Source organism: Barbatula barbatula (genome assembly GCF_947034865.1).
Source record: "Barbatula barbatula genome assembly, chromosome: 12".
NCBI lineage: Eukaryota > Metazoa > Chordata > Actinopteri > Cypriniformes > Nemacheilidae > Barbatula > Barbatula barbatula.
In genome coordinates this window covers 10,733,251-10,877,429 of record NC_136775.1, presented here as the reverse complement: position 1 = coordinate 10,877,429, position 144,179 = coordinate 10,733,251, and the positions used below count along the sequence as shown (strand labels likewise).

The following is a 144,179-nucleotide window of genomic DNA, read 5'->3' as shown; positions in this document are numbered from 1 at the left end:
TTTTTGCACATGTGATTTCATGTGTCTTTTCTTTAATGGTTTGACCAGTAGAGGGCCACAAAGGTCCCGCCAAAATCCCATGTCATGGTTGTTGTGCCTTTTTTCTCTCATTTTAATTTTTAAATAATACCCCTTAGTTGTTGGTCCCCTTTTTTGAGCTCGGAACTTAAAGGTGTTTTCAACATTTAAATGAGTGTAACTCTAGAAGTATAATCTTGGTCTTGTTTTTAAAAAAATACTGAAAAAAATAAAGGTGGTTGCAGTTTAAGTATTTCTATTTTTAATATTTTAATAAAAATAAAGAAATTAACAAAACTTGTTTTTATTTACAAAAAATCTAAAAACACAACTCCTTTCATTTGCAACAGCCAGAAAATGAGGGCCACACTTCTAACAAAGTTGTTATTCACAGAAGAGATGGGCTTAAAGTAGTTTTTTGAAGGTTGTGAGAGATGTGGTTGACCCGACCGAGTTAGTAAGAATGTTCCACCAGGAAGGAGTTGTGAAGGAGAATGAGCGGGAAAGCTATTTAATGCCTTTATGTGAAGACAATACAAGACGCCGCTTGTTTGCTGAACGCAGGGTTCTTGATGGGGTATAGAAGTGTAGGAGGATGTGAAAGTATGCCGGTGCAGAGCCAGTGATAGTCCTGTAGGCAAGCATTGGTGACTTGAATCTTATACGGGCTTCAACCGGTCGCCAGTGGAAAGAGATGAAAAGGGGTGTCACATGAGCCCTTTTGGGCTGTTGGAAGACGAGGCATGCTGCTGCGTTTTGAACTAGCTGGAGTGGTTTGATAGCCTTTGCAGGAAGACCGGCATTGCAGTAGTCCAACCTTGAGATTACCAGGGCCTGGATAAGGAGTTGTGCCGCATGCCCAGAGAGATAGGGTCTAACCTTTTGAATGTTGAATAAGGCATATCGACAGGATCGCGTTGTCTTTGCAATGTGATCATTGAAGGAAAGCTGTTCATCTAATATGACTCTAAGGTTCCTGGCCGATTTGGAGGGAGTGATTGTGGAATTGCCAAGTTGGATGGTGAGATTGTGTTGCACCGTGGGGTGTGCCGGAAACAAAACTAATTCTGTCTTGGCCGGGTTCAGCTGGAGGTGATGCTATTTCATCCAAGCGGAGATGTCATCTAGGCAGGCTGTTATGCGAGCTGCTACAGTGGTATCGTTTCGGTGAAACGAGATGTAGATCTGGCTGTCGTCAGCATAACAGTGATACGAGAAGCTGTATGTCCGTATGAAGGGTCCCATGGCTGTCATGTAGATGGAAAAAAGCAGCGGTCCAACCTGAGGGACCCCAGTGAACATGTGGTGAGCAGTGCACAGCGAGCCCCTCCATGACACCCTGAAGGATCTGCCGGAGAGGTATTATTGGAGCCTGAGATTCTAAAAGGTGACAGGGTTGCAAGCAGTATCTGGTGATTGATAGAGTCAAACGCTGCAGATATGTCTAGCAGAATCAGGACAGAGGATTTAGATTTCTCCTTGGCTAGCCGCAGTGCTTCTGTGACCGATAGCAGTGCAGTCTCAGTGGAGTGGTTTGTTTTGAAGCCAGACTGCTTGTCATCCAGTAGTTTGTTCTGGGATAGGTAGGAATACACCTAAACTGCCCTTTCAAGAGTTTTTGCAATAAATTGGAAGAGAGAGACAGGTCTGTAACTGTCAGTAGTAGCGGGGTCCAATGTGGGTTTTCTTATTATAGATAGTTTGTTAGGGTTCTTTTATGATTTGCCATAGTAAATTAGCAGTTAAAGGAAACCACCCGTGGGACACTGACAGCTAAGGGAGACATTATAACAATAAAATATTGTAAAAATTTGAATACACATTTATTATGCATTCAAACAGAAAAATGTGTAAAATCACGTCGCTTGAACAGTAATATTAACTAGAGAAAATTCGGCACTAGGCAGTTTCTAGGTTGATGACACATTAAGCCCCAAATTAATCTAACCAACCCCCATGTCTCTTAGATGTTCTGATACCGAGATATAGGTCTGAATAAACGTTTGCTAAGCTTATCTATGGGCGTTGCACAACCAAATAAACCTACCCCCATGTCTCTACGATGTTCAGAGGTATAGGTATTTCCAAAATGTTTTTTTAGGCTAACCTGTTAAGTTGTCACGGGCGTGGCTTCATAGCTTAATTAAGTTCCTGGCACTCTCCTGCATAGATATTATATATGGGCCATTTATAATGCCTTATATGGGCATGTTTCCTGCCCCATTATAAGTCAATGGGGAATTTCGGGTTACGCCCCAGGGGTACAACTTACATCCCATTGAGAAGTTTGTTATTACAGAGCCTGCCGCAGTCTCTTTAAATATAGTAACCTGCATACTACGAAATCCTCACTCTGAGCTACGACCCGACAAAATCTGCTGCAATGTTAAGTCACAGAAATTTTTCAGGGGATTTTTAGCCCCCTATCGAACACGCTCTGCCCGATCGCTTATAAAAAGTCATAGCCACCATTCCTCAATAAGTCGGTTGATTTGAACAAGAAGAAGTATGCACAATGTAATAGTGATGCCATGCATTCTGCAGAAGCACCACTAATATGGTAAAGGATAATACTAATTAAAATTTAGTTTAGCTAAAAAACAACTCCACTACACTCTTTCTTACTCTCTCTCTCCCCTTTCTAAAGTCTTTTGTTACGTAATCAGGAAGTTGTTTACACATGGTCGGCCCAATACCCCGCAATTCAAACAGCGTCCCAACTCGCTCACTCTCTGCCTGCTGACTACAAAGAAAACAAACCTGTTTCTCTGCCTTTTACCTTCCCGGAAATTGATCAAAGAAAGCGAGAGAGAATGTCTGCAGCTAAGTTCCTGTCCTTCACCAAAGTAGCGTGAGTGCTTCTTCAAAATTTAGGACACAGATATACAATCACACCAAGTGACAGAAACCATATGGAAGGGAGATATAATGGCTGAGAAAGAGCACTGAGTGTCAGAATGGGAGGAGAGATCGTTGGATCGGGCAGCTGGTATTTCAAGTATTTTCAAACTTTATATGTCATGTTTCTGCTTGTTCTCTTCTATAATATTTGTAATGGACAACACAAAATATGTTTTTTAATAACAAGATTACTTTTTTGAGAAACAAGTGGAGCCAAACTACGTAATTCTTCTGAAGTGTTGCTTTAGTGTTTGGCATACTTTTTCTTTTCTTGTTCTGCATGTTGAAGAATGTATGGCAATTCTCTGCAACTTGTGGAACGTATCACAGTAACAATGGGGACAAAAGTTGGTCACCGATTTATAGCAGCTGATCTGACCTGTGGACCTTAATATTGACTAAACAAGATTATACGACAGGTAATGATTCCAATTATTGAACATGCCAAGACATACTCTCTTAGCTCTATATAGCCAGTCATAAAAGGACATTGAGTTACTGTGGAAGTGGTTTCACACAAATCATTCTACCTAAAAATAGATCTCACTTCGAAGAATAATGGAGAAACAAAGTAATAATTTGCTATTGCATCTGACTAGCTTCAAAGTTCTCTCATCAATTCATGGCATCTCTGATAAAAACGGATATCTAGTCATTCATGTGTAAAAGCATAGATGACATCAGCATTACCAACACTCCTGTAAAAGTTTGAAGGAAGTGAGTGACATCAATACCATCTAAACGGACGGTTGATTCAGGCACATGTCTGAGCACTAAGGCGAGCAGCAAACACTCCACGTGTGACCCACTGGATACATGAGGCCTGTTTACACACTGACTGAGCTTTTTCGGACGAGCATCAAAGATGGCAACGGCTAGAAATTCAGGGGCCATAAGCCGAACCCTAATTCCTGAATCATCTCATTCTGTGTCCCAGTGCCCAACCAGCGCTGACCGTAAACTCTTGGATAAAGCTCTCAAGAGACTGGACAAACTGCGTAAACTGTGCACTGACCCAAGGCTGGGTCTTAAAAATAGCCCACCTTACCTCCCTGAGCTTATGTCGGAGACTGCAAGCCTCCTTACAGAAATATGGGCTCCCTACAGGGGAACCACGATGGGCGTCCTACGAGGGGACGAGGGCGAATATCTGAGGATCCATATTAAACACTTGCTGGACAAAGCGGAGAGAGCTGTACTACTGTTTAAGAATGCAAGAGAGAAGATATTTGAAGAGTCTTCGAGCTACAGGTAAAATTAACCCAAAGTTGTGTACAAACAATTTGTATGCAATATGTGTCTCATTTAAAAGATCCCATAACTTAAAATATTAGAATTGATCAGGATTGATTGAAAGATAATTACAGTGCCAAAGCCAAACAAGTTTAATGATAAAAAATATTACTCCTGTGATCACATCATATTGTAAAAATGTTTCACATGTTTGTGAAAATGTATTGATGGGTAGTAAATGTATGATGTAGCCGGACAATTGTATCATAAAATAATAGGTTCATTAAAATCATATGTAAAAATACAGTCAAAACTAAAACTATTCAGACACCAGATATAATATTAGATTTTTTTTATTAGTGGTTACGGACACTGTAGTTCATTTACGTAAGTGATGATAGAAAGAAGTAGACATTGACCAAATATAGCCAAAAATACTTCATACAGTGGACAACCAGTAAAATAGATAAACATTTGAGACTAAACTATTCAGATACTTTGACCTGACCACATACCCAAAGTACCCCAAATGTTATTTTTTCCTCTTAATTTAACGTTATTTTTCTCTTTAACAATAATGTTTAACCAAATCCCCTACAAATGTATGTCCATTACAAACCAGCTACAAGGTCGGCCATTTGCAATCACCGACACATTCAATGAAGGTTTAAAACGACACTCAAGGAGTCAACATGCTTCTTAAATGTATTTACAAAATAGAATCAGCCATCTTTTTCACAAAACACTTTTTGCCGTAATCACATTTCATGAAATAAAAAGATATTATTTTAACGCTGGACCTATCACAGCATTCATACATAACCAAAAGTCAAAGCAGCTTATGATTCTTGACAGTTTATTAAAATTTTAAACAGACTGTAAAGGCTGAGATGAAAAAAGACTTTTAAATGACTGAAAGTCTAATGGACCTAACCCTAACTCTGTCAAAATAATAAATGCCATAGTAGAAAAATGCTTTATACATTTCTTTGTTCTGTTAAGTGCAAAATAATATATTTTGAAGAATGTAGGAAAGCAAACAGTTTTGTGCAAAATGTCCATTTGAACATATATAATGAAGGTACAGTAATTTGTATCGTTTTGTATGAGAAGAAAATCGCTTTATCCTGATACCATCACACTACCCACAATCTCAGTAGAACAAAGTATTTAAAATCTTAACAAACCAGAGAAAGATTTGCCTCTTTAGTTCTTATTATTCATCTCGACCACTGGTCTGATGTGCCTACTAATGACCAGTGTTTATAGCGTGCCATTATCATGGAAATAGAGGGAAATTCCAACCTCCGTGAAGTTGGCACCCCATATAAATAAATTGTCACCAAAACTATACCTTTCGTTTGTGCTGATATTTGCCGCAAAAATGACCGTTTGTGCTGCTTTGGCGTTAAAGATATTAAACCAAATCGCCCCAAACCATCAAGCCGTGCAGGCCAGCAGCTAAACTTTATGCTTTAGTAATATTTCTCCTAATTACAAGATCAAACACGTATTTATAATTTACATATTGACAGAGAAAGAGAGGAAGCAAAGATCTAGGGCAACACACTGCCCTGGATAAAACACAATTCATCATTATGTTTACTGTGACCAGTTTATTTATAAGAAAGAAACACATAATGACATAAACTGAATACAATACTTTGTGGGTAAATTTAGCTCCGGATTCAGGTTAATGGACAGGACAATGTCAATGTGTGGTGGAAAATTAGAAACGTGACTAAAGGAAACTTTAGGCCACAGAGGCAGTGTACTTTCCGCCAGCTGCACAGATAAAAGACAGAAGACAAAATAAAGAGTTTGTGGCAAAGCTGCTACGAGCCTTCAGACAGCGACAAAAGTAGAAGAAAAGTAATCATAGAATGGAAAAACTCTGCAGCCAACAAGCTACTTTTCATGTAGAAGTAGATTTACAGGCGTCTTGCAGACGCCAAAGCAACTAACTGTAAAGCGATTTATCATAGGAATGCAATAATACAAAAAGTGCTATGAAAAATTACTAGGTTTTAATTGGGTTGTCTCTGAATATTTTTAAGAGACTTTATGCATACAATGCTAAGTATTTAAGACATTATTACAGTAGCCAGAATCACAAAAGCGAAACACTGAATGTCTTCAAACATTACTACTACAATGTTTTATAGTTTTATAGTATATAACCGGATTTATACTTATGACCTACACAATGCTTTATATTGAAAGGTTTTTAGTTCAATAAAGCCAGTTTGCAGATTTTGGGCATTATCGGCCCAAAGTGTATAACAGATTACATAAAACCGATCTGTGGCTTGCTGTTTAAGATGCTGCTGTTACCACGGCACCCTCTTCGATCAATTAGTAATGGAAAATATGGTCAACCGCGCCACAAGACCCAGGACAGGATGCATCAGAGTGCTACTTCCTGCTTGTAGTTTGTGTGCATCGTGCTTTGTCCAATTCTGTGTTGTGTGTGCTTATGTATGTCAGAATATGGTGCATTTGATTTTTGATATAATTTTGCTTCACACATCCACAAACAATCGTGCATAATATGCACAAATCAGCAAAAAACACCACAGCTCTCCAGTGCACAGGATGTTGCCCACATTATATTCACATAGAAATGTAAACTATAATTAATTCAAATTGAATTCAGAAGCTTTACTTTGATCTTTTGGAAGGACAGAGGTAGATTATTTTCAAGTCATTGGTTTTCTTTCATTTTTGAGCAATTAGAATAAATAATTCTTATGCACACTAGATCTCTTGAACTTGTAAGAGGAAAGAAAAATGGAACATTATCGCTATCAATATTGTGTATGTGTATTATTTGTGCATTATTTCTTTTAGGAGAAATCTTACTAAGATGTCACTCCTGTTCAGTCACATGTTGTTTGAGCTGCGATCAATGTTTCATGGGGGGTGTTTTCAGGGTGATACCTTTAGAGTTACAAAGACAGAGGCCAAAGATTTCTGGAGGAGAGCCTTTGGACACAAGTAAGTCAAAATTAAACATGGAAATGTTTATCAAACGTGCATTGAAGAATTATAAGAATTTAATTATATCCATTCTCTCTCTCTCTCTCTCTCTCTCTCTCTCTCTCTCTCTCTCTCTCTCAGGTGTATAGTGCAATGGAGGGTTTTTAAACTGCATTTAAAAAGGGTTCACTACTTTGAAGAGGGGATGGAGACTATGGCTTTGCAGTCCACAATTGATCTCACTTGTAACGATCACATATCGATTTTTGAGTTTGATATTTTCACCAGACTTTTTCAGGTATCCTTAGCAGAAATTATAATATATATATATATATATATATATATATATATATATATATATATAGCAATGCCATGTTGGAATCATTCCGAATATAAAGTAACTTAATTTCTGGTGTGCATACTGCATTTAGCCCTGGTCAACTTTGTTAAGGAACTGGAATCACCTAGCGGTAACTCATCCTGGATACATGGCATTTCTCACATACGACCAGGTCAGGGCTCGTCTAGAGCACTACAGACATCGTCCTGGCAGGTAAGACACCAAGAAAGACGATTATTGTGAATTAAGAAAAACCTGCAGATGTGAGGCCATTTAGGTTAAATATATTCAAAGACCAGACAGGTGGGATGTGAGAAAGTTTAGGGCAAGGGAACATGTTATATAGGCATGACGGTTGGAGGCCACATTACATCTCTAAACAGATCTCTGTCAGTATTATTTTGTGAACTCCCGTTTCTATCTTTATGTGCGACCACAGCTACATTTTTCGGCTCAGTTGCACACAAATGGGTCAGTGGGCGATTGGTCATGTGACCAATGATGGCAACATTGTGCAAACCATTCCTCAGAACACACCTTTGTATCAAGCACTCATCAAAGGGTTCAGGGAAGGCTGGTAAGTTTATAATCTGTAGTTTAAAAGGAAAATACAATTAAATCAAAAGTTAAAATCCTTTTTTTTAGCTACTTATATCCTGATGGGCGTGATGTGAACCCTGACCTTACCAGCCTGTGCTGTCCAACTCAAAAAAGTCGAGTCAAAGTAACAGAGGTAACAATTTATAAAAACAAGAACATACATCTAAATGCCTCTCTGGAATATTAACTTTTGATTATTACCCTTATGGGGTTTATTTTGCAACAACAACAAAAACAAAACTTGGAATAAAAAGAGACTATGGATGTTGTGCAAATGTTATTTCTGATTTACACCGTTCTTTTAAATGCAAGATGTTTTTTTCTCAACATCGATCGTTTATCTGTTCTCTCTTCAGGAACAGTATGAGTTATACTGCGAGATCGGCAGCACCTTTCAGCTATGCAAAATCTGCACAGAACGAGACAAAGACACACGCATTCAGCCCTGTGGACATTTGCTTTGCCAGCCCTGCCTGACTGGATGGCAGGTATATTCTTCTTCGTATTCTTATTGTGCTCAAAACATTAGATCTACCGTGTTTGATGGTGAGGTTACACCCAAAAACCACAGGAAGATACACAGTTCATATAACATAAATGAGCTTTGCCTTGTTGGTCAAAAATAATAATAAAAACATTATACAGAACATAATAGCATAATGTGGTTTGCCTTTCCCCAGTCATTTACACAGTGGTGAGCCAGCGTTGTGTGTAATGTAGTGTTTGCCACAGTTCAAATGTTCAAATCTGCATGACCTCACATTCTTGCCCAAGCATCCTGCCTGAGTTTGATCAGTATAAGATATGTGTGGCTATTTTCATACTTGACTACATGTTGAGACAATCTAGTGCACCATCTTACAAATAACAACGCTTACTGGTACACCGTCAGAAGTAAGATTTGTGTAAGGATGTGCCATGTACTAATGAAGTAGTAGTTGCCCTGTGTTTTTCCAATTATTGTATGTGAATTTAAAAAGAAAATTTCCGGTTCTTGATGCTGATTGGATAGCCTAGCTGTGACCTCACTAAGCTACTATTGATATTACTGCGTGCACCCACGGCTGTTACGATTCATGGTATTTAATGAACATGACTATATACACTGTGTGAGTAAATGTACAATACAGCACAGCCCCTCGGTTCTTGTGACGTAGTTATACGTATTAAAATTTGTGACATTCACTCATATTAACAGAAGTCTGACGGACACACATGTCCCTACTGCCGCTGTGACATCAGAGGCACAGAGTCTATCCTCATTGAGCCCTACCTGCCAGCCAGAGACAGAAGGGAGGGATCAAGGGAGGAAGAGGAGGAGGAGGAGGAGGACGATCATGAGGACATAGAGCTGGTGATGAAAAAACTGGCTTGTATGAAAAAGGTGGATGTTGCAGACTTTTTATGACGTCTTGCATTAAAAGTTTCATAAGGTTTTATGCAAATATGAATCTATATAGCCTCTGCAGAAAAACTTAAAAAAAAACATCTTTCATATAAATTGCAGAAAACACCACAATCGTACTGATGTTACTGTTTCCTAATGATCTCTTTTATTTGTATAAACTGAAATAATGCATCTATCATGAACAAAGCCTAGACTATACAGTGTTTCTTTCCTATCTTTTGCAGATATCACAAGACGAGTACCATGTTCCCAGCGCCAGCCTTTCACCTCCTCCTCTACCTCCAAAACACAGTGTATCACACAGTCCATCTCCCAAACCACGCTCGAAATCTTTGGACACAGGCGCTCAGGCCATGGCTCTGTCCAGCTTGGTGGGTGTGGCTATAATAAATACTAACAATTAATACTGAGCATGGGCCTCAGTGGATAATAGTTTGCAGTTTAAGCACTTATTATAGTGGGAACCGTGGCAATGTATATTTATTACATTATTACCTGTCTGGCTCTGCTCAAAGAAGCTTATATTATTCTTTTCCCAGAAAGTAAAGCACGGTTTCCTGCCAATTCAAACTAGTGCAGACAGGTAAACATAACAATCTTCATATGACAATTATCATTTATTATCAGACAATTATCAGATGCGTTTTGATGTTCACATCCACTGTAGACCCACATAGTTGTAGTTAAGTGAAAGACTTGATTGATATAAGCAGGGAAAAATCAATGCCTTAAAAGTATTGCTTATATTTTTGCTTGAATCCCATTCAACCTTACCTTCAGAAGTGAGGACTTCTCTGAAGAAACCTCGTCTTTACCGTCGAGCACACACGGTAAGTATCATAACTGCGGTTCTTTTGGCAAATTATACGCGACTTATGACTGTATGCATTTAAGTTTTGACATGCCCTAAAACGCTCAACGCCTTGGCGTTGCTTTTGTTATACTGCCATCTAGTGGTAAGTGTTGCTATTACACGGGGTACAGCTGAATGTCCAAGGTCAATAACCCACGTCATTCCTCGGTTAATTTCCTTATTTTTCTTAGGTGGGGTGTCTTGGGAAGGTCCTTCAGAAAGTGTTATAAAGAGAAAGGACAAGAAAAGAAGGCCTAATGTAAAAGATGGTGAGAGCAGAGTGGAGGATTCATCATCTGTTTTACCAACACAGCCAGAAAGTGACTCTTCATAGTGACATCAGAAATAGTCTCCGCTCTCAGACTGAGTGTAAAACAGGCCTTTTTCGGCAGTTGTGTAATATTAGGAACTTTGGACAGTAGAGAATAGCCTCAATAATCACCAAATTCTGAACAAATCTATATGTTCACAGTTCAGCTTCTCATATTTGGCAAATCTGCTCCTTCAAACTGACTTAATCACATTTTTTACACGCACCTTTTTTATTCTACCTCATGTTTACTATTTTATTAAGAAATGCTGCACATGAATAATATTTTTAGAGAAATTATGGTCTCTGGGGTGTTAACTCTGTTATTGTAAAAATGTTTATTAAAATCCTTGCCAGATTTATGTTTACAATATAGCTTAATGTTTAAGAGACATTTTCAGATAAGTGATGTGACAGCATTCACTGCTTGTGCTCACTGAATGAATACTGATATAGCCTATTCATTTTACAAGTATGCGTGTTCCCCAGGGAATCTCATTTTGGAACCAAACTCTTCATATGTAGCCTAATAGTTTTTGTCCATTTATTTATATCCTGTGTGTATGTTGCAAATCTGTCACCAAGTTAAAAATCGTATTTGATTGATTGATAACAGAGAATTTGACAGATATCATATGATGCAATAATAAATACCAGCTAAAAATAGCCTATTGTTTATATATTATGATGTTATGATATGTCCCTCCTTCCTTTCTGCCTCGGTCCAATATAACTGCTTTCGCTTTCGTGGAAACAGAAACTGACACCGAATGCAGCGATGGCTGGGTAAGTTATGTCGAAATGTTATGTTTATTTTTGTCATGTTTATTTCGTTGTACGGTCACGGTTGACGTGATACCGACTGGCTTCTCTTATGATAGATTATAGACACGAAAAATCGATACATTTTGTACAAGTATGACTGACGTACCGCGGTCAAGCCAGCCGCAGTTCGAAAATACACGGTCAAGCCAGCCGCAGTTTGATTAATTATGCGCGCATACTTCGTAAACTACGGTAATTTCTAGAAACACCGCTTTTAAAGCTTTATTTAAATGCGGATCGTCTGTGTGTCTCCTCAATATTATATATTGCGTTTTACGTTTAGAATTTCCGTAATTGAAGAACATTTTTATCAGAATGTTTGCTTATGCATGTTGTGAAAGCAATGTCTCCGTCTGCAACTTTTGTTTAACAGTTACTGTTACTGATATTTCCATCAAATAAAACGGGTTAAAATTGTTTTACCTGTAGCCTACTCCTGTGAAATTATTTTTTTAATGTGTATCCTATAGTAAATGTGTTGTAAGTGTCTAAATGATTAGCTACAAAATGCAAATACATTATTTTAATACAGTAACATGAATTTGTACAAGTTTAACTGTGTAATGGCTTTTGAAAGCGTATTATAGCGTTTTGAAAAACCATGCTTTCATACTATAATGACTTATAACTAATGGTAATGGTTTACTGTAGCATTTGGGAGAAATTGTCATTTATCCAATTTAAATGCCTATAGAAACATGATTTCCAATAAGTTTCACAAACGGATGGTCGGATCCTGTAGGGGGCATCCCATACTATATGCACACCATATATGGACTTATTTTACTGTGCCGTTTGGGAGAAATAGTCATTTTTCCACTTTAAATGCCTATAGAAAAATGATTTCAAATAAGTTTCACAAACGGATGGTCGGATCCTGTAGGGGGCATCCCACACTATATGCACACCATATATGGACTTATTTTACTGTGCCGTTTGGGAGAAATAGTCATTTTTCCACTTTAAATGCCTATAGAAAAATGATTTCAAATAAGTTTCACAAACGGATGGTCGGATCCTGTAGGGGGCATCCCATACTATATGCACACCATATATGGACTAATTTTACTGTAGCATTTCAGAGATATTGTCATTTTTCCTCTTTAAATGCCTATAGAAACATGAATTCCAATAAGTTTCACAAACGGATGGTCGGATCCTGTAGGGGGCATCCCACACTATATATACACCATATATGGACTCATTTTACTGTAGGATTTCGGAGAAATTGTCATTTTTCCACTTTAAATGCCTATAGAAACATGATTTCCAATAAGTTTCACAAACGGATGGTCGGATCCTGTAGGGGGCATCCCATACTATATGCACACCATATATGGACTAATTTTACTGTAGCATTTCAGAGATATTGTCATTTTTCCTCTTTAAATGCCTATAGAAACATGAATTCCAATAAGTTTCACAAACGGATGGTCGGATCCTGTAGGGGGCATCCCACACTATATATACACCATATATGGACTCATTTTACTGTAGGATTTCGGAGAAATTGTCATTTTTCCACTTTAAATGCCTATAGAAACATGATTTCTAATAAGTTTCACAAACGGATGGTCTCTTCCTCTAGGGGGCATCCCACACTATATGCACACCATATATAGACTCATTTTACTGTAGCATATGGGAGAAATTGTCATTTTTCCTCTTTAAATGCCTATAGAAACATGATTTCCAATAAGTTTCACAAACGGATGGTCGGTTCCTGTAGGGGGCATCCCACACTATATGCACACCATATATGGACTCATTTTACTGTAGCATATGGGAGAAATTGTCATTTTTCCTCTTTAAATGCCTATAGAAACATGATTTCCAATAAGTTTCACAAACGGATGGTCGGTTCCTCTAAGGGGCATCCCATACTATATGCACACCATATATGGACTCATTTTACTGTAGCATTTGGGAGAAATTGCGATTTCCCCAATTTAAATGCCTATAGAAACATGATTTCTAATAAGTTTCACAAACGGATGGTCTCTTCCTCTAGGGGGCATCCCACACTATATATACACCATATATGGACTTATTTTACTGTGGCATTTGGGAGAAATTGTCATTTTTCCACTTTAAATGCCTATAGAAACATGATTTCTAATAAGTTTCACAAACGGATGGTCGGACTCTGTAGGGGGCATCCCATACTATATGCACACCATATATGGACTCATTTTACTGTAGCATTTGGGAGAAATGGCGATTTTCCCAATTTAAATGCCTATGGAAACATGATTTCCAATAAGTTTCACAAACGGATGGTCGGATCCTGTAGGGGGCATCCCACACTATATATACACCATATATGGACTAATTTTACTGTAGCATTTCAGAGATATTGTCATTTTTCCTCTTTAAATGCCTATAGAAACATGAATTCCAATAAGTTTCACAAACGGATGGTCGGATCCTGTAGGGGGCATCCCACACTATATGCACACCATATATGGACTAATTTTACTGTGGCATTTGGGAGAAATTGTCATTTTTCCACTTTAAATGCCTATAGAAACATGATTTCCAATAAGTTTCACAAACGGATGGTCGGATCCTGTAGGGGGCATGCCACACTATATGCACACCATATATGGACTAATTTTACTGTGGCATTTGGGAGAAATTGTCATTTTTCCACTTTAAATGCCTATAGAAACATGATTTCTAATAAGTTTCACAAACGGATGGTCTCTTCCTCTAGGGGGCATCCCACACTATATATACACCATATATGGACTTATTTTACTGTGGCATTTCAGAGAAATTGTCATTTTTCCACTTTAAATGCCTATAGAAACATGATTTCCAATAAGTTTCACAAACGGATGGTCGGATCCTGTAGGGGGCATCCCACACTATATGCACACCATATATGGACTAATTTTACTGTGGCATTTGGGAGAAATTGTCATTTTTCCACTTTAAATGCCTATAGAAACATGATTTCCAATAAGTTTCACAAACGGATGGTCGGATCCTGTAGGGGGCATCCCATACTATATGCACACCATATATGGACTAATTTTACTGTAGCATTTCAGAGATATTGTCATTTTTCCTCTTTAAATGCCTATAGAAACATGAATTCCAATAAGTTTCACAAACGGATGGTCGGATCCTGTAGGGGGCATCCCACACTATATATACACCATATATGGACTCATTTTACTGTAGGATTTCGGAGAAATTGTCATTTTTCCACTTTAAATGCCTATAGAAACATGATTTCCAATAAGTTTCACAAACGGATGGTCGGATCCTGTAGGGGGCATCCCATACTATATGCACACCATATATGGACTAATTTTACTGTAGCATTTCAGAGATATTGTCATTTTTCCTCTTTAAATGCCTATAGAAACATGAATTCCAATAAGTTTCACAAACGGATGGTCGGATCCTGTAGGGGGCATCCCACACTATATATACACCATATATGGACTCATTTTACTGTAGGATTTCGGAGAAATTGTCATTTTTCCACTTTAAATGCCTATAGAAACATGATTTCTAATAAGTTTCACAAACGGATGGTCTCTTCCTCTAGGGGGCATCCCACACTATATGCACACCATATATAGACTCATTTTACTGTAGCATATGGGAGAAATTGTCATTTTTCCTCTTTAAATGCCTATAGAAACATGATTTCCAATAAGTTTCACAAACGGATGGTCGGTTCCTGTAGGGGGCATCCCACACTATATGCACACCATATATGGACTCATTTTACTGTAGCATATGGGAGAAATTGTCATTTTTCCTCTTTAAATGCCTATAGAAACATGATTTCCAATAAGTTTCACAAACGGATGGTCGGTTCCTCTAAGGGGCATCCCATACTATATGCACACCATATATGGACTCATTTTACTGTAGCATTTGGGAGAAATTGCGATTTCCCCAATTTAAATGCCTATAGAAACATGATTTCTAATAAGTTTCACAAACGGATGGTCTCTTCCTCTAGGGGGCATCCCACACTATATATACACCATATATGGACTTATTTTACTGTGGCATTTGGGAGAAATTGTCATTTTTCCACTTTAAATGCCTATAGAAACATGATTTCTAATAAGTTTCACAAACGGATGGTCGGACTCTGTAGGGGGCATCCCATACTATATGCACACCATATATGGACTCATTTTACTGTAGCATTTGGGAGAAATGGCGATTTTCCCAATTTAAATGCCTATGGAAACATGATTTCCAATAAGTTTCACAAACGGATGGTCGGATCCTGTAGGGGGCATCCCACACTATATATACACCATATATGGACTAATTTTACTGTAGCATTTCAGAGATATTGTCATTTTTCCTCTTTAAATGCCTATAGAAACATGAATTCCAATAAGTTTCACAAACGGATGGTCGGATCCTGTAGGGGGCATCCCACACTATATGCACACCATATATGGACTAATTTTACTGTGGCATTTGGGAGAAATTGTCATTTTTCCACTTTAAATGCCTATAGAAACATGATTTCCAATAAGTTTCACAAACGGATGGTCGGATCCTGTAGGGGGCATGCCACACTATATGCACACCATATATGGACTAATTTTACTGTGGCATTTGGGAGAAATTGTCATTTTTCCACTTTAAATGCCTATAGAAACATGATTTCTAATAAGTTTCACAAACGGATGGTCTCTTCCTCTAGGGGGCATCCCACACTATATATACACCATATATGGACTTATTTTACTGTGGCATTTCAGAGAAATTGTCATTTTTCCACTTTAAATGCCTATAGAAACATGATTTCCAATAAGTTTCACAAACGGATGGTCGGATCCTGTAGGGGGCATCCCATACTATATGCACACCATATATGGACTAATTTTACCGTAGCATTTCAGAGATATTGTCATTTTTCCTCTTTAAATGCCTATAGAAACATGAATTCCAATAAGTTTCACAAACGGATGGTCGGATCCTGTAGGGGGCATCCCACACTATATGCACACCATATATGGACTAATTTTACTGTGGCATTTGGGAGAAATTGTCATTTTTCCACTTTAAATGCCTATAGAAACATGATTTCCAATAAGTTTCACAAACGGATGGTCGGATCCTGTAGGGGGCATGCCACACTATATGCACACCATATATGGACTAATTTTACTGTGGCATTTGGGAGAAATTGTCATTTTTCCACTTTAAATGCCTATAGAAACATGATTTCTAATAAGTTTCACAAACGGATGGTCTCTTCCTCTAGGGGGCATCCCACACTATATATACACCATATATGGACTTATTTTACTGTGGCATTTCAGAGAAATTGTCATTTTTCCACTTTAAATGCCTATAGAAACATGATTTCCAATAAGTTTCACAAACGGATGGTCGGATCCTGTAGGGGGCATCCCATACTATATGCACACCATATATGGACTAATTTTACCGTAGCATTTCAGAGATATTGTCATTTTTCCTCTTTAAATGCCTATAGAAACATGAATTCCAATAAGTTTCACAAACGGATGGTCGGATCCTGTAGGGGGCATCCCACACTATATGCACACCATATATGGACTAATTTTACTGTGGCATTTGGGAGAAATTGTCATTTTTCCACTTTAAATGCCTATAGAAACATGATTTCCAATAAGTTTCACAAACGGATGGTCGGATCCTGTAGGGGGCATCCCATACTATATGCACACCATATATGGACTAATTTTACTGTAGCATTTCAGAGATATTGTCATTTTTCCTCTTTAAATGCCTATAGAAACATGAATTCCAATAAGTTTCACAAACGGATGGTCGGATCCTGTAGGGGGCATCCCACACTATATATACACCATATATGGACTCATTTTACTGTAGGATTTCGGAGAAATTGTCATTTTTCCACTTTAAATGCCTATAGAAACATGAATTCCAATAAGTTTCACAAACGGATGGTCGGATCCTGTAGGGGGCATCCCACACTATATATACACCATATATGGACTCATTTTACTGTAGGATTTCGGAGAAATTGTCATTTTTCCACTTTAAATGCCTATAGAAACATGATTTCTAATAAGTTTCACAAACGGATGGTCTCTTCCTCTAGGGGGCATCCCACACTATATATACACCATATATGGACTTATTTTACTGTGGCATTTGGGAGAAATTGTCATTTTTCCACTTTAAATGCCTATAGAAACATGATTTCTAATAAGTTTCACAAACGGATGGTCGGATCCTGTAGGGGGCATCCCCCAGTATATGCACACCATATATGGACTAATTTTACTGTAGCATTTGGGAGAAATTGTCATTTTTCCACTTTAAATGCCTATAGAAACATGATTTCCAATAAGTTTCACAAACGGATGGTCTCTTCCTCTAGGGGGCATCCCACACTATATATACACCATATATGGACTTATTTTACTGTGGCATTTGGGAGAAATTGTCATTTTTCCACTCTAAATGCCTATAGAAACATGATTTCCAATAAGTTTCACAAACGGATGGTCGGATCCTGTAGGGGGCATCCCACAGTATATGCACACCATATATGGACTCATTTTACTGTAACATTTGGGAGAAATTATCATTTTTCCAATTTAAATGCCTATAGAAACATGATTTCCAATAAGTTTCACAAACGGATGGTCGGTTCCTCTAAGGGGCATCCCATACTATATGCACACCATATATGGACTCATTTTACTGTAGCATTTGGGAGAAATTGCGATTTCCCCAATTTAAATGCCTATAGAAACATGATTTCTAATAAGTTTCACAAACGGATGGTCTCTTCCTCTAGGGGGCATCCCACACTATATATACACCATATATGGACTTATTTTACTGTGGCATTTGGGAGAAATTGTCATTTTTCCACTTTAAATGCCTATAGAAACATGATTTCTAATAAGTTTCACAAACGGATGGTCGGACTCTGTAGGGGGCATCCCATACTATATGCACACCATATATGGACTCATTTTACTGTAGCATTTGGGAGAAATGGCGATTTTCCCAATTTAAATGCCTATAGAAACATGATTTCCAATAAGTTTCACAAACGGATGGTCGGATCCTGTAGGGGGCATCCCATACTATATGCACACCATATATGGACTAATTTTACTGTAGCATTTCAGAGATATTGTCATTTTTCCTCTTTAAATGCCTATAGAAACATGAATTCCAATAAGTTTCACAAACGGATGGTCGGATCCTGTAGGGGGCATCCCACACTATATATACACCATATATGGACTCATTTTACTGTAGGATTTCGGAGAAATTGTCATTTTTCCACTTTAAATGCCTATAGAAACATGATTTCTAATAAGTTTCACAAACGGATGGTCTCTTCCTCTAGGGGGCATCCCACACTATATATACACCATATATGGACTTATTTTACTGTGGCATTTGGGAGAAATTGTCATTTTTCCACTTTAAATGCCTATAGAAACATGATTTCTAATAAGTTTCACAAACGGATGGTCGGATCCTGTAGGGGGCATCCCCCAGTATATGCACACCATATATGGACTAATTTTACTGTAGCATTTGGGAGAAATTGTCATTTTTCCACTTTAAATGCCTATAGAAACATGATTTCCAATAAGTTTCACAAACGGATGGTCTCTTCCTCTAGGGGGCATCCCACACTATATATACACCATATATGGACTTATTTTACTGTGGCATTTGGGAGAAATTGTCATTTTTCCACTCTAAATGCCTATAGAAACATGATTTCCAATAAGTTTCACAAACGGATGGTCGGATCCTGTAGGGGGCATCCCACAGTATATGCACACCATATATGGACTCATTTTACTGTAACATTTGGGAGAAATTATCATTTTTCCAATTTAAATGCCTATAGAAACATGATTTCCAATAAGTTTCACAAACGGATGGTCGGTTCCTCTAAGGGGCATCCCATACTATATGCACACCATATATGGACTCATTTTACTGTAGCATTTGGGAGAAATTGCGATTTCCCCAATTTAAATGCCTATAGAAACATGATTTCTAATAAGTTTCACAAACGGATGGTCTCTTCCTCTAGGGGGCATCCCACACTATATATACACCATATATGGACTTATTTTACTGTGGCATTTGGGAGAAATTGTCATTTTTCCACTTTAAATGCCTATAGAAACATGATTTCTAATAAGTTTCACAAACGGATGGTCGGACTCTGTAGGGGGCATCCCATACTATATGCACACCATATATGGACTCATTTTACTGTAGCATTTGGGAGAAATGGCGATTTTCCCAATTTAAATGCCTATGGAAACATGATTTCCAATAAGTTTCACAAACGGATGGTCGGATCCTGTAGGGGGCATCCCACACTATATATACACCATATATGGACTAATTTTACTGTAGCATTTCAGAGATATTGTCATTTTTCCACTTTAAATGCCTATAGAAACATGAATTCCAATAAGTTTCACAAACGGATGGTCGGATCCTGTAGGGGGCATCCCACACTATATGCACACCATATATGGACTCATTTTACTGTAGCATTTCGGAGAAATTGTCATTTTTCCTCTTTAAATGCCTATAGAAACATGATTTCTAATAAGTTTCACAAACGGATGGTCGGACTCTGTAGGGGGCATCCCACACTATATACACAACATATATGGACTCATTTTACTGTAGCATATGGGAAAAATTGCGATTTCCCCAATTTAAATGCCTATAGAAACATGATTTCTTATAAGTTTCACAAACAGATGGTCTCTTCCTGTAGGGGGCATTCCACACAATATGCACAAATAATTATTATTGTGACATTTTTTTTCAGCCCGTAACTAGTCGTAACAAATCGTCTAGCTTATTGAGGAATGGTGAGCTATGACTTTTATAAGCGATCAGGCGTAGGGGGTATGATAGGGGGGCAAAAACTCGCCCCAAAAATCCCATTGACTTAACTTTACGACAAATTTCGGCGGGTCGTAGCTCCGAGTGAGAATTTCGTTGAGAAACATGCTGGTAACGACATTTGAAGAGGCTGGCAGGCCCTTTAAGAACATACCTCACAATGGGGTGTAAGTTGCACCCCTGGTGTGTACGAGCCCCCCCAAAAAGCCCCACTGACTATAATGGATGCCCATATAAGGAGTTAAAATGTCCCGCATGATATAACTTAGCAGTACCAGGCAACGAATCAGCATCCCAGGAACTTCAAAAAGATATGAAGCCACGCCCATAGTAGCCATTTACATGGACTTAGCAACCGATCCTATAGACTTCCATTATAAATGGCCCACATTGATATCTTGTCCACACAGTGTCGTAGAGACAAGGGGGTGGTCTCATTTGACTCAGGCATTCAATTGGTCTGTCACAGGATCATTGTGGAGCTTTTAAGCCACGCCCATTGCAACCAAATAGGTTTACTTATTTTACAAGATGTATATCTCTGCATCAGAACATCGTAGAGACATGGGAGTTGGTTAATTTCAGTTATACCTCAGAGTTTTATAAATTGTTTAATGCCAAGCCACGCCCATGGCAACCAAACAGCTTAGCTTAGCAACTGTTAGGGCCAATAGCAAAACCTTCATCTTTGCATCAGAACATCGTAGAGACATGGGGGTTGGCTGTTTCACTAGTGGTTTGAATGGTCATCCCCCTAGCCCAACACCAGCATTTTGCCACATTAGCACCACTTTACAATTTCTTCAGAGAATGTACCTTTCAGTTTATAATTAATGTGTCTATAACTTTTGAAGCAGAAAAATGACAATTTTGGCCATCCGTTTTTAAAACTTATTAGAAATCGTGTTTCTATAGGCATTTAAAGTGGAAAAATGACCATTTCTCCCAAATGTTACAGTAAAATGAGTCCATATATGGTGTGCATATAGTATGGGATGCCCCCTACAGAGTCCGACCATCCGTTTGTGAAACTTATTAGAAATCATGTTTCTATAGGCATTTAAATTGGAAAAATGATAATTTCTCCCAAATGTTACAGTAAAATGAGTCCATATATGGTGTGCATATACTGTGGGATGCCCCCTACAGGATCCGACCATCCGTTTGTGAAACTTATTGGAAATCATGTTTCTATAGGCATTTAGAGTGGAAAAATGACAATTTCTCCCAAATGCCACAGTAAAATAAGTCCATATATGGTGTATATATAGTGTGGGATGCCCCCTAGAGGAAGAGACCATCCGTTTGTGAAACTTATTGGAAATCATGTTTCTATAGGCATTTAAAGTGGAAAAATGACAATTTCTCCCAAATGCTACAGTAAAATTAGTCCATATATGGTGTGCATATACTGGGGGATGCCCCCTACAGGATCCGACCATCCGTTTGTGAAACTTATTAGAAATCATGTTTCTATAGGCATTTAAAGTGGAAAAATGACAATTTCTCCCAAATGCCACAGTAAAATAAGTCCATATATGGTGTATATATAGTGTGGGATGCCCCCTAGAGGAAGAGACCATCCGTTTGTGAAACTTATTAGAAATCATGTTTCTATAGGCATTTAAAGTGGAAAAATGACAATTTCTCCGAAATCCTACAGTAAAATGAGTCCATATATGGTGTATATATAGTGTGGGATGCCCCCTACAGGATCCGACCATCCGTTTGTGAAACTTATTGGAATTCATGTTTCTATAGGCATTTAAAGAGGAAAAATGACAATATCTCTGAAATGCTACAGTAAAATTAGTCCATATATGGTGTGCATATAGTATGGGATGCCCCCTACAGGATCCGACCATCCGTTTGTGAAACTTATTGGAAATCATGTTTCTATAGGCATTTAAAGTGGAAAAATGACAATTTCTCCGAAATCCTACAGTAAAATGAGTCCATATATGGTGTATATATAGTGTGGGATGCCCCCTACAGGATCCGACCATCCGTTTGTGAAACTTATTGGAAATCATGTTTCTATAGGCATTTAAAGAGGAAAAATGACAATTTCTCTGAAATGCCACAGTAAAATAAGTCCATATATGGTGTATATATAGTGTGGGATGCCCCCTAGAGGAAGAGACCATCCGTTTGTGAAACTTATTAGAAATCATGTTTCTATAGGCATTTAAAGTGGAAAAATGACAATTTCTCCCAAATGCCACAGTAAAATTAGTCCATATATGGTGTGCATATAGTGTGGCATGCCCCCTACAGGATCCGACCATCCGTTTGTGAAACTTATTGGAAATCATGTTTCTATAGGCATTTAAAGTGGAAAAATGACAATTTCTCCCAAATGCCACAGTAAAATTAGTCCATATATGGTGTGCATATAGTGTGGGATGCCCCCTACAGGATCCGACCATCCGTTTGTGAAACTTATTGGAATTCATGTTTCTATAGGCATTTAAAGAGGAAAAATGACAATATCTCTGAAATGCTACAGTAAAATTAGTCCATATATGGTGTATATATAGTGTGGGATGCCCCCTACAGGATCCGACCATCCGTTTGTGAAACTTATTGGAAATCATGTTTCCATAGGCATTTAAATTGGGAAAATCGCCATTTCTCCCAAATGCTACAGTAAAATGAGTCCATATATGGTGTGCATATAGTATGGGATGCCCCCTACAGAGTCCGACCATCCGTTTGTGAAACTTATTAGAAATCATGTTTCTATAGGCATTTAAAGTGGAAAAATGACAATTTCTCCCAAATGCCACAGTAAAATAAGTCCATATATGGTGTATATATAGTGTGGGATGCCCCCTAGAGGAAGAGACCATCCGTTTGTGAAACTTATTAGAAATCATGTTTCTATAGGCATTTAAATTGGGGAAATCGCAATTTCTCCCAAATGCTACAGTAAAATGAGTCCATATATGGTGTGCATATAGTATGGGATGCCCCTTAGAGGAACCGACCATCCGTTTGTGAAACTTATTGGAAATCATGTTTCTATAGGCATTTAAAGAGGAAAAATGACAATTTCTCCCATATGCTACAGTAAAATGAGTCCATATATGGTGTGCATATAGTGTGGGATGCCCCCTACAGGATCCGACCATCCGTTTGTGAAACTTATTGGAAATCATGTTTCTATAGGCATTTAAAGTGGAAAAATGACAATTTCTCCCAAATGCCACAGTAAAATTAGTCCATATATGGTGTGCATATAGTGTGGGATGCCCCCTACAGGATCCGACCATCCGTTTGTGAAACTTATTGGAATTCATGTTTCTATAGGCATTTAAAGAGGAAAAATGACAATATCTCTGAAATGCTACGGTAAAATTAGTCCATATATGGTGTGCATATAGTATGGGATGCCCCCTACAGGATCCGACCATCCGTTTGTGAAACTTATTGGAAATCATGTTTCTATAGGCATTTAAAGAGGAAAAATGACAATTTCTCTGAAATGCCACAGTAAAATAAGTCCATATATGGTGTATATATAGTGTGGGATGCCCCCTAGAGGAAGAGACCATCCGTTTGTGAAACTTATTAGAAATCATGTTTCTATAGGCATTTAAAGTGGAAAAATGACAATTTCTCCCAAATGCCACAGTAAAATTAGTCCATATATGGTGTGCATATAGTGTGGCATGCCCCCTACAGGATCCGACCATCCGTTTGTGAAACTTATTGGAAATCATGTTTCTATAGGCATTTAAAGTGGAAAAATGACAATTTCTCCCAAATGCCACAGTAAAATTAGTCCATATATGGTGTGCATATAGTGTGGGATGCCCCCTACAGGATCCGACCATCCGTTTGTGAAACTTATTGGAATTCATGTTTCTATAGGCATTTAAAGAGGAAAAATGACAATATCTCTGAAATGCTACAGTAAAATTAGTCCATATATGGTGTATATATAGTGTGGGATGCCCCCTACAGGATCCGACCATCCGTTTGTGAAACTTATTGGAAATCATGTTTCCATAGGCATTTAAATTGGGAAAATCGCCATTTCTCCCAAATGCTACAGTAAAATGAGTCCATATATGGTGTGCATATAGTATGGGATGCCCCCTACAGAGTCCGACCATCCGTTTGTGAAACTTATTAGAAATCATGTTTCTATAGGCATTTAAAGTGGAAAAATGACAATTTCTCCCAAATGCCACAGTAAAATAAGTCCATATATGGTGTATATATAGTGTGGGATGCCCCCTAGAGGAAGAGACCATCCGTTTGTGAAACTTATTAGAAATCATGTTTCTATAGGCATTTAAATTGGGGAAATCGCAATTTCTCCCAAATGCTACAGTAAAATGAGTCCATATATGGTGTGCATATAGTATGGGATGCCCCTTAGAGGAACCGACCATCCGTTTGTGAAACTTATTGGAAATCATGTTTCTATAGGCATTTAAAGAGGAAAAATGACAATTTCTCCCATATGCTACAGTAAAATGAGTCCATATATGGTGTGCATATAGTGTGGGATGCCCCCTACAGGAACCGACCATCCGTTTGTGAAACTTATTGGAAATCATGTTTCTATAGGCATTTAAAGAGGAAAAATGACAATTTCTCCCATATGCTACAGTAAAATGAGTCTATATATGGTGTGCATATAGTGTGGGATGCCCCCTAGAGGAAGAGACCATCCGTTTGTGAAACTTATTAGAAATCATGTTTCTATAGGCATTTAAAGTGGAAAAATGACAATTTCTCCGAAATCCTACAGTAAAATGAGTCCATATATGGTGTATATATAGTGTGGGATGCCCCCTACAGGATCCGACCATCCGTTTGTGAAACTTATTGGAATTCATGTTTCTATAGGCATTTAAAGAGGAAAAATGACAATATCTCTGAAATGCTACAGTAAAATTAGTCCATATATGGTGTGCATATAGTATGGGATGCCCCCTACAGGATCCGACCATCCGTTTGTGAAACTTATTGGAAATCATGTTTCTATAGGCATTTAAAGTGGAAAAATGACAATTTCTCCGAAATCCTACAGTAAAATGAGTCCATATATGGTGTATATATAGTGTGGGATGCCCCCTACAGGATCCGACCATCCGTTTGTGAAACTTATTGGAATTCATGTTTCTATAGGCATTTAAAGAGGAAAAATGACAATATCTCTGAAATGCTACAGTAAAATTAGTCCATATATGGTGTGCATATAGTATGGGATGCCCCCTACAGGATCCGACCATCCGTTTGTGAAACTTATTGGAAATCATGTTTCTATAGGCATTTAAAGTGGAAAAATGACAATTTCTCCCAAATGCCACAGTAAAATTAGTCCATATATGGTGTGCATATAGTGTGGGATGCCCCCTACAGGATCCGACCATCCGTTTGTGAAACTTATTGGAATTCATGTTTCTATAGGCATTTAAAGAGGAAAAATGACAATATCTCTGAAATGCTACGGTAAAATTAGTCCATATATGGTGTGCATATAGTATGGGATGCCCCCTACAGGATCCGACCATCCGTTTGTGAAACTTATTGGAAATCATGTTTCTATAGGCATTTAAAGTGGAAAAATGACAATTTCTCTGAAATGCCACAGTAAAATAAGTCCATATATGGTGTATATATAGTGTGGGATGCCCCCTAGAGGAAGAGACCATCCGTTTGTGAAACTTATTAGAAATCATGTTTCTATAGGCATTTAAAGTGGAAAAATGACAATTTCTCCCAAATGCCACAGTAAAATTAGTCCATATATGGTGTGCATATAGTGTGGCATGCCCCCTACAGGATCCGACCATCCGTTTGTGAAACTTATTGGAAATCATGTTTCTATAGGCATTTAAAGTGGAAAAATGACAATTTCTCCCAAATGCCACAGTAAAATTAGTCCATATATGGTGTGCATATAGTGTGGGATGCCCCCTACAGGATCCGACCATCCGTTTGTGAAACTTATTGGAATTCATGTTTCTATAGGCATTTAAAGAGGAAAAATGACAATATCTCTGAAATGCTACAGTAAAATTAGTCCATATATGGTGTATATATAGTGTGGGATGCCCCCTACAGGATCCGACCATCCGTTTGTGAAACTTATTGGAAATCATGTTTCCATAGGCATTTAAATTGGGAAAATCGCCATTTCTCCCAAATGCTACAGTAAAATGAGTCCATATATGGTGTGCATATAGTATGGGATGCCCCCTACAGAGTCCGACCATCCGTTTGTGAAACTTATTAGAAATCATGTTTCTATAGGCATTTAAAGTGGAAAAATGACAATTTCTCCCAAATGCCACAGTAAAATAAGTCCATATATGGTGTATATATAGTGTGGGATGCCCCCTAGAGGAAGAGACCATCCGTTTGTGAAACTTATTAGAAATCATGTTTCTATAGGCATTTAAATTGGGGAAATCGCAATTTCTCCCAAATGCTACAGTAAAATGAGTCCATATATGGTGTGCATATAGTATGGGATGCCCCTTAGAGGAACCGACCATCCGTTTGTGAAACTTATTGGAAATCATGTTTCTATAGGCATTTAAAGAGGAAAAATGACAATTTCTCCCATATGCTACAGTAAAATGAGTCCATATATGGTGTGCATATAGTGTGGGATGCCCCCTACAGGAACCGACCATCCGTTTGTGAAACTTATTGGAAATCATGTTTCTATAGGCATTTAAAGAGGAAAAATGACAATTTCTCCCATATGCTACAGTAAAATGAGTCTATATATGGTGTGCATATAGTGTGGGATGCCCCCTAGAGGAAGAGACCATCCGTTTGTGAAACTTATTAGAAATCATGTTTCTATAGGCATTTAAAGTGGAAAAATGACAATTTCTCCGAAATCCTACAGTAAAATGAGTCCATATATGGTGTATATATAGTGTGGGATGCCCCCTACAGGATCCGACCATCCGTTTGTGAAACTTATTGGAATTCATGTTTCTATAGGCATTTAAAGAGGAAAAATGACAATATCTCTGAAATGCTACAGTAAAATTAGTCCATATATGGTGTGCATATAGTATGGGATGCCCCCTACAGGATCCGACCATCCGTTTGTGAAACTTATTGGAAATCATGTTTCTATAGGCATTTAAAGTGGAAAAATGACAATTTCTCCGAAATCCTACAGTAAAATGAGTCCATATATGGTGTATATATAGTGTGGGATGCCCCCTACAGGATCCGACCATCCGTTTGTGAAACTTATTGGAATTCATGTTTCTATAGGCATTTAAAGAGGAAAAATGACAATATCTCTGAAATGCTACAGTAAAATTAGTCCATATATGGTGTGCATATAGTATGGGATGCCCCCTACAGGATCCGACCATCCGTTTGTGAAACTTATTTGAAATCATTTTTCTATAGGCATTTAAAGTGGAAAAATGACTATTTCTCCCAAACGGCACAGTAAAATAAGTCCATATATGGTGTGCATATAGTGTGGGATGCCCCCTACAGGATCCGACCATCCGTTTGTGAAACTTATTTGAAATCATTTTTCTATAGGCATTTAAAGTGGAAAAATGACTATTTCTCCCAAACGGCACAGTAAAATAAGTCCATATATGGTGTGCATATAGTATGGGATGCCCCCTACAGGATCCGACCATCCGTTTGTGAAACTTATTGGAAATCATGTTTCTATAGGCATTTAAATTGGATAAATGACAATTTCTCCCAAATGCTACAGTAAACCATTACCATTAGTTATAAGTCATTATAGTATGAAAGCATGGTTTTTCAAAACGCTATAATACGCTTTCAAAAGCCATTACACAGTTAAACTTGTACAAATTCATGTTACTGTATTAAAATAATGTATTTGCATTTTGTAGCTAATCATTTAGACACTTACAACACATTTACTATAGGATACACATTAAAAAAATAATTTCACAGGAGTAGGCTACAGGTAAAACAATTTTAACCCGTTTTATTTGATGGAAATATCAGTAACAGTAACTGTTAAACAAAAGTTGCAGACGGAGACATTGCTTTCACAACATGCATAAGCAAACATTCTGATAAAAATGTTCTTCAATTACGGAAATTCTAAACGTAAAACGCAATATATAATATTGAGGAGACACACAGACGATCCGCATTTAAATAAAGCTTTAAAAGCGGTGTTTCTAGAAATTACCGTAGTTTACGAAGTATGCGCGCATAATTAATCAAACTGCGGCTGGCTTGACCGTGTATTTTCGAACTGCGGCTGGCTTGACCGCGGTACTGACGTAGCGCTGCGGTTTCTGCTCTTGTGTTTCTCGTCGTATAGTTCCCGATTTATTTCACGAATGACGGTTTTAGTCCTTTCAAATGTATGTACGCTGTCCTTCATGCCGTCGTCCTAGTCAATTTACTAAGAAAGGTTTTTACAAGTGACATTTTACAAGTGTATTTATTTAGGCTATATAACTTTTAGCTTAGGTTTACACTTAAAAATAAAGGTTTTTAAAAAATATAATTAAAAGCTTCATTACGTGGAAAGATAAGTTTAAACAAGCTAGTCTTCTTTAACAGTTTTATTTATTTGTTATAAACATCGTCTCCCCTGGACACTGCTATGTTGACGTCATATAGCCTAATCAACAGTGTCATGAAATTGACTAGCAACAACAACAACAATAGGCCTATTAGTGCATGCTTTCAATACCACATTTAGCACTTAATTCACTAAACTGAAAATGCTAAAGTCTAAAAAATGTAACTAAAACACAATATACATTTTAGAGACAAGACAGAAACAGGCAGGGCAGAATGACATTAGCATCACATGTCCGATCGAAATAATCAGTATGAGCGGAAAAATAATGAAACCACAAGACTTTTCTTTCTTGTTTGAAATTGTTTTTTTTACTCATTACTCCATAGACTTCATCCAGAAAAAATTCCAGAAGATTGCATTGGCAAAATCAAGGCCTTGTTTGCCTCTGAAAGCCCTTCACAAATTCCGCAAAAGATTACAAATCTTTTGCAGCTGTATGACCGTTTTAAGATAGATGTCGCTGTGACTGGAGAGTCTGGTTCTGGAAAGTCTTCCCTTATCAATGTATTCCTAGGACTGCATCCTGATGATGTCGGGGCAGCTGAGACCGGAGCTACCGAAACCACAATGAAAGCAAATATGTATCAGCATCCGAATGTCCCCCAGGTCAGACTGTGGGATCTTCCAGGCATGGGAACACCCTCCTTTAAATCAAAGAGTTATGTAAAGACAATGAACCTTGACTTATATGACATGTTTATAGTAGTCCTATCTGAGCGAGTCAGAGAAAACAACATGCTTTTGGTTGACACAATTTCGCAACAAAAGAAGCCGTTTTATGTTATCAGATCCAAAATCGATAATGACATTCGGTCCCAAAGACGGAAACGTAACTTCTCTGAAGCAAATGCATTGGAAAAAATGAAAGAGGACTGTGAGAAGCATTTGAAGGAGAAGAACCTGGACAACCAAGTGTTCCTAGTTTCAGCACAAGAGCCATTGAATTATGAGATGCCCAGGTTCATGGACAGTTTCAAGAATGATGTTCCTCAAATTAGGGCTGAACTGTTTGTAAGTTTCCTGGACAAAATATTTCATCGTTGGTTTACAGCAGGGTAAGTTTGTAAATTCATGTTAAAAACAATTTACAGTAAAGATGAAACGTTTTAGCATGTTTTGTTACATTAGGTATGCTACACAACATGTCCAAAAGACTGGAAAAATACAAGAGGACGATGTCGCAAAGTTACACAGTATGTATAAAGAAACAGGCTTTGGAGCTGTGAAAGTCAAAGCTGTTCTGGAGGCCCTGAATCACTATCAGCTGGATGTTGCAGTTTTGGGTGAGACGGGGTCTGGAACATCTACTTTTGTAAAGGCCTTAACTAGAATGGAGAAAGACATATATGGTGCAGCATCAGCGTTCATCGGCAACCCAGCAGTGAGTTCTGAATACCAAGGTGTCCGGTTCTGGGACATATCTGGCGTGGAAGAATTCATGGCCTCAATGTATGACATGAAGCAAGATCTGCGTGATCATGACTTCTTCATCCTCATCGTATCAGACTGGCAGGAAGCACGGCATGTAAGACTAGCCAGAGCTGTCATTGAGTTACGGAGGCATTTCCTCTTGGTCCAGACAAAAATAGACTGTCATCTACAGGCTCTAGGAGATCTGTTCTGTGCTGAGACCGAATTGCTTGATAGGCTTCGGGCACAATATACCAGAGAACTTCAGAGGGCAAAACTGCAGGAACCACAAATTTTTCTCATCAACAGCCTAGATAGAGATGGACAGGACTTTATGGTTTTGGAAAGTGCACTGGCCATTGAACTCAACGCAACCAAGACAATCGCCTTTGCACATTACATAGCTAAAATACTAAAAAAGTAACAGCACAGAAACATGTCCTACTAGTAAAATGTCCTGGTAAACTACCAGTACTGTTTAGCATGTTGACAAAATGTTAAAGCTGATTTGGATATGCATCTTTCAAAATTAATAATGTAAATGTACATTATATCAAGAAGTGCTTTAAAATTATTAAATTTCTTATCTCATTTAAAGTTTTTTGTTATGTGTATTTTTAATATAATTTTATTGTTTTATTCATAGGTTATTCCAATGTACAGATGAGACAGATTTGAGCATTTCTATGTAGGCTTATCTGTTTTTGTCACGGTTCCCTTTGTTTGCCCCAGGACTCCATTTCCCATGCTCATCCATGCTCCCTCACCTGTCCCGTATTTGCAGTCACTCTCAGCCATCGACCTTGTCAACAGGATTCAGTAACAGGATTTGTACACATCCTGTTCCTTTGTCTTGTCAACTGTTATTTTACTCTGTTGTTGTGCAGCGTGATTCTCTGGTTATCCGTATATCTTTAAAGCTGATAGAGATGTTGGCATCTTTAATCTTTAAATTGTGTGTAGAATGTGTTCTAGGTGGGGACTTTATCAGAAGTAAAATTTCTTATCTTGAAAAAGACCTGAGTGTATTCATTAGGATAACTTCCCCGACACATCCCAGGGTGATACCTCAAGAAATTGGTTAATCATAAACATTTTATGTATTTTACCTTTTCTTTATCAAAACATAATACCTACAGTTACATCTGATATCCCATATGTTAAAAGTAGTACAAGATGGTAAAACAAGTAAAAGATCAGTTATCACACGCAGTTTCTGGGATCGTGCCATCTATAATTTTCAAACGATCTCCAGATCCACTTTTTATGTAACATCCATCACTGAAATGCTGTTAACAGACACCTAAACTTCAATATCGGAATAGGGTCCCTGTTTCCGAAAGTGTGTGTGGGAGTGTATCAAGCCCATAAATACTGCGTCATACGTCCAACTCGTTTTTTAACAATTTAACCATGTTAGGCACCAGAAGCCAGTACGTTCAACAGTGTAAAGAAGTCAGAATGCATGACATAGCATGTTACCTCCACTTTGAACATGAACAGAGTTTCATCACAATTAATCTATTAAGGTCAAATGTAGCAATATACTGTATCAGACACACAGAGTAAAGAGGACAGAATTTATGACAGCTAGGTAACTGCACTTATCTTGTACAGTATCATTTCCATTTCTCATAGTTAATTTACACTATTTTAAATCATGTAAATGAATGAGTTCTAATGAGTAATGAGAACAGTTTTGATATTTAATGTGTTAGTATAATTCTACACAGGACTACACTTCAAATATACTGGTTGATATATATATATATATATATATACTGTATGTATATTAGGGCTGTGCAATTAATCGAAAATGAATCGTAATTGTAAATTTTGGCCTTCATCAATTACAAAAACTATATAAGCGATTCCATTTTGCATGGATCCTGTGTTAGGACTCTGTCCTTCCTGTCTCGAGCTTTCTAGCTCCCTGGGCAGAGTCATGACATTGCCACGTCTTTCGGGTTTCTGTTGTGTTATGTGTGGAGACATGTGGCTTTATGTTGTTACTTAATGCCACGTGTCTTCCTGTTATGTCTCTCAGCCCCACCCTCCTATCTCCTGTGATTTTATTAGGGTTTCATTCCCATCGTCTGTTTTGTAATTCACCTCGTTAGGGTTTCATTCCCATCAGCTGTCACCACTCTCCCCATGTAATCACTCCTCGTTAGTGTCTCCCTTTATATGGTCTCAGTTTCGCTCTGTTCAGTGTTGGTGCATTGTCTTTGTCTTATATCTATTGTCTCTATGTCCAACACTGATGCCTTGAGTGCACAGTATTATCCCCCTGTTATTGGATTACCTGGTTCCTGTTACAGTTTGTGGAATTATTTATCTTTGCTAAAGATTCTTGTTTTGTTTTTGTCCCCCTCGTGGAAGGTGTTTGTTTCTAGTTTTTGTTTGCTAGTGTTTTTTGTGCTTGTTTTTTCCCCATTGCGGGTGTTTTATTTATTAAACATTTATATTTAACCCCTCGTCTGCCTGCATCTGGGTTCTGTCAAAACCATTTCGTGACATCCTGTCTTTTCTTTTAATATATATCCACAACGTACGCACACCTTCCTTTACAGTGGTTCAGCAGTGCTATTTCTTGACATTTATTTTTTAGTTAAATTCAGAGTTCAAAGCATAGTTTTATAATTGTATAATGTTGTTTTAAAGGTTAATGAGTAATCGTTTTAAATAATGGCCAAAATAATCGTGATTATGGTTTTGTCATAATCTAGCAGCCCTAATGTATATGCATATCTATGTGTGTGTGTGTATATATATATCTTAACTGTTATTTTACAGTACATAAAACAACAAGAATAATTTGGAGTTTACCAGCAAGTTTGTAGCTTGACTATCATATGTGTAACGTTGTCATGGACAACAATCTAAAAATATCACCATGCATAAGAATTTTCATACTGTACCTTTGTCAAGTTGCTTTACACATTAAAAAGCAATTTGAAAGGAACAAAGGGCTGGGACATTTTTTGAGTCACACACACTGTGTGAAAGTTGAAATGATTGCCAAGTTGTTTACCAGAATATACTCTCTTTCCTGCATTACCACAAGCAAAGGGGTGTAAATGCATTTTTTTTATTAATGTTTCTTCATATTCTCACATTACCATGTACCTCATAAAAATATATTCCTTGAAGTTATAAGAATTATCTGAAAGTCTAAGTTTCTTGTAAACATTCGAACATGGCTAATGCAACATAGCAATCACAAAGACAATCAGAATACCACAAATAACAAAATAATTCACAAAAGATTTAATACAATACAGTTGCCTACGTTAATGTAAATAGAAGAGTAGTGCAGCCAAGAATGTAAAGCATACAGTAATGTTATTTGTCCTCAATAAAAATACTACTGTAAAATGATTAGATTGTTAGAAAATATATACAAAATCCACCACCCGAGATATGAAGCACACTACTGGGCAATTTTCAGTATCCATTCTACTAGTTTTATTTCATAGTTTTGACCTTGTCCTGTAGTTTTCCTATAGTTATTCCGGTTTACTTTTATTAATCCAAACCTGCCACTCTGAGAACTTCCGTCATATCATTGACCATGTCATTTAGACCTTGACTCAGGACCGAATATGTATGATTAAATGCCTGAGTAGCGTTTTGAAACCTTTTCACAAAATGTTTCACGTCCAACAGGTTTTCCAAGCTTGTAACTGGGCATGTCGGACCGATAGGAGGCACAAGCTTACTTTTGTCCATCAGCGCTAACGTCAAAGGCGATTTTATTGGTAATTTAAGATGTTGGACAGGCTTGTTCACCCTCTCAGAAAGCTTCTCGATTGATTTCTCATCCAACCCAAACGCATGATGGCAACTTGTGTAAAACGCCACAAGTACTGTCTTGTCAAAAGCCAAAGACAGAAAAGGGATGGAAAAAAAGCCACCGCAGCCGGAGGCAATTGCAAAAAGCATGATGAACTTCTCCATTCTTCTTTTTTGCTTCTTTAGCATAGCCAAAGAGCACACTGGCAATGACTGAACAAGAGCAAATTGCTTTTGTTCCGAAAGCTCTAACTCTATGGTATCTACCAGGTTTTGGAAATCATATTTCCCAAGATCATAAGAGGATATTAAGAACACCTCTGGGTCTCCAACTTCCTTCAAGTTTCTGAGACAGTCTTCCCTGATTGTACAAAGCAGCTGCTGCTCATCAAATGTTTTGCTGCGTGACTCTGAGTGAATGTCATTGTCAATCTTGCTTCGGACAAAATAAAAATGCTTGTGCTTTTTTTTCATCTCCATAGCCAAAAATACATCATTTTCCTTAAACCTAGTGGATGAAATGATGATAAATAAATCATAAGTCTCAAATTTAACTTTTTTGAGGTATTGGTCTGCCTTGAGATTTGGCATACCGATTCCTGGCAGGTCCCAGAGTTTCACATTGGGCATTGTGGGATGGGTGTACATGGTAACTTCATTTGTGGTTTCGGTTATTCCAGTCGGTGCAGACATATCTTCATCATCATCCAGACCTCGAAAAGCGTTAATGAAGGCAGATTTGCCTGCACCTGTTTCACCAGTCACTGCGATGTTGAGACTCACATTGTCAAGAATGTTAAGTTGTTCTTTAGCTTTTGCAACAGCTGCACTTGGGTCATCTTCTCCTAGTCTCTGCAATGCTCCAGAGAAATCCATGGAAGTAGAACAATCTGCCATTATGCCTGGTTCTTTACTGTAAAAGACATAAATAAGAAGGTAAAATAAACACATTCAAATGAAATGGTACAGCAAGTCATGATATATATGTATTTATTTTAAATAATGAATTGTTAAAGTGCACAAACATTTTTCACAAAAAGGCAACAAAGGTGATACAAATTTAAATGTTTTATTTTTATAATTTGTGATTAGATATTATATGTGACAACAATTACTTTGCAATTTATTAACATTTTCTAATACTGTAATTATGAAAAGAACTGCAGATTTCAGGAAGTTGAATTCTACAATAAATAAATAAAACCAACAAAAAATGTAATAGTGACATTATGATGATATTGCGGTAGTCAGGACATTCACTTGGAGTAGGACATTCACATGGAGTCAAAGGTGGTATTCAAGAACTTTTAGTAGCCCCCTTACTGTACATCCACTTTCACATGTCAGCAAACTACTCTTCTACAATTTTTCAAGGCAAACAAAATGTTTACATGCTAAAAATAATTTTAAAAAAGTTATAATAAAGAACTGCACGCTCTGGCTAACTTAAGAGGTATCACATACTACATCCAACCCAGCCACTTTTCTAATTTCTCGAGCAATCTCTGCCAATTCCTTTAAACCTTCTTTCAAAATGTACATTGTGGTACCAAAGGACAATCCTGCAGCAGCTACACTGCCCACAATTGGAACAAGACTCGATACATATTCAACACCAGACAGCAAAGCTAATGTGGCAGAGACTTGAATCCTGCTCAGTGTTTTGTCTCGGATTGCAGAAGCAATTTTTGATTTCCCCACATATTCTGCCAGGGAAATGTTCACTTTTTCTGAAAGTCTGGTCAGTGACCCATCATCCAAGCCGAATGCGTAGTAGCACCTTATGAAGAACGATAAAACAATTGCTGCATCACATGTTACGGATAGACCGGGCACAGGGACCACTGCTATACCAGCAGAGGCAAGAGATGCAGCCCAGATCATCCCTTTAAAGAACTTGATCTTCTGTTCAAGAGATTCAGCAGAGCACACTGGCCAGGCTTGTAGCAGAGCAGATCTCTTATGGGAGGGTAGATCTTCTTCTAGTGTGATTCTGAGGATTTCAAAATCATATTTCTCCATTTCGAAAGATGATATCAAGAAAATGTTGGGGTTTCCCATTTCCTTTAAGTTTTTTTTACAGTCCTCCCTTATTTTGGAAAGAACTTTCTGCTCATCAAATCCTTTTTTCTTTTGCTCTGATGAGATGTCGTTGTCAATCTTAGAACGAACAAAGTAAAAGTTTTTCTTCTTCTTCTTTATTTCTTTAGCCAGCATGATGTCGTTCTCACGGAACCTCTCTGAGCTAAGGATAATGAAGAAATCATAGGTGTCAAATTTGACCTCTTTAAGATATTTATTTGCTTTAAAATTTGGGCTTCCTATTCCAGGCAGGTCGCAGATTTTCACATTTGGCATTCCAGGATGCTCATACTTGGTGACCTCCATTGTAGTTTCTGTGACTCCAGTGGGAGCTGCATCTTTATCATCATCACTCAGACCTCGAAGTGCATTTATAAAGGACGATTTCCCAGATCCAGTATTTCCTGTCACAGCAATGTTAAGCGAAACATTTAACAACTGGTCAAACTCAGCTAAAGCTTTTGCTTTAGCTTTCTCCAGTGTGGACTCCCCTGATGCTTTTACTGCCTCCATAACATCATAGTCTTGAGTTTCCATCGTTTTAGCTGCAAAAGTTACAAAAGCATGTTAACATTTCTACTGTGTGTCCAGGTATTGCTTTTCAGCTTTTGGAAATAAAGCTGTCATGCTTTGTTCAAAACTGTTGCAAGGCTTAGAAAGTATTCTACTGTCTAATCAGATGGCACAATGCATTTTTCATTCTATTCAACATGCTCATTCACATTGCTTCTGGCTGTTAGACAAATGGCATTAACAAATTTCCTTTCTCACCCACGAACATGAGTCACATTAAACTTTATAAACCAGCCCTGTGTCTGAAACCACCTTACATACTATAAAGTGTGTGAAACTCATGAGTAACATGTCCTAAAAACATGTTTAGATATTAGCAAGAACCATCAGGGATGGCATTTAATGTTCTGACAACTGACCCGACAGGTGTGCTCTTCTGCCCTGTCAGGATCATATAAAACCAATATATAAAACAGAAAACGTAGACAACTGTTGTAAATATATTTATCAGGTTTTTTTTAAATAACCATTCAACCGATCTCAATTAAATAAAAGCTACATATTAAGGCTACTTGAAAATACATTACATATATATTTTATTTACTAAAACATTTATTTAACTTATTAGAGGAAGCCCCCATACAATACAGTTAATATGCCACAAACCCTGGGTGGGTGGAATAGATATTCTTAGTAGATATCTTATAAGGACCTGCCTTTAAATTATACTTGGATAGACTGTAAACTTGCTTCTAATATGGGATACATAAGAAATGTCAAGCGGAGTGAAAAACTATTTATTTTTGATATTTTTTGTGTGGGAATATCAGTTTTTGTTGTTTTATTCAAACAGATCAGTACTGTTAAAATGGCTACTGAGAGACAAAAGAATATTCAAATAGTGTTATTCCATACTCAACAAAGGCTTTTCTTTTCAACTTAAAAACTAAGCTGAAACCATCGTTACTATGGTTCTTAAAAAAGGTTTTCTTACCGTGGTTTAGTTTTTAACGGTAGTAAAACCCTGTTTTTTTTCGTTTTTGACTCGAGTAAAACCATGGCTAATTTTCGAAAATGACATTAGGTTAGCTTAACGTGTAAAACTGTTTTGACAATAGGCTACATGTCTATCGTGATACTATCGAGTTAGTTGTAAAGTTTTGAACTTACCTCGAGCTTATTTGTTCATACAGTTGCACTTGTAACGTTAAGTAGGCCTACTCGCTCTCTGCAACACCAGTTATAAATTGTTAACCGGATTTATAGGGTGTGTACGGTTTTCACTGGGCGATACCATCCAACCTAGCACCTAACTTACGTCACCAGTCCTACCTGAGGTTCCTTTATAAACAATATCACGAAACTGAAAACGAAACTTACGCACGACTCCCTCGATGTATTGCTAAATTGCGTGGTTATGACGCCGCTAGTGGTGAAAAGCAGCAAATACACACATAGATACATTAATACACACAATGCATTAATTTTATTATCAATAACATTTCTGTACCTCAGTTAGAGGATTGCATTGGTAGGTCATGGGTTGGATTTCCAGAGAACACACAAATCCTAAAATATTTACCATGCACTTTAAAAAAGGTCCTGTCAAATGTAGGTCATGGAAATCTGAGCAACCCAGAGTATTTTCTTTAAAGAACATAAAGCAAAACTGACAATGTACCATTTTACTTAATTTACATTACAGTTATGCATTTGACAGTAAGACTGGACATACTCTCGCCCAACACCAATGCCCCACAAAAATAGTCTTTAATGTTAATAATTCAATGTTACATGATTAAAAACCGACAACTGTTTGCCATAAATATATATTTTCCACTTAGAAACACAAAACAAACTGTTACAATTACCCCTTTCTGACTGGAAATTGGCAGTTCAAATGTTTATTAGTTAAACAGTTACCGACACAGTATTTAATAAAATAGATTGATGCTTTGTGCAAATATTTTATGCTGATGTCAAATAAGATGGTATAAACAAATACTACCCCTCGAGTAGAAAGTAAAGAATACTGTGGCCACTAGAGGGCGTTATCTCTTAGGTATTTGCAAACTCTCATGTTGCTGTTTTAGTTTAGTTCAGTTTATTTATTTACATATATATATCGAAATAAAAGCATGAATAACTCTCTCAAGATCGTTCAAAGACAAAAAAGACTTGACTTTAGAAACTTGCCTTAACTGAAAAACCTAGATTTAATTATTAAATGAATCTGCTTGTCCAGTTTTAAATCGCTGTCCAATAAAACTCTCAGATTTTTTACAGTGGGCTTCACATAATATTGTATAACACCCAAGTCCAAATAAGAAAGATTCCTTAATTAAACATTTTATTAAAAACTGAGATGTCATATTCTTCCAGTTAATGCAATGCGTTGCACTATATTGCTAGTTTTCTATTCAGGAAAAAGCTCAACAGCCTGTTGAGTTATTTTATATTTTAATTAACCTTACTCTTAAGTAAATTAGAGTTAAAGCTGCAACAGAATGTTCATTAGGTTGAAACCTTTTGTTAATATATTTACTTTGTACTGTAAAGGGGTTTTGTGGTTATATACTGTTACAGACAGTATTGTCATGTAATTTGACATAGTTTTGTTTCAAAGCTGCTAAAAAAAGAAATTGTTAGAGAAAGAGGTTCAATTGTTTGTAAATTATGAATAACAAAAATGGCGTACAAGATGCATCGAATCGAGACACTGAATTGTAATCAAATCGAATCGTGAGGCAGGTGAAGATTCACAGCTCTAGGTACACTGGCATATTTCGACAAAGATGCTCCAACCAAAGTGATAGCAGATGCAAGCCCAGTTGGACTGGGGACAGTCTTAGTTCAGACCCAGAAGGGGGAAACAGTTCCAATATGCTGGGAGTCGCTGGCTGACAGATTGTGAACGCAGATATTCCCAGACGGAAAAAGAACGGGGAACCCGTATAGTAATATTGAAAGCATTACGGCCCAGGGCTCTGGCTTTAGCACACAAAGGACACTTAGGAATTGTGGGCACCAAGCAACATTTGAGATGTAAAGTTTGGGTGTAGATAAAGCACCAGAATGGCACTGCAGATCTTGCCATGGGTGCCAGGTGGTAGCCAGGCCGGATGCACTTGAACTGCCGAGACCAACGCCACTGCCAGACGGCCCTGGCAGGATGTAGCCATAGACCTGCCAGGCCCACTTCCAACTGGTTATTCCGTACTGGTTGTGGTAGACTACTGTGGAGGGCGCCGGTTAAGAGAAAGGCAACAGAGAAAGTTTCAGTAAAGAAGTGAGAGACGAGGAGATGAACCTAAAAGTGTGTGTTCGTCTGTTTGTTTAAATACAGCATAGATGTAACGAACTGTAGAATAAATCAGCACCAAATTTGGTACGCACCATTGAATTAAAGTCAGGGATGTACACTTGGAGTTTCAAGACAGTGCCACCTAGTGTTCAAAAGATATAACGCTTTTTATATAATTGTTTATAATTCTTAAAAGCTTTATCTGAAATTTGTTTTCTGACAGTTCATTATTGATTTCTGGGGCAATTTTTGAGAAATACCTCTACAAAATGGAGTGTGCCTGTGACATTGTCTCTTTCTAATAGTGAACTATTGTGACTGTATGTGACGTGTTGTGCATTACTTTAAAAAAGGGTATTCTTGCATTCATTGTCTCTTCTGATATCTGTTTCCCTTGTATTTCTGATATTTTTGCTCTATGTGCTCATTTCAGCCCCTTCGGAGATTGGCCCATGTCAATGTTTAAACCTCTGAAAGTTCTTGGTTTTTGCTCTTGTCGCTCTGTACTGCTATAGATTCAGACATAGTTTACGTGTTTAGCTGCTTGGCGTGTAATCATGTAAAACTCCATGCTTGGAAACCGTGAGGTTGGTGATTCAAACCCAGTGTGAAAGATGTGTAATGTTTACAGTATATGTGAAGATTTTGATTTGATTTGATTCTCAGCTTCTCTTCCGAACCCATTCGTTTCTCACGTAATTTCTATATCTGCCAGCTTTTGCTCTTATTGCTCCGTGCTGCTCTGGCTATGTTTATTTGTGCAGCTGGGTGGCATAGGTCCATACACTGAGAAATCAAGAGTTTGGGTTTGAGCACCGTGAGAATTTATAATATCTATGTTGCTTTCTCAATCTGTAATTTTTTTCCATATATGTTCTGATTCTGCGGTTTTCTCTCGCGTGGTTTTGGACTGGCATGGCTCCAAACTGCGCTTGCTGCACCTTCAGGGATTACTTGCAGGTATATCGGTATTTGTAACAGTTACAGTTTTTCCATACTAATACAATTTCTATGCATCAATTTTATTGGGTACAAAAAAATTCTACTTTTTCTGTTGTATAACTTACTTTTAGGGCAACACTTTACAATTAAGTCCTTTTATTGAAAAAGTGTGTTTTTGTTGATTTAGCAAAATTGTCAAGTTAGTCAAACATGAACTTTTTAAATACAGACAACTTGAAAAGTATGTTTACAATTTTCAACTAAACTTTGCAATTCAAGGTTACTTGAAAAAAACTAAACTTAAGTTTAACTTTTTAAGTTGAAAATCCCTATAAGGGATTTTTTTATTTAGTCAAATCAAAAACATAACTAAACAATTTATGTTAAGTGAACAATTCTTTTTACAGTGTATTTATCTGAATATAATTTAGAAAAACTGACAATCTAATATAATTTAGAAAACTGTATTCTGAGATATACTGTACATGTCTAATGTTTTTCATTGAGTTTGATCTACTCAAAATACACAAAAATAGGAAATTAAGACTAGGCCAAAAAAGATCCAAGGTTTAAATGAAGTTCTCACTGTCTGTCTCTGTCAGAAAAATAACTTTATCTATTGCTCAAACATATGGAGACAGGATGCTATTTTAAATTTCACTGTGTAATCATCAGCAGATTTAATGGAAATGTATTGGGAATATTTTCCAGAGGCATGTCAAGTTTTCCTGTACATTGTGAAACAGTCAGGGACAGGTACAGATGGAAGAGCAGAGTGAGAAGTCAGACAGCTGCTGTAAGTCTGTTTAAAGGTAAAACTTGCCCAAGGTTATCAAGCCTAAAACATGCATATTCAACATCACAGCTGCTGGACTTCAATCCAAATGCAGTATTAATGTATTCTTTGGTCTACACACTATCAAGAGAAACATTCACGTATGCATACAATAATACAAAGTAATACATGACACCTATTTTTTTTTTTAAACTATGAAATAGTTAGAAATGTTAACAGTTCTGTAATGCAGGTGGCAGGTGGTTTTAGCTGTTAGACATTTTGTTGAATATTTTTATTTGCTAAATATCATCTTCCATTTTGGTAACCTGTCACAAATGATTTCCTCAAACGTATAACTAGATGAGCAAAAATTATTCACTTCATACTATATATTTACTACATGTATGATTTAAAGCATTCTTATCAAGGGACCTCCTAAAGAATGCAATTCGATTATTTTAAATGCTGACATATGTACAAATCATGAAGAGGTCATTTTGTACCTTTCAAGAAAGCAGATTATTACAGAGAGTTTAAGAACGTCTTTTGAAACTAATGGTTGATTGATCATTGGCTAACTGGTTGGGCGTGGATCTATAGGTTGAGGACCTTTTTGTCCTATAAATACTGCGAATGTAAAGCGAGACCATCATCGAACAGGTTCAGTCAGCAGTCATGAGGTCTTTGGTGTTCCTGGTGCTCCTCGGAGCCGCTTGTGAGTAGAGACGGCATTCAGCACACCTCACATATATTTCACTGTACTTACTCTTATATGAATGAGTCAATATATACTGATGATCTTTTATTTCTGCAGTTGCTCTGGATGATGACAAGATTGTTGGTGGATATGAGTGCCAGCGTCATTCTCAGCCGTGGCAGGTGTCTCTGAATGCTGGCTACCACTTCTGTGGTGGCTCTCTGGTTAATAACCTTTGGGTTGTGTCTGCTGCTCACTGTTACAAGTCGTAAGTGACCTGTACATACTAGTTTAGTTCAGGTTAATTGGTAAAACAATGTTTCCTTTAATTGTGAAATTTTATGTTCTCTTTAAGACGCATTGAGGTCCGTCTGGGCGAGCACCTTATTAATGTTAAAGAAAATACTGAGCAGTTCATCTCCTCCGAACGTGTCATCCGCCATCCTCAGTATGACTCCTGGAACATTGATAATGACATCATGTTGATCAAGCTTAGCAAGCCCGCTGAACTCAACGCATACGTGCAGCCTGTGGCCCTGCCCACATCTTGTGCCCCCGCTGGCACCATGTGCTTAGTCTCTGGATGGGGAAACACCATGAGCTCCAGTGAGTACAGACATGATGATGTCATTTCCTCTGAGCTTTCATCAGTGTTACCTTGAAAGAATGAAACATCCTTCATTTGTTGTCATTCTGTTGTTATTTTATTTATTTTATTATAGCTGCCGATTCCAACAAGCTTCAGTGTCTGCAAATCCCCATCTTGTCCGAAAGTGACTGTAACAACTCCTACCCCGGCATGATCACAAAATCCATGTTCTGCGCTGGATACCTGGAGGGAGGAAAGGACTCTTGCCAGGTAAAGAATGATAGACACAGTAGGCTACTTCACCATTGAAATGAAGCATACATACAACACAATTCACTAATTTCACTGGACTGGATGTTGTTTCTTTCTTTTAGGGTGACTCTGGTGGTCCTGTGGTGTGCAATAACCAGCTGCAGGGTGTTGTGTCCTGGGGTTATGGCTGTGCTCAGAAGAACAACCCTGGTGTCTATGCCAAGGTAATATAGCAACTTTTTAAATAGGGTTTTTTATTTATTTCTAAAATTGTTTTAAAGAATGTTTCTACTAACTAAACGACAAACATGAAACAGGTTAATGATCACATTCTCTTTTCTCACAGGTCTGCATTTTCAGCCAGTGGCTTGCAGACACCATGAATTCAAACTGAAGTGACACACCTCCAATTCTGCGATCCATAATTAATTTTTGTATTGGAGTAGTAGTGAAAAAACATCTGTGTGAAAATAAAAACATTTAAAAATTCCTCAGTTGTCTTACCACGTCAGTATTAAGTTATTACTCATGATCCGGAACATTATTATAAAGTGAAAAACATGATAACTTTTTAATAATTACTCAGGTCTTACCACATCAGTATTAAGCAATTATAAACAGATGGATTATAACAATTAGAAAGTGAAAATCATGATAACCCGTTTATGAAAAAGTAATTAGGGGGTATATTCCAAGTATTACCAGTAAATAAAACAGTACTGTTAAAACAAGAACTTAAAGTAACTAATTTACCATCCACACACACCTGAATAGAGTCGAGTCTTATGGACACAATATATACATTTTAAAAGATACTAACAAAAACTTTACAGTTACACAATAGTCACAGTATTCAATGTGAAATTTTATATGGTTTTATTGCAGAACTTAACACATCTGACACAAAATGTTAACTGTAAATGCAGGTTTCTGTTATTAGCTTCCAGTTTTTTCTGTGAATCTCAGCGCCTTGTTGGCTTCTCTTTTCTCTAGCTTTCATCTGTCTGTACAAAGACAGTGGCAATTGCATGTTCAATATATCAATAAAGTAAACTGCAAAACTGGTCTTTTTCATGTTATATGCGCTTTGGTGTTTTAGCAGCATTCAATCTGAACACGCTGCTGCTGTGACTTCTGCATATGGTGATGTTAAGTCCATAACCCTCCTAATTAAACCTATTTTTGCATTAGTTAAAAACTTTCAGTTTTACCACAGAAACATTAGTGACAATACAGTGATTAAGAAGGAGATTTCTCTTACTATGTTTGGTTGAAAAGTACAATAGATTGATTTGTTTTTAATCCATTGAAATGAAAATATCACAGTATTGAGATTTCTAAGAAATTCCCAAAATAATTTGTTCAATTTCATTTGAACTATTCATATAATTAATTATAATACCAAACATATATCTATAATAGGTAAAATTATGTTTAGCAAGTTAATGAATAGTTCATGGATAATTATTTCAAATGGGTCTTATTGTATAGTTCTACAGGAGACATACAGCATTTATGCTTGTTATTAATGACAATTAAATAAGTAGCCAACCCTGTGGCTCAGGGTAAGAGCATGGCGCTAGCAAAACCAAGGTCATGGGTTTGATCCCAGGGATGACACATACAATGTACCATGAAACAATGTAAAGTTTAATGCAATGTAAGTCGCTTTTGATAAAAGCATTTGCCTATTACTGTAAATCATATACATACAACATGTTTTAACAAATTTGTGTATTTAGTGCACATCATCAAACCGGTAAACATATTACCAAATAACAAAAATGACAAAAGAATGTTGCTTGTGTCATTACTACTACTTTGCTTTTGTGTTTTATCACTTGTTGATAAACAAACTAAAATACAGCTAAACTTAAAAATGCAACTTGTGGTTGTTCCCTTGTGGTAAGAAGGGCAACACCTATTGCTATCTCAAAATATCAAAAGTCGGGCCTCAGGGGTCAGACTTGGGGCCACTGCTTTTTATCATCTATATAAATAACATTGATAGTAACGTGTCTAAAGGAAAATGTCATTTTTATGCAGATGACACTGTACTGTATTGCTCAGCACCCACCGCAGACCAGGCCATCTCCCAATTACAACTTGTTTTTAACACATTTCAACAGAATCTTATGATTTAAAACTTGTTTAAATGCTGAAAAAACAAAAGTCATGCGATTTTCAAATTTGAAATCCAAATAAAATCTGTCTTCAATCCTCACTTCGCAGGGTATGAAGATCGAATGTGTTTCTAATACAGATATCTTGGTATTTTAATAGATTAATCTCTTTCTTTCACCTTTCATATTCAGCAGCTAGCAAAAATATTAAAACTTAAACTAGGGTTTTATTTTAGAATCAAATCCTGCCTTTCGTTCGAATCTAGAAAGAGGCTTGTTGCTGCCGCTTTTATGTCTATAATTGACTTTGGTGATGTTTTATACATGCATGCTTCGTCTCTAAGTTTACAATCACTGGACACTGTATACCATGGAGCTCTAAGGTTCACCACTGATTTTAAAGTCCTCACTCACCATTGTGAACTGCATGAACGTGTTGGATGAACTTCTCTATCAATGTGGAGACTTCCACACTGGTATATCTTCATTTACAAGGCTATTTTAGTTCTACCTTCATCCTACCTTCTGACCTACATCAGTATAAACAATATCGGCACTTACAATCTTGGTTCCCAGGATCTTTTCCTTTTGTCTGTTCCAAAGGTTTGAACTGAGCTAGGAAAAAGGTGTTTAAGTGTTCTGCTCCCTCTACATGGAACAAGTTACAGAAATCCATGAAACTTAGTAAGATGGTCTCATTGGTCGCTTTTAAGAGGATGTTAACTGACTTGGAGTAGATGTTTTTAGCTGATGTGTTATTGATTGTGGTTGACTTTAAAAGATTTGCTATTTCAGTTGTTCTATGTTATTATATGTTATGCCTTTATGTATGTATGGTTGTACTACTGCCTATCTTGGTCAGGACACTCTTGAAAAAGAGATTTTCTCAATGAATCTCTTCCTGGTTAAATAAAGGTAAATAAATTATAAAATAAATGCAGAATCTCTTTTTGTTGTTTGCAGATCTTTCACAGACGCTTGACTCATGCAATGTCCATTGCTGCATTCCATTCTGCAGGGCTCATCACTATGCCCCAGTCCCTTCTAATGGGTTTACTCTCCACAGTTAGAGCTTTGAAGCAATAAAAGATGCAGGGTACCACATCTGTGCCATCTTCCTGTGCCCATAAGGAGGTGCCATTGTCACAAAGATTTGCGGGAGAAGATTCCATCCGTTGTTCCTCTTAAAATCCTTAATTCTAAAAGGGCCGTTTGAAGAGTCAAATTTTCAGCACTTAAGTTAGGAACAACTCTTCAATTTGGCTGCGATGATTGTTCTCACTGTCCCTTCTGAAATCCCATTTGCAACAGACTGCATCCCTGCATTCGAAACCCAATACGGTGACACTGAATTAGATTAAATTACATCAGTTTATTCAGTAAGTTCTATATAGTATACTGGGTGCAGTGTGCACCTTTTTCAGACATACATGTTGTATTGTCATTGTGTGTTCTTTTAGTAACTATGAAGTTACAACAGCTGTGAAAATAATCCACTCAGTTGTTGTTAAACAAGTACAATTTAACAACACTTTTCTTTATTCCTGCTCTACTTATGTCTACTTATTCTATACATTATATACCTATATCAGTGCAAATGGGAGAGACACATGAAAATATGCTGAAAATGTGGATAAAAGATTGAAATCTACATTTTTAACTGGAACTCCTTTTAAACTGGATTCACCCTTTAGACTCAGATCCCCTGAGAGCCCACACTCACCCACCCAAATTTCTAGCCCTGCAAACATGTTTTACAAGAGTGAAATTTATTATATGCTATTGATTTGAATTTTTTTTATGAATGACTGATGCTCAAGCTGGCAACACATTGCAATGATGATAATTGTATAAACTACTAAACAGGAAATATTTTGTTAACATTAACACAAGTAAATAAATGAAGTACACTACATTGTGAAACTGTCAGGGACAGGTACAGATGGAAAGCACAGTGAGAAGTCAGACAGCTGCTGTAAGTCTTGCTCAAGGTTATGAAGCCTAAAACATGATAATTCAACAACACAGCTGGAGGACCTTAATGATTAAATGCAAATTTTACTTATTGTTTCATATAAACACTATCCGCAGCTAAAATATGTGATACCCATCTTTAAACATTTAGAACATTTCTTTATTTGTTTGTTGTTTCTGTGATGCATATGGCAGGTGGCTTTCCCTGTTATGTTTTTTTTCTAATCTTTTTTATACATGTATGTAAGTAAGAAGCACAGAATATTACTTATAATTGCACTTTCTGCAACCCTGACATATTAAATGATTTTAATTGAAAAATAAAAGAGTACTTTTTCAAGGACGCAAAATAACAGATAATTTCTTAGAATTTAAAAGGTCTTTTGAAACTAATGGTTGATTGATCATTGGCTAACTGGTTGGGCGTGGATCTATAGGTTGAGGAACTTTTTGTCCTATAAATACTGCGAATGTAAAGAGAGACCATCATCGAACAGGTTCAGTCAGCAGTCATGAGGTCTTTGGTGTTCCTGGTGCTCCTCGGAGCCGCTTGTGAGTAGACACGGCATTCAGCACACCTCACATACATTTCACTGTACTTACTCTTATATGAATGAGTCAATATATACTGATGATCTTTTATTTCTGCAGTTGCTCTGGATGATGACAAGATTGTTGGTGGATATGAGTGCCAGCGTCATTCTCAGCCGTGGCAGGTGTCTCTGAATGCTGGCTACCACTTCTGTGGTGGCTCTCTGGTTAATAACCTTTGGGTTGTGTCTGCTGCTCACTGTTACAAGTCGTAAGTGACCTGTACATACTAGTTTAGTTCAGGTTAATTGGTAAAACAATGTTTCCTTTAATTGTGAAATTTTATGTTCTCTTTCAGACGCATTGAGGTCCGTCTGGGCGAGCACCTTATTAATGTTAAAGAAAATACTGAGCAGTTCATCTCCTCCGAACGTGTCATCCGCCATCCTCAGTATGACTCCTGGAACATTGATAATGACGTCATGTTGATCAAGCTTAGCAAGCCCGCTGAACTCAACGCATACGTGCAGCCTGTGGCCCTGCCCACATCTTGTGCCCCCGCTGGCACCATGTGCTTAGTCTCTGGATGGGGAAACACCATGAGCTCCAGTGAGTACAGACATGATGATGTCATTTCCTCTGAGCTTTCATCAGAATGAAAAGAATGAAACATCCTTCATTTGTTGTCATTCTGTTGTTATTTTATTTATTTTATTATAGCTGCCGATTCCAACAAGCTTCAGTGTCTGCAAATCCCCATCTTGTCCGAAAGTGACTGTAACAACTCCTACCCCGGCATGATCACAAAATCCATGTTCTGCGCTGGATACCTGGAGGGAGGAAAGGACTCTTGCCAGGTAAAGAATAATAGACACAGTAGGCTACTTCACCATTGAAATGAAGCATACATACAACACAATTCACTAATTTCACTGGACTGGATGTTGTTTCTTTCTTTTAGGGTGACTCTGGTGGTCCTGTGGTGTGCAATAACCAGCTGCAGGGTGTTGTGTCCTGGGGTTATGGCTGTGCACAGAAGAACAACCCTGGTGTCTATGCCAAGGTACTGTAGCAACTTTTTAGGTTGTTCAAATGTTTTTAAATTCTCACTATTATCTGAATGCCAAACATAAAACAGTTTATTGATCACATTCTCTTTTCTTACAGGTCTGCATTTTCAGCCAGTGGCTCGCAGACACCATGAATTCAAACTGAAGCGGCTCTTATAGAAGATGAACATCTGTGTGAAAATAAAAACTTTTAAAAACATTTTTCTTTTCAGTGCATTTATCATTTCATTAAGATGTATTTATTTTAATTAAATGCTTTAATATACATTTATATTATATATGTTATATAATATAAACTATATTATACTTAGCGGTTGCTAAGTATTCACACTCAGAAACAACTAACATAGGCTACAATGGAACCTCATTAAGTGTGTGTCGTTCAGTCTGGACTCTGTTTCAAGTGCTTCGCAGGTTGTTGCTAGAAGGTATGCAGCTATGGCCAGAAGTGATGCAAAATCTCACAATAAAATTACAATACATTACATTAGCTATTGCCTTCACCTACCCCAAACTGTAAACCTTACTTTACAATAATAAAAAATAGTAATTCACTGTTGTAAGCGTGACAAAAATGATGAGGTGTTGAAGTGTTTATGCCACATGGAGGTAGCCATAACTGGCCATGCATTCCATTCCGAAGTGATCATCCCTACGCCCTACTCCCTTCTAAGAGTAAAGCTCTTGATGTTTAAACTGTAGAGGGAAAAACGCAATTGTCTCTCTTAATCTGTCTTTTTCAAATTTACTTTGCAAAAGCAGCAACACAAACAACGTCATCTTTTTATTTGGAGTGACACTTTTTATGGCAACCCCATCCTGAAGGGCCTTTCGGAGGGCAATATATCCTGTTGGGAATGCACAGCTATGGCCGGAAGTGAAACTAAATCTTGCCATAAAATTACAATAAATTACATTAGACTCTGGAATAGCCTTCCTGATATTATTCGAGGATCAGACACACTCGCCCAATTTAAATCTAGACTAAAGACGCATCTTTTCAGCCAAGCATTCACTTAATGCAACATATGCTAAATAAACCACCAGGAGATGCTGACATTAGATATTACTTACTAGAATAATGTAAACTACCAGCCCCGGATTGGCTAATCGGGAGCACCGGGAGAATTCCCGGTGGGCCGGTCAGTTTTTTTGGCCGCGAGGGCCGGTATTGTCATGGCACGGTTGAAATGTGGCTTTCCCTAGGCTGCCTTCACTCACAGCAGCCCTAATCTTTTTATTTATTATTTTATCGCAGCCCCACTCAGAGCGCAGCCTGCAGGTTAATGATGACGCGATTATCTTTTGACTCCCTGGCCCCGCCCCCGACAGCGCCACTGCAAGTTGCTCAAAATAAAAAAACGTCAGAAATAAAAATGGATGACAGAAAGCGCTGAAAAGGCCAGAATAAAAAGGAAGAAACAAATGAAGACGACGAGACGGCCGGTAAGCTAACGTTAAGGTATTTAGGAATAGGAGCACTGCAAGATGCTAGCGGCCGTCCAAAACAAAGTTGTCTGCAAACCAATAGGTGCAAGCTAGCTCATTGTTCCAGCGCCCGTCCCCCATTCGGCCCGACGTCGGTTCGAAGCCCGCGCAGACCGGGGCGAGTGGGACCGGCTATACAATGAATCCGGGATAGATAAAGTTGCAGAGACCAGTGCTCTACTCAGGCGTTAATCAATATTTTAGGGTTGTCCATGTTTCCTTGAAGCTACACGTATGCAGAGGAAAAAGAGATGAAACAATCATTAGAAATCATTGTGAAAAAAAGTCAGATAACAGTCCAATAGTTTTATTATTTAACATTCTTTATTTAACATACTTTAATTTGTAAAAAATATTTGAAGTTTTAAAGCAGATCTTTCATTGAAATAAATTATAGTGTCATTAGACAGTGCAATACATTTTATTTTAATCTTTTGTAATTTATATTTTTTTCCTCATTTCAATATTTGGATATTTATGAACACTAATTCTTAAAGAAAATAGATTCTGATACTGTCCGGCAATTTACTGTTCTAATAAATCTTCACTGTGAAGCAAAACTTAGGCTACTGTATTTTCACTGAATGACAATGAATTCAAGGCTGTAGAGAACAGTGCGCTATTGCAGACTTAGGTTTTAATTATCATTATTTTAATATAGTCAGTCGTAAACTAAAGTGGGCCGGTCTAAGGCATGAAACTCCAGGGCTGAAAATGAGTCCCAATCCGGCCCTGTAAACTACTATATAAAACACCATGTAGCGTGTTTTACCCTTTTTGGGGGTTTTTATTTTTCCCCTGTAATGCTGCTTTGGAACAATGCAAATTGTGAAAAGCGCTATATAAATAAAGTTGAATTGAATTGAATTAGCTAACGCCTACACCTACACCTACACCTACCCAAACCCTTAACCTGACTTTACAATAATATTTTTTTTTTAATTAACTGTTGTTCAGCATGACAACAATTATGTGGTATTGAAGTGGGCAACAGTATCTGTTGGCATGTTCAAGCTCAAACCAGTGTGCAAGATTTTGCTACGGTTTCCGGGTTGAACGACATGTTTTCTGGAAACGGTTTGCAATGGTGTGTAACAGGGTTTGAGATACGTTTTCTCTTGTTTGGTGGGTGTGTCAAGAATATCAGCCCAATCAGCAGCAACATGTATTTAACCCACGTGGTATTAAATACACAAAAATGGGTCCAAGTAAAGTCGTTTAAATGTGTCTGCTGCAGCTCGGTATAAGCAACAATTAAAGATATTAGCAGCAATATATTTTGCAATATTCAACACCTATTTTGTACCGATTTCATCAGGCTTCGAAATTCTTCAAAAAGACTTACATCATCACAACAAGGTGTTCAACCGCACCACCGTTTCCGTTTAAAAAACTTTTTGCAACGTTTTGTCGGGGCTGGACGCAGCATGTATCCCCTCTAGTCTTTACCGTGCTTCACTCACGCTGTATTTTTTTTCTTTTTAAGGTATTTCATTTACAGATTTTCCATGTTAAATGTAAAAAACGGAATTCTAATTTTCTTTTACATATTTTTTATGTTTTTATAAATAGGGTCAAAAGACTTAAATTAGGTCAAAACTATAAAATGACTGAAAAATACAACAATTTTACATGAAAAACAGGGACACCTTTTTTATTTATATCTTATATTTTACGGGAAAAACTATTTTACAGTATATTTCAGTTTTTCCAGTTTACAGAAAGTTTTCTTTTTTTATGCTTTGGGTTCAGTTAATGCGGATGTTAGCTTAATTATAATGTAGTTGTGTTTATTTGAAATATATAATTTTGCACCATAACGTTGTTTAACACATGTGTTTGTTTCCTGGTGAAAGTCTTTTAACTTAAGGGGGTTTATTTTCAGTTAATAACCAAAGAAAGACATTAGGCTACACCATCCGGCATAATATGCTTTAAACAGTAAAACTGAACTGTCGATCCTACTCAGTATTTCTTTCAAACATTGTAGCCTACTTATAATAACCAAACCAAAATTTAATATAAATTGAAGACTCTTATGTGCGGTATGAGTAATGTGTGTTAACATTTTTGATCTTTGCAGTCGTAAATTATATTTATAAAATGAAGGGTTGTTTCAGTTGCTGTTTTAATCACTAGTATTTTAGCAGGCTCATTCAGCCATTCACATTCATGACGTCCTGACAATCTATGTATATAAGTTTTTTCGACCTTATGAATTCTATATTTTTTTAACTGTGCGGAACAATTATTTAATTTCTAAGAACAGTCTCCAAGCATTCAGATGTGGGAACCCCAGTTGGGCACATTTTATCATTTTTAACCATACATGCAAATCCCACTATATTTATGTATGAACTTTGAATAGCATTTTGGGGGCTATGTGGATAAAATATGGAAATTTACATTTCGAACTGGACCTCCGTACAAAATTGAAATCCATTCTCTGGACTCTGTGACAACACCTACAGTGTTGTTGATTGGGAAAAAGCTGCTGTTCAAGATTCCAAGTTATAGATGCTAAAGCTGACAACCCACTGTAACAAGAGCCAAGGGGGTAAAAATGAATGAACTAAATATTTGTTGCATTTACAACAAGACTCATATGTAAGAATCAGCAGTGGTAATACAAATATTTTCAAGAAACATACTGTATGTCATGTTTTCCTGTACATTGTGAAACAGTCAGGGACAGGTACTGATGGAAAAGTAGAGTGAGAAGTCAGACAGCTGCTGTAAGTCTGTTTAAAGGTAAAACTTGCCCAAGGTTATCAAGCCAAAAATACAAATACTCAACGGCTGCTGGACAATGATTAAATGCGAAATTAACATATGGTTTTATATATACACTATATACGGTATACATTCATGCAATAATAAGGAAGTAGGAATATCTGACACCCAACGTTCTAAGAAAATGAAGAAAATGTTTAAATTACACATCTAAATGTTAATACTTTTGCATTGCACGTTGCTTTTTATTGTTAGGTGTTGACAGAATATCCCTATTTTGCCAAATATCATACCACATTCGGTAGTTTGTCACATTAAACAATTTACTCCAAATTAAAAGCAAATTTTTTTATTAACTACAAACATTATCTAAAGGTTGCCAAAAAGGCATGTTCTAAACAATGCCATTGCACTTTCTGCAACCCTGAAATATGAAATTAAGATGTTTTTGTACTTTTTCAAGGACGCAAAATAACAGATAATTTCTTAGAATTTAAAAGGTCTTTTGAAACTGATGGTTGATTGATCATTGGCTATCTGGTTGGGCGTGGATCTATAGGTTGAGGACCTTTTTGTCCTATAAATACTGCGAATGTAAAGAGAGACCATCATCGAACAGGTTCAGTCAGCAGTCATGAGGTCTTTGGTGTTCCTGGTGCTCCTCGGAGCCGCTTGTGAGTAGAGACGGCATTCAGCACACCTCACATACATTTTACTGTACTTACTCTTATATGAATGAGTCAATATATACTGATGATCTTTTATTTCTGCAGTTGCTCTGGATGATGACAAGATTGTTGGTGGATATGAGTGCCAGCGTCATTCTCAGCCGTGGCAGGTGTCTCTGAACGTTGGCTACCACTTCTGTGGTGGCTCTCTGGTTAATAACCTTTGGGTTGTGTCTGCTGCTCACTGTTACCAGTCGTAAGTGAACTGTAGTTTAGTTCAGGTTAATTGGTAAAACAATGATTCCTTTAATTGTGAAATTTGATGTTCTCTTTAAGACGCATTGAGGTCCGTCTGGGCGAGCACCTTATTAATGTTAAAGAAAATACTGAGCAGTTCATCTCCTCCGAACGTGTCATCCGCCATCCTCAGTATAGCTCCTGGAACATTGATAATGACATCATGTTGATCAAGCTTAGCAAGCCCGCTGAACTCAACGCATACGTGCAGCCTGTGGCCCTGCCCACATCTTGTGCCCCCGCTGGCACCATGTGCTTAGTCTCTGGATGGGGAAACACCATGAGCTCCAGTGAGTACAGACATGATGATGTCATTTCCTCTGAGCTTTCATCAGAATGAAAAGAATGAAACATCCTTCATTTGTTGTCATTCTGTTGTTATTTTATTTATTTTATTATAGCTGCCGATTCCAACAAGCTTCAGTGTCTGCAAATCCCCATCTTGTCCGAAAGTGACTGTAACAACTCCTACCCCGGCATGATCACAAAATCCATGTTCTGCGCTGGATACCTGGAGGGAGGAAAGGACTCTTGTCAGGTAAAAAATAGCATTTGAATCATTGAAGCACTTACTTACTGAGAAGAAATCAGATCACAATTTACCAGTAAAACTTTTTTCTTTCAGGGTGACTCTGGTGGTCCTGTGGTGTGCAATAACCAGCTTCAGGGTGTTGTGTCCTGGGGTTATGGCTGTGCTCAGAAGAACAACCCTGGTGTCTATGCCAAGGTAAACAAGCATTCTTTTAAATAAGATCTTTAAAGCAATGTTTTTATTATCTGAATAACACACATAAAACAGTTGAATGATCACATTTTCTGTTCTCACAGGTTTGCATTTTCAGCCAATGGCTTGAAACAACTATGAATTCAAACTGAAGCGGCTCTAAAAACACTTTCAGCATTCACACATCCAATTCTGCAATCCATCAATAACCTTTGTATTGGAGATGCAAATTTGTTTGAAAATAAAAGAACTTAATAACATTCTCTTTTACTGCTTTTGTCATTTACTCACATCTCTTGATTTAATCAATACATTAATATTAATTTATTGAGTTAGGCAGACATACATTTATGATGATACTTTCAACCTACCAATGGGAATAACAATGCTATGTTGGCTAGGTGGCTAAAGATGCACACTAAATAACAACTAAACTGAATTATAGAAAATAAAGTTCAATGTTTGTCATCTTGACATGCTTTTGATTGCACGTCATGCTCCTCATTGTAAACTGATTTGAATAAAAAGAATTATGCAAAAGGTCATCCGTCTGATATGCAAGTAAAGCTATAAAAAAGTAAAGATTCAATAAATTGTTGCTTTGGATAAAAGTTTTTGGCAAATGCATAAATGCAGTTAGACCCCTTAAATGTTCACCCTGCTTTACACTGAAAAGGGCGTGTGATCAGGTTGACAGATATAGTGTGCTATTACACAGTAAACTTTACTGTTCTTGTTATAACTTCACACATCCCTCCACAACTTCACACATTACAAAATATGTAAGATATTGATTGTATACAAATATGAGAAATACTTTTTATATTTCAAATGATCAGCAGTTTTAATAAACATCTTTTTCAAAAAACTAGTGTTTTCTGTGAATATGGAATAACAGAGTGTGAAGTCAGACAGCTGCTGAAAGTCCGTATAAAGGTAAAACCTGCCATCAATGTTATGAAGCCTGAAACAACAGCTGTTGGAGAAAACTGATTCATTCCAAAATTAATGTATTTTTATCAACACAATAACAACAGAAATGTACTAATAATAATAAAAATACACATTGAAATTTAATTATTCAAATTATTACTTTATTTTTGTAAGTTTAACACCTGAATGTTAAATATGTGATATAAGTGGCTTTTCACTGTTGCCAAATATTTTATTTGCCTAATTTTTCAAAGTTTTTATCATAAATGATTTAACTCAAAATTGTATTTGATAAGCAAAAAATAACAGCATTTTCAAAAGCGTAATGGTTCAGAAACAAAAGTGGCCTCTCACCTTCAATATTTACCCAATAAACTTTTCTAGAGCTTGGCAAAACTAGAAGGTTATATATTTGTTAATCACACACTAACCAAACATTGAGAAATATCTTAATTCCTGTTTTGTTTGGTTTTATTTTCATACATTTTAAGTCACCTCCTGTGAATTATGAATTATGTTGATGCTTATTTGTACGCCATTGTGTGCTGGTTAAAAAGACTGCTCTGAAGCATAAAAAATCGTGTACATAGTGCTGTTCCACTTTCTGCAACCCTGACATATATACAAGTTATCCAGATGTCATATTGTGCCTGTTCAAGGAAACTAAATAACAGCTTATCACTTAATTTAGGTAGTTTTTTTGGAACTAATCTTTTATTGGTCTTTGCTAAAGCAGTTGGGCGTGGATCTAACTGAATGTTGGTCTTTTTTGTCCTATAAATACTGCGAATGTAAAGCGAGACCATCATCGAACAGGTTCAGTCAGCAGTCATGAGGTCTTTGGTGTTCCTGGTGCTCCTCGGAGCCGCTTGTGAGTAGAGACGGCATTCAGCACACCTCACATACATTTTACTGTACTTACTCTTATATGAATGAGTCAATATATACTGATGATCTTTTATTTCTGCAGTTGCTCTGGATGATGACAAGATTGTTGGTGGATATGAGTGCCAGCCCCATTCTCAGCCCTGGCAGGTGTCTCTGAACGTTGGCTACCACTTCTGCGGTGGCTCTCTGATTAATGAGAATTGGGTTGTGTCTGCTGCTCACTGCTACATGTCGTAAGTGACCTGTACATATTAGTTTAGTAAGAACAAATATTCCCTTCAACCACATTTGACGTTCTCTTTCAGACGCATTGAGGTCCGTCTGGGAGAGCACAACATTGGTATTACCGAAAACACTGAGCAGTTCATCTCCTCTGAACGTGTCATCCCCCATCCCCAGTTTGATAACTGGGACCTTAATAATGACATCATGTTGATCAAGCTTAGCAAGCCCGTTGGACTCGGTGCAAACGTGCAGCCTGTGGCCCTGCCCACATCTTGCCCCCCCGCTGGCACCATGTGCTTAGTCTCTGGCTGGGGAAACACCATGAGCTCCAGTGAGTACAGACATGATGATGTCATTTTCTTAGCTGCCTGTCATCACCTTGGATGAAATAAAACGTCCTTAATTTCAAATCGATGCTTCATGTAAATAACACTTGTTGGGCATGTCGACATTTCATTAATTTTATAGCTGCTGATTCTGACAAGCTTCAGTGTCTGCAAATCCCCATCTTGTCCGACAGTGACTGTAACAACTCCTACCCCGGCATGATCACAAATTCCATGTTCTGCGCTGGATACCTGGAGGGAGGAAAGGACTCTTGCCAGGTAAAGAATGACAATACTTGACCTATACATACATACAAGGAACGACATCGGAACACAAATATCACTATTTACATACAAATAATGAGTTGTTAATTTTCCTTTTCTCAGGGTGACTCTGGTGGTCCTGTGGTGTGCAATAACCAGCTGCAGGGTGTTGTGTCCTGGGGTTATGGCTGTGCTGAGAAGAATCGTCCTGGTGTCTATACCAAGGTAATATTTGCAACTTTTTAAATACAACCATTAAAGCAATGTTTTTTCTGAATGACAAACATTCTTCTTTCTCCAAGGTCTGCATTTTCAACGATTGGATCGATAGCACCATTAAATCTAACTGAAGCGGATCTAAAAACATACCTTCAAAAAAGTCACATGTAACCTCCAATTTGACAACTTTTCAATATTTTTTGTATTGGAAATAAAAGAACCTGTGCAAAAATAAAAGCATTTCATAACAATTTTCTTGCCTTAATTTCTTATTTCACCTTTAATTGAAATTGAACATAGAATAAATAATATTCATTTATGAAAGCAGGTCCTCATATAAATATAAAAAGTCACTTTAGATAAAAACATGTGCTAAATAAAAGTATGAATGGAACTGACAGCCAACCATTCACATTTTATTGTTTTTGAAAATAAAGCTTTTCATTCCTAACATTATGTTTTTGTGTTCCATTGAGAACAAAAGTAATTTTATAAAATAACTTTAGAAATTCATAGAATCTGTTTAAAATAAATTGTATTAATAAAGTTAAAATATATTAATTTAAACACTGTCATCATCTAAATATGTGTAAACAAAAACTATTGCACAGAATATGAGCCTGGGCATCTGTCAGCGCCGTTAGGCGGAACCTCTTTCAGTGGTTGTTTTTACTTCCGGACACTTTAAACTGTCACACACGATAGGCTCACGCAGTCTCTGCTGTTTTGACTTAAATCTATGTTATTTGAGTGAAGTGAAGGCCTAAGTAAGTTTAAAGTGGATGCAGTCGGTGATCTTAGTACCGTGCGTCTCAGTTAGGTTTGTTTTGTAATTTATAACGTAACTTAACAGAGGTTTTTTATTATCTGGGGTTAGTGTCCTTCACTTTGTCTCGCAATGCGACTCACCTTGCGGGCGTTTATTTCCCATGGCCGGGTTGCCCGTCTGATGGGTCTCGGTCCTGAGTCCAGAATTAACATGCTTCGGAATATTCTCACAGGTCTGGTCAGACATGAGAGAATAGAAACAACTAACGCCCGAGCCGATGAGGTTCGCTTCTACGCTGAAAAGGCAAGTGAACATGGTGACTGATTCAATCTGCTATTATATAGGCATAGTGTTCAGTTATGCATAGTTAACATGTTAGTTGATTTTGAATAAAAAGATCAACACGTTTTTTAAATCAAGAGGTGTAACTGTTAACATTAGTTAATGCACAGTGGACTAACATGCACAACTGCTAAACAACGAACATATATTGCTCATTTTTAGTTAATGGATTAAGTAACATTATCAAAAAAACCTTACTGTAAAAGAGTTACCAGTCATTTTGGTAGCCTACTGCCACGACAAAGCTTCAGTTGAGGATATTCCAAAATATATAGACCACAAAACTGTAATTGCAGTTTAGGCTAAAATACACTACAACACTTTAGTTCAGGTTTTGCCCAGATTCTCAATCTGGACTTGTTGCAGAAAGTCTGTGCCAGTCTGCAGAATTGATCAGTTAGTCTGTTTTTATCTGAAAGTTTCAAAATGTCTGCAAGTGTATGATGTCTAGTTTAAAAGAATTCTGTTCAGATTTTAAAAGACTTGTAGAGTATTCCAGCCACAAGACTGTAAATTTAAACTGAAAAGAAACTGTTACAAAAAAACCTGTGAGCCAAAGTTGTGTAAACTTCTAAACAAGAACCTTCGGGTAAATAACACTTAATCACAGTCTTTAAGGAAAAGGTCATCTCAAATCAAAATTGTTTTATTTTGTACTCGCCCACATGATGTTCAACGTGTTTTAAGACCTCCTTGCGTCTTCGGAACACAAATAAAGATGTTTTAGGTGACACCCGAGAGATTTCCAGGCCTCCGTCCTTATAGACATCATGGTTATTGTTGTTGTCAAGGTCCAGAAAAGAACTAATGACATTGTGAAATTGGTCCATCTCCTCATAGTGGCTCAGTAAATTTTTTGAAGCGAGGAAAATACTTTTATGTGTGAAAAACAAACCAAAATACTGACTTTAATAGATATATTCTCCTCTGTGTTGTCAGTCTATGCTTCGTGTTCACAAGAGCACTTCGACGCATGGGCATTCGGTCGTTCCTTTCTTAAAAATTTAATTGAGCCACTATGAGCGGATTTAACGGGGTCTGTTGTACTTTTCTGAACATTGACAACACCTATAATCATGATGTCAATGAGAAGGCCTGGAAATCTCTCGGCTGTCACCTAAAATATCTTTATTTGTGTTCCAAAGATGCCGGGAGGTCTTAAAACATGGTGAACGTCATGTGGGTGAGTGACAAAAAACAAATTTTTTATTTCAAGATGAACTTTTCTTTTAATGTATTTAGATATCTTTAACGTTAAAGGGATACATACGGCCTGAATCAAAACTCCCTGTGTTTTACTTACCCTCAAGGCATCCTAAGTGAATATGACTTTCTTCTTAAAGAATAATGTAGTCGGAATTAAAATACCAAGTATACTTTCGTTTGCCTGCAGCGAATATTAGACATCATCGTTAATAGCGTTGTCAATATGAATATTTATCTTAAACAAACACATCGATTCGCTTCAGAAGACCTTTGTTTAGACCACAGAGCCGTGTCGAGCCGTTCTTTGATCGATGGATGCACTTTTTGGAACTTAAAAAAATTGCCCCCCATTCACTACCATTCTACAGCTTGAAAGTAAAAGTATACGTGGTATTATAACTCTGACTGCATTATTCTTCGAGAAGAAAGTTATATTCACTTAGGATGTCTTGTGGGTGAGTAAAACGCATGGAAATTATGATTCTAGCACGAAGTACCACTTTTAGTTAAAGCACTTAAAAAAGATATGTATTGCGTGTCTAATATCTAATATTTTCTTTCTTTTAGTTGATCGATTATGCCAAAAAGGGGGAAACGAATGAAAAGTCGATGAAAATGGCAGATTTTTGGCTCACGGTGAGTTTCTCAACTCTCTTTACACCTTAAACAATTCAAACACACGTTTAGAAAAATGCAATAATTTCTTTTTTCCACACCTCTTCCATTCAGGAAAAAGATCTGATCCCAAAACTTTTTAAAGTTCTTGCGGCAAGATTCGAAAACCAGACGAGCTACACACGCATGGCCCGCATTCCCAACAGAGAGAATCTGGATCGAGCTCATATGGCTGTACTGGAGTATAAGGGCAACCCTTTTCCTCCTCTGTACCCCGTCAAACGTGTCAGTGAACTCAACTTATTAAACCAACTTCTGAAAGCATACAGGGAAGAAAAGGATCAAATGCTCCTTAAGAAAAAGGACTTATAATCTTATGAGCTGTATTTGTGATATTCCTGTAATAAACAGTCCCTATCATCAAAATAATTAAATTGCAGTTATGTTTAAAAAAATGTGTTTATGGTTCTTCAAGTCCAACTTTCCTGTCCCCAGAGTTCTTTTTTTAGCGTAGCCTCAATAACATCTACAGCTGCATGTCATTGCTACAGAATCTGGATGCAAGGAGCATCTTTCTCAATTGATAGCCTTTTAAAATAACTGTATTTTAACAAATGTATTTGTATGCATGCAGCCTTGAAATTCTATCATTCTGTTATAGTTTAAATATTTTACAAAGTCATGAAACAGAGTCGCAGATCCAAAGAATTATAAATGAAAGGCATAGGAATGCATTTGTTCTGATGATGATGTGCATATATTTTATTTATCAGATTTGTACAGCAGCTACTGAGAGATGAGTTGCCTCTGTTTCTTATCCAATCGCAAAACAAAACAGACAAATGAGTCATTATAGTATAAAGCATTTTAATTTGGCAAAAAGAGTATGTACTGCCAAGTCATTTGACACTTTGAAATGCATTCCATTCAGTATGAACAGTGCAACAGAAATGTGCTTAACTTGATCTCTCTGTGCTCCCCAATGTGCTGTGCTAATATCTATCATATATTCAAAACGTGTGCTCTCTCTCCCTCTGCTTTGTGTGCACACACTCACTCAAGAGATAGAAAAATCATGCCAAAGCCATTTAAAGTAACCTGTTTTTTGGTGGTTTCCAGTTAGCTCAAGTTCAGCATGTAAAAATGCAATGGTTTAAAATAAATTCACTGATACAAGTTGGGTTCCACTAAAAACATATTTGAAATGTGCGGTTTTGTACATAACACAGAAATATATTGAAAAGAGGTTAATTTCAGTTGTATTGTCCAGTATATGGTAAAATGCAGAACATTTGCTAAATAAAATGTGGAAAAATGTATTCAACAGTGGGGAAGGGATTTTTACAGATTTTATCTGTACAGTACATTATAAAAGGTGGCAATAATTTACTGTATTGCATTATGGTTGGATTTACAAGGGACACCAAGGGTAACGGAATACATGTATAAACAGTAAAGTGCTCCATGCAGTTAATACAAATTGTGACGAAAGTGTTGTTACATTTTCATGGGAAACTAAAGTACAAAAACCTTACGACAACCTTTGTAGACTGATAGACAGCTGTTGGTCCACATCTTGCGTAGTAAATGTGTAATTTAATCTACGATTCACGTAACACTCAAAGTTCACAATTAATTAACATTTTTGTTTTTGAAGTCTGAAAAAAAACAATTTTAGAGCCTGAAGATGTATTTTCTGAATTCCACGATGAAACAATGCACCGTGGCCTTGTGGAACAAGAATTTCAGAAGAAGCAGTTACATTTGTTCGTCTTTTCTCATGTCAAATACTGAATATTTATTTTTCAGTATTCGTTTTTAGCACAATGTTGAGCAGGGTTTCTATATTCTGACATTGCAACCATGTTATCTGAACACTAACCTCTTCGAATGAAGTTTAAAATACACTCGAGTCAAACATAGCAACTGACACTTTGTATAAACCAACAAATGGCTTACTTACGGCTAATTCTGTTTAGCAATCTATTTGATCGTATTTTAGCAAAAATGACATACTTCACCTTTAAGACTGCTATTTCTGAAAACTAGGCACACCCAAAATTACACAGAATATATCAGAATGTACTGTAGACAAAGCACAAACATGCGTGGAATACAAATACAGCCTAGTTTTCCACAGTTAACTTGCAGTTTAATATGTTTGCAAAGTATCTAGCTTTATTCAATGTGAATAAAAATATAAATCCTAAATGATCTGAACTTTAAAGACAAAATGTGTAAATAAATTCTCAAAAAAAAAAAAATGTCTCTGATTTTCTTCATGTTAATGAATATAGTAACGGCACCATTTGAAATGAACGAAGCATTATAAAATAGGTAAAGTGTTCATTGTACTGTACACATCGCTATTCTATTCACATTAAGCTTTAAATAACTATACTCTAGATTCGCTGTTGTCTCCTGTCACTCTATTGCACTGCCTATATATTATCTCTGCTTCTCCAATGACTCTCTGGACACTCGCTGGAATATTTATTGCTTTTTATTTTTTAGACGCCGAGTGAGCGGGTTCCTGCCCTCTCCCTCTATGCCTCTCTTTATTCAAGCTGCCCGCATTTCTCTTTACAAATCCAAAGATACATGTTTTGGTAACTTTTTGAAAATGGCTTCCCTCTTGCGTCAATCAAATCTATTGAAATATTTAACTCTGCACTAGGCATTGGAACCCATCCTTGAGGCCCCTTGCATACTAAAATACTCAGTGAAATGGGACGTTAATCGAGGCGGAGGGGGGGAGTGGGCGGAGCTACGAGGCGGTATGGGAGGAGGAAGAGAGGAAAATGTGGACATCAGGTCTGCGGTTGTTGTGATGATCTTATGCTCACTGTTCCTTGGCACTTCCTGTCCCTTCCGGGCCACCGTCTCATCGATCGTCTTAACAGGATCCTTAATAGGTAAACATGAGTATATGAAACTGCCTTATTCTTATATTGTCCTGGCAGATTATCTGATCATGAAAATTAATGAATTTAATTTCCTGAACTTTACATGATTTTTTCCCTACAACATTCAAATACTCACTGAGTGAATGGAAAAGAGCTCTGTGAAGTTTGGCTGAGAGTCTCCTAAGAAGGAGCTGTTCCCATAGGCATGATGAGGAAAGCCCTCTGCCGCCATGCCTTTGGGACTGGAGAGAAGGATGCCTATCTGAGACGTCCGTACGTGGTAAGGAAAGTTCTTATTGGCTGCTGAAGGACGTGTGATTGCCTGAAATCACAGTGTTCGTCACATTTGGTTCATGTCTGAAATCATTGTATTAAATAGGGAATCAATAAACAAAAAACATACCAGAAAGACAACATGAGCATAGAGATGGATGCCGAGTTGGATGCCGTTGACAATCTTCTCCCTGGCCCAGCGGGGGATGCCAAAGTTGGCAATAAGAGCCATGACTGGCACAGCAAAAAACCTAAGGGTGGGACAACAGAAACAGCTAGAGCAACAGTGACAACTAAAGCAATGGATGGGATGGAAGGCACATATTCATCTACTGTGCATAATTAGTTGAATTTCATGTATTGTTGAACTTCATGTATTATTGCATTTCCCCCAAATGGTAATTAAAATGCTACTGAAAATAAACTATATGATATCAACAGTGAGGGCATATTTGAATCAACTGACAACCCTAACAATAATAATTCCTGTAGCTAAAGCATGATGCTGATGTCTTGATGTCTTTGATCCCAGGAAATGCACACATTGAAAAAATGTAAACCCTGTACACACATCTGCCAAATGCCATTTACTGAACTCACCACAGAGTGTACGCTGTGAAGAAGGGGATGTAGAAAGGTTGTTTTTCAGGGTAGTGTTTGAGAGACACCAGAACGGCGTAGCAGAACCATACGTATGCGAGAAGCTGCAGACCCATTAGACCGTACCCTGCCGGGCTGTCATAAGAATACAGCACCTCGCCTGGATCAAAGAACTACAAACACAGCAGAGAGCGATAAAATCACCTACACTTGGCATCCCATCTGTTTGATTGATGGTTTTAAATTTACCCATGACACAAATCTGTTAGGCTGCATGAGAGGAAACCGGTGTAACGGTCCTCAAATCCAAACACCTAAAGCTGTATTAAAGCAAAAGGTGACATTGACAGAAGATGTAATAGGAGGTTCTCTCTGATACAACGCACATCTGTCTCCCTACAACTGGGTCACTCTCTATATCCGTCACTTTATCTATCCCTCTATCTGCCGGGTTCCATTACAGCAGAACGATATGCTCATACTGAGTAACTCCATCTACACTTACATTATGTATAGACTAGCAGTAGGGTGCAGCATGACATAGTCAATAGAGAAAATGAGACATATGGAAATATGACATGTACGGCTACATTTTGAGTATTTAATTTTTGTTTATATGCGGTTATGATGAAGCCTGCTGCATTTTAATATATGGGTGACATTGGGTTTAGAAGAAAAAGTACATTTACTTGAGTTGGTCGCCCTACACTGTATAAAATCCCCTTAAAAATAATAATATGTTTTTCCTGTAAATTTGCAGTCTTTTCTGTAATTCAACGTCTTTTTACTCTTTTTCGAAATTAGACTGTAAAAAATTCTGCAAAAAAACTGACATTTTCCGTCAACTGGGGTGCAAGAAATACATCATTAAAGTAAAACTTTTTTTGTAAAGTGTTATGTTTTTATTACCTAAGAATGAGCTACTTATATCTACACACACCGCAGGTCCCCTAACATGGCATTCGCCATGTTGTTCTACAGTAGCCCTATAAACGGAGGGGAAACGTGACGACATCTTAGTCCTGTGCAACCACCATAGTGCTTTGAAGTGTAGCGATGGAGCTGTTGATTGCAATTTGCAATCTCACCGCTAGAATCTCCATATTTCTTCTTTAATTATATATTTACAATCAAGTCATTCATTATCAATGAATATTTACTGTTGGTCATGGGACGCAGGGATTAGTAGGCCTATAGTAAGTATTGTGCATTATAAAAGAATCATCAAAAAGACATTGAAACTTACCTCTGCTTCGTATATGAAGAGAATAATGTAGGTGATGGTGTACACCGTCATATAAATGGACAGTTTGACAGACCCACTGTGGCTTATTCTTGCCCTGGGTGACAAACAGTAGATGGCCTATGATGAGCTTCACTCTCTCCAGTGGTTAAAAGTATTTGAAAGACACATGGTTCTGACAGCCCGGTCACATTAGCATGATGAGCCTTGTAAATCATTAGTGACATTAAGGGACAAGTAAGAGACTCCCTACCTGGTAACTGTGAATCCCTTTCCCAAGAGAATCAGCATGAGCAGGAAAATCAGGAAGCTCACAGAAAAGAGTAATTTCCCTGGTGAGAGGAAAAGTACCGTTGAGAGTTAGAGAGGTGACCAAAAGTAGGTGACTATCAAATTGTTAGCGCTGAAATTGGGTCAGCATTTAAGGATATGCACAGACAGTCGCACACACGTGACCGGGGCACAAAAAGTGGATGCACTACCAGAATTTTGCAGGATTTTTGCTTTTATTCTGCGAATACAATGAATGGAGAGCAAGGATTTATAGCTATAAAGAGGATGCAAAAGCACTGTTTAACTATTATTTACATGTATTCATTTGGCAGACGCTTTTATCCAAAGCAACTTACAAGTAGGAGAGCATATGAAAAGCTTTTTTATTCAACTTTCATATGATGTATAAATCTCAATTTAAAAACAAAATCCCAAAAGTTTTCCATGTGGTAATCTGAATAATTTACAACTTGTCATTATCACAAAAATAGACCCATTCAGGGAGATACAAGGTTTGTGCGAGGGCTCTTATCACTCTGTCAAGGTATTTTCTGCATTAATGACTGTCTGACTGTACATTACCCTCAAATACAGTGCTTTCCTCACCTAATATCTTCAGACTGCCGTTCCCAACGCCATCCCTGGCATAAAGACCCCAGTAAAAGCAAAAGAAGAGCAGGCTCAACACTGGGAGAAAGGAATCAGAAAGAGAGGCATGGAGATAAGAGAGAAAAGATATACGTCAACGTGGAAGCGGCATCAAGAGGGCAAAGACAGGAGCAGAATGTGAGGAGGAGATAAGGAAGAAATAAAGAAGAAGGAGACAAGGTTTGACACAAGAGATATTGTTATGCATTCAGTGTTGCAAACGGCTGCATCATAAAAGAAACGTGTGTTTGTGTGGAGCGGAGGTGTGCAGTGGTTGCTCTCACCTTCGACTCCAGCCGCAGTCATAAACATCTTATAGGTGGTGTGGAGCAGCTGTCTTCCCTTTAAATTATCTTAAAGAATATTGCAAAGAGAGCAAGAGAGAGATTTAGGGGAGATGTATTATTAAAAGTGGAGAGACTTAAAGCAGAGAGGCACCATAACATTTGTTTGATGAGGAGGAGATGGCTAAAAATATCATTCAATTTAGCTCTGAATAATAACGTTTGCAAATGATATACCGAGATGATTGGAATTGAGGCTGTTATACCTACAGGACATAAAAACTTACACGCAAAGTAACAAGACAGTGTAAACACAGAAGCAAATATGACCAGGAATGTGATGTCGGTTTCCAGGATGCCTGAAACAGAAATAAAGCATTTTATTAGACACTTTTAAAATCATATATGAAGCATTTTTGACTGCAAACGTAAATGAATACTTTGTCAACATTTGATGTAATATTACTTTTTTTTGTCTCACCAAATTCATCTGCTGAGAAATGCCGGGTCCAGAACGACTGTCCGTTGGTTAATGTCATTTCATATTCCAGCTGCAGCCCATCTCCCTGCGGTACACGATAAAGCAAAAAAAGATTGAGTTTAGAGGAGACAAGAGCAGGATATGCAAAACGAAGAGAGCGTAAAAGCGAGCAGGGAGCCGGAGAGATCCATACAAACACAGAGTGCACAAATAGATCTTACGCTATAAAAGACTTCAAAGCAGCAGAGTTTCTAGCTGTTGAGAGGATTTTGGCCGGCTTAATAAAAGAGAAACACTTTGATTTCACTTGGCAGGAAAAACCCATTCTCTCTCTCTCCCTCCCTCCATCAAAAGGGTGAGGAGCATGAAGCATGGCCTATCACAAAATCAATGTGCCCAGAGACGGAGAGGCGAGATAGAGCAGCACAAAGATATGGAGTGTGAGGGGCACGGGGAAAGGACGTTAGATACAAAGTGAATGAGCACGAAAGGCAGAAGTGAGTAATCAAAGCCTGTAACACAAGCCCGGTGGTTCAGAGATGTAAGACTGGGCAACGAGAAAGGAAGTATAAGGGAGACAGAAGAAAAATTGGTAGCAGGCACAGAGAAGCTCCCATAGGGACAATGCAAGGAGACAATGCTTAACTTTAGTCCAACAGGATCTAGTGGCGTGTCCATCAACCTGCCTATGAACAACCCTTTCAACTTTGTCCCATTTAACCAGCTAAAGTCCCTTTAAGTTTTGATATACAGGACATACAAAAGTAGTCAAACAGATCAGTGACCTGCATATATTGCAGATATACTGTTTAATGTTTAAATCGACCAAAATGTTCAGAAATCAAGATAAAAAATAGAAGCAAAACCACGAGAACACTAGACATTCAGCAGGAAATAATCCATCAGGCTTTAGCGTTCTCTATTTAACGCTACTATTAAAGTTTATAGTTAGCACTTACACCGCACTTGCTGAGCGCGATGTACCACCATCTCTCTCGGACCGAACGAAAACTCCGACCTCCTACGCAACTCAGCATGTCCTCATTGCCCTCGGTTTCAACCTGACAAAGACAGACACAAAATTTGCTGTTTAGCATGCAACACTGGTTAAAGATGTATAACTTTTAGGGTTAAAATATTACTTTTTTTCTCAATAAAAACTTATTATAGAATTTGTAGTCTTAACATTGTGATGTCTTCAACAGTTCTTATTTCTGTGGCTCAACAGAGCTACACTGTCAAAATCATTTTTTCTTCCGTTTCTTACCACACAGCCGGACCAGGTGTAGCTGGTGGTCAGGTTGATGACCTGGTTGTTTTCAGGCCTCAATACTGATTCTTTTTGATAACAGTCCTGCAGAGCAAATAAACAGTATGTCACACATTTACATTTAGTCCTTTAGCAGACGCTTTTATGCCGAACTATTGCTTTAAGTTGCCGATTTGCAGGGGCTTCCCACTGACACATGTTTTCCCACAATAAATTCCCACTATGCAGATTTGCTACATGGAAGGAAAAATCACACATATACATATATATATTAACTCAAACATTCACTGACACCATGCATTTTGGACCATGCAGTTGGCTCTTAATCCATAGGGCATTGCTGACATATCTCTTTTAATCCTCTAGTTTTGAAGCCCTCAATACTGTGCTGTTCATGCAATTGGTCTCTGTTCATACATGCATAGACACAGTGTCAGTACATTCAGTATTTTCACATACACAGACACAGGATCTGTGAGTCTATGTCTCACCTTGTCCAGACTCTTGTACACAGCTGGCCACTGAGAGCTTTCATCAAAGTACAGCAATATGTTCTGACAGCAACGGGACTTTCAGAGAAATAAGACAGAGATGGACAGACAGACAGATGAAAAAAGTGGGGAAAAGAGAGACAAGGGAGAGAGAAAGAGTGAGAATGCGAGAGAGAGAGAGAGAGAGAGAGAGAGAGAGAGAGAAAGCGAGAGAGAGAGAAAGAGAGAAAGAAAGAGAGAGAGAAAGAGAGAAAGAGAGAAAGAGAGAAAGAGAGTGAGAGAGTGAGAGAGAGAGAGAGAGAGAGAGAGAGAGAGAGAGAGATTAATTTTGTCCTGACAAGCGGCTGACAAATACAGAAAGTAGATATAAGTCTGACAACAAATCAATTTATATTGCTTTATATTGGACAAGAGGTGCTCAATCCTGCACCTGGAGATGTACCTTCCCGAAGAGTTTGCTTGTAACAACACTCCCACACACCTGCATGTCATTTGAAGTGAACTTTAATATTGTGATCAGCTACTGGATGTACTCTTTGCAGAAAGGTAAATCAGGATAAGGATCGAGTTAAATTATTTACAGTGTTCTTACAGTGTTTAATGCTTCGAAATAAAATGAATAAACAGAGCGAAAATAAATCTTTGAGTGTTTGTAATGAAATAAAACAAAAAAATATGTAATGCAGCTGGAAACAAATGTATTTGTTGAGTGTATGTGATCAGGAAAGACAACATCTGTAATTCAGTTATTTAGAGGTAATGCAATCTTACCTTGGGGTACCGGAACCTAAAGTCCAATCGACCAAAATCAGTTAGGAAGCAAAACCTTGTTAGAAACACCCATTCCTGTGAAGAGGGGAAGGGCAACAGAAATAAGACATATAGTAAGTGGATTCAGTTTTTCAGAATTTACTATTTATAAGTATGTGTTTAAGTGAAATTCTCGTTTTTGTTACTTTCTGTGAAACTGTGTCAAAATTCTCCCAAATAACATTTTTAGTTGCATGTGTTTGAAGAGAACTGAAACAGGACAAACCGGTCCAAATAACAAAATATTGGCAATATTTGCAAATGGGTAAACTGTACCATTTGTCCAATGGTGTGACAACAAAAATTTGGAATACAAACTGTTAATAATAGGCTATTATTTTATGGCAGCGGCTATTTACACTAAGTGTAAGTAGGTTCTATTTGCACTAACCAAAAATAGCAGTATTTTCTTTGAATTCGGTAGAAATAGTAGTTAAATGCTAATGGTACTTAATCATAGTGGCAGATAACAACTTATTGAGAACTTATTGACACCTACCCCAACCTTACCCTAAGTCTAAATTTTAAGTCTTAAATAATTTTTTTAAACAAATGCCTTTGTGATCTGTAATGTGATAGAAAAAGGTAAAAGAGCGCTTTCAGAGAGAGGTGGATTACAACCCCATTCTCCAGTACCAAAGCTATATACAGACTTTACACTTTACACCACTGGTGTCACTGTTTGAAATTACATCGTTCTCACACTTCCTCTATTCCAATCACATATTGGTGGACAGAGCTAGTGCAAAGTCTCTGTCAACGTGGCAGACTATTTGTACTCAGTCTAAATAGATACTCCGTTATTTTATATTATGTTGATGGATGTAATATAATGGAATATGCCAGATTGTTTGAGAGATTTCAAAACACACAATCCATTCTCTCAGTCTTTTACATTGCTGCTAGGTGACATTATGTCATTCTTGAGGTTTGTTTCTGTTGAAATTCAATAGATGGAATTGTCACAATGTATGTAGAAATGCTGATTAAAGACAAAACTTTATACACTGTTAATTTTAAACAACTGTACCTGTATCTAACAACTGGATGACAAGCAGTCCGGCTTCAAAACAAACCACTCCACTGCACTGCTATCGGTCACAGAAGCACTGCGGCTAGTTTTACTGCGGCTAGTTGTACTGGCTGTTATACTGACAACACCCATATTTACATCTCGTTTCACCCAGACGATACCACTGTAGCAGCTTTTGTTACAGCCTGCCTAAAAGACATCTCAGCTTGGATATAAGAGCATCACCTCCAGCTGAACCCTGCCAAGACAGAACTACTTGTTTTTCCCAAGTCACTCCTTCCAAAACAGCCAGGAATCTCCGAGTCATATTTGATGAACAGCTGTCCTTCAATGATCACATTGCAAAGACAACGCGTCATGCCGTCATGCTTTATTCAGCATTGGAAAGGTTAGACCCTACCTCACTGAGCATGCGGCACAACTCCTTGTCCAGGCCCTGGTAATCTCAAAGTTGGACCACTGCAATGCTCTTCTTGCTGGTCTTCCGGCAAAGCTATCAAACCATTCCAGCTGGTTCAGAATGCAGCAGCACACCTCATCTTCCAACAGCCCAAAAGGGCTCTTGTGACACCCCTTTTCATCTCTCTCCACTGGCTACCGGTTGAAGCCCGTATCAGATTTAAGCCACTAACGCTTGCCTACAGGACTATCACTGGCTCATCTTAATGGTTGGTTCACACCCTCCTACACTCCTATACCCCATCAAGAACCCTGTGTTCAGCAAACGAGCTGTGTCTTGTACTGCCTTCTCAAAAGTGTTCTGTGAAAACATGACAAATGAGAAAAAGAAAAAAACCTAACCCTCTTATTGGTCTGGCTTTTGTTGAAACTAGTAACTTTGTGTAAGCACCTACTGTATTATTGCTCCTGTATGACATATTGCTTATTGATCCCTGAACTCTCTGTAAGTCACTTTGGATAAAAGCGTCTGCTAAATGACTTAATGTAAATGTAACTCTGATCACACCCTTGCAAGCACCAAAAGCATACAGTATTTTAGGGTTTCATCTTAACAACATAAACAAATCTTACCGCGCATGCCCACTTTTGAGACCCCCAACTAAACCTCCGGTACACATTCACAAACAATAAAGTACCTGTAGATTATTTCTGATAATAATAAAAAAGCAAGAAGAACCATTACTTGGCTAAACTTGTCTCTCCAATATTTTGAATTAAGACTCCAATACCAAGCTCAAACGCTAAATGTCAATGTACCATACGGTTTCTTTAAATGTGTCTACACTACAGGAACCATTCAACAAATTGTTTATTTAATAAAATTAACATACAACAAAATTCAACAAATCGTCTTTTTAATAGTAATATTATACAAAAAATTATAATATAAATTAAAATAAAAATCAATTAAATAAAATATAAATATTTATATGATTTTACAGTTAACTGGGGGTCAGGCACGTGCACGTCTGATGAATCGATCTAAATGAGTTCTGAAAAGGTTCACTATTTAGACATGACCTGGTTGGTCTAGGAGACACTTTTATCCACTTTAAGCGCACTTATATCAAGCACTGGCCCCGGAATTTGTTCAAGGACACACGATTCACTCCTTGCACAGATCTAACCGGTAACCTTCTGATCAAAATCCCTGAGTTCCCATGCCTACATCACCCAACCCAGGAAAAGTCCGCTAATATCATAAATGAAATCTGATATAATGCACTGATAACCATTTAAAGGCACAGCAATAGTTCATGGGGTTCATAAGGTTTAGTATTCATAGATTTGGTTGGATCTTGTCTCATATACTCGTTCTTTCCCCTTCTCCCAAACTTACACTGACAGACACACACACACAATCATTGAAGCGTGAGAAGGCACAAAGTGGGCTCAGCTCTTAAGCCCTTGTTCATATTAACTTCCTCTGCACTGTTGGTGGTTTCCATAACAACCAGTCTCCTTGACAATACGGGCCAGCAACCCTAAGACTCCCTGACCCAGAACCAAGCCCGACCAACCATTAAGATGAGTCAGGAGTCACGTGACCAGTCATGTGAAAGACCACCTTGTATCCATAAGAATGGGCACACACAAACCCACACACACATACACCTACGGTCAGTCAGACGGTTAAACAAACACCCAAAAACACCTCTGAAACAAGAAAATGTCATGGCGACACATTGCACTTTGCAGCTGCTTTAGAAACCACGAGAGACCGAACTCTCTCGCTCAACCTGTCCTATCCTCAGATTTATAACTGAAGCACAAAACTTACACAACGTTTTTATGTGTGTGTTCTGTTCATTTTATTCCCATCTGCCCCATTTCTCCATGTTGGTGCGTGCCCATATGTACTCTGAGTTTGTGTCTCAGCAATTCTCTCTGCAACTGAGACCCAAACCAGATGAAAGTCCTCTGTTGTTGTCCCTCTAAGGTGGTGTTTCAGATAAGATTTGTGAATTTGTTTAAAAGGGTACACTTAAACCGTACTGCTGCAGACCTGTTAATGGATAAATGTCGATTGGCTGCAGAACAGAATGTGTGTCTTGTGTTGCCGAATGGGCCATAAAGAGCACCCCTATTATTACCTGTCACCCACCTTATACCCCCACGGATACTACATTGTAACACAAAGTCATTGAAGCAGTCAGAGGGAGGCAAAGATATAGAGCATTAAGAAACAACATTAATCAAACACTATATCCACATGCAGAATATCCGGTCACTTTAGCGAATCAGTGGCGGCCTCACCTTACTATGTCTTTCTGGATCTCCGTCCCGCTCGCTAAGCCTCATTAACAATTAATTACCAATCAACTAGTCATGTCATCCCAGGTCCACTGGGCGTTTAAATGATTCATTACATAAGTTGCACAATCGAGCAACACATAAATATACTCACATGCACTCACACACACACAGCTACGTCAACCTGAGGGCCCCAGGGAAGAGTCTTTTATGCCTTTGGTGCTGTTGGTAAGACAGACTGTTACCTTTACAACCCACTGCCATGATAGATGTGGGCTGTTCCTGAACTTTACTTCACAGAATGTGCTGGAATGGCTATCAAATCCCCAAGCAGTTATTTTTTGCTATGTTTAAATACATCCTCCTAACACTTGATATAAAGATCTATAACTATACTATCTGCTGGTTGATTTGCCCGAAACCTTTGGAAGGTCTGGTGGTGCAATGTTTGCCCCAAATAACATCATCTACCACAAGTTGAAGTTTGAGTATCAAACTTTTAAAATGTATACGACAAAACAAATACCTCCTTTTCTCTGTAGATATTAGGAGTAGGACACCTGTAGATTAATCTCTTAAAGGGATAGGTTACCCAAAAATGAAACTTCTGTCATAATTTACTCACCCTCTTGTCATTCCAAACCTCTATGACTTTCTTTCTTCCGCAGAAAACAAAAGAAGATATTTGGAAGAAAGCTGGTAATCGAACACTCATTCACTTCGATTGTATGGACACAAATCCAATGCACGTGAATGGGTGTCGGTTGACAACATCCTTTAAAATATCTTCTTTGGTGTTCTGCAGAAGAAAGTAAGTCAAACACATTTGAAATGACAAAAAGTGTAGCAGATGCATATTCAGCAAGTAGGTGATCATTGCTTGTGCTTGTACATTAAAAGTGTACCGTACGTGCACTTCTGTTACCATGCAGAGAAAATATATATATTATTTTACGTTTTTATAAATGTTTAATCCCTTTAAACATGATATATACGGTAAAACACAAGTGTGTGTGTGTGCATATGCGTTTGCATGGCAATGTGACAGAGCGACCTTGTAAGGAAACAAACAGAAGTGAGATTAATGGACTGTTTAACCGTCTCATACGGAGCCCCTCAAACAGAGCAAGATCAGCATTTAGACACGATTGAACAGATTTGCACTGCATTACCCATTAGCCAGACAAAAAACATTCATTAGATCGCCCGCATTAATTATATCGCATTGACAGTCTGAAAGTTAGAGAAACAATCTGTATGATGTCCATCCATGAAACATATAAAGAGTTAATAGCAGGATGTGCAAACTGCTCTTTCCGATACAATATGTATGTGTGGCGATGAAGGTGTGATGTGGAAGAAAATATTTTTGTGAATTACAATGTCTCTCAAACAACGCTGAGTTTAAGAGGTATGAGACAGTGCATGAGTAATCTGTTTTAGTTACTTTTTGGAGTTTGATACCAACATTCACTTTCATTGTTTGGTAAAGATAAGCATGGAAGTCTTGTGTGTTCTACAAAAGTGATTGAATTTACAGGTTTGAAACAACATGACAGTCAGTAAATTAAACAGCTTCATGAGGGTCATACATATAGAGAAGGTGCTCTATGGATTTTTTTTGTTAGGAAATATTCCCCTTTAAAGGGAAGGTTAACCTGTCATGAGTTGCTCCAAACCTGTATACATTTCTTTGTTTGGTTGAACAGATAAAGGTATTTGGATGAGTCCTTGTAACCAAAGTCCTTGTTATTAGACACGTTGACTACCATATTAGGAAAAATGACAATGGCAGTCAAAAGTGTCCAACTGTTGGCTGTCCTCCATTCTTCAAAATATATTTTTTTGTTCATTATAATAAGTATAAATTATTTTTCCTATGGTAGTCAATGGGGTCCAATAACTGTTTGGTTATAAGCATTCTTCCAAATATATTTCGCTGTGTTCAACCAAACAAAGAAATGTATACAGGTTTGGAACAACTTTGGAGAGTAATTCATGACAGGTTAACCTTCCCTTTAAAGGTGAATCTTTCCTGACAAAATCCAGCAGCTCTGTGAGTTTATCAAATAATAACCCGTAATGACTTTCCGCCAGCTCGCTAAACAATGCAAAAAATAACTCCCCGATAAGATACATTTCCATTAAAACCCCATTTCAATGTAATAAGTAACTCTTGTTAACGTTGCTGCCTATATTGTGCGTTATTTGTATGCGAGTTTGGGGCGCAGGGTTCAATTTGGACACAACACACACAATAATCCTCATTACACACTCTCACACATACACACACACTCACAAGCTAACAGCCTTTAATCTGTTTGCACACCAGCATCACCATATTCAAACCCGGTATAACGAGTCTGTAATGGCATTATGATATTAGAAAGATGAGCATAATGGTCGATGCACACCTGTAACGACACGGTCGTTAAAAGGACGGCTGTTTCGACGCTTCAAGTTGACACTGTTAAAAATGTAGTTTTTATGGCTGTTATCCGTTTTAGGACGGAGTAAGCTTTCACTAGCTCACTACTATCAGGGTGTAATGATCTTGGCAAAGCACAGGCGTCCAGATGAGATCAAACGCAGAGGCGTTCAAATACACGCACGCACACAACAGCCCATTTATAACAGAGGCATGAGGAGATGCGCAGCAAACCCTGACCAAACAATGACGAATTACCAGCAGAACAGTATAAAATGTAAACACGCTGCTCACCTCTTTTGTATTGACGATACCTCTGACGTATTTTCCCAAAACTGACCCGACGCACAAAATACTGGACACCACAGCGAGTCCTAATACTTTCTCCATTTTCACCTGTGCACCGCGTACAGATTCTTTTCTTTCCCTCCAGTAGTGTGCAAGGCTGGTTGACACTACGGAGATCTGCACAGTGTGGCTGCCAGATGCGCGCTCTCGTTCTTGCTCTCAAATGTATCCCCAGTATTTTGGGCGGGAGCGCGCTTGGTTTCACACTCTCTGTCAGGATGGCGTGAAATGCGCGCAGCCGACATTTTTATTGCGACGCATTACACAAATAGCTGTCCTTTATACAGGCGCAATGCTTTATTGATTCAACATCTACGCCTATTTGTTAGGCCTGTTTAACAGATTAAATGGGTCTAAACTGGCCATGTTTGATGTTCGCTCCATCTCATTACAATTACAAACACGGCAGCCATAGAGATCAGAGAAAATATTTATTCATACAGTATATAAATCATTACATGGAAAATACTATCACAAGTCTGAAAGGAATAATATTCTGAGACAAAAAACAACTTTGAAGTAAATGTATGGAGTCCTATACAATAAATGTGTGCCTATATAATACATTCCAAGTTTGCACGTGTGGTATCTTTACATTAAGGAGAAAATCATAGTAAAAGAAGCCAACTCAGTCCCTGAATAACTGGAGGGGTTAAGAGAAGCCACAATACAACCCCACACGCTCATAAACACACCGGAATATAAAGTGCATCTTCTAGAAAGTCAAGCTTTGGACCGAACATGGTTAGGATGGTATGGGAGGTACAGTACAACCGTATTAAAAGCAAAACTCAGATCGGTGAAGGTTACAGTGAAAACAAGGGCAGAAGAATAGTCATCAGCACCCTCGCAAATGATACTGCAGTGGTCATTACAAGGTGCACTTAAAGCGCACCACATCAGTCTGTGGACTTTAAGAGGACAGAAGAGTTCAGAACCACTTGTGTAAAGAGCTGCAGCACATCCATTCGGAAACACTGGTTTCACTGATTAAAACTACAAGTTTATCCGATTGACTAGTTTTAAGAACAAACTCAAGGCAGTTGGCGTGCATCTCTCAGGAAGTACAATGGAGTACAGTGTTTTGGCTGCTAATAAATGCAGGTACGGATTAGTGTTTAAACAGAGGAATAAAGTAGCACAGTGTTTTCCAGGATGCTTTTTAGTGCACTGAGAAATGCTTTTGATCAGCTTGTGTGTGCCCTAGGAATCAAACCCATGATCATGCATCATGTAATTCAACACAACTCCTGTCAGATGTCTTGAGGAGGCCGCTTGAGAGTCATGAAAAAAGTAAAGAGAGAGAAAGAAAAAGAGAGAGCGAAAGAGGGAAAGAGAGGAGAGGGACAAGGTGACCCCAGAGTGGTCAATGAGAGACACCTACAATATCTGTTCCATTCAACAGTGTCCATCGCGCCAACAAGATGGAAATGTTCAACAGTGCCTTCAAGGTCATGACCTCCAACCAATCAAAAGTGAGGACAGTTTAATTGGAAAGGATGTCCATGTGCCCTGGTAGTCATGGCTGCATGAAGGGGCCTATACACACTAGTTTTCTTAAAGCACAATGGCACTGAGAGGCATTTCTATGCAGAGTCAACACAATTGTAACACAAAGACTAACACAAACCAAGCCGACATTAATACAACACATACATGAACATACAGAACAAACAAATTGCACTCAAAAACAGACATGTGCATTGCACAAGACACACGACGGCACATTAGAAAAACTGCATAGTAACCAAGACTTGAAACTTCAAAGCTGTCACCAGCAAATACAGAAAGCTGGCTTTGACACGCTGAACAGAGCAAGCAAATCTATTTTTTGTACTTGTGCTCTCTTATAAACTCTCTCTCTCGAATGCTGCAATCAGCAGTAGAGGGATATTGTTTTCTCACTGCTTTTAAACCTTGTCTACTGCGGAGACTTAATCCAATCCCAAACACACAGATAAAGACAGAGCCAGTTTCTTGGAACGAAATACACAGTGCCGAAAGACACATCAGCCTCATCCACTAAAATCAAGACCTATCTATTCTAGAGCACTTCTCGCTACTTGATGATCTTTAAATAGAACATCTGCAGATCACTATATAAACACGATGCTGTGAGTCATTATGCTTTCCAATTGTTTTGGGCAAAAAACAAGTTGAATTTGACTTCTACCATTCGTTCTATGCAGCGTTGTGTCCAGGCTCAAATCATCCTGTACGGCATTAATAAAGTGTCAAAATTTAGGGGACTCAATAGATTTTGTGTCCCACTGGAAATTCAGTACAGTCAATTGGTGCCGAAAAGAGAAAGGGCCGACCTGATTCAAATGAAGACGCTATTAGTGCCAACGTGATGGCGACGCGGATGATTTCATTGGCTCAAGGTTGCTGGATATCTAGGGAGTCTGCTTAAAATACCTCTAGGACGGGCTTGGTGAGAATAAAAGAGTGTGCTTAAAATGGGTCAGCATGCACAGGGACAGACGACATGAATGTTAACACAAGAAAACAAAGTGAGTGTGGGAACGAGGAAGAAATCCAGCGAGGAAAATAAAAGAAGTTGGTGTTGAGATGTCAAGGAAGATCGAGCAGTTGGCGGGAGGTAGAGCTTATGTTTCTCCTGACAAGCAGCATTTATGAGACCAATGTTCTCTTCCAGTTCTCAAACCAGCTGTCATTTTGACAAGTTGATATTATATATCCTGTAGCAGACCTATAATGTAAATGATTATAATAAAGAAACAAAGCTTATGTTTAGAGGCTGTTCATGCCATATTGACACCACCCGTGACGTAAACATTTACAGATGCATGTTTCTGCTTGACAACATCACTGTATGAAAACATTAAACACATGTCAGTTAATACATTGACTAAAACTAATATCACAACCTCAGTGTTGTTTTGTTTTAACTTTAATTCCACAGAATCTCTGTGAAAATGTTAGTGGTATAAATGTATAGATTGCAAACGTTGGACTCTGAGGAGAAAACAGCATTAGATATCTCAAACACTTCTCTCACAGGTTGTCTTCTAAGAGCTAGATTATTAAAGGGTGATTTACATATGCAATAACACCATTACAAATCTGTCATAAATAATTAAAAAGCTAGTATATGAAATAAAGCAAACTTCAAACATGAATAAATGCTTTTGTCAGTTAGCCCCGGGACGCCTAGCAGCAGTGCATTTTGAGCATGCCTATTAGCAGACAGGTATAATTATATCTAATATTGAGACACAGTTTGTGAATTTGATGAATGTGGAATGATAGTCTGTGCTAGGATGAGTAAGGTCTGGGTTTATCTATCTATTCGAAATGTCTTTCAACATCATCCACTATCTGGGATGTTGTTGGACAACAAGGCTGGTTTTGTGGTAGAACACATAAGGCAAAGGGGTAAAATACAGTAGATGTATAAAGGAGTGCATGAGGGTGTGATCATGATTGTTTAATAAAGCTTAGGTTTTCTAATTTCTCTTTCTAACTAAATACTTGTTGTCTTATATAATTACGAATTGAATAACTGGTTCCATGACTCATTGCTTAATTTTTTTTATCCACTGCGATCATTACTTTATTCAGCCCTGATTGCCTCTCTTAAATAAGGTGACCTTACTCTGGCTCGTGTGTAATAAAACCATTGCGAGGTCAAAATCTAAGCTGGAATCTTTTCGGCATCTGATTTAGCGGGAGGGGAAAAACCAGTGAGCTCTTCCCCACCTATACCAGAAGCTCCACCCCCAACAACGATCCCATCCCCTTCGCCATTCTGTGCTGTGGCTTGAGAAAGCTGAGTGTGGTCTCTTTTGGTAGCAGAAAGCCTCTGACTGGTCCGTTCCAGTTTGCGGTGCTTACGCATCTCCGGGGGCGGGTCTTTCGTGGTAAAGACATCCTTGATTCGCTCCAGGCATATGTTAGCCGCCTCCCGGGTCTCTCGTGAGAGCTGCCATAGACTGAGGAAGCCATGAGGAAGGTCATCCACGACACAGAGGGTCACCGTCTGACCAACATTTTGCAGTCTTTTGGCAAACATCACAGAGTCGTCCAGCATGGGGTCTAGATGACAGGCCTAAAAAAGAGAGAATTTATGTTAATGATGACAGCAAAGACAAAAAAACACAAGAACAATTTTAAACCTACATGCGTAGAGGAATGGTAAAAAAGGTTGAGGAATTGTGGGAATATGTGGATTTGAAAGTAATGGTATGTGATAAATGTGTATATGTACAGCAAAGTTTGCCCAAGGCAAACGTCTCTACGGAGACGATAAAGAATGAGATGAAAGTAAATGGAACCAGAATCAAAAATTGACTTTTTCATAAAACGTGGATAAGATATTTCTATCTGAAAGAAATCTTCTTTCAGCTTTATAAAATATATTGTCTGTAAATTTATGTCAAATACCTACATTTAATTTAACATTGATGATTAAGCAGAAAATTGGAAATGTATTACCTATTAACCACAAAATAAAAAAAAACCTGCCCTCGCTGCACAACTGAACCAGCCACGTTATCACATTCATTCTGATCTTTTGGAAAAAAGTCTTGAAAGTGCTTTTCAGTTACTTTTTCTATTCCAATAGACCCCTTAAGAACCCCTTAACAATATTGTTTGGTATTTTGCCAGAATCTCTTCATTTAAATACATTAAAGGCTGATAGTGTAGCGTGTAAATCAGAACTTTTCAGAAAGTCTGGAGCCCTTTTTTGGAATATTTTAAGGAGACAACTATATCCCATCACCCCCCCATTTATTATTATCGTTATCCTTAACATTCCTTTTATTATTTATTTATCTGAATTACTTTTTATGTTTTGTGTACAACTACGAATGCCTGGTGTTTTTTTATGAATTAATTTCCCCAACATTCATTTTCGTGAATTAATGTTTGTATGTATATATATATATATATATATATATATATATATATATATATATATATATATATATATATATATATATATATATATATATATATAGTATATGTAAATATCTATGTTTATAGACTATTTATACTATCTTACTGTGTTTATGTTATTGTCACTTTCTGTCAGACCTAAAATGAACCAAATAAAAGCAATGTAGCAAAGCAGCTATGTGATAAAATTAAAAAAATATGAATATAACTGCTTGAATAATGGCTTTGCTATTATTGCTTTATACATTTCTTTGTTCTGTTGAACATAAAAGAAGATATTTTAAAGAATGTAAGAAAGCAAACAGTTCTGGGGCACTTCTGACAACCCTTGATATTTTCTACTATAGTAGTCAATGGTGGCCAAGAACTGTTTAGTTACAAGTATTTTTCCAAATATCTCTCTGTGTTCATCAGAACAAAGAAATCTATTCAGGTTTGGAACAACTCGAGGTTGATAACCGAATTTGTATTTTTGTCCCTTTAAGTTTTTGCTCACGCTTACCACTATGTGTATTGGAGGGAGTCCCTTCAGCATGCTGTCTGGAGCCAGCAGGGGGGACATGTAGGGGTTCCTGACGATGGGTGAACTTTGTACCGTCATTTCCGCTAACTGTTCTGAGCGCAAAGGCTCAAAGCCCTCTGGAAACTCCCGGGGATTCTCAGAGTCCTCCTCACCCCCAGGGGGTGGAATGGCCACAGAGGAAAACGATTCCGAAACTGAGGGATCCACTTCTTTACTAAGGAAGAAACTCACGTCCTCAGGCTGGGAGAGTAGTGCAAGGAGAAAAGACAAATGAGAGTCAATAACATGTGAATGTGGGGGTGAGATTGGATCCAGGACAGATTAACGTATCCCCATTACCTTAGCAGCTCTAATTCCAATTTCTTCTCCCTCCATAATATTACTCCCTTAATGAGCTTTATGGCACCCTGGCCATATTTTTAATTTCCATTTCGATGGAATACAGAGCGGATAGGATGACTCATTTGAGTCAGGCAGTACAAATTAGCACTTCGAATTACGCAATTATTCACACGTCTGACGTCATCGTATCATGGGATGCTCCTGGGGATTTTCAAATCCAATCTGCAGGGTGACATCATTGCTGCAAAATCCTCTGCACTTTTTCTGAGTTTCAAACTTACAATTAACTCTGTAATGAGCTTTCTTACTTCACTAAGCTGAAGAGAGAGGAATAAAACGCACAATAAAAATGCTATGTTATGTATCTGTACACTGTGTATCAGACTGAAAAACAAAGAACAATTTACTTAAAGCTATTCAGGGACTGTTTGAAGGCCGGTTGATTGTGTGCATTAGACAGTTGCTTATGTTCACAGCGCTGACTGTACGTTTCTAATTATAACTCTACTCTACTGAATGTTTACCACCAATGTAAGTTTTATACTTTTTAAGAACATCTCTGCAAGATTTTCATTAACAATAGGGCTGTTTATTAGTTAAAGGGAAAGCTCACCCCCAAATAAAATTCCTGTCTGCATTTACTCACCCTCAGGTTGTTCCAAATCTGTTTAAATATCTTTGTTTTGATGAAAACATAGAAAGATATTTGGAAGAATGCTTATAACCAAACAGTTCTTGGACCCCATTGACTACCATAGTGGTAAAAATGACAATGGTAGTCAAACGTGCCCCGGAACTGATGTTAACGTATGTTTCACACACACTCGCTGTTAGCCAGTCAAAAAAACTAAAACATCCCGATAGATGCTGTGTAGCCGAGATTGGCATCCTTTCAGAATGCAAATCAGTCTGATGAATAATATGACTCACTGTTGCAGCCTGTAAACCATAGAACTTCAAGACCACAGAAGCTTTAGGGACACGATGAAAACTGGAATTTGATTAAAGGCTTCTAGAGGAGAAGTTTAAGAGTTGTACCTTGCTTTCGGGGGTAAGCGTGATGTCAAGGATGGAGCTTTGGTTGGCTGTGGTAGCACTATGGTGGTTGGAAGTTTTCTTCGCTTCGCTTGCGTCGCTGTTCGTGTGGGTGCCTAGCTCTTGGCATGTCTGGCTCCTCAGAGACCCTTTCTCCAGGGAGTATTTAGAAGGCTCAGTGGGCACCGTAGGGTCTGCATGTGGTGAGGTCAGAGTCACCTCGGAGACACTCTGTCTAACTGAATCTAGAAGAAAAAGTATGGTTTTACAATTAGGCACAGAGAGAGATGTTTTAAAACATTTCAACGTCATTCAATTGATGATGTGGGTGTCTTAAATAAAATTCAAGTCAGGCTGTATGAATGAATTATTTTAGGATGTGCCAATATCGGTCTGATACAAGAACTGCTGATTCGCATATCGTTAATGAAAGAAAAAAAAAAAAATTATATATATATATATATATATATATTTATATTCAATACAACCTATTCATTTTAGGGATAGTTGACCCAAAAATTTTTATTCTGTCATCATTTACTCACCAAGAAATTGTCCCGAACTATATAATTTAATTGTTCTTCTGCACACAAAATAAGATATTTTGAAGAATGTGAGAAACCGATCGTACTGGGTCACCATTGACTAACATCCTAGTTTTTCTTGCCCCAGTACTGTTTGGTTACAAACATTCTTCCAAGTATATTTCTTTGTGTTCAGCACAACAAGATCATTTAGAACAACTTTTGTTTGGTAAATGATGACAGATGATTTGTTTTTTTAGGTGAACTATTCCGTTAAACCTGGTTTTGCTGAAAATAGTTTTGAAATAGTTTGTCGTTAGATATTGTTAGAAGGCAAACAAAAAAAATCAGATGGTGGGGAGAACCACAAAATCCTCAAAGCAAGTTACAGGAAAAGATTATCAAAGAAGAGAAAGAAATTCATCATAAACTCGGTAAAAGTTAAAATAAATTAAAGAAACTGATAAATAGAATACAAATGGGCCTATGGTATGAATTTTAAAGCAAAAGGGTGGGGGGATCGTAAAGACCCTCACACAGACATTGGTGGAAGCTGTTGGCGTGGGAACAGTTGCCAGGGAGAGGTAAGACATGTGACTAGCTGATGTGGAGTGTGTGTGGCATTAAAAAGATTGAGGACTCTCAGGAAAATATTAGGGCCCTCTTAACTGGCACACATAAATACACAGACTCTTACAACACAAACAGATTTGCCACAGCTGTACTTGCCCCTAGCCATAATCTTGTAAAAACCTATTCTCAGCTACAAAAACTGTGTTAGTATGGGAATAATGAATTCATCATTAAGCAATTAGAATACTTTATGTTGTGTGTCACACTCAACTAATGATCCATTTTAACCACACTGCATAAAAATCTCTCTCTGTGTGAGCTAATGAACTCAATATAATATATATACAATATAGTTATAGTAGCCCACAAGCCCATTAAAACTACTGACCACTGAAAAACAAGCATGAGAAGCCATTTTTAAAGACTTTGATTGAGATGGCTTTTATCAGTAAAAAGAAGTAGAAAGTATCAAAATGGGGAGAAAGTGAAAGGGGAATATATTTATTCTTCATTGCTGTCTTTTCTATTGTTCAGTTTAACTATCCTTCAATATTTCATCAATGATGACCAGAAGTAAGTTTTGCCCACATAACGTCTATGTTGTCGCAGCTGAAACCGTCTACAGCAATGAAGAAACAGGGCAGCAGTTGCCAATCAAAACAGTGAGGCAGGGCAAAAATAATCATGATGGCATACCGTAGGAAACCGCTACCTTCTGTGAAATTAAAGACAGGAACACAAGTGACCTCTGAAGGAAATATTTGGACAGTAGGCACCATAAACTGTCCGGTCTCCATAGATTAGCCTTCATGAAATGATGCATTAGTCAGCAAAGAAGTGGACTAAAGAGGTGAACCGCTTTCATTCAATGATGATCAGATAAATTATGTCAGCTCGTGCTCAGACAGACCATTTTCCACAACACCATCTGCGGTCACGCACCACAAGCTGGAGAGCCAGTTTGGAAACGACCACATATAGCTCTGAACAAATGGCAATTATCACCATGAAGCCAATTATATCAAGCAAAGCGGAGCGCTACAAGGGATTTGTGTGCGTTAATTTAAACCTAATTAAAACAGATCAAATAATTAGCCAGCTGCAGTATTACAAAGACATCATCAACGTGTTGGAATTATGATCATAAAAAAGCGTTTTGATAAATGCTGTTTAGACACACTCATCGAACTGAAAACACGTCACGCTCCGTTTCACTTGTACGTGGTACCTGCATTTCCTCTGTCCAGCAGGGAATGGATCCAATTGGAAGCCCCCTGTTTGAAGTCTCTGAGCAGAAGGGCAGTGTCTCTCCTCACCATACTCAAAGTGCTCACCTTCTCCACCTGCTTCTCCACCTGCGGCTCTGTGCCTACACACACATTAGACATAAATAATGTATTAAATGCATATACTTTGAATGTAATTCATTTAAACAAAATGTATTAATGACAGTACTACGCATTACATATCTCTGTTCTTTAAAGGAGTAGTTCACTCAAAAACTACAATTCTGTAATTATTTACTCACCCTCTTGACATTTTAAACCTGTATGACTTTCTCTCTTCAGCAGAACACAAAACAAGATATTAAAAAAATGTTGGTTACCAAAAAGCATTTGTCCCTATTGACTTCTAATTGTATGGAAACAAAACTAATGCAAGTCAATGGGGAGCAACAGCTTTCGTTTACCAGCATTCTTTAAATAGCTTTAAATAAGAAAGAAAGTCATACAGGTTTGAAATGATAAATAATGGTTGGGTGAACTATGACTTTAAGAAAGAGTCAGAAGAGCTGGCTAAAAGATGGAGAGACTTTGAACACTGTTAGTTATACTTGTTCTAGTTCATTTATTAGACAGTTCGTTGGGAAAGAACAAAAAAACATGAGCCATGGGCCACTGATTTGACTGTGTCCTTACTATGATAGAAAACAGTCCTAATCGAATCATTTATAATGAAATACAAGCCTATTAATCTATCTCTGACGTGCGTGGCTTCACTTAACTTCACTTGTTGAATTCATTCATCTTCATTAAAGTGCCTCACTACACTCTCACTAAACTGACTGTGAACATGCCAAACTTTTACCAGCAATAAAAATTACCCATCAGCCCGGCCGTTCCAGCTGGGTGATAACCTGAGTCACAACACCGTTTGTCGTGAAATCCCATTCCAGACTGACCTGCGTATGCACTGAGGCAGCGTGAGAGCACGCTGAGGGGCAGCAAAGGGTCCATGAGGGTGAGAAGGCGGGAGGGCGAGGCGTACGCGGTGAGTAGGGTGGCGGGGTATGCGGTGACGATACCATCTGGCATGCGGACTCCGTGAAACGCTGCCCTCATTGACACGGTCAAGCACAGGTTTCCCCCCGCGCTGTCACCAGCCAAACACACGCGCTCGCCTGTCCAGCCTGACAACAGTACAGAGAAACACAGAGAGCAATGGCAGAGATTCAATAGAGAGCAGAGCAGAAAATTAAGTGGGAGTGAGTAATAGATAAAAAAAATGATTTAGGAAAACAAGAGAATGGGGAAGATAAATACACGCCATAATTCTCCACTGAGAATAAGGTCACATTTTTATCGCTGATCTCAGACCCTCTGCCTTGGTTTTCACACCAATGACACCCAAAGAGAGTTATTAGTCGCGTGTGATGCACGGTGTGATGCAGAGATACATAGAAGAGGTGAGAGAATGTTGAATGATGAATATGTTTACGCCGCTGTAGTCAGATTGAATGTGATCTGAGTTTCAATAAGCTTCACAACGTCTCTGTTCCCCTGTGGGATGTTGCAATCAGCACAGCTGTTTGACTGATCGTAAAGTCAGTTCATTTTTAAGTGTTGTACCGTAATCAGTTTTGTTATGGATTCATTAAATGAGTGAATGAAATGAAACAAAACAATTAAATGGATAATATCAAGAGTAACGTTGTGAATTGAACACATTCCTCGGAGATTAAAATACTTTTAATTTATTCAAATGATATGCTGAAACAAACAGATTTTAACAGGCAAAAGATGCCCATGTTGCCCAGAAATTACATTTAAAAAAACTGAACAGGGAATGCAAGTGCCTGTTCTTTTCGAAGGGCCACAAATGTATTCAAAGGGACATACAAACTGGATTAGGAAATATTTTTCTGTGTACTACTTGGGTAGTGACTGGCTTTGGTTCAATCATTTAATTTAATGGAATTAAAACTCAATTCTAAAGCCAGTTTCTGTCTAATCTAGGTTTCATACAATATAATATTTTAATTCTCATTCAGGCCTTTATATTGTTAAAAAATGCTGATACGTGCAATTAATTGTGATTTATTGTATTCATTAATAGGCATATAATGCAATTACTTCAATTAAGCCTTAGTGTCAATTGACCGCTTTAATTAAAAGCGGTCTGGGAGATGGATGAAATGACATTTATCAGCGGTCAATAATATGGATTAGTCTTTCATCGCTTCATTAAGGAGGTAAGGCTAGATACATGCAAACAACAATGACTGACTCTTGTCAGTGTCATGTAATCTCACCCAGCAGATTGTGGTTCTTGATGGCCCAGCAGTAAGCATAGAAGCATTCCTCCAAAGCCCGAGGAAACGGAGCCTCCGGGGCCAGCGAGTAGTCCACTGAGAGGATGGGTGCGTTCAGTTCTTGTGACCAGCTCCTTAAATAGGGCTGTAGAGAAACACAAATAAAAAGTAAGATGAAAACAAGTAAGGCATGATGCAAAAGGGACTACCAATTGAGCCATACTGAATAATTGTAAAGAACACTTTTGTTTCTGAAAAAAATGTATATACTCTATCAGTTTTGTTTGCTGGTTTAAAGACCTGATGTGTGCTGACAGGCATAACAAAATGTCCCTCTAACTGCCAGTTATATAATTTGTCCAAGAGTGCCATTGTTGAGTGGGGCGCATTCAAGCATCTAACACACTTTGTCAAGACTGCAAGCTCCCGCTGGCGAGCGTGTGTCACGGAAGGTGAATTTTGCATGAGTGCTGTGTTAACTGATACTTACGAACACAAGATGCATTTAAACACGAATGACCAATATCTTATTCCTCTTGCAAAGAATCTACAGTTAAATATGCAACAGAGCAGGTGCTATTCAAAGCTTTGAAAGGAACTATCAGACATAGAGGAGGAATTGTTGAGGAAGTGACTGCTGTGCAAAATCTTTTTAATAATGTATTTTAAACGCAAAGAGCTGAAGGTTACGAGATATTCTATTTTAAAACGTTAAGTTTTTTTGGAGGATCTATTGACAGAGATGCAATATAATATACATAACTATGTTTTCAGAGGTGTATAAAGACCTTAAATAATGAAGTGTTATGTTTTTATTACCTTACTATGAGCTATTTCTATCTACATACACCTCTGGCCACTTACATGGGATTGGCCATGTTGTTTCTACATGTGCTCCACAGAGCATGTTTCGTAAATATGTTTTCTCTTTTGGCAAAGAAGCGAAAATGTGACATATTAGCCCTGGGTAGGGTAGTGAAGAACTAAAAGGAGATACCTCGTGTGATTTGGAAGTTTGTGCCACAAAACCTCCTCCATGAAAATGCACCAGAAGCCAGGGTGAAGGCAGGCTGTGCTTTGTCTTCAGGCTCAAGGAAAGAGAGATTGGACCCCCCTCTGAGCGACACATTGCCAGTAATTTCTCACTGTCCTAAGAGATAAAAATATGAAATTAAATAGATTATAGGCAGAAAAAAACAATGAATAATAATAAAAGGAAAAGTGAAGGACACAACAGAACGCCCACAGGACAGTGAAGATCATTTTATTTTAACACAACGTCCTTAACAAAATGCTTCATAATTTGATCTTCTTTGTTAACTTCTCAATGCAAACTTACAAGCAGATAACTCACTCACGCCCAACACAAAAGCAAAACCCTATTTTAGAACAAAACAGCCAAGTAATTAAACTCTACGTGCCACGCGTGTCTTAAATAAAAAATGCATGCGCTGCTGTTTGATAGGAGTTCAAATTATGTGAACCGAAGTCATGTAAGCTTTTTAAAACACTATTCCATCTAAATCATCTAAGACATCTACATCACATCCAATTGAAGTCCTCTCCTGAGAGGTATAGAAGGAATTAAAGGGCTTTAGGTAAAGGATAAATAGAGATACAGCAAAGGATTTACACTTATCGCAAGCTCAAGCAGCTTTATTTAGTTAAGTACACCTCATTACGACCTGTGGCGCTGTTATTCATCACTCCCTATCGGAGCGTATTTATTTATTTACAGTCGAGATAAGAGCGGAAGAACTTGAGTGTCAAAAAATAAATCTAATTACAATTCACATGATAAGAAGCACTTCGGATTGTAAGGTGGAGGAACGCAGGTGAGACTTATATGATTTCAGATGAATTAAGATGTTTGTACCTGTCCCTCTCTAAGCTCATGAGAGATCAGTCTCATCTGCACAGGACCCAGGCCGATGTGAGATGCTGGAGGAGAAACCGTCACAGTGTGTGTGGGATCCGCTGCCAACGGCAGTTCGAAGGGCTCGGGAGGCACGGAAAGAGCTCGATTCACCTTAACCTGTGTGGCCGTCATATTCACCAGACTCTTCAGAGGGAGAAAGGAAAGGAGATGAGATAAAGTAAAGATGAATTTCAGCTTTCATTACTATGCAAATTGAAGTACAATATACGCCGGGACGACGATGCGGCAGCGGCTTCGCCTGTGTGTCTGCGCCTTCGGCGTGGTGCCCAGCGGTCGGACATACACACCGATTTAAAAATCACGGACACCAACGTAGAACTGGCGAGACCAGCCCAAGGTACCAGCAAAGCAGTACAAACTTGTGACGGTGAACAACAAACAATACCAACTTCATTAGATATAAACTGCAGCAATGATCACAACCAAGTTTTGACTTCCTCAGTCAAACACAAAAACTCAGGTTTTATGAAACATAGAGCATTAAGAATGTTCCAGACTCTAAATCAAGCAAAGATGATTTGGGATCCATGCTGTAAACCCAAAGGGCTACTTGGTGGTCACCTAAATATTAGAAGCATGATTCCCAAACGTGAACAGCTAGAGCATCTATTAATACAATCAAATATTTCCTTTTTAGGATTAACAGAAACCTGGTTAACTTCTTCATCACCCGAGGCAGCAATAACAATACCTGGGTACAATGTTTTTAGAAAGGATAGGGGTCAGGGGAAGGGAGGGGGGGTTATATTATATGTTAAAGACACCCTTAAATGTAATGAAATTGTATGGTCTGTCGACATTAACCTTGAGTGGGTAGGAGTAGAGATTATACTTTCTAAAGAAATGACTTTCACAGTCATATGCATGTACCGTAAACCATCAGCAAAAATTGATTTTTATAGTGATCTTAAAACCCTTATCAATCTTGCTAATCAGAAAAAAGAGTTAATTTTAATAGGTGATTTTAATATTAACTGGGATAATAAGAAAGAAAGGAAAAACCTTAAGCACATAACAGACTATTTCACTTTGGAACAATTAATCAAAACGCCAACCCGAATAACTAATCGTTCTAAAACAACAATAGACCTAATTTTTACAAACAAACCCGAAAGAATAATTAAAACCTACAATCTTTTAACTGGTTTGTCTGATCATAATGGAATCTTCTTTTCTCGAAAATTAACTAAAACACGACCCTGCCACTTCATCGTCTCAAATAAATCCTTGCTTCATAATATAATCCCTAAAAGTCAACATCAAAACCTGGAAGTAGCCCTGAATGGGCAGGATTGGTCTTCTTTAATAGCAAGCGAAGATATTAGAGACAGTAGTCTTATGTTCCATGGCAATGTTAAAACGGTTATGGCATCATTCACAAAAAAGGTAAGGCATAGAAGAACAAATATCAATGCCCTACCATGGCTCCATAATGATTGTAAGTTGCAGATGAAGAGAAGAGATCAATTATTAAAAAGAGCGATTAAAACCGGCCTTACCTCAGACAGACAACTATTCACTTCAGCGAGAAATAAAGTTATACAAATATTGCGGAAAGCTAAATCTAACTTCTTTATGAATATTATCGATAGTGCAAAAGGGAATGGGAAAAAAATATGGCAAAGCATTAACAAACTAACTGGCAAACAGATTAAATCAGATAAATTAAGTGAACTTAAAATCAACAACGTAGTGATACAAGATCCACTCACTCTAGCGTCTGAGTTAAACTCATTCTTTAAAGACTCGGTTCAAGAAATATCTAAATTATTTATCACACCTGAATGTGTCTCTTCTCTGGTAAACCGTTCTCAGCCTATATTTATGATAGAAGAAATTACGGAACCAGAGGCGGCATCTATCATTGATGAGTTAAATAATTCCAAAGCCAAGGACCAGTTTGGATTAGACACAAATTTTCTTAAACTGCATAAAGAATCTTTAGTACGCCCTATCACACATATGATTAATTTATCAATCAAACAATCTGCTGTTCCTCCAGACTGGAAGATGGCCACAATAACACCAATTTTTAAATCAGGGAGTAGATTAGATATAAACAATTATAGACCAATTAGCATCTTGCCAGTTATATCAAAAGTTATTGAAAAATGGATAGCAAAACAATTAATAAAACATCTAAACATATGCGGCTCCCCTCTGCATCCAATGCAATTTGGTTTCCGTGCTCATCATTCAACCGAAACAGCTGTTAATGTCTTTATGGAAAAGGTCAAACTTTCATTAGACACTCATGCTGTTGTCGGTGCTGTTTTTTTAGATATGAAAAGGGCATTTGATTCCGTCAATCATCAGATGCTCCTATCTAGATTAACACATTTCAACTTTTCCGATCAAGCCATCAGCTGGATGAACTCGTACTTAGCCACCAGACTCCACTGTGTCTCTATTGACAAAATTAAATCTCCTTATTTAGAATGTCCAGTAGGAGTACCACAAGGCTCCATACTTGCCCCGATTCTTTTTTCTCTGTACATTAACGACCTGCCTACTGTATGCCAAAATACCAATATTTTAATGTATGCAGATGACGCAGTAATTTTTACACATGCAAAAACTACTCAAGAAGCCTCTCAGTCACTTACATCGGCATTGAGCCGTGTACAGGAATGGCTCATTGAATCATGTCTACTACTGAACCCTAAAAAAACCGTCTGTATGATGTTCTCGAAGCGGCACATTGAAGTGACTCGCTCAAATATATTTTTAAACCGAGAAGAACTACAGTTAGTATACGAATTCAAATACCTTGGCATTATACTAGATCCAACACTGTCTTTTAAAAATCATATAAAAAATCTATCAAAAACTGTTAAATTTAATCTTGCTAATTTTAAATTCATTAGACCATCTCTGTCATATAAAGCAGCCAAAATGTTTCTTCACTCTATGATCCTCTCTCATCTGGAATATGGTTTCACAAACTGGTCACTCACAAGCGCCACAATACTCAAAAAAACGGAGTCTCTTTTCAAACAAGCGCTAAAAATTTTTGACCGGAAACCACCCTCTTATCACCATTGTCATATATTACAAAAATATAACCTATTAAGCTTTGCAAATTTCTTAAAATTTAAATATGCCGGTGCTGTATACAAGTCATTGCATGGTCTTGCCCCACCCCCACTAAGTGCCTACATTAAAGCGAAAACAACAGACGGAGGCAGAAGTGTAACTAGGGCTTGTACGAGAGGGGACTGTGTGGTGCCTCGCAGACATACAGCATATGGCCAATATGTACTATCGATTAAGGGGACAGAGATCTGGAACCAACTACCGGTTGCTGTGAGAGAAAGCCCGACCTTCCCCAGTTTTAAGAACCAACTTAAACATTGGCTTATAACAAACCAAACATGTGCTCATTAATAATACTTGGTGTAATTTAGATAAATGGATACGATTCACTGTACTACTTAGGGTAATTTTATGTATGTACAACAAACTAAATTCAGCATTTTTCAGCCACTAATTTGCACTTCAAGAAATAGATAACACACTCACTGCACTTTAAGTAGCACTCTACTATGTATGTGTATATGTGTGTATCAGTCATGTATGAGTATGCCATATTGGATGTCCTGTTTACTAATTGTGTCATTTCCTATACGTTGCTGTTAAGTGTGTGTGTTTAAATTTAGTCAAATCATGTTTAAATTATATGTTATAGCTGTGTTTCCTAGGTATTGTTTGATGACTTCGTATAGGGACTACAAATGTAAAATAGCCTGGGGGCTAATTTTGGCATATGTACATTGCTGTAAAGCTATGTTCATTCATATGCATTGTCCCTTTTAAATAAATAAATAAATAAATAAATGACAGCACTTAATTTCTATATGAGAGCTGGTGGGTTACTGCCGTCTTATTGTCTGTCAGATGTTAAGGTGATCTGGCAGTACAATTGAGTATTGAATTTGTTTTATTAAAGACATAATTTAACCAAAAATAAAAATGCTATTTTTTCACCCGCATGCCATTCAAAACCTGTGTATGACTCTCTCCTCTGTGCATACTTGTTGTCCTACCTAAGACAAGAAAGTTGGCTAACACTAGTTAAGATGTCATTTGAAGGGCTATTTCACCGGCAAATATAAATATCCCCAATGTTTTACTCTCCCTCAAGGCATCCTAACTGGATATGGTTTTCTTCTTGAAGAATAATGTAGTCGAAGTTATAATACAACGTATCCTTTTACTTCCAAGCGGTAGGATGGGAGTGAATGGGTGTTGACTTTTTGAAGCGGCAAAAAGTGCATCCATCGATCAAAGAAAGGTTTTCTGAAGCAAATCGATATGTTTAGTTTTGCGGCAAATGACATGGTGTGTTGTAAGTTCCGGTGACCAAAAGGATACCATCTTCTTCGCACGGGAGCTTTGTCACAGTCATTTGCCGGAAAAACAAGCATCAGGTTCACGTCCTGTCATGGGATAACAGAAGCTAGACATCAAAGTTACTATCGTTGTCAATATGGATATTTCTCTTAAACAAACAAATCCATTCCCCTCAGAACCAAGGAGCCGTGTCTTTATGTTGCCATGTTCTTTAATTGATGGATACACTTTTTGGAGCATCAAAAAGCTGATACCCATTCACACCCGCACGGAGGTAAAATGATACATGGTATTATAACTTCGACTGCATTATTCTTCAAGAAGAAAACCATATTCAGTAAGGATGCCTTGAGGTTGAGTAAAACATGGGGAAATTTGGATTTGCTGGTGAAATAGCCCTTTAAGGTTGCTTTAGATTTCTGTTGTCTATCTATGGCTGCAGAGCAAAGAGACAAATATTTATTACTGACCGATAGAACTTCAGTCTCTGTAATGTTCCAGAAGGTCTTCCAAAAATGAACATCCAGATTCTGAGTAATGCGTTCATACTCTTGACCTCTGAGTTCAGGGTCAATGGCATACTTTCCAGAGGTGAAGAATGAACTGGCAGCTACTCCTGAGAGACAGACAAACAGACAGCTATTCATCTTACTGCTTAACTGGTATATCACACCTGGGCATAGTAGTAATAAGTAGTAATAAAAGGCAAAAAAGTGAATTATCAGCAAAAGAAAATAACTCAATAACTGCTGCTTCTTACCTTGACAAACAAGCACAGACAATTATGTTTAGGGCAATTCCATGCAGAGGTCAACTCAACTCTTAAAGATTTTAAAGGATGTTTTTTAAAGCATGATTTTCTATTGTTAGGTAAGTGCCACTTTCAGAACACTCTCTTTCTTTATAAATGGGTACGTGGAAATTTGGTTATAACAACTATTCATGTTCTATGAAGACTAATCCCTTCTCCATTTGTTGGGCATTATTGCTTCAAGTTTGTGCATTGTAATTCACAGAAATCTTAAAAAGTCATCAGTCTTTCACAGTCATCTCTCAAAAACGTGTGTCCTTTTTTCACATCCATAACACATGTATGTATATAGACCAATACTGGTGTCTTGATGTCAACAGGGGTCTAGGAAAACATTAGCATGGTTCAATATATTTCTAAAAAAATACATTCTCTAAGAATTTATATTTCAAGTTTCGACTGTACATGTCATATCAGCAATGCTGGAATTGCCCTTTTTGCCCTGACAGGGTCATAAACAGAAACTAATTTCTAATAATCAGTCTTGATCTCTATAAAGAAGCAAAGAGTAATCTAGCAGCAGGTCAGGTCTTGAAAAGAAGAGTTAATCTCATCCATACTCATCGCTCTCTGAGAGCTACTCACCATATGGTGCAATATCCCCTGCCTCCACTAGGGTGCAGCATTGAGCGCAAGAGATAGTATTAGAATGTCTCTCTGAGGGTCAATATTTTTTACCTCACATTGAACAAACTCTCCTGAGGATTTTAGAAGGACTGTAAATGCTAGCATGTAGGTTGAGTCTTTGCAATGTGCCCCAAATCTATAGTGCACATAGGGCTGTACGAGTCAATTAAATGAAGCAGTGTGAAATTTCTGAAATTGACAGGTGCAACTGACCTATGCCAGACTGGTGCTTCTTGTAGTTCTCTCCAAAGGCAACCAGGCCTATAGTAATTGACTGCAGGCATGGACGGATGGCAGGTGTAAACTAAAAGGGACAAGAGAGAAACGGTTTTCAGGAAAAAATACACACATTGGTCACTTTCTGCCTAAAATAGTAAAACTAGATGTCAACTACGAGTCAACTAGTTTAAAAAAAATTAAGGAAACAGCAAGGCTGAGTTTTCCCATACATGTTACATTTTGACTGTATAGTGTGGTGAGAATTGTTCATTATAGTCAGATTAAAATTACTCTTCGATTCACAAGCTAAAATCACAACCTGAAATCCAACACAGCGACCATAGAAGCAGCCCTTGTGCATGGAGGCGTACTCTCTAAGGAAGCTCTGACTGAGGCCACTTTCCTCCTGGAAAAAGAGGTTGCCATGGCTGTTGTCATGGAGCAGTCTCTGAGCTAGATAGAGCAGCGCCCTAAGCTGACACAGAGCGCTGCAGTACGCCTCTATCTCGGCAGCGTTGTGGCTCGCACGGAAAAAGATGCTCCGCCTGTTGGACGTTATATATCGGCCTTTGTGGATGATGTGGAGGAGGCAGCAGCGCACCACCTGAGGAAGAGAAAGAAGAGTGAATGAAAAACACAGCAATACAAATAACAAAAAAGCTTCATAGTAGAATTGGATCAATAAGAAACTTTGGGACGATACCACCCTCTGGTACAAAGGTATTGATACTAATACAGATTACAGCCCAACAACTGCTGACTACATAAACCATTTAATTATGATGACTAACTGCTGAAAAATATTTCACTTGGAACAGATATTGTCAGCAGCAAAGAAACCATGCAAAAGGCTTCTCTCGCCATTAAGCTAACTCATTAAAGACAGTCAAACATTTACCTTAACAAGAGAGCGATATCCATTGGCAGGAATATGAGGGTCAAAGTCAAAATGGTGGTATATGGCAGCAAATCCAGTAACGACGGGCTCCAGGCTGCGAGTGTGTTCCTGGATGGTGGTCATGGCATCCACCAGGCGCTGAGACGTGTCCCCGGCTTGGCCCTTGGTGCCCCCAGAAAAGAAGGCGGCATTCTCTTCACACACGTCATAGAGGGCAGTGAACACTCCCTTGGTGTCCATCACTAGAGGGGTCAGATGAGTTAAGATAAGTGAATTACTTCAGTCTGGCGAATACACTGACAATCTAAAGGGATAGCTCACCCAAAAATCTAAATTTGAATTCCGTTAACTCACCCTGTGGTTCCAAACCTGCATGACTTTATTCTGCAGTGGAACACAACTGTTTTAAATCCTTGCCACTCCTTTTTATTTAAAAGGACTGAGGCAGTGAGGCTCTAAATTTATAATTATCACCAAAGTCCACATAATTTGTGACTCAATAATTTCAGCCTTAAGACTTGTACCCCTTTTTATTAAACGTATTTGGTGGTTTTTGGATATTGCTAACCCCGGTTCTTAAAGGAACAGTCTACCCAAAAATATATTCTTGCTTTCTTAAAAAAAATCTTCATTTATACGCATATTTTTAACTTTTAACTTTATACAATTTATTTGTTCTGTTGAAAACAAAATAAGATTTTTTGAACAATAAGAGAGCAAACAGTTCTGTGGCAATTTCATGTTTCTACTATTGTAGTCAATGGAGGCCAATAACTGTTTGGTTACAAGCGTTCCTCCTCAGATCTTTCTCCGTTTTCATCAAAACAAAGAAATGTATACAGATTTGGAACAACTTGAGTATATTATGACATATTTTTTTTAATTGAACTGTCCCTTTAAGCACTTTCATTATTTCCAAAATAGTAACAGGGAAATTATTTTAAAAAATTAAATGTTGTGTTCGGTATAAAGTCACAAATCTTAGAATGACATGAGGGTGAGAAAATTATGATTGACTTAATTTTAGATGTATAGAGAAGGATTAAGTTCAGGACAGATGATCTAAAAGCAGCATTTGTATAGACTCTAGTTACAGCTCAACCACATAATTAATCTTCTTAGAAAGACAAACATGATCGCTCGAGAAAGAGAGAGAGAGACAGATTAATGTATTACAAAACTGCCTCTGGCAAAATACATCTGTCTATAACATCACACTGATCCTATCACTTACACACTAGAACCATCACACAAATAAACTCTACAAGGACAATACTATAGTACATTATCATTGTGAGAAAGCCGACTGCTACAAAAACTGCCATTGCGTTTATGTACACAGATAAAACACTACAGGCAAGTAGGGGACAGAAGCTGCAGACAAGATCACAAGGCATCATACAGAGTCACAAATTAGCCAGCATTCACTCATGCACTCATGCACATTTAGCTAATCTGGACATATTCATTTATGCATTTGGCAGACACTTTTATCCAAAGCGACTTACATTGCATTGCATTATACTATACACTTCTTTGTGAGTATGTGCAATCCCTGATATTGAACCCATGACCTTGACGTTGCTAGCACCATGCTCTAACCACTGAGCTAAAGTAAAGCCTTTATACACGCTATACTGACATGCTAAATACAGTCACAATAAATATAAGTAAGGTATCACAGGAGAAAGGGGAAGCAGATCACATGACCTCTTCATCCCCATTGATTATTACCCCATAAGATTAAACTTTTCTCAGCTTTGTTAAGTCACTTAAAGTCACTTGTTAAGACACCAATTCACCAATTCTGAAAATGAATGATTTTAAGTCAATTTCACTCAAGGTTTCTATAAACCTGAATGTGATTTAATTGTCAATGTTTAGTTTGAGTGGTAGTTTTTCACATATCCAAGCCCTTAAAAAGTATGTGTTAGAGCTACTGATCCACCTAACCGTTGCATTACATTTCCTGTTATTTCAAGCGTAATCCCCTAGATAGTCTCCCATCTGCTGCACATATGAGTTTAAAGCTGCCCTGACTTATTCTTTCTACCCTTTACCCTAAATAACCCCTCCCATCACCCAACCATTCTCATTTCTATTTTTTCTCCTCTACCAAAGTAGACTCTCTATGATGACAAAAGCAAACAAGCCACCTGCCTTTCTCAAGAAAGATATTTTTCACTTATCTCTTTGTCACAATGACTACTAAATGTCATTTATCAAGCGTAAATTAAGCAAGCGTAAATACAGTATAAAATCCTGTTTTGAAATAAGTTTAGGAATTCCTTTCAGTCATGAAATGACTTTTTGTTCAGAGCATTGACTGACTAAACTAAAATACTTACGGATTATCTAAATCTTTCAGGAGGGTAACACGTGCAACTAGATAACGTTTCATAATGAAGAACCTCAAGATACCGCTTACAGCATCAGTTCAACACAGAAACATACTTGTAAACAAGCTACAGTCAAGATAACAAAGCAACAATTACTGCACAATTACACACAAATTACACAGTTACTGTACTAATGCACCAACACATGTCCGGGCTCTAGAGATCTGTGTGTCTGTGGCATGCTGTCAATTTCCTCTACAAGGTTATTCTATGGGGGCATCCAATAAATCAGGATCAACCAGCTTTGCGAACAATTGGAACACTTAGTTATTGACCAGAAAATAGAGATTTGGACATTTATCAATCAACACTTGTCAAAAGTGCTTATCAAGCAACTAAAGAACAGCAGATGTGAAAGCCAAAATAATATATTATATGGACCAATAACGAAGCTTATTTCATACAAAGTGTATCACTTTAATTGCTTCCATTAAGCGCAAAGTGCTGTAAGCGACCCCTGCTCTTTCAATAACGCTATTCAAAATGCTTGAACACAGCATGTCAGTATTGTTATTAAAAGTGTACGGTACAACCCAAAGCAGAGAAACAAGGGCACACTTTTAATGTACACAGAGGGGGTTAAGCACAGCTTGAAGTGAGTATCAACAACCTAAAAACATCCCAGCATGTATAACAGAGCACATTCTGCACATATACACAAAACACACACGCTCACACACAGGGACTTATCCCTGACTCAACATTACCCTCATCTGGACTCATGCTGGAGTCCGTGCTCATCCTGTCCTCTCAAAAAACAGCACCAGCACAGCCACGGAGCCAGTGAAGTAGAAACATGGAAAGGTAAACAAAAGGGGAAGACAGTAAGACAGGGGTGTTTTGATTGGACACTTTCTCTTCCACTCTTGCCCACCCCTTCATCCCTCTGATCACGTTGTGACATTCTGTCACTTTGTCTTCATTCTTGTGGGCTAAAGTCAGTGTGTTATCTTTCTATTGTTAGTTTCTGTGAACTCCTTCCTATATTCTCATATCTGGCATTCCCTGGAGAGAACAGCTTTGTTATTTTCTCACTTACCTCTGTTGAGAGGACTTTTCACCCAGTGAACAATGAAAACAAATTTCAATGTGTGCTACGGACACGTGCGCACGCACACACACACACTTTAGTTTGTCCTGAAGGATTCATGCTATCTGTGTCCTGCAACAGCTAGGACCCCTGCGACCCCTCAGCTCTTCAAAATGCAAAGCCTTGGTTGCCTGAATAACCTTTTCTTCTATTGGCAGGCTAGACAGAGGTGGCCAGTGACCTTTACCCTAACTGGATGATCCAGTACTGGACCCTCTTTTCAGCATGACATGGTCCTGGCAGACAGAAGATGACATTTACAAAATGTATTTGGTATCAACCATGACCACATAGGCGAAAGAGATGTATATTCTTAGGTAAATTACATTCACTCTGATAGATAATCGGGCCGATTTCTACCCTTCCGACAGTCCTAGTGAAAGTCCCGATGATCTTAAACGGCTCTAAAGAGAATCTTATCAGAGTTCCCTGTGGTGTGATGTGTGTAAAGAGTGAATGAACCTGATCGGAAGAACATCGGAGCCACCCCGATAGTGAATCCTAAATATTCAACTTGTTGAATATTTACGATCAGAAATCCTGATGTGTGGGACAAACGCACAAGAATGTTGATTGTCAAAACAACACCCAATCAGAAAGCCAGCTGACAGAAGTATAACAACCATAGTTATCACTTCAACAAACCCTTTTCTTTATTCTGTCAATTTTCTGTCAAAAGCATTACAAACACTATCATCGCAATAAAAACCAGACTATTTGCAAGTGACTGTAGTGGTTGGAGTCCGAGTGTGGGGATGCTTTAAGGTGGAACAGAAAAAATAGGTCCAGTTGAGCCAGTAAACTCTTTTGGGTGATAATGTCAGCAGCAATTGTTTTTAACAAAACTGTATTAATATTCTTTTTTATTTACGATGCTGCTTCTGCAATTTCTCAACGAATTAATATTTTTTAAATTAAATAAAAGGTTATATGTAAACATTTGTTTAAATTGAACACATATATAATATTATTATACACATTATAGAAGCAAAATGATTAAATCTAGGATTTTTTCCTAATGTTTCTGGTCTCTCACCATTTTTAACTCGGATAAGATTTTTAAAAATCTTTTGGTGTGGCCCCAGCATTAGATATCACACAGGAATCGTTTTTAAACAAAAATCATCCGTACAGATTTACAGGCTGTAACTTGAAGGCGACAACCCTATTTGAACTTGATGGAAAAAGGTGCCGGTCTTATGCTAAGGCCAAATTCATTAAAATTAGTCGCAGTGAATGTGCATTTTCATGTTTCAAGGTTTTGAAACTAGCAAACAAATTAATTTACAAAGAACAAGCGTCCCGAACAAGTTTTGGTAATAAATTAATTCTTGTTAATCATTTAATATTACGTTGGTATTTTTATATGTAATGTAACTACTGTTTCTGTCGCTCACCAGTTTTGAAACATTTCTCTGTGTTCATTAGAACAAGACATTTATACAGATTTGGAACAACTCGAAGGGGAGTAAATGATGAAAGACTTTTTATTTTAGGAGTGAACTATCCCTTATAAATACAAATTATACTGCATATAACATAATTCTATTATCGCATACAACAATGTTGGAATACAATATTTGGGCTTCAAAGATTAGTCTGATTTTTTCTTTTGAGCACAAATCCATATTATTTTTAGAATAACTTACAAAAAGGGATTTTACATCATAAAATCCTCAAGGATCAGCATACCACACAAGAGTTTATACTTGGGAGATTTACAAAAGAGCCAAACACTTTCTCACGTTGTTCTACATAGGACCACATCCTTTTTTAATTTATCTGGCAACCACAGACAAAGGAAAGTCCAGACTAGACCTTTGTCCCACATTACTTTATAAATGTGGTCAAACCATCTCTACAGGAAGAGAATAACAATGCACGTTAGCAGAGTTTCCCCCACTACCATAGAAACAGGAATAGACACTGACCTTCACATAAAGTATATATGATCTGATAAACATGACAATAAGCTAACATAGTTAACTTTAGTCTTTATGAGACTGGAGAACATTATCCCTTTATGAGAGTCATAATCCAGCTCAAAAATTCAGTTAACTTGCCAATAGCTGAAAGAAGTTTTTCCTCTGAGGTTTAGTCAAGGCAGGGGCCTATGGTGAAATCCTGAACCCAAACCACCAGCGTCCCGTGGCCGTTACAACACAAAGAACAAGATCAGTTCTTTGCATGGTTGCTAAATTAAATGTTATTCACAAGCCTTAGGGGCAGATTCCCGGCTTAAGCTAGTCACAAGTTATGTTTGAGGTGTCTTAATCGAAAACAACTTGCCCTGACGTATCTCAAAATATATCAGTGTGATTGTTTTGTCTCAAGATGCCCACCAGTAATGTTCTTTTGTAACATATGTTTTTAAAAATATCCTAAATAGCCTAAAATATCTTAATTTAACCGAGGCCTAGTCCTTGCTTAAAGGGGTCATATGCCACGGCTAAAACGAATATTATAATTTATTTTCAATGTTGTAAGGCAATGTGTAAACACGATTTAAGGTTCTAAAACGCTGTATTTTCCACATACCGTGTATGTTTGCATCTCCTCTTTGCCCCGCCTCTCTGAAAAGCATGGAATTTTTAAAAACCGTATCGCTTTGAAAAAGCGAGGTGTGCTATGATTGGCCAGTTAACCAGTGCGTAGTGATTGGCCGAATACTGCAGGCGTGTGACGGAAATGTAACGCCTCTTACCATATTTTCAACATCACGTTCCAAAGCAATTGTACTTAGAAGTACGCACACCATATACATTTGGGTGGTCTTAGTCAAATCATACCACGAACTGACGTAGATTTATGGGGGTCTGGTTACTCGAGGCGTTTCAGGCAGGTCTGGGTGAGCATTCGCTTTTAGATAGAATGCATCTTTTGAATGCATCCGACACTTGAATTTTTGCAATTTTGCATGTCTAATACATGCATGGTCAACTTATTACACACAGAAAAACACGTATTTGTGCCGTATGACCCGTTTAAGAAAACCCCTGTCCAAGAAACGGCTCCTTAGTGTTTAGTTTACAGACGAGTTCAAAAGCACATGGGTCTTCAGTAACCAACCTCATTAGTGTGACAGCTATATTAGTAATGATTTTATACATGCACAATAAGTACAGTATAATTACATACAGAATAAAATAATACTAGCATAAACAAACACATATTAACAATAAAACCCCTCTTTCATAGCACAACATTAATGAACCAAGTACCCTTAACCATGCTATGATCTTTTATTCACACGTAACATTTAACTGATGCTTAATAGCAAAGTGTATGCAAATATCTCCTGGGCATACAAATGTTAGTTCTCTATTTCATTTATGACGCACACTCTAATCTGATATATCATACAGTATAACAGATTAATGTTCCTACGATTACAATGACTAACAAAATAGCTGGCGTTGGCGTATAACCACTAACCGTATTATACAGCCGCTGTTCATAAGTCATGTTACAGTTATAAAGACACGTCAAACAATTAAAAACCTGTTGGTTCACAGAAAGCAGGTGACATTGTCACAACTCGAAAGAAAAAATACGTGCACATTTAAACGCGGGCTTACAAATGAATAAGAAAATAAGCTAAACGTGGTACAAATGTCACCGCATTACTGTAAGCGCTCGCGCTTTAATCTTCTATTTGACAGTTCTTCTGGAAGAGTCGAGCGAGCAGCGCGACAGACGTTTACAAGCAACAGCTCGCCCCCAAACAGCCATGAAAGCAAAATGTACCTATTGGACCTTCTTTGTGTTTTGACGAACGCCTTCTGTTAACTGTTTTTTCAAGAACACCGCTCCCCGACTTCTTCGCCGACGCCATCTTCCTCACACAAAATGATCACCTCCCCTCTCTCATCTGTCTGGACATACCTTTCACATGGCCACGCCCACATGATGACCAATAGCCAATAATACGTCAGTGAATTTATTGCGTTTCATTCTTAGTGACGCTGAACATGTTGCCCAGATTTGGTGAAGTGACGTTGTTGTATGACGTAAAAACAATAATAAAAGCCTAATAATAATACGCATTTAAAATAATACATTTGTCCATTTTTTATTATACTGTCAACAAATGTGTCTCTTCCACAGGACAGGGTTAAACTATGACTTAAAAAGAAACAACACTAATTTTATATAATTTATTTACGTTTTTATCAGATTGTCTAACATTTAATGACGATCTGAAATTGCTGAAATAAAACATTTGACTAGATATAGGCATTTTAGCATTTGTCTTTATATTCATATTATTTTATTACTAACGCATTACATTTATACAAAACTTGCATAGAATGACACTGATGAAGCCGGCTGGATTTAAAAAAACAACAATAACTGAATATTGAAACAACACAACTATGACAAATGATGAGAAAGTGTTACACTGTAAGCTATTTAACCACGATGCACAGAGGATGAGACGCATCCATCTTTTTCCAATTTGACTTTTTCTTTTCTGCTTAGCTCAGCTAGGGCTTCTCGAGCTGAATATCTTCTCCACATGCCACATCTTGATACGGGCCTTGCACATGGGAGCGTTGGATTTGATGGTAAACGGAGTTGCAGTCATCCAGATTTAGACCCTGTCGAGGAATTACATGCTTTTGGTAGACACATAATTCAAAAGGCCTTTACAGTGCATTGATGCTATACAGTATATTATAGGAGCATGTGGATTTCCATTTCCATCCTTGAGCTTAGCATCACTAGCACTTTGCCCTACCAGTTTATATACAGGTAGACACTCATTACACATCACATAGTATTTGCAAAGATCTTATTAGTATACAAAAAGAAACACACAATACCTCATAGATATTTTCTTCCTCCCTTCCTTTCTTCCTCTCGAGTTCATTTAACCTCTTTGACTGCAGAAATAAAGTTGTAAAGTGTACAGTAAATATACACTATACTGTAAATCCACACCTGTCATCCTTACTGAATCACCACAGTCACTTACATCATGACGCCAAGTTCAAGGCATATTGATTTATCTAAGCCTTTAAGTTAAAGGTGTGCCTAACCTTACAGAGGAGCATGGAGCCAGGGATCAGCACACACAGCAGCAGTAAAACCCCCTCTGCTGTAATAATGCCGTTCTTCACACTCTCGCTGAGGTTCAAGGTCTTGTGCATTGGCGCTAATGCAAGAGAAATAATTGGACTGTTATCACAAGATGCCTTCAAGGGGTGCCAAGAAACTTAATAGGAAAGAGATTATGGAAAAAAGGACTGAAAAGCTTAAGAGAGAATAAACCCAAACTCAAATAGTTGATGCCTGTATCTCAGTTGATAATATATGTTGTATGTTCATGTATTACTAGAGTCATTAACAAACTTTATCATTTAGAGTGGGTTTATGCCATTGAATGGGCTAGGTCTGTTTGCCTAATGCGGCCAATTGATTTCATTGTGGAGAACATTAGTTTTACAATGTGGCCTTTCATTGCACTTGAGTGGATACGTTGTTTAGTTTATGGCTTTTGCAGTGATATAGTGAACCCTCTATCATGTTAGACAGCTGGCCTACAACACATTAAACAAGAGAATAAATATTGTGTTATACAGTACACTACCACTGAAAATCGTATAGGGTCACTGGACATTTAGTTATAAAGGCATCTGCAGGTTTGAAATGGGTTATGTGAAGGAAAATTGTATTATCTTTCATTACAGAAATAGAAACTACAGCATGTTGGATGAAGAGGTACAGTGAGGGGGGAAAAATGTGATCCTTGCTGATTTTGTACGTTTGCCCATGACAAAGTGATCAGTCTATAATTTAAATAGTAGGTTTATTGTAACAGATAGAAACAGAATATCTACAAGAAAATCTGAAAAGAAAACATTGGATTTCAGTCAGTAAACTAAGCATTTGATCCCCTACTATCCAGCAAGAATTTTGGCTCCCACAGATGTGTCAATGTGGAACACAGATTAGTCCAGTCACTTTAAGAAAGTTCTCTTGATGTCAGCTTGTTATGTATATAAAAGTCTGCCAACAGAATCTGTATTATCCACTTTAACCTCTCCACAACCATGGTCAAGACCAAAGCTGTCAAATGATGGCATTGTAGACCTGTAAAAAGCTGGAATGGGGCTTCAAGAACATCAGACACAAGCTTTGTGAGGAGACAACTGTTGGTGCGATTATTTGGAAGTAAAATAAATACAAAATAACCATCAATAATGGTTTGTGGATGGGCCTTCAACATGACAAAGACCCATATAGCCAAGACAACCAAGAAGTGGTTCTAAAGAAAAGCTGTAAAGCAGGCTAAACCTTCTTTTAAACTTCTAAAAGTTGCCAAGCTACAACCAAGAGGAGTGGACCAAAATGTCTCCTGACAGGTTTGCAAACCTGGGGACCACCTATAAGAAACGTCTTACCTCTGTGTTTGCCAACACGGATTTAAAAAGTACCAAGTTGTGTTTTGCTCGGGGATCAAATAATTATTTTTCTCAAAGAAATGCAAATCAATGTATAACTTTTAAATGTGTTTCTTTGTTTTTTGTGGCTTAAATTCTGTTCAGTTAAAATCAACTCTTTTTTTCAAAAAGAAAACTTACAAATTCAGCAGTGGATCAAATTATGATTTCCTCACTGTATATTGCAATTTTGACTCACTGTAGACTTGAAGGAAGGTGCCATGAGTAAAGATGGCAATGTGAGGAGATTTAAGACTGAGGAAACACTGGTACAGGGCAGTATCAGCAACACGGACGTTCTCGAGAATCAACTGATGGCATTTGACTCCATTTTTTGCAGTCATTGGTTTCACCTCTGATAGATTCATAAATCTTGGTATCGTGGTTCCGTTGACGGTGTGAATATTCATGATCCATTTGACATCGGGGTTCTCCGTACAACGGTAGCAGCACTGGATTGAGGCACTCTCTGACACAGGAACACGCAAAAACGGCTGGTCCGCCTCCAGCTGGACTGTTGCTTGCTTACCATTAGCAACAGCTAAAACTGAATTAACAAACCAGTGTGGGTATGTGTCAGTGGTGGCCGCAAAACAAAGTATTTGAGTTCTTTGATTCTTCACATAGGCTAATCTTTTGGATTTTACAGTAGAAAAATGTAATGTCAAAGTTCAATATGCAAAGAAAATCGCCAGCATTGGCTCCAACAGCATTTCCAAATCTATAAGCAAACTTCCCGAGCAGAAAATGTGATAATTTACTGTTAAAATCAACAGAAAACTGTTTTTGTTTTAAAACTAGAGACAATTCTTCATGCTTCTTGAAGTGAGATCGCAGCTGCTAGGGTAGGCGATGAGCTCCACTGAAGCAGAACATACATATGGGCAGATGGAGACTTAGTTCTTTTGTAGTAGATTAAACATAACTGTATGTACTTTTTAATTAAATTAATTAACATTATGACAGGTTCTCTGAACTAACAATACATATCTTTTAAGAAAACACACATCATCAACGTCGAGGGCGATCAAATTTCTGTTATTTTGTACATTTGTTTAAACATTTTACTTACGATATTGTCAAATAAACAGATAAAAAAAATTATATTTACCTGCCAAAAAAGACAAGGAGAGGACCAATCCAAACGCCATCTTCCAAAGCAGATAATTGAAACTGCTGCTTAAAAACAACGGCAGCAATGCAAACTCTTCTACCAATGTACCTTCTCAGAGACTGCAGACTTTTCCTGTATAATCTACTGTAGTGTACACACACCCACTTTTCTTGTTCCCCTTTTGGTTACTGGTACAATAATACAAACATAAATGTATAATACATATATATAGATGTGTATATATATATATATAGATGTGTGTATATATATATATATATATATATATATATATATATACACACACACATGTATATATTTATGGCAAAAAATATAAAATAACAAAATATGGAGACAATGTTTCAGAAAGACAGAAGCTATATTACTATACATGTATACATCACGTAATAAATTATTTGGTGATAAACACAATAAAAGGTCAAATAACGTTTGTTCATTTATTAAAAAGGCATAATAAAAAACGTACCTACATTTTTCTTAAGTATCTTACAAATAAAATCAAAGCCCAAATACACAGAATAGTTCTTGAATAATCATTTATATAGACAGATATTAATGGAATGCCTGTATTTAGTGAACTTCTATACACAGTATTACATAAATCGTAGGCATGATGTATGGGGGTTAAATAAAACTTTTGCTGGGGCAGTGGGTACTAAAGGCAAATTTTAAGCGCAACAAGAAGGTGCAACAAAAAATTGAGTCAATGGTGCATTGCACTTAAAGAAGTGAGTTTACAAAATATCAGATGTGCCAAAAGCAGATCGGAGATTAACAATTACACTGACCACTGTTGAACGAAGAGAAGGGACAGAGTGCCAGGAGGACTAAAGGAGCCCTTTGAAAAGAAAAAGAAAGCCTAAATCTGGCACAAATAAGGCACCCTATACATTGATTTAAACATACAGCTATACCACTATGTATAAAATATGTGTGATTAGATAGATACATCAAAAGTATACGAGGTGAGAAAGACACTTTGCCCACAACTCTCTGGTCAATTAGTTCACGGTAAATTGATTTATTCTAAGTTGCACACATCATGCAAATGAACTGCAACTGATTCTTGCCAAGAGACATTGAGCGAGGCCTTCTGGCTTGGTCTGGAAAAGGGTGTCCTAGTTTTCTCTCTCATACCCTCTTTTATAATAGGCAACGCAGAGTAAATATTGTAATTACACAAGTTTAAAAAAACATCAAAACAACAACACAAAACACATACAAGTAAATTGAAAATTATGCGATGAGTGGGAGACAAACATATTGGTGGGAGACAAACATATTGAGCCACCTTTAAAAGTGATTTCATTCATTACTTCTAAAGGAGAATAAAAGATGAAAAACGGGTCTGATTGATTCTTCTGATGAGAAAGCAAGACTTCAGCTAAGTAAACCATTTGGAAACATTTGGAATCGGTTGATAAAAGAGCCTGAAAACAACTGAAAACTAAATGAACCAGTTGGATCTACCAATATAATTCACACTAAAATATCAAATAATTGTTAACTAGTATAATAAACTAGTCCCTTAAACTGAAAAACATGATCAGATATTGAGGACCAGCATCTTCTCTATAATAGATACAGCAGTTCATTTCTGCACCACCTTTTAATTTCTTCACGCCAAAATAGGATTACAAAATACCTTTACAAGCAAATCCACTTCAACATTTTATGGGTTGATCCAGGAGAGAAGTGAAGCAGTTTAGAGAGGGATCGGTGAATGGATCGAAACCCAACCCCTTTCAACCCAATGAGTGATTCTCAGCTACCTTGCTCACGCATTATCAGACTATGATCTTATATGTTCCTCTGTCTTAACTCTTTGGTCCAGCTTAGGCTGACAGAACTACTCTTAGAAACTAAACTGAGAAGCAATGACTTAACTGTAAATGACTGATGCCTTATACACAAATTCTCATGATTTTGCATAGATACAGTACACATTATTGAGTATTATATGATCTACCTACCAGACTACATCTGCTTTGCTACATCAGATCAATAAACACATGCGCAAGTCTGTCATAGATCAAACATGACCTCATATGTTTTAACACAAATGGGCTTGAGCTGTCTTATGGCAGGTAGTACATTTGGACTGATTCATACTAGACTTTCACACATCAAACTCCTACTAGACTTCTCAACATCAAACCTTGCACCAGCTTTCTCAGCTTCACTCTGGAAGGTCAAGTGTGTAAACCAGCCCCACCTTACTCAAAACCATCTCTCCTCTTCCTGTACTGAACTGTCCAACTTAACACTTTTCTTTTCTTTCTTGACAAATCACAGACGTTCTGGTAAGATGACACAGAATTCAATTGAACTACAAACATTTTAAAACCAAACTGCATGTCATTATTCTTCTTACTACAGTTTGACCAATGCAAGGGTACTGCAAACTAGAACACTGCTCTGCTAGAAACTCCACATATACCCATTTTGATGTCTGTTATTTAAAATAGATGGTAATGTATTTTTGGATGAGCAAATTGTATCATTGACATACAAAGATTGGCAGGTAATTTGAAGCTTCACTGTTAATTTGAACAATTAACAAAATGGCACATAATTGTTTTTATAACCTGATAGAAAACCTGACTCTATAACTACAGTCTCAGTAGCCGGCATCATATCTAACTAAATTTAGAGAGATGCAAGTTTCTTATGAATAAAGATAGTCTCTTGACACTAAACTAACACGACATGCTTTGACAAGTTTAACTTAATTTACATCTTACTTTAATAGTTCTTTAGATGTCATACATTTCTTTGGCATCTTTTGGCAAGACTGTCACTCTTATGTCCCGCAACAGAGACACATACGCACGCATTCATGCTCATGATCACTATAATTTCACAATACCCTGTCAATTTCAGGTCTCAATGACTTAGAAACTGCCTGAAGTCTGCGGTTAAACATTCTGAAAGGAGAGCTGAGACGAGAGAACAGCAGACAAATGTAGGCAGTATTAGTCAATCATTGAATCCTTGGCAAGCCACTTCAAGACTAGAGTCCAGCACACACAGTGATCTGAAAATGAAATTGTCACATATTTTTTAGTTAAGCATTTTAAAGGAGGATGCATTTGGACAATATTTTACGATTTGGATTTATGTATTACATAACATTTACATTTATGCATTTATGCATTTGGCAGACGCTTTTATCCAAAGCGACTTACATTGCATTATATTATACAATTGTTTCTGTGTACAATGTGTAATCCCTGGGATCGAACCCATGACCTTGGCGTTGCTAGCACCATGCTCTAACCACATTTGGTAACTTTCAATCAGATAAAACATAATTTTAATCAAAGAACAATGGGAGTAATATATCATTATATTTAAAATGCTTAATGCATGAGATAAAAATCAAGGTGAATGTACGGTAGATATTCACTACCTGACAAAGTTTTTAAAGTATAAAAACATGTTAGTGTATTTCGTATATGTAATTTTACATTTGTTACATTACATAGTTTTACCTGTAACAGCAGGTTGTGATGTTTCTCAGTTGTAAAGGCCCCTCTGAAGTGAATATTTGCTAAGGGCTTCTAGCAATTTATAATGGTAATCCTCAACATTCTAAAAACACAACACACAGAGACTGTATTAGTAAGGATGTCTTGTTCCCAACCCTTTTAATTTCTCTTGTCCCCTCTAAATAACTGCTGAGAAAAGCAGAAATTCATCATCATCATCTGTTTAGCGTCTCTTCAGCCCTCTCAATCTATTGTCCAAACATTTAAGTAGGTTGTCCCTTTGACCTTCATTCATACATCTTTAAACTCATGCTCTCACCTGCAGTCTCTTCAGTTGTTCCTCAAGAACCTGCAGTTTCCTCTGCACCTCCTCCATGCGCTCCTGAGAAAGCACCAGAGGAGCGCTGATCCCTCTCTTTTCTTCTCCTTCATTACTTTCATCTCCTCCACCCTCTTGTCCTTCAGTTTTGTCATCTGTGCTGGAGTCCTCCACTGAAAGGGAAAATGAGCTCTCTATATAACCATACTGTGTATACCAGAATCTGATTTGTTCCTTTCCTAAGATACACGGCAACAGTAAAAAGTGTTTTAATAAAAAAAAACTGGTGGAATTGAGTGTTTGACCAATTTCAACCTTATTTCTTACCCTTAGAATTAAGCTTTTTTGTGTAACTGCACTCACTTGAAAGGAGTTATATTATATTCAATAAAGTTATAACTGCCCCATCCTTCAGCCCCTTGGCATAAGCTGCATTCACATTGTGACATCCTCACAGAACAATCTGCGTTGAAACGAGCCACTCAAAGGAACATTAAATTTATGAATTGAATAAAATGTGAATTTCAAATTTTTGGCAAGCATACCTAGGACAAGATATATTAATGCTTAATCTTCAGAAAGAGGCTGAACCCCATTCAATTAAAAAACCCAAAGTGACACGTGCAGTACCTGATGATTGACAGCCATCTGTCTCCTGGCTTTCAGGCCCCGCCCCTGCATTCTCTCCAGCATCCAGTGAATCATCCGACAGGCTGATACTCCCGACCAACAGTCTCTTCAAAGACATGACTATGGCAGAAATTTTATTAAAAAATCAGTAAGTATGCCATGTAAATGAACCTGCTTGATATAATATATTAAATAAAATGCCATAAATTATCAGAAATGCTTACTTTCATCCAAAGCCACCGTAGCTAATTTTTCAGAAGGGGTGTGGCTTTGGGTGAGCAGGTCGATGCCATTTGCAGCTAGATAGTCTATCAGTGAAGTTTCAGAATTGTTGCTCTTTTCATCAGTGAGATTGTCCTTGTATAGTGCTGCAGTGAAAACAGAAGCAGATTTGGTATATGGTGTATACATGGTGTGTAGTAAAAACGATTATTGCAACATTTTTAATACTTATAATAAATATATTTTTAGTTCATTCCTCATATGCATTCGGGTAAAACAGAAACAGTTGAGAATACGTTGACATAGTACTTCAGTACATTTTGCTTTATTGTGTCAGAATATTGTAGAATAGGTCGAATTTTTCCCAAAATATTAAGGTTAATACTGTGTCATAAGCCAACATATTGCAATAATAGAAACATTTCCTAAGAGTAACAAATATAGCAAAATAACGACAAAATTCTCACCACTGTGACTTTTCAATAAAACTGCGCCATTCTCTGTGGGGCTAAGAGGAGGATGATAGAGACTAAAGGAGAAAAACAAACCGTTTCTATTAAGAGAACCAAAAAGGGTCAGAACTCCTCTTATAGGGTCTGTAGAGGTTTGCTATTTGTGAAAAATAAAAACACTCACGAGCCATACCCAGGTCCCATAGCAATGCTGGGCACACTGCCGGGTCTGTTTCTATCAAGCCCATTCCCTTTTGTCTTCTTCAGCTCATCAACTGCACACTTAATACCTTCTGTCCAGCTGAAACAAAAAAAAAATTATTTCTCAGTCTTGATAAGAGGGATATCAAAAGCAAAATTTCACCTCCCAAACTCACTTTTTCCTTTCCCCGACAGTTTGAGCCACTAGCTCGTATATCTGTGCTCCGCTGTCCCAGGTGAAGATGACGTAGAGAGCCTTTGGGTCTGGGGGTCCGAAACAACAGTGTCATTGCATTTCTTTCATTTTAGTATCAACTGGGTTGGTGCTGAAGTGCTGGTTTTTCTCTAACGCAAACCGTCTAACTCTACTGACCTGTGGCCACATCTCTGAGGAAGACCGACTGCAGCTTGATAATCGGACTTAACATCTGTTTGCCCTCCTGAACAGCGATGTTGCTTTTGCTCTGACACTTCAAAACCATCTTGTCATCCTGCTTTTGCATCAAGACCAACAGGTCTGACAGCAGCACGCAGTGAACATCTGCAAACATCCACAAACACAGGAAGGTAAAGGGTTTGTATTTTGATTTGTAATGCTGTATTGCTAACAGACTGAGAGATTTCTGCATGAAAACAAGAGTTACCGATGGCTTTCTCCTTGGTCACCTTCCATGTTAAAGGGCCTTCAAACAGCATATTCCTGGTGGTCAGATCTATGTTCTGAAGAAGAGTAGAAATAATTCACTCAAGAGTTTGTGAATATGTAGCTTACATTCATACATGATACATAAAGACTGATGTTACCTTATACTCAACATAAAGATCATTGCTGGGTTTTAGTCCTGAGGTGTCTAGCCTGCGCTGGTAGTCCTTCAAAATCTGAGAAAATCAAGAAATGGGTGGATATTTCAAAGAAAAATGTATGACGGGTGAATAAAATCTGTTCGGGTCATTCTATAGACAGTTTAATCTTAACAACATAAACAAATGCTGCGCATGCACACTTTTATGACCCCAACTGAACATCCGTTACACATTCACAAACAAAAAAGTGCCTGTAGATTAATTCTGATGACAATCAAAAGAAAGTAAGAAGAACCATTACTTAGCTAAACTTGTTTCTCCAATATTTAGAATTTAGACTGCGTTACCAAGCTCAACCGCTAGATGTCAATGTACTACACGGTTTGTTTAGATGCGACCAAATACAGGGCCTATTTAACAAATTGTTATTAATTAAAATGAAAATTCCACAAATCGTTTATTTGATACAATTATTACACAGTAAAATATTAATACAAATTAATATTAACATACATTAAATTAAATATAAATAGTTATATAATTAGAAACTAGCCAAACAAAAAACGCAAGTTAACTGGGGGTCTGGCGTGCAAGCGTCCGGTGAAACGGTTTGTATTGCACGTATGATATATAGTGATAGAAAGTTTTAAGAATGTTTTATCTATTACAAAATATATCACAGAATAATGTATATTTTTGTGAAATAAATACTCTGTATTTTCTCTTACCAGTAAGTTTTCCATTTGTTTAACTTCTTCATTGACGTGGTTGAGGATCTTGCGACCACATTCTGCTGCTTGGGTAATGTTTGATTTTTCTACTTCATCCTCTGTGAGAAATAAATTATTTAGCTTTTATTATTGCAGTTTTATTTTCATGTGCAATGACATTAAAGTCCCTTTGTGATGATCTAAGTTTAATGTTTGTTATATATATATATATATATGTTTTTTTAATATGCTTTTAGACAAATAAGGGCAAATTTATTATTCAAACCCAGTGCTGAGTATTTTCTCCATTAAACTGCAGTTATCAACATTATAAGCATGTAACCGCCAATCACGTCAAAACGTTTGACTGTATGGATCAGGGATATATGGGAATGGAGGCGGGGACTAATCAGTATAATCATAACTTTGAGTTTAGCTGTTCTATTGTGTGGAGGCAGGGATTCATTCACGCATATTCATGAATCTACATATACTAAACGAGATATGGGTTACACTTAAAAAGTATTAAAGAATGAAGAAATTATTATAACAGAAAAAACTTTAATATGTTATTTTACTACTCAAAGAAGAGATTTAAGTGATCAAATTGTTGACTGAAGTGTGACTTTAACTCTTTCCCCACCAGCCTTTCATTTCATCTTTCATTTTCATTCATTTATGGACAAACAATCATCAAATAAAAGAACATTCTCTGCTTTCAAACAAAAGAAAAGATTTTTTCGTTTTTATCACCCCTTAGAGATTCTGTACTTTTTCCAAAGATGTGTAACAGCGCCACCTGCTGTACAACAGTACAAACACTGATTGCTGTTATAACTTATCTTTGGCAAAATGACTAGATAACTCGTCAATGACGGGGAAAGAGTTAAATGTCATTTAAAATGATTTAATCATTTTTTTGTGGCCAATTGGTGTTTGTTTGGCACTTCAGTGTAGTATCAAAGTGAAATAGATTTAAACCTCACCTGTGTTCTTGGCAATGTTCTCCAGCAGAAGAGGATACTTAGTAAGCCTTTGCATCTCGATAGGAATGATGTCTTTCAATTGTAGTCTCCTACACTGTGGTTTACTCTCTGCATCCTAAACAAACACAGCACAAGAAATGCATTTCTCACCAGTTTCTAGTAAATGTATTATGCCATAACGTTTTAACTGTTTAGTTGACAAAAGTCTAGGTAACATTGAATATAGTGTTTAAAGTACCAGGATGAAAGCATTAAAACGTGGATCCCTCTTCTGTCTGCTTTTAATCTGGTCCAAAGCCCAGGATTGGTGACTACAGAAACGTGCGGTGAGCTTCTGAAACCACTCTCCTTCTGAGCCACTGAACTACAGAGATCAAAATTTCAAGAAATCAAGTTCATACATCTGAAATGAATTCTGACAGTCAGACAGAGTCTTTAAAACTAGTGTTTGATGCAGTGCAATTCATTTACCCTGTTTAGAAGTGGTATGCTTATCTTCTTGACAATGTAACAGTCTTCTTGACGCATTTTTTTCAGGTTCTCAAAAAAAGCATCTAAAATAACAAAAAGACAGTGTTCAGACACTAGTCTGTTCATGGCTACTCAATGATGTATGTTAGACAGACAATAATTTGGAAGACAATCAGACAAAAAACACTGAAATATATCAATATATTTAAGGAGTTATATCAACGTACAGTGCATGTCTATGATCTCATCAAGGTTAGGAAAGATGGCCGACACTTCTGTCATGTCCATGATCTCCTCCTTCTCCAGTGGGCGAGAAAACACGGTCTGTAGTACGCTCAGCATACGAACGTGTGCGTGCTCGGTTGCAAACAACTCTGAGAGACAAAGAGCGGAACATTTTCACAGCTTTCACCCCTGCTACATACACCAAGAGATCTAACGAAAAAACAAGTGCCAAGATTCTCAGTCCCCTTTCACACTGCATGCTCAATGCCAGCTGTTGTATTACTATGGTATAATACCCAGGGAGTCCCAAATAAACACTGTGGCATGTGAAATATGAGCACCATCTTCTTCCTTCCGTTACAAAAAACCCACAAAAAATACATTTACACTCTTGTGTTTTAAACATTTATAGGAACATAAAAGAAGATATTTCGAGAAATGTCTAAGTGGTTTTGTTTCCAAACAATGCAGGTCAATTGGACCAGTGTTGTTTGCTTACCAAAGTTCTATAAAATATCTTCTTTTGGTGTGCACGCTTAATTTTAGTTTTTGCCCGGAAAAGTGTGCAATGTTTGTTTTTGCTCTCTTTACCATTAATGACTTCCTGTCGCTTGGTCTCCATCTTGCTCAGTTTGCTTAGACTGTCTCCATCAGCAAGTTCCCTCCAGTTGGGTGGATCCTGCTCAAGCTCCAGGAGGCGGGGCTCGATCTCCTCATACTGAGGGAAGGGGCCAAAGGCGGGGCCAGCGAGGGACCCGTCAGGCAACAGTCCACCTTCCCCACTGAGACACGAATAAAAATGCGAACAAGAACAAAGTGAAAAAAGAGGAAGCCGTGCAACAGTTAAAAAGCTGTCAACAGGTGTAATAGTCATTCAGTGCATTGTCGTCTTGACACTTCTCTTTGTCGGATGACAGCTCCTGTCAGCCAATAACGTTTTCAACAGCGTCTCAAACACTTTGAGTCTCTAAACTCAATCTCAATAAGCCCTTGCGCTGCCGTCTCCTGTGGATGGATGAATGTGAGTTTCTGAATGTGCATTATGTGCATGATGGTTAGTCGTTGTCTTACGAGAGCTGTGGGGAGGGTGAGGGGGGGTGGGAGGAAGAAGTTGACTGCAGGTCCACGTCGCTACGGGAGCGAGACTGCTTGGCCCGGGTGGAGCCGCTGCGACGAGAGTGACGCCGCTCCACACAGAGGCTCTCGCTGCGGCGCACGTTCCTGAACACCCAAGAGAGAGGGAATAGGTAGGGAGGGTTGAGGAGGGGACAGGGGGGAAAGGTACATAGAGAAGAGGAAGGAAGAGTATGGTGGGTTGAAGTAATGAGAGATCAAAGTGAAGAGTAAAGGAGGTTGCAAAGGTGGTTTATAAGAGACAGACAGATGGTCGAAAGGTTAGAGACCACAGACATGAAGAGATGACAGAAATAGAACAATGATACAGTAAGAATGAGAGTAAAATGTGAAGACTATGTCATTTAAGCTACTATTTAACATCTCTAACTCAACCCGAGACCCTTTTGGGTTGTGCATAACATCTTCAGCTCTATCTAATGGTTCAACTGTCCAAACAAGATTATATACAGCATCATTTGAACCCCAGTTACATTTAGAAAATATTAGTGCCGGGTAACTGAGCTCACTTAGTGCAATGCACATAAACAGCAGGCACTTCTGCTCCCAATAACACAGCTAACAGAAAACCCAAAGACCATACTTAGCCATGCAGTGTGTGTGAGTGTCTGTGTGACCTTTTTTCTAATTTGCACAACAAAATTTTGAAGATAAAGTAGCGGAAGTGACTTTAAAATGGTTATGGAAGTCATTTTTTATTATCGACTCTAGATCTGTCCTGTTATCAGGATTCCCTACACGGTTATTGAGTCGAAAATGCAGAATAACAATATGATTGTGATATTCATTGAAATGTTTTAATTCAATAAATAAAACACATCTGTCAAATTCATCTTTCATTTAGGTTATTTTGCGATTTCTCTTTTTTTGACCAATGAATCACACTCAAAGCCATTGCAGTGAGGTGGTCTTAAGGCTTAGTTTTGAAAGGATGCAAAACTATTTACAATATTATAGAATTATCATCACATCAATTATCCTGAGTACCATCGATAACGGTATATTGTGAATAACCTAATCTACACTTGTCTCATGATGATCTACTTGCCAAGCAGCCTCTTTGTGCTTTTTTTAAAAAGGTCAAAAATAATTTGTAGACAATAAGGTATATTTAATATTTACTAAATTTAAATTCATTAAACAGCATATTTCAGAAAGGATAGTTTAATCACTGTGTCAATTAAATTTTAATGTATGGCTCAAAGATGTAAATTTGGATAAACGTTGTCCAGACATCATGCCAAATTCGCATTGGGAATATATTAACTGAAATCGGTTGTGCAAATTCTTACTGACTGCCAAATTGTATATTTTATTTATTTTATTGTAAACAAAAAAATCTGACTGAGGCTTCTTTCATGCAACCCCTAGAATCATTACAGGGTAAAGAAGCTAAAACTAAATTTGATCATAAAGGTTATAAATGATAAACTGAAGTGAGGTGTATGTTGAATGTGTGAAATAGTAGCAGGTTGAGTCTGGCAGAAAATCCCATTGTCAATCACCCACCTTGTCTTCCTTCTGTAAAAACACAGGACAACGCACAGTTACCTGTTGCATTTATCAGAACTAAGAACAAACCATACATAAACATACTGCACCGAACCAAAGCTGTGCCAGCTTAACTCAACAATCCCCTGAACCATCGAGTTCCTTAATCGCAAGATCGACAACAAAGCATTACAAACAGCATGACGCTACAGGTGAACGCTGGACAACAGCAAAGAATGCTTTCACATGAAGGGCAGTTAGAAGAGCGACATTAAAATGCACAGTTGCTTGTTTTGTCACATACTGTTAGCAACAATGAAACAAACAGATGTTACACAATTTGAAATGTACACAAAAATCTGTACAAGCAACTGTTATTTTGACAAAACTTAGCAGGGCAGTACAAGCCCGGCTTTACCTGATAGAATTGACAAAATAACTAACTTTGTGTTGCCATATTCTTTACATAGGCCACACATCTGAAGCAAACAGAAAAAAAAAAATATTTTTTCTTCTTTTCAAAAGACTTTATAATTTAATTGTGCAATACATGTAAACTATCGAGGCGGTGTAGCGTAGCCTAGTTTCTAAAACCTTAGGGCTAGTGTCAAAGGTGGTTATTCGACCCCCACGAGGTTCAAGCTTCCAAGTATTGAATAAATGATTTCTTGTAACAACTATCAACTTACGAAATAATCAAAACTAACTAGCAATTTTCACAAATTCACTTACACTAACTTACTTTTGCATCTGCTCATTTTGATAGCTCTAGATCTTGACATGGCGGGAAATCGCACAGGCAAACTGCAAAGAATAGCTACAGGACAGGTAAACCACAAACTAAAAGCTAACAAAACCGTAACAAAACAGCAGAACAAGAGATGGGACGAAGAACGAACAGACATAAAGATACAGTAAAGAAAAGTATGCAGCAAAACGCACACCAAAATGAATGAAGTGGGACGGTTTAGGAAAGGCAAGTAGGTATGTACTGTATGTGCAATAAGGGACTATGTCGAAGTAGGTTTCGTTGTCCACAGGGAGGCTAGCGAATATTGCAGGCGGCAGCAGAAAGGAGAGACACAGCACTCAGAGGGTCATACCACACCACCCTGAGGCAAAGCAGCATTGGAGTTTTACCACGCTCCCTTAGTCACTCACAACACAATAGTAAAACTGCAACTACAGTTGCACAATTTTGAGATCTGTGTTTTAAGCTGCTTAAATAGTTTAAAGCTTTTTTTAGTTACCATGAGCAGTCTGTCTTATATTTACAACACACTCTGTTCCAGAATGTAGTGAGCCGCCTCGCTTGCTATATGTCTCCAAGTTATCTTCTCTTCAAAATGAATTATGGGACTACATTCGATGCCGCCTATGAATTTAGGAGGTTTCATAATAAAAATGCTACTTTAGGTAGAACTTTTTGAAAATCCCATCTCCTTTAGAAGCTCACTATATTCTGAAACAAAGAACTAAGTGCTCTTTTTACACTCTTTCCTGGATTCTTTGTTCTCTTACTTGCCGCTGTCCTGAGTGTCCTCCGCAACAATGTCAACAAAAGAGGGAGGTTCGCTGATGCTGAGACCTAGACCAATGCTGACAGGAGACACATCGCCCCCCTCTGGCACTGGTTTGGGGTCTAGGCGACTGGTGTTGACACCTACAGAAAGAAAGACCACAAATCTCCAACCATAAAACCATTTACTTTGACGGGCTTTTTTGATGGCTTCTTCTCTTCAACCCAAAACGTGCCATATGGTTAACAATGTTTCTCACCAATTTCATTTTGAGAGTCAGGGCTGGGAGTCACATTGACAGTGATACTCGGTCCTTCTGTGTTCTCTGAGACGCTGCCAGGCCCGATCACAGCGGGTTTTCGGATTGAAGTGGTGGTGTTGTCATTTCCCGTAACTCGTGGAGGATTGTTTTGTTTGGTGGACTTTGCTAGAGTACGAGAGATCAACACATCAATCATATGCAGTAAAGACTAAGAGCACCCAGTAATAATGAAAAATGGACAGATTATTGGTGTGATTGTTAAAGCGATATATAATGCAGTTTAGAGTTTCATCCAAAAAAAAGTGTTAGGGGAAAGAAAGACAGATAAACACCGCACACAATTACAAACAGACAACACTTTCATGCTATACAGTATTATTTGATATCTATCTATTAATTTGTGATTTGAAATTAAACTATTAAAAATACACCAGAGATCAAGTGAAGATTTGTAAGCAAGCATAAAGACTTTATCATGAAAAGTCTACTGAAAACCATAGCACATCTGGTGGATAGGAAAACCAAAAAGACCGTGATTGACAAGGAACATGCAAACATGCATTTAGGTTTTATTAGTAAAATAATGCACCATCTAAGAGGAGATGTTCTACACAAAAGAAAACAGACAATAATACCTTCAAAGTCCAACTTAGTTTGCTTACCATCATCTGCAAGAGGAAAACATATCAACACAAAAATGAATGTTTACTATTCTAATCTGTAAAAACTGAGGTTTACTATTCTAACTGCAACTACTGAACAGCTTTTGTGTGGTTTTGTGTACGGGGGTTGTGTACATTGTATGTTTGAAATAAATTGCGTAATGGTTGGTTGCAAATTGATATGCGCTGTGAAATAATACTGCAAGATTGGTCAGTGAACTTGTGATGTAAGCAAGGGGTGGGGTCTGAAGAGGAGCTTTTACTGAATACGTACAGTTGATCCCGGGGGCTTTGTTTGGTTTCCTGGGTTGTCCACCTCCCCATGGCTGTTAAACAGAAAATCATTATCATGAAAAACATTAGAACAAATTATACATGAACAACAATATACAGATAGTTCTGATACAAACAAAAATTTTATTTATCAACTAACCCTTAACACAGAAGGTACGGAGGGCCGCCATTTAGTCTTCTTGTTGTCAAGTGCTCTAGTCTTGACTCCAAGGTGCTTCATATAGAAGGCCACTGCTCCAAAGATGGAGTTACTGATAAAAGAGATAAAGTTACCTCATGTGTTGATCAGTCGATTCACTTTATGACTCTATAAATTCACTGTATGAATTCAAAATCATGAAACTATGAAATTGTTTCTGTTCCTCAGTGGATGGGGTGGTTCCCCAAGTTCACAAGAAAGGGGAGATCCTTATAACTGGGGGAGGAGCTTGTGCATGTCAAAGGCATTGTCTCTCATTACACAGATGGATCAAGTGACAACTGTGCATGAATGAATGAACAACTGCAACATCTGCGAGCATCCACCCACAAGCCTTCTCACAGACACGTCTCGTATACAACTAAATGAAATAGTTCACCAAAAAATTAAGATTCTGTCATCATTAACTCAATCTCAGATTGTTCTGCTAAACACTAGGAAAGATATTTGGGTAAATGTCAGTAACCAAACTGATCTCATCCCCCCGTTTACTGCCATAGTGGGTCAAATAAATACTTTGGGAGTTGATGGGGGATGAGATCTGTTTGGTTACTGACTTTCTTCCTTATACCTTCCTTTGTGTTCAGCAGAACAACAAAAATCTATACAGGTTTGGAACAATCTGGGGTGGGTGAACTATCCCTTTAAGATTAGACTATTGTTTAAATAGAAAGGAATGATTTTCCCTTTTTTAATAGTTTTATATTCTAAAATAGAAATGACCAGATGTATTTTAGAATGAACTTGCTTATAACTGCAGACAAGTGACTGATGGTATATTTAGGCAAAACCTAAATACCTACTTGCCTTTATTTTTGCAACCGTAACTACTGAGAAAAGACATGCAAATCAAAACTTACCTTTTGTCCTTGTCAGCGACAATTGAGGGGCTGTAAAATAAAAGAGATAAAAGGCAATAATAAGAGACCAATATGAACGAAAACATGCAACCTAATGCTGGTTTAAAGGACTCACCGCTTCAAGTTAAGTAACATTTATCCTTTCTCGTTCTCGACCGGTTTTAAATTCTGTTTTGGGACGGTGGAATCTGAAGTGTTCAAGTTTCTCCTGATTCAAAATCACACTAACTGCTGTATTGTTTTGTTCAGAATGCAAACTAATGAACATATTCTGTCACTTGCAAACAAAAAACAAACTAAAACAAAAGAAAAAGAAAGAAAATATTGTGCAGCATCAAAATCTGAAGTCCAGTCAAGTCAGTTTTGAATGACAAGTCACGTCAAATAAATATGCAACAACAAAATGTACTTTTTTAGTAAACGTTTAGACCTCTTGCAATATAAGAGATCTAAACTACTTCTAGAGTATCTACAACTGCAAAGACTATGCTGGCACTCTCCTAAATCACGAAGACTGTCCTACAGCGATGTACAGAAAGCGAGCAAAGCATCCAGCAACTTGCTATTTAACTGTATTTGTGTCTGATGCAACAAGCATGCAAGAACATAGAAATCCGAGCCTTATGCTTTTCTATAAAAATACAAAAGGAGGAGTGTGATAAGGAATCCCCAATGTCTGGCCAATCAAAAACCTCGACCCGCCTATCAGACCGTGACTGCAGCCAATGAGAGGCTCTGTAAGTGAAGTCATTGCCATTATATTAAGGGAGGAGAATGAATGAAGGAGAAAAAAAAGAGTGAGAGTAAAAAGACACAGGAGGATTGTTTGAGTGCATATGAACACTGAATGACCATATTGACACAACCACACATAAAGAGAAGATTGTGTCAAGTCTCTAAACAGACATTAAACAAGTGAGACACTTTGGTTTACATTAATTTCACTTCTCTTTATAACATCACTTTACCAATGAATGAATGTGACTAGATACTGCTATTGTTTGTAAGCAAAATGTCAGGCATAGATTGTGAACTCTTCTCTTCTCTCTCCCCTTTCCATTTTCTCATTGGCAGAGAGCCAGAGAGCCCAGACTTCCTGCCAGCGTGGCACTTCTGACATCCTCTCTCTTCCACTTCCTCTCTGTTTATGTCTGTCTTTCTTTGAAATAAGCATTTAATAAGCAATTGCAGGCGTGACATATATGTTTAACAGCTCTCAGCCCGTTTAAATTCATTCCAGCACGGCTGCAAAATAAACTACATTTTATAAGAGTATCATGAGACTGCAGTCTGAAATGAATGCCACAGGATAAAAAATGTATTATAAGTGTTTTCTGGAAATCAAACCCAGAACCTTTGCACAGTTAACGTAATGTTATATCACTACTGTACGCTAGTATACAATGTTAGTTGTATAGACGGATTAACGAATGAATGACTTTTTACGAGCCGGTCCTTTTTATAGAGCACACAAAAAGACTGACAAACTAAATTTTTTGCAGATTAAGTCATTCACTAAAGAACTTTTATTTAACAATTACGGAATTAACATCAGACTAATTTAGTGAAATGCTCGACTTAAATGATACGGATTAAGGTTTTAAGTGTTTCATTTTTAAGACATTTGCAGTTCTTGTAATAAATGATTTTAATTGTAATAAAAAAAATTTAAGGCTGATAAAGCCATTATATAGTTTTAGTATTCAGGTAGTGGATATGCATTGCTTCTTGACTGTACAGTCTAAAGTGAGAACCGGTGTCCCCACTGTCTCTCATTGTACAAAAAAAATGAATTCAATCCAGATTGTCAGTGTGTGTTCAGTGGAGACAAAAGACTCAGCAGTCTCCTACTGTCTCACTTCCTGCACGGGGGTCCTCACTTCCCGTGGGCTGTAATTTTAATGCTTAGAGAGCAGTGTTACCCCTTTAATATGAACCGACTGCACTCACTGACCCTCGCAAATACAGCTTTTAGACTGCCGTGCCTTATGGAAAGTTTAACATAAATAATGAATGTAATATATTTATTGTAATTTCACGCCTCTTTTTGGTGTTAAATGTGGATACACAAATTACTTTGCACTGGATACTTACTAGAGTGAGTTGGAAGTATTCTTATAACATACTTGAAGCTTTATGGGAGACAGAGAGAAAAAGACATGCACACCATACAAGTAGAATATAGAAAATAATAAATATACAAACTCTATTGTGTCTTGTGTTAAGCTAGATGTAGAAGGACAGAGTATTTGTATTATTCTTATTCAATATAAAATGTTCATATTTTTATGCAATTTGTATCTTTAGATTTCAAAAGTTGTCCTTAGTTTTCTAGTTGTTGTTTTTTTGTTTCATTTTTATCTATTTTTTAGCAAATGTTTATTATTTTAATTAATTTTCAGATTTCTTTTGTTTCATATTGAAAATAGTTAGTTTTTAGCAATTTTGTTATCTGCTTTTGTTAATTTATTTTTTATACATTTTATGTATTTTCAGTAAAAAAATTATAAAAGTTATTTATTTAAAAGAACTGCTTTAATGTTGCTAATGTAGACATTACTTTTTTAAATAACATTTTAATATTCTTTTTTTTTTTTTAAAGAAAACTGTATAAAGTTCGAGCCATTGAAGGCCCAATCCATGACACAAAGAACCTATTAGATACCAAAAAGCAAACTTCAATGGCTACATCAGCTACTCCTCAGAGTTAATCTAAGTGCACATGAAGCACAACAGTGAGTGGAGTGATTCTGATAGGACTATTATAGAACTCACTCCAAGGGGTCAAACGGCACAGCAGCAGGAAGACACTGTGCAGTATGACACATTCAATAGCTATCACTTAGCAGGCAGTGAGTGAATATCGACAGAGGCTGAGGGGTTCTGGTCTGTTGTGAATGCAGATCTGACAATAGCTGTTTTCTGTCACAGTTAGTCCAAAAAGAGAAGTGTTTGGATCAAACTACCCTCTTCCCTACTGTGCAGACGGCGATTGTCTCAGCAGGAAAACACAAAGAAGATTGTCAGAGTGGGTTCAGGGTTCGATAACATGCTAGGCTGTCCGTCATAAGGCATCAATTTTGAAGTTCTGCCAGTGTTAAAAACAATTCAACATAATTCACAAATAGTGAAAATGAGTATGTGCTTTGATGCTTAGCTCATTTATCTGTACTCATTTGGACAACAACAAAAAAAACATGCGATACCTAACAATAACAAAACAGAGCACTATAAAGTAATCTCCCTAGATAGAAGACATGTCAGAAAATTCAACAAAAGCAGGAAACAGGCATTCTGGACAATTGCTAACAGGCCAAACAAAAGACACCAGGGCCAAGCTTCAATACAATTCTGCTTCCAATACATGGCTCAGGTTCATAAGAAAAGAATTCGTACACTAGTCATGTGCCAAACGTTAATATGTATTGAAACATATCAAGAGTGATCACTAATAATAGAACAACACAAGAAACAGTGCTTACTTGGCCTCAACCATCCTTTCCAGCAAGCCTTCAGCTACGGCCTTCTCTTTCATATCCATGGGGATGCGGTCAGTGGGGCGATGAGACTCCACATCATTTAGCTCACGCTCATTAGGAGTCATTCCCATCATCCTCTTCTGCCTAATGAAGGAAAGAAGGACTGGGATGTAACTGGATCACCTCTACTCTTTGAGAAATAAAGGAGTAAGGCTACTTGTTACAGGATTTCGACGTTAAGTCTTGTTCAATTTTTATTCTTACATTGATGAAGGGCATTACAAGAGTACATGGGAGATGGAAATTGGATTTAAATGGTGTTTACAGTCGGTTCATTTCAGAGGTCTCCGAGCAGTCAACCAACTTTCATGTTATACTCTGACAACACTAATGCTATTCAAACATACAGTAGGTCATCCCAGAAGGACATAATATGGTTCAAAAGTTCTCTTAAAACAAAATTTACATGGAAATGTGAATGCAAAGCATTTCAAAGTAACTAATTACAAAAAGCACTGATGTAATAAAACTACTAATACTGGGGTGCAAAAAGATTAGGATGAGATGACAGTATAGTAGAGTAATAAATTAAATTAAAACTATCACATATACACATTGTCAATATGCGTATAATGTATATCGTCTTTTTGTACAGTAATACTTTGCACTGTTCGTCTGCACCACATACTGTCACTTAAGTTTGTAAAGACATACAGTTGTCTGTCCAACTGCATTCTACTTTGTATGGAGCACACATCCAAGACTTTCATTCACCACATGTAAATTGTGACAAAAAGGTGATTACTTTGGAAAACTGAAATCTACTCTTTTTATTTTAAAAAATATTCAAGATGTAAAAAACTTTGCCTTCATGTTGGAAAATTGTGCTTTGATTGTAAGACAGAAGCTCAGTTTTGGGAAGAATTATCACGATCATCAAAAATGAATAATTGATTAAACTATAGTTTCATTTCCTGTAAGCGTTTTACTTTATGCTATTTTGTCCATCTGAAAAAAACACATATTTCCTGCTACGCCAAGGTTAGTGTTTTAGTGTCCATTTTGTACCACACACCTCATATTTTGATAGTTTGTCTGGAACTATTACCTCATTAAGGATCAATAAAATTGAGAATTCTGAAAAGGAAGAGGTTATGAGAAGGAGTTCTCTAAATTCTCTGGCTGGTCACTAAATCTCACCTGAAGTCCTCCAGCTGTCGCAGTACCTCTTGAGCCTGCTGTAGCTGAACTTCATAAGTGTAGCGCTTCTGTAGCTCTTCGCTGATCAATTCTGGACGTGTGCGATCTGAAGGAGCATAACAAGAGTGACAGAGGGCTAAGTCTGGCAATACAGCAATAATACAATACATTACATGCATGGATGCGTTTCATACGAAACCTAGAAAACAAAGATGGTAAAGGTCTTACCAAGTTCAAAACCTACGTTGTTTGGCACTGTTACTCTGAGAATCTGAAAAAAGAGAGAACATTTTTCGAGCCTAAATCTATACAACTCACTCAAAGCAAATGACGTATAATTTTCTATTTATATGGAAAATCTTAACACAGCTCTTTTCCATACAATGACAATTTAAACTGTACATTTTTGTCACCGTAATTGTCTTTATGGACTGTCAATGTAAAGGAATAATCGGTATGAAAGCCTTTGAAAATTCTGCTCGTAAATTTCAAGAATTATACAAAATTATACAAATTATGTGAAATACAGTCATGCATTTTGCAATATTTAGATTTTTATAACATCACATTATCCCTTTGGATTACAATTTATTTCTACAGTGTTACAGTGTAATAATACATTTAAGTACGGAGTAAGAAAATGTAATTAAAATTACGTGTAGGCTATTGTACTTGCGATAGGGTTAGGATAAGGGTCTGGTTTAGGGTACATGTAAGTATGCATAATTTATAGTAAGTGCTATAGTTGCATGTAACGTGTAAAAAGGGCACCGTAAAATAAAGTGTTACCCATCTTTGTAATAGTTTGTAATACAATTTGAAATACAGCACATCTCCACCAGAGGTCACAATAATACAAATTAGCAGTGAGCTCCTATATGCTCCCTTAAATTTAAGCTCATTGCACACAGGTCTACAGTCAGGTCTTCTACCAACCCCATAAAAAACGTGCAGAGAAAAAGATGTAAAAAGCAATCATCGGTGAGGTCATTCCCATGACCCAAACAGGAAGGTCAGACAAACACTCGGCTGAGACAGAAAGAGAGAAAATCTAAAAGAAGAATAAAGGATACAGACAAAAATGGCACATGTGATTAAGGGGACAGGAAGAGAGACTGAGAGCAAAGGACAAAGAAAAAGACTTGATACAGGGAAACAGTGTCTGGAGAACAGAGATCTATGAAGGGTGAGGGAATAACCAAATAAATAAAAAATAAGGAAGCAAATCTCCAAGCATTCACATCTGTTACATACTGTGCTGCTCTGATGATCACATCAGATGTATGCATGTTAACAAATATTAAGTAGTCACAAGACATGCAAGAACCAATGTGACTGATGTCGCCATATTTGGATTTAGCCCACAGATAAGCTTGTTTGGTTTTCACAGAATAAGTTAAAAACCTAATAACTGTTTAAATAACAGCATCCTGAGTCTGAAGATGAAATGAAATAACATTATGAATTATTATTTTTCTGTCAACTATTCTAGCATACAACAACCACTCACTTGACCCTCTAGCACATCTGGTAAAAGTTCTGACTGATTGACAGAAAATCACCCACATGATAAATAAAAAACACCTTCAAAAAATTTCAGAACATTCCTTCAGGGCCCCAACTCAAAAACTACACAAAAAATATAAGGTATGACTGACAAGTGTGACAGAACAAAGAGCAAGACTTGTACAGTGATAAACAAATCTGACAGCCATGCGTCCAGAACCCTCCTCGATCACGTACCGCGCCTTTATCCAGAAAAGTGTTGTAGAATTCTCCAAAGTGTTTCTTGGTGTCTTTGGCATTGAAGTTCTTGAAGAGGTCAGCATGAAGGTAGCACAGCTGAAAGATTAAAGCACATAAATAAAATGGGGAAAACTGATGGATTCGGACACTGAGAAGAAAGAAAGTGAGTGTGTTGATACTATTGAACTTTAACAGGGCTGTTGGGATATTGATCCGTGCTGCGTTGACACATACGTGGGTATAACTGACTGGATGGTGAGGTGAACGGAGCATTTACAATTTTTTACAGACTGTGTCAGAACACTTGCTGATCAATGAGAAAAGCGTGTTGGGGATGACGGGGGAAAACGGACTGATTCTGTTTGTTTGGTCCAAGACCAAATAGCTGGATGACAAACCAAACAAAACCTGTCTTGCTCAAGGAAATATTAAAGGAGCAGTTGTGATGTCATCATTTGCTCAGCCTCAAGATATGTAAACTAGTACAAGTGGCACTCCTGTCATTCCTCTGTTCAAAAATGTTCAGAGCGTCTCTGAAAATGTTCTCTTTAAAGAGATTTGCAATGCAGCACACATACAGACTATTTTCGTTGTAGTTGATTTGCCCTTTTTCAGGAAGCTTAAACGTAGACACTCAATATAATGAAAAGTTTTAATTTGTGGATGAACTGTTCCTTTAACACAGCATGGGAACTGAGGTTACACTAAATGTCTACATCTATTAGGGTCGCATACACTTCAGCACAAACGAGGAATGAAATAAAGGACTCTGTTTAAGGAGACGGTACCTGGGGTAGATCACATTGGCTGCATGCCAAATAAAAGGAGAGATACTCATGCGTTATCATATGAAAGGGGGTTATCTGAATACAGGTAATAATACATACACAATACCCCTTTACCCACTATAAACATACAAAAAAGACGAAGTAAATACAAGCATGCACGTTTGCAGTAATAAAAAATACATCCTTGTCGGTTCTTACCACGGGAGCGCAGTCAAACTGCAACATGACATGATGAAGGAAGACCAGCAAGTGGGTGGGTCTGGACTTTAACAGTTCAATACTGGTAAAGTGACTGCAGTGGTCATCAACCATCTGATCGGGAAAAGATGAAATAAAAACAAAATGTATTTTATTTATAGCTATTTTACATACTCATAAATATGACTGTTTTGACATAACTGTAAATAGCTTGTAAATATAACATGTCAAATGATGTATTTATTTTATGTACATGTTTATTATCATCTTTACATCGTCAACTAATTGAACTTGCTAGCATGTGGCTAGAATGTGTCACTTACAGGTTGCTCATCATTCTCAAAGTCTTCATCTTCTGCTCCTATTATACTCATGGCTAGATTAGAACACCGAGACCAGACAGCCCACGCTACAGAGAAAAAATAATAACAAATATAAAAATAAGATCGATTAAGAAGACAAAGTTATTGTAAGAGACGCATTCAGTACAAAGTTTCACTCAACACACTATGACGATGGTCGTAGAAAGGAAGACCAAATGTAATGTCACATACAATACTGCACTGCAATTGTACTGTGATCATGTCCAAATGAAGAAGCACAATTGAACAAACATTTATGTCTTGAACAGGAGCTCAGGTTGACCAGAAGAATATTCTGTGTTGCAATTTCATCGGCTATCACACAATATACCACAACTTGTTTGCCATTAATACAAATATTTAAATGCATAACTATGTCTTTAGAGGTATATAAATATTTATTTTGTATTAAGTTATACAAAACTGCAACAAATAGTCCTTAAGTGAAAAGGTCACACTCACACGTGTTGTAAATAAACCGCAATTATTGACCAATCAGCATCAAGGGATAAGAAGGCATCAGCACCATCTGTTTTATAATATTCCATAAGCCTGACCAATGAACCCAGCCATTGGCTGCAAGCGTAACAGTGTTCTACTGTTCGGGCTGCTGAGAACAAGTTTCCTCTGTCAGGGTTGTGCAACAATATTAACTCAGTGGAAAGAGACTCAAAATCCAGCAATTCTAAAAACACAAACACTGAATTCTCAAACAAGGTATTTCTGACAAAAGCTACTATGCACAAATTAGTTTATCTCACAGGTACAGCTATGTATGTCTGCTTAGTATGAAACACAATGATTGAAGTGCTGTTTATTTTAATCGAATGTAGTTTCTATGGTGTTTATGTTGACAGCCCTAAATAGCCCAAAAAGAAGAGTAGGTATTGGGTATGGTTAGATCATGCTTACACACATCAATACATATTGTGTAATATGTTACTTATTTCTTATGGTTAATTCATTGTGATTGTATAGAAAGGTGTGTGCATGAGAATGAATGCATGTGTGAAGATGTATTATGCGAGTGGCTATATTTGGTATGTGTTTATTGCTGAGTCTGGCTGGGTGATGAAGCAGTGAGGGGGGATTTTACATATATCAGCCATACATTAAGTTCAAACACACGCACAGAGTGGGGTCTGTTACATCTAAGCACTCTGTTTTTAACTAGATCCTGATCTTGTTTATACTATGTGTTAAACTGTAACTCTCTCAGCCTGAGACCCACATTTTGTGTTTAACTGGGACTCACGCTTCTAAAAAACATCTTTAAATCTGTGTTTTAAAAGACGAGACGAAGTTTGAATCAAAAAGCAACACATCATGGTTAACCACTATTTTTCACATGCCAGTAAATATTTTCAAATATTTTCAGTTGTACCCAGGCTGGTTTGGTAATGCCGAAAAGATATCGGAGACTGAGATTATTCCTTCTCTGTTTGCAAATCAAATGCAGTCCAATTTGACACTGAATGGAGACAAACAAACACGAGCAGCCTCAGATGCCTTTACCCCATTATGGGCGTCTTCACAATCCATGCTGTGGTATGTCGGACCAAAGCTGGTTAACCAAGCTCCTGCAAAGACGCGAGATCTTGAATGACTCGAGCAATGTCCATCATCAAACAAAGACATACAAACAATTAACGCACCGCCAAAGGCCCGCAACAGATACAAGTACACAAAGCCAAGAACGACAACTTCAGAACCGGCCAATATATCAATAACAGATAGACTGATGTGCAACAACCAGATCCAGATACGCTCTATCAATGAGGTTTGAATGGATAACAGTGGCTTTGGTTCTTTGCCGTCAAAAGAGCCATTGTTTCGTTTATTTGTTGTGTTCCTTTCTTTATTATCTTCAGCCTTTGGAATCGTGGATATGAGATCTTCACTGCTGGAGAGAATCAGAAAAGGTTTGTTCATTGGCCAGTTTTTTTGCTGATGTATTAGTCCTCCAGCTCCCCAATATAAAACAAAGGCTTCTTATGATCTAAGTCTAGAGCTATTTCAATGAGAATCAATAATGGCATTGAACCCAACTGGATTGAGTTCCGCGGTATAAGTCCACTAACTTGGGGACAACAAAGCAGATAGCAGAATGTCTTTGCATACCAGACTGCCCTATGCAGCTGTTGAGACAATGGCCTTGTCCTTTGCACTGGAGCAAGTGTGATAGCACAGGCCTAAAATAACTGCTAATGGAGCTGTGTTTGTGTTTGGGGTTTATCAGCTGCTTTCATCGGCCCGGGCTCTGAGATCTTCAAAGCCCTCCAAAGAGCCGAGTCTACAGTGCAGGCGAGCAGAAGGAGCGAAGAGAGAGAGAGAGAGCAAGAGACAGAGACGCAGAGATAGAGAGAGTGTGTGTGAGAGAGAGAGAGAGAGAGAGAGAGAGAGAGAGAGAGAGAGGGAGGGAGGGAGGAAGTGGGTGTAATTTCCTCAGGAAACGATCAGAGACATTTTTGTTAACCTGTCTGTAAAAGTCATGTTCGGAGTAACAGAGAACTAAACAAAGGTTAGAAGTGCAGGACAAATAACAAAGTGAAAAGAATAGAGCTTGACATAATGGTTTGTCTTTAATGACATTTTCGGATTCTAGAATCAGTCTAATTTACATACAAATAAACAATTTTAGCTAAAATAAACAAATTTGTGACCTTGATGTTAACAACCTCTGTGCAAAAGAGCAGAATTCCTCCTGTCCACTGAACAAATCAGAAGCTCTTGCAAATGTTCTCGAATCATGCTGAAATAACATTAGACTTCTTAGAGTCCACTCCAGCTTAAAGGGATAGTACACCCAAAAATTAAGCAATGTCTGGTCTACAGTCACTTTACAACTAAGGGCCATTGTCAGGCATGAAGCGTAGCAAGGTTTCATAAAACACACAGCAAATAAATTGCGACAACACAACAAATGACTTAATCTTAATAGGTTTGTCACGTCACACATCCAATGTGGACTAAATTTAAAGCGGCCTTGCAACGGTGTTTCATGCATTCTGACTTATTTACAAAGTTAAACATGTTGTCTTCTCGTGCTTGACATGGTCAATGACAACTTGTCAAATAACGAGTTGGACGTAGTATTTCTGTGCTCGATACACTCCTCCAGTGTTCGTACAGGTTTCGAAAACTTTTTTTCGGACCTGAAAAATCGTCACGTAACAACTGTTCTTAGTCACGTATTGAACAATTCTCCTGGAAAAGATGCATCAACCTAGGAGAGCGAGATAAGGAGCATGCGCACAAGTCACTTTCACTTGTGTGCGGGAGAGAGAGAAAGAACTACATTCGCAAAGTTTAGCTGTGTTTTTCTGTTCACTGCATTTGGGTGATCAATGTTATATTAACGGTGGCTAAAACGCTGGATTTGGAGATCATTTGAAACTGATAGATGGAGCGGCGTTCCCAGCATTAAATGATGCCGGACATGAGCCGCACGCGGTAAGTAAAACTGTCGGTGTTTTGTAGGCAATGTGTGCGCATGTGCTTTAGTTCTGTTAATAACAAACAAAGCGGTTCTGCAGCGACAAACACGGTTACATCAAGCAGTCAGCTGTATGTTTATGGGAATTTTTCGAAATTCGAAACACAGCACAACCAATCTGAAAAAACGACCAGAACTAACAGTTTTATAAAAATACAGCTCTTCAAGTAAGAATGGTGATAGACAGTGAGAAAGACAGAGAGGGTGAAAAACAGAAACTAACGTTTTTTTAACTCCATTCTCAACATAAGCATAACGGATGCCTGCGAAAACCATGAACTTTCAGTATGATTCACAAGATGAAAACAGGCTTTTATGAGAGAATTAAATGCTAAAATGTCATTTTGATAAATGAATAGCAAAAGGACACTTTAATCCACCCAGCTTTCAATAAATCATCTCAACAGCTGTCAAGATCAATCAGTGAGCATTAAAAGCAACCTCTCTTAAATAAAGAAGAGTTAGTGATGGTGTTAGTCTCCTGCTCCATAATGTGCGAGGATCTCGACTGGACTGAAAATGAGAACACAGCTGCACTGGGCTGTTACAGGCAGGGCTAATGATGTCCAACGGTATCTCTACATCAACTATGAAATGACTCGCTCTCTCAGTCTCTCTCTGGGCCGTGTGGTATTTCAATACTGCAGGAGATTACAGAACTTTAGCTTCACTCAGAGGCAGCTGCAGAGGAAGGGCGGCGTGCAGGCATTTGGCCTAACTGACCACGGGAACACAGAAGTAAACGTTGAGGTGTTAACATTTAACACTTTCTCCTCCCTTAACCTCCACTTTCATCTTCTCTACATCACTTTCGCATAAGCGGCAGCCAGACATGCTCCCTGAGAACTAGCTATAATTACGAGCTTTATAAGTCTAGGAATATTAGCTTTGATTATGACCATACACATCTGAACAGCTAACATTCAGCTAGAAAAAATATATGAGATGTGTTGGAATAGGATTGGAACTAAAGTCTATGTAAAGACAGCACTACGAGAACAGGGCTGCAGTGTTTCCCATACAATGCATTTACTTGGGCAGACCACCGAGGTATATTAATGGCCACCCAAGTATATTTTGTAAAACTTTATTCAGCCGCTATGATGACTGCATCGGTGATCGACTAGCTAGTGGATAAACACTAGCATCCTCTAACCCGTGTTCGTATGCACTCGGTTTCTCGATGATGTATGCAAGCACCTCGGCCTCTACCAATGAGTTTGGTGCGGTGTGTGCGCATGTAGTTTGCTCTGTGTAACAGACAGTGTATTCTCCATACTTCTGAATTTGTGCAGAATCGTCTGCTCTGCACTATACGTGATCTATAGACAGTTTCATCTTAACAACATAAACAAACGTTACTTCCCATGTGCACTTTTGTGAGCCCAACTGAACTTCCGTTACACATTCACAAACAATTGAGTGCCTGTAGATTATTTATGATAACAATCAAAAGAAACCAGGAAAAAACATTACTTGCCTAAACTTTTATCTTCAATATTTTTAATTTAGACTCCGTCACCAAGCTTAACCGCTAGATGATAGTGTACCATACGGTTTTGTTAAAATGCGACCGAACTACATGACCCATTCAACAAATTGTTTAATAAATAAACTTTTATACAATTATTACACAGCAAAATAATAATATAAATTAACATTAATATAAATTAAAGAAAATATAAATAGTTATTATTAGACACTAGCCAAACACAAACCGGAAGTGAACAGGGGGTCTGGCGGGCGCATGTTTGATGAAACGGTCTATAATAAAACTATCACATACCTTTAAAAATCCACACTGGATTTGAGCTAAAGACTGTGGCCTAAAAAGGTGAATCAACATGAGATTATTGTAGTGAGAATGCAACAAAAGGTTGATAGCTTTTTATTTACCCTCTTACATGCCTTCAACTTCTGTTTTACAAAAAACCTTTAACCTACTGTCAATTCTTAATTTAAATGCTGCCTGGAATATCCAGCAGCAATGTGCTTTGAACACTCTAAAAAACTTAGCACTGTTTTTTTAGAGTGGACCACTAAGAAGACCAGTTCTTTCATGTTCTGTACAGTTGTCTATATTCTATATTATATAGCATTTCTATGCTAAGGCATTGCTGCCAGGCGCACCTCCTTCGGTGTCTACAAATTGCTGCAGGGTCGTCAGCGGAGTACCATCGGTCCCCAACACACTTCCTCTTTACCCAGAGCCAAAAAGAACCACTTCTTCATCCAGATCTTTAAGGACCTTCATAAAGCTTGCTCCAGTCACTCTCAGGTCTCTCATGAGGTGGACAGCTGATGTCCATACAAAGCCACAGCATCCCACCTCTACCGGGAAAAAGGTGGTTCTCCCTACACTCAGCCACGAGATCGGCGCATTTCAGCCTTTTGCTCTTCCATGCAGCCCTCTCCCCGACCTCCCACGGGATGTTTAACTCGATGAGGAAAACAGTTTTGGAGCTGCTGGACCGCTGGACAGCACAATGTCAGGCTTGTGCTGGTGATCTAGGTAGGGAACTGGAGCTTCTGGCCAAGATCAACTCTCATGGTGTAGCCCTTGGACAAGAGGGACGGTTTCCGTGGTACTCTCGGTGTAACGCTTGTGCCACCTCGCCCTTCTTGAACGAACTGGATATAACAGTCTGCTTTTGCGGAGTAACCTTTGCTCATTTCCTGCCTCTGTCTTCCCAGCCTTCCTAGGACCTGATTGTGCCGCCACCTATAGCGGCCTTGGGAGAGTACCTTCTTGCAGCCTGACAAAATATGGTGAAGACTTGCACGTGGGGTGTCGCAAAGAGAGCAGAATTCCTCCTCGCCAAGCCAAAAGCACAGGTTCCATGGGAAGGGGAATGTGTTGTACGTTGCCCTAATTAGTAAAGTGACCCTTGCATGCGTAATCTTCCACAGGTCTGCCAGGCTGATGTTTCTGGCAACTACGCTCTCCTATGTCGTCCAGTTTCCCTGCCATTGCTGAGCTACGGCCTTAACTCAGTTTTTTTGTTTTACTTGAAATACAAAACTTCCTAAAAAGTAACACATTGGAGTAACTTGTATATAAAATATTTCTACAGCAAAAACTAATTCATAAAGCGACACTTGCAATTAAATGACTTTAGAAAAATGATAAATTTGCCTGACATCTACAGACTGCTTGAAGGGGTCTTTAAAGAAAGACACAACTGATAAACATAGCAACCTGTAAACCATTTAAAATAACCTGAAAACATGAAGTGCTGGGCAACTTGATGAAAAGCTCTAATAGCACAGCTTCTATATTAGTGTTAATACAGTGATAAGCGCCACACACTTTCATAATGTGTTTTATCGTGATGACAGAAATAAGCGCGCACTCAGATTGTTCGGTTTTGTTTCAAACCTGTCTAGTTAAGATGTAATCAGCCTAATCAGAACAATGTAACACAATCCTGAAAGAAAATCATAAGAGCAGTTTTGTTGTCGGGATGTTTTTACTTTACGCTGGTCTGTTATTTGGTGTGAGATTATAAAAAAGGGAGAGTTTGAGCTTGTAAACGTGTCTCATGCGGGTGAGCTGGCAACTCTCTGCTTTAATCCCAGTACTTCTGTGATCATTTGACACAGATATAATGATAGTGTGTGGTTGAAAAGACTGTTTGTGATGCCGTTTCATACCTAATGATGATAAGTCTTTCTCTGCTTCAGCGGCAGCAACAACACAGGTTGAAGCGTAATGTTTTTAGTCGGAGGTGTAAGTTAACAGACACGAGAGAATCGCTGATTTTCATGAACGATCGTGGGATGAGATCGTGTGGGTGTTTGAATCGAGATCGCGATCTTTTAACGATTAATCATGCAGCTCTAATTGGATGTAAACTTTGATTGTTTTAAGTGCAAACAAATGTTTAAATAATAAAAAAGTTATTGAATTTTTCATGTTTCTTTTTTCAAAATATTGTGATACTATTGCATTGTGAGCCCAGTACCGGGTATTTTATCGAAGTATGAGCTAAGTAAATCATTACGCCCCTGCCGAATATCATATACAGTAACCGTTAAGGGGTCAAAATATATGCGTTACAAAAACAGCGTGTGAGCCTGTTATGTGTCACAAAATGCTACATATTTACATTTAGTCATTTAGCAGACGCTTTTATCCAAAGCGACTCACAAAGAGTTTGGGGTTTGAGGGAGCTGCCTACATATAATATAAAGTGCTATGCTTACCTTTAACAGGCTGATTTGCATTACAGGAGAGTAAGGATACAGTTAAAAGGGGTTAAATGCTGTCCATTGGATGCAAATAAAGGCAAGCACTGTGCGACCTGGGAAGCAAATCAGCACAGATTGGTAAAATAAGCCATTGCAGCCTGCACTATCCCTCTAACTGTTTCCAAATGTGGTCTTGAGTATGAGGAGTAATCAGCCTGCTTAAAACACAAGGGCCCTTTGACTGCAAACAAACCTAGCCTGTACAACTGCCCAACAGACTTGCGCACCACTGGCACGCTGTGTGTGTGTGTGTGTGCGTGCGCTAGATGTTTTGTGTACACGTGTCTGTGCGTGTTCTCACATTGGACATCTCTGAATGGAACACAGTTTGTCAGAAACTTTACATCATGTCGCATTCACATCCAGTGGTTGGGAGCTGGAGGGCAAGGAATGCCAGGAAGCTATGATCTACAGCCAGAAATGAACCCACCCTTTTTCCAGAGCCAACCACACAAAACACACTCCAAGTATCAACCATGTACTGCTTTCAGTTATCAGAACAGTCTGTCACTGAATTGCAGAGCTAGAACATAAATACTGAGAATCTGGGAATTTGCACGCTCACGTGCCAGGTAGACAAAGCAAATATGCAAAAGCTAGACAACAAAATTTACACCCAAACATCTGGTGAAAACAGAGACAGGTGATCGCTCCATATTCCAGAGCTCTCAGCTCCTGATGTGAACACAGACAGCATCACCGCATCAAATCATTTTCCTGCCCTCCGCCATACTTCCCCGCCTTTCCCTTCACGGTCCTGTCACGGCATCCATCATTCTGTCAGTTCATCACTCCACCCTGGGCGATCTGACTCAACCTGACTGCAACCCGCTTCTCCTCACTGGTTCCTGCCTACATTAGCAGACATCTGAAAAGGGATCCTAAAAAACATCACATCATTGTCTGGCATATGCCTATACATCAAACAAACAGCGAGAGCAATAAATAATTCCACCCGGGTTAACTATTTATTTTGCTTAACATGGAGCTGACTCTTATTTGTCCAAAAGGTAGTGAAAGTGGGCATTAGAAATGACAGCTCTCTTTCATGAGCTTAAAGGGATAGTTAATCTGTTTATAAATCACCTTTTTTTGTTAAACACAACAGGAGCATGCTTTCTGATCCCTTTCGTCGAGCTGCGAGGTCTCACGCGTGCGATACAGTTTTGCAAGTGCATTAGACCGGGCGGCTTGTTTATGTGTGACGTTAAGACGATGGTGCACAGCTAATTTACACAGATCTAGTCCATTTTGCGATTGAAACTTGTTTCCCGGCTGCATTGAGTTCATATAGCCTATTAGAGCCCTGCATTTCAGCCCGGGCCTGACGGGACCCGACTTATTTACACCCATGTCACTTTCTTCAACATTCACCTGGCTGCATCAATATGAGGGCAATGTGAACCGGCCCACCTTTACTTCATATTAAACAACCACAATTCACACTGAACACATCCACGGACGACTTCCCAAAAACAAACCTCCAATACATATATACACCACTACTTTTACTCATGACAAGACGAAGGAGTTCTTTGTTAATGGGTTCGGGAAAACCAACAGTTTCTGTTGCTTCAGCAAAGCGTGCCAAAAACATCACATTATATACACACTTTCCTAAAGTGTCACCATATGGATGCTCAAAACATGGGAGTGACTCTGTGTGGACAACATTTCTTGTTTTTAATACACAGGCCTTTTGTAATTTTGGTAACTATGTTCAAACGTACAGTATGTCACCAGAAACCTCAACTAGCTAATTTATAACTCCATTCAACAATTCTGTTTCATCTGCTATAAAAATATTGTACTGTGGTATTTTCTCACTTCACAGGCATTCACACACACACTTTAATAGATTTCCTTTAAAGGGATGTCATGAATCAAAACCATATTTCTTACTAAGCAGACCAGACTACATAAAAATGAAAAATAAACAACAAACTAAAAATATTTTCCTTGGTCTTGAATCTGAATCCAACTATTCTGAATCCAAGGTGTAATGATCTCATTAACTTCTGGTGTGTCTATTTATTTTAATTTGACATCACCTTTCACTTGTTCCATATTACTGTGTACCACTTTATTTTGAGAAAATTGTCATATGCATTACTCAATGATTCCTACTGTCTAATGAGCAGGAAAAAATACACAGTCATCTTATGATCTGTGGTGAAACAACACAGTGAGAGAAAAAAAGTGAGAGAGAAAGGAAAGAACGCAAGTACAAAAGAGACACAAATTAAAATAGTCCACATTCCATTTTAAGAGTCAGTAGCTGGACAAGATTGTACTTGCCTCTGAGTGTAAAACTGAGAAAGACACAGAGAGCAAGAGAGAGATGATACGATTTCAGAACAGGAAGAGGAAGTGGTAAGGCACCTATTGCTTCAGTTATTATCTACCCAAAAACAAATGTGGGAGCAAAGCCTCCAACATGTGACATAATTTACCAAAATTATATATAAACTTATACATTTAAAGTGACCAGCTGGATCACATCTAGGACATTTTAAAGGGATAGTTCCCTCGTGTCATTCAAAACCTGTATATACACAAAATAAATTATTTTGAGAAATGTGGTTGTGTGTCCGTAAAATGAAAATCAATGGGGGCAATGTTGCTTGGTTACCAACGTTGATCAAAATATTTTTGTGATATATAGAATAAAATTTGTAGGTTTGAAATGACACAATGGTGAGTAGATTATTAAACAATTTTCATTTAGACTAAACTATCCCTAAAGACTAAAGATCCAGGTGATCTAAATCTTTCTTGCATTTCGCAGAACTTCAGTATAACAAGTATTATTGCACAGGTGCAGGATTCTAGAATAGTATGTTTGCCTGCTTAATACGAGTTCCAGTCTTCCAGACTTCACAGCTCATCTGCACAACTAATCCGACTGGTTTCTTTATTCCAGCTCTTCCACTAAATATGATTCTCTTTGTAATGAGCTTTACCTCTTAAAGCTATCAAGGCCTGAAGCCCTTTATTGTAGATCTAAACTTGTTCTAAGTGACTTTGTATCGTCTTTCCTGTTTTTCTATTATGTTCTTCAGTACAGCAGAATACCACAAAACAGCTCCAAGTGTAACAATGCATTTGCTTGTGTACTCTGCGTGTCGGTCTTACCACATAACAGGTTAATCTGAACAGTAATGACATTTTAAAGGATTAGAGACCGTAACAGTAGTTCTGGAAAACACTTTGCATTGATACTGGTTTCAAGCATATACCTCTCATTTTTTGGAATGTCGACTCTCGGTAATAAAAAAACAAGGTCAGAATTCAACAAACAAGCAAACGGAATATCGGTCGTATTTACAACAACGGTGGGATGAGAAGGTAGACAGGCAGGTTAGCTGATGACTGTAATTTCTCTTCAAATGTACCCAATAAATATGAACAAGGCTCACTCCATGAAGGTTAAACTAATCTAATCCCAGTTCACTCTACCTGTCAAATGGTCGTAGCTGAGAACTACATCAAGACTAACGAGGTTCCTTAAGTGCTCCAAAAATCTAATGGCCTACAGTGATTTCTCCATAACAAATTGCGTGCAAGCCAAACGCAAAATGTAAACAATGGCCTACATCAATTTACCTTGACATCTGCTTTATGTATCTATTGCAGAAACTTAATTGAACTCAGACTTAGTGGACTCAAATGTGTTCACCGTATTCCCAGCGAAATTAAAAATACAGTTGAAAATCACCTTATTATAAATGCATAACGTTTATTTATAATGCAATGGAATGTTGGAAACCAGGGTTTACTGGTTTTCAAAGGCTGGACGATGATTGTCTACATCGCGTCTACATCGCTCTTGCATTTCCCTTCAAGACGTTTCATCCAATATTGTCAGAGATCGATGGCGGTATTACTTGCTCATACAGGGCATCCGAAACACGCCATGAAGAGAAATTCAGATATAATCGTAGCAGTTTGTTGAAAAACACGGGAATAACAGGAGTGCTAGCAAAGGTTATATTGTAGCCAAACACAACATTCCTCTCGCTGAGCACAAACTGGCTCATGCAAAGCAAGAGTTCGAATTCCCTTCGATGACAAATCACATCATTGCAAACTTCAAACCCTAACCTATCTCGTCCCCTGTAAACTATACGTTTAAGCCTAAAACTTACCTTCTTAAAAGATGAGACCAAGTGACAAGCGCCCGCTGAGGCTTCCTGCTCTAAAGTTGTCGTAGGTCGTTAGAAAAAAACATTGTACGCGGAAGTGAAGGGGAAATGAAGCGCGCTGTTTGACAACAGACTCATAAGCTGGACTTTAGCAGTATTAACATGCGACTGGTCATTCGTGTAGAGCTGTCCGCTGTTTTGGGAATGAGCGCCACCAAAAAACAGTATGAACTGTGAGTTTCAAACGTAACTTTTTGTGCTTTGCTGCCTCTTCCTGTATGACTTGCGACCACCAGAGGCCGAACGATGTGAAAAAATGTCGAGATCCGTTTCATGTACGACCGTGTAGTTCCGCGTGGTGTTGCACAAAATTTGTTCCCCGCGATGTATCGGTCTGGCTGCACGTGTTCTGGGACGGTGTCATTTGCAAATTTTATAATAATTATTGGTTAAAATGTTTTTTTTTTCAAAACATAAAAAAGCTCTTTGCTGAGCTCAGGAAATAGAACATGCCTCTAGTTTTCAGTTTAGTGTCTCTTGTTAAGCAAATTAATCGTAATATTTACATTTACTCACTAAATATAACTCCCTAAAGTGTGACACATTTAAGTGAATGTTGGGGTATCATAATAACAGACAGGAAATGGGATGTAGTTTTTCCACATAACTACAGAGAAAAATCCAAACTCATACAATTTATTCTCCAGAATAATGTTTATTGCTCTTGAAGATATTACTCTGTTATTTTTTTTGTTCCAGTCATCCTTTCTGTTTTAAATTTCACAGGAAAAAGAAAAATCCTTAACTGTAAGGTAAATGGTATTTTTTCTTTTCAATGTGTACACACAAATACAGAAAGTCTATGTACAGATGCGATCTTTATACAGACAATTCAGAGCCTGGAGCAGACCAGCCATCAACAACTCTTCTTATCTAAATCCAAGATCTTTCCTAGAACCCAAAGAATATCTAAGAATATTGTTGGCACTACTAGTTGGATCTCTTTTTCTCCTTTTTGCCCATAATATAATTGTTCTGGGGTAGTGTCTAAATTATTAAATTTGTTCATCCATATGTGTCATTCAACTCATCCGTGTAGCCTATCATTATTTTCTTTACATTCAGATTGGATGTTTAACCTTCAATATTGAACTTCATAGACATTTGAATGAATTTACACTTCCCTGTCTAAACTCTATCCTTATTCGCAATGTATTAAAACAAGTGCTCATTCTCTGTCAACTTTGGGTCACTACACATATATACTTATCAATTTCCATGTCGTATAGATCACTCTTCATTTAGTTACAGAGTAAAATGACACCAATACAACTATCCCATATAGTAACAGTTATTAAACAATGTACACGATAATAAAATATATACAGTGAAATAGATACAAACTTTATATATTCACTGACGTGAGCAGTATTGACTCTCATTCTCAGACTTATAAAGTTTTTAAAAAAAGACAATTTAAACTGGACATAAATATGAACAAAGATAAATAAATACTTTTTCTTTAATAAGAAGTTTCTTTCCAGGGCTGCAGTGTATATATTTAACCAACCACTAGATGGCAATGTTTGACCATATATTCATCCGAATCCCTTTGAATCAGCACAATGTAACACAAATAAGTGCTTTATTGCAACACAACTTTATCACCTTGCAACTACTATCAGTGTTGCCAT

General features: G+C 37.8%; 11 protein-coding genes across 24 annotated transcripts; 6 read left to right on the top strand and 5 right to left on the bottom strand.

Annotated features, from left to right (window-relative positions):
• Positions 1 to 2,694: 2,694 nt before the first annotated feature.
• LOC306901208 (E3 ubiquitin-protein ligase CBL-like) lies at positions 2,695 to 31,382 on the top strand. 7 transcript variants are annotated; one of them, XM_079468804.1, is made up of 15 exons: positions 2,720 to 4,170; positions 7,003 to 7,149; positions 7,273 to 7,429; positions 7,563 to 7,684; positions 7,911 to 8,048; positions 8,117 to 8,204; positions 8,428 to 8,559; positions 9,270 to 9,455; positions 9,704 to 9,850; positions 10,019 to 10,062; positions 10,260 to 10,309; positions 10,524 to 10,601; positions 11,400 to 11,428; positions 29,476 to 30,016; positions 30,090 to 31,382. In XM_079468804.1, the coding sequence occupies exons 1-14, from the start codon at positions 3,785 to 3,787 to the stop codon at positions 29,530 to 29,532; spliced, it is 1,761 nt and encodes a 586-aa protein (XP_079324930.1). In that variant the 5' UTR covers positions 2,720 to 3,784; the 3' UTR covers positions 29,533 to 30,016; positions 30,090 to 31,382. The 7 variants fall into 7 exon arrangements, with proteins under 7 accessions (XP_079324931.1, XP_079324928.1, XP_079324930.1 ...); XM_079468803.1 differs by having other exon boundaries at positions 29,288 to 30,016; XM_079468805.1 differs by lacking the exons at positions 11,400 to 11,428; positions 29,476 to 30,016; positions 30,090 to 31,382 and having other exon boundaries at positions 2,695 to 3,007; positions 3,209 to 3,338; positions 3,460 to 4,170; positions 10,524 to 11,315.
• A 2,066-nt stretch (positions 31,383 to 33,448) lies between these two features.
• On the bottom strand, positions 33,449 to 38,192 carry irge4 (immunity-related GTPase family, e4). 2 transcript variants are annotated; one of them, XM_079468821.1, is made up of 2 exons: positions 37,932 to 38,192; positions 33,449 to 35,079 (listed from the first exon to the last, which is right to left on the bottom strand). In XM_079468821.1, exon 2 carries the CDS (start codon positions 35,061 to 35,063, stop codon positions 33,900 to 33,902), a length of 1,164 nt encoding a protein of 387 aa, XP_079324947.1. In that variant the 5' UTR covers positions 35,064 to 35,079; positions 37,932 to 38,192; the 3' UTR covers positions 33,449 to 33,899. The 2 variants fall into 2 exon arrangements, with proteins under 2 accessions (XP_079324947.1, XP_079324946.1); XM_079468820.1 differs by lacking the exon at positions 33,449 to 35,079 and adding an exon at positions 35,218 to 36,793.
• A 4,265-nt stretch (positions 38,193 to 42,457) lies between these two features.
• Positions 42,458 to 43,717, top strand: LOC306901234 (trypsin-1-like; the record flags this gene model as incomplete). The annotated part of the gene is made up of 6 exons (XM_079468854.1): positions 42,458 to 42,500; positions 42,600 to 42,750; positions 42,838 to 43,088; positions 43,205 to 43,341; positions 43,446 to 43,547; positions 43,670 to 43,717. The coding sequence occupies exons 1-6, from the start codon at positions 42,461 to 42,463 to the stop codon at positions 43,715 to 43,717; spliced, it is 729 nt and encodes a 242-aa protein (XP_079324980.1). The 5' UTR covers positions 42,458 to 42,460.
• Positions 43,718 to 47,932: 4,215 nt separating this feature from the next.
• LOC306901331 (trypsin-1-like) lies at positions 47,933 to 49,213 on the top strand (the record flags this gene model as incomplete). The annotated part of the gene is made up of 6 exons (XM_079469011.1): positions 47,933 to 47,972; positions 48,072 to 48,222; positions 48,310 to 48,560; positions 48,672 to 48,808; positions 48,913 to 49,014; positions 49,119 to 49,213. 6 exons carry the CDS (start codon positions 47,933 to 47,935, stop codon positions 49,164 to 49,166), a joined length of 729 nt encoding a protein of 242 aa, XP_079325137.1. The 3' UTR covers positions 49,167 to 49,213.
• A 4,663-nt stretch (positions 49,214 to 53,876) lies between these two features.
• On the top strand, positions 53,877 to 55,169 carry LOC306901330 (trypsin-2-like; the record flags this gene model as incomplete). The annotated part of the gene is made up of 6 exons (XM_079469010.1): positions 53,877 to 53,916; positions 54,016 to 54,166; positions 54,247 to 54,497; positions 54,609 to 54,745; positions 54,833 to 54,934; positions 55,036 to 55,169. The coding sequence occupies 6 exons, from the start codon at positions 53,877 to 53,879 to the stop codon at positions 55,081 to 55,083; spliced, it is 729 nt and encodes a 242-aa protein (XP_079325136.1). The 3' UTR covers positions 55,084 to 55,169.
• Positions 55,170 to 56,478: 1,309 nt separating this feature from the next.
• On the top strand, positions 56,479 to 58,037 carry LOC306901528 (trypsin-2-like). Its single transcript, XM_079469326.1, has 6 exons — positions 56,479 to 56,735; positions 56,835 to 56,985; positions 57,058 to 57,308; positions 57,446 to 57,582; positions 57,691 to 57,792; positions 57,870 to 58,037. The coding sequence occupies exons 1-6, from the start codon at positions 56,696 to 56,698 to the stop codon at positions 57,915 to 57,917; spliced, it is 729 nt and encodes a 242-aa protein (XP_079325452.1). The 5' UTR covers positions 56,479 to 56,695; the 3' UTR covers positions 57,918 to 58,037.
• A 391-nt stretch (positions 58,038 to 58,428) lies between these two features.
• On the top strand, positions 58,429 to 61,612 carry mrpl17 (mitochondrial ribosomal protein L17). The gene is made up of 4 exons (XM_079469189.1): positions 58,429 to 58,553; positions 58,664 to 58,858; positions 60,671 to 60,739; positions 60,833 to 61,612. The coding sequence occupies exons 2-4, from the start codon at positions 58,685 to 58,687 to the stop codon at positions 61,088 to 61,090; spliced, it is 501 nt and encodes a 166-aa protein (XP_079325315.1). The 5' UTR covers positions 58,429 to 58,553; positions 58,664 to 58,684; the 3' UTR covers positions 61,091 to 61,612.
• On the bottom strand, positions 61,571 to 76,775 carry tmem145 (transmembrane protein 145). 2 transcript variants are annotated; one of them, XM_079469187.1, is made up of 15 exons: positions 76,468 to 76,775; positions 69,959 to 70,033; positions 69,188 to 69,265; positions 68,694 to 68,780; positions 68,386 to 68,487; positions 67,427 to 67,511; positions 67,233 to 67,304; positions 66,946 to 67,014; positions 66,620 to 66,700; positions 65,994 to 66,072; positions 65,744 to 65,837; positions 64,498 to 64,670; positions 64,028 to 64,148; positions 63,761 to 63,946; positions 61,571 to 63,625 (listed from the first exon to the last, which is right to left on the bottom strand). In XM_079469187.1, the coding sequence occupies exons 1-15, from the start codon at positions 76,561 to 76,563 to the stop codon at positions 63,392 to 63,394; spliced, it is 1,632 nt and encodes a 543-aa protein (XP_079325313.1). In that variant the 5' UTR covers positions 76,564 to 76,775; the 3' UTR covers positions 61,571 to 63,391. The 2 variants fall into 2 exon arrangements, with proteins under 2 accessions (XP_079325313.1, XP_079325314.1); XM_079469188.1 differs by lacking the exon at positions 69,188 to 69,265 and having other exon boundaries at positions 76,468 to 76,741.
• Positions 76,776 to 76,934: 159 nt separating this feature from the next.
• Positions 76,935 to 104,172, bottom strand: lipeb (lipase, hormone-sensitive b). 2 transcript variants are annotated; one of them, XM_079469897.1, is made up of 14 exons: positions 104,057 to 104,169; positions 99,927 to 99,961; positions 96,821 to 97,062; positions 96,242 to 96,526; positions 95,917 to 96,007; positions 94,736 to 94,881; positions 89,850 to 90,035; positions 88,971 to 89,123; positions 87,974 to 88,118; positions 86,624 to 86,851; positions 85,670 to 85,810; positions 83,348 to 83,589; positions 81,947 to 82,207; positions 76,935 to 80,593 (listed from the first exon to the last, which is right to left on the bottom strand). In XM_079469897.1, the coding sequence occupies exons 2-14, from the start codon at positions 99,958 to 99,960 to the stop codon at positions 80,180 to 80,182; spliced, it is 2,568 nt and encodes an 855-aa protein (XP_079326023.1). In that variant the 5' UTR covers position 99,961; positions 104,057 to 104,169; the 3' UTR covers positions 76,935 to 80,179. The 2 variants fall into 2 exon arrangements, with proteins under 2 accessions (XP_079326023.1, XP_079326022.1); XM_079469896.1 differs by lacking the exon at positions 99,927 to 99,961 and having other exon boundaries at positions 104,057 to 104,172.
• A 372-nt stretch (positions 104,173 to 104,544) lies between these two features.
• Positions 104,545 to 108,017, bottom strand: cd79a (CD79a molecule, immunoglobulin-associated alpha). The gene is made up of 5 exons (XM_079470448.1): positions 107,867 to 108,017; positions 106,955 to 107,302; positions 105,352 to 105,467; positions 105,136 to 105,195; positions 104,545 to 104,910 (listed from the first exon to the last, which is right to left on the bottom strand). Exons 1-5 carry the CDS (start codon positions 107,904 to 107,906, stop codon positions 104,797 to 104,799), a joined length of 678 nt encoding a protein of 225 aa, XP_079326574.1. The 5' UTR covers positions 107,907 to 108,017; the 3' UTR covers positions 104,545 to 104,796.
• A 293-nt stretch (positions 108,018 to 108,310) lies between these two features.
• arhgef1 (Rho guanine nucleotide exchange factor (GEF) 1) lies at positions 108,311 to 142,881 on the bottom strand. Of its 5 annotated transcripts, none has more exons than XM_079468699.1 (31): positions 142,489 to 142,881; positions 130,555 to 130,640; positions 130,232 to 130,345; positions 129,243 to 129,341; positions 127,728 to 127,770; positions 127,500 to 127,605; positions 126,303 to 126,443; positions 122,821 to 122,850; positions 121,901 to 122,012; positions 121,742 to 121,793; positions 121,441 to 121,473; positions 120,803 to 120,970; positions 120,545 to 120,686; positions 117,470 to 117,619; positions 116,990 to 117,180; positions 116,401 to 116,547; positions 116,174 to 116,256; positions 115,941 to 116,066; positions 115,703 to 115,817; positions 114,735 to 114,835; positions 114,007 to 114,081; positions 113,847 to 113,922; positions 113,576 to 113,743; positions 113,379 to 113,466; positions 113,186 to 113,302; positions 113,017 to 113,078; positions 112,552 to 112,695; positions 112,328 to 112,447; positions 111,698 to 111,870; positions 111,382 to 111,481; positions 108,311 to 110,924 (listed from the first exon to the last, which is right to left on the bottom strand). In XM_079468699.1, exons 2-30 carry the CDS (start codon positions 130,603 to 130,605, stop codon positions 111,407 to 111,409), a joined length of 3,102 nt encoding a protein of 1,033 aa, XP_079324825.1. In that variant the 5' UTR covers positions 130,606 to 130,640; positions 142,489 to 142,881; the 3' UTR covers positions 108,311 to 110,924; positions 111,382 to 111,406. The 5 variants fall into 5 exon arrangements, with proteins under 5 accessions (XP_079324825.1, XP_079324826.1, XP_079324828.1 ...); XM_079468700.1 differs by having other exon boundaries at positions 113,195 to 113,302; XM_079468702.1 differs by lacking the exon at positions 117,470 to 117,619.
• Between the last annotated feature and the right edge of the window lie 1,298 nt (positions 142,882 to 144,179).

Coding starts and splice junctions, on each gene's coding strand:
- LOC306901208 (XM_079468802.1), top strand. CDS start 3,785: ATGGCAACGGCTAGAAATTCAGGGGCCATAAGCCGAACCCTAATTCCT. Junction 7,685..7,910: donor TACAGACATCGTCCTGGCAG/GTAAGACACCAA, acceptor GTGCGACCACAG/CTACATTTTTCGGCTCAGTT. Junction 9,456..9,703: donor AACTGGCTTGTATGAAAAAG/GTGGATGTTGCA, acceptor TATCTTTTGCAG/ATATCACAAGACGAGTACCA.
- irge4 (XM_079468820.1), bottom strand. CDS start 36,785: ATGGAAACTCAAGACTATGATGTTATGGAGGCAGTAAAAGCATCAGGG.
- LOC306901528 (XM_079469326.1), top strand. CDS start 56,696: ATGAGGTCTTTGGTGTTCCTGGTGCTCCTCGGAGCCGCTT. Junction 57,309..57,445: donor GGGAAACACCATGAGCTCCA/GTGAGTACAGAC, acceptor TTAATTTTATAG/CTGCTGATTCTGACAAGCTT. Junction 57,793..57,869: donor GTCCTGGTGTCTATACCAAG/GTAATATTTGCA, acceptor TCTTTCTCCAAG/GTCTGCATTTTCAACGATTG.
- mrpl17 (XM_079469189.1), top strand. CDS start 58,685: ATGCGACTCACCTTGCGGGCGTTTATTTCCCATGGCCGGGTTGCCCGT. Junction 58,859..60,670: donor TTCGCTTCTACGCTGAAAAG/GCAAGTGAACAT, acceptor TCTTTCTTTTAG/TTGATCGATTATGCCAAAAA. Junction 60,740..60,832: donor TGGCAGATTTTTGGCTCACG/GTGAGTTTCTCA, acceptor TCTTCCATTCAG/GAAAAAGATCTGATCCCAAA.
- tmem145 (XM_079469187.1), bottom strand. CDS start 76,563: ATGGAGAAAGTATTAGGACTCGCTGTGGTGTCCAGTATTTTGTGCGTC. Junction 70,034..76,467: donor GTATCGTCAATACAAAAGAG/GTGAGCAGCGTG, acceptor CCCTCTTCACAG/GAATGGGTGTTTCTAACAAG. Junction 68,488..68,693: donor ACACCTGGTCCGGCTGTGTG/GTAAGAAACGGA, acceptor TGTCTTTGTCAG/GTTGAAACCGAGGGCAATGA.
- lipeb (XM_079469896.1), bottom strand. CDS start 104,144: ATGGCGTCGGCGAAGAAGTCGGGGAGCGGTGTTCTTGAAAAAACAGTT. Junction 96,008..96,241: donor GTCGCTGTGTTGGATTTCAG/GTTGTGATTTTA, acceptor TGTCCCTTTTAG/TTTACACCTGCCATCCGTCC. Junction 94,882..95,916: donor GAAGCACCAGTCTGGCATAG/GTCAGTTGCACC, acceptor TCTGTCTCTCAG/GAGTAGCTGCCAGTTCATTC.
- cd79a (XM_079470448.1), bottom strand. CDS start 107,906: ATGGCGTTTGGATTGGTCCTCTCCTTGTCTTTTTTGGCAG. Junction 107,303..107,866: donor CTCCTTGTCTTTTTTGGCAG/GTAAATATAATT, acceptor TTGTTAATTCAG/TTTTAGCTGTTGCTAATGGT. Junction 105,196..105,351: donor GCTCCATGCTCCTCTGTAAG/GTTAGGCACACC, acceptor TTATTTCTGCAG/TCAAAGAGGTTAAATGAACT.
- arhgef1 (XM_079468699.1), bottom strand. CDS start 130,605: ATGAGTATAATAGGAGCAGAAGATGAAGACTTTGAGAATGATGAGCAA. Junction 114,082..114,734: donor AACAAATGGAAAACTTACTG/GTAAGAGAAAAT, acceptor TGATTTTCTCAG/ATTTTGAAGGACTACCAGCG. Junction 113,923..114,006: donor ATCTTTATGTTGAGTATAAG/GTAACATCAGTC, acceptor ACTCTTCTTCAG/AACATAGATCTGACCACCAG.